Here is a 135,666-nt window from a genome sequence, read left to right on the forward strand (position 1 = left end):
GACCAAAACCTCCCCTGTAGTCTCCAGGATATAGTTCTGAAAACTACTGGTATCTATGTACAACAGGCCACCTGCAAGTAACAAGACAAACCCGGAGAAACCACAGAATGTTCCCTCTCAGCACTGACCTATGAGAATAATTGGTACACAGGTATTTCATGCCAAAATTTGAGAAATTCTCCTAATTGTTCCCAAACGTCAACAAATCAGAAACCAACCTGTACCTCCTGATGTAATCCTGTAACTTTTGTCTTTAAAACCCAGCAGTAGACAGGAAACTTTGCTCCCTCTGGAGGCTGCATCAGCTTGCTAGATAGGGTCTCTGTCATGGTTGGATGAACAATAAAACCTTGCTTTTACAGTTCAATGGGCCTGTCTCCCTGGTGGTCTTTGGGGATCTTCGAGACTCGGGCACAACAGACATATGCACAGGGAGGGGGCCTGGTACATTCAGGGGAACAAGAGTGCCTACATTCAGGGTGGGTCTTCAGTCCTCATTGGAACATCTCCCGCACATGCCAAGAGGCACGTTCCGTAGCTGGTCTACCAAGCTGAAAATGAAGGTTAAACCCCACAAATGGCATAGAGCATTGATGTGTGTGTTTGTGTGGATTTGAAGACTTTTAATTTAGAACGAACGTATGTCTTTGTGTTTATATACCAAGATACTGTGGATTCCATGCTGTTCATAATGTTTTTGGTCCACTCATATGTTCAGTTGGTTTGCTGGTTTGACTTTGATAAGGCATTTGTATCACGAACTCAAGGAAGGGAAAGACGACATGAAAATACAAAATCAGAACCTTTTTTCTTTTTTTGTTTGTTTTTTGTTTTTTGAGACAGGGTTTCCCTGTGTAACAGTTCTGGCTGCCCTGACACTCCCTCTGTAGATCAGGCTAGCCTCGAACTCACAGTGATCGACTGCTTCTGCCTCCTGATTGCTGGGATTAAAGGTGTGCACCACCACTGCCTGGCCAGAACCTTCTCTTAAACACTGTTGTCAGTCCCCTGAAGACTGTTTTATTTTAAGTAGTACAGCCAGTGGCCCAAAGGAGGCCCCGAGGCTAAATCCCAAGCATCAAAACAAACTGCAGGAACTGGAGATTTGAAGGGCAATCCTGGAACGGTGGCCCATCCCATCTAGGGTGGAGTAGGGGAGGATCAGGGGAGGCAGAAAGATTTCACAGTTCAAGGTCAGCCTGGTCTACACATCTGCACAGCAAATTCAGTTAACACCAAGGCTACACAGTGAGACCCTGTCTAAAAATAAAAGAAAGACAAATAAAACTGCAAATAACATATTTTTCCCCACTGAAGACATTACCACCATCAAAAAAAAAAGTTATCTTCATCTGTAAAAAAGTTAAAAGGACTGTGGCGCCGGGCGTTGGTGACCCATGCCTTTAATCCCAGCAATCGGGAGGCAGAGGCAGGCGGATCTCTGTGAGTTGGAGACTAGCCTGGTCTACAGAGCGGGTCCCAGGAAAGTTTCCAAAACGTCACAGAGAAACCCTGTCTCGAAAAACAAACAAAACAAAACAAAACAAAACAAAGGACTGTGGCTTTGGGTCCCCGCTGGAAAACCCATTCTGCAAGCTTGTCCACATCCCTTTCTTTCTTCTTTTTGCATATGGAGAACCAGTACAGAAGCTTAGTGTTCTAATTTTGCACCTCAGGTAAGGGACCACATTCTCACCCCGTCCTCCTAATGCTGGATCTAACAATTCCTCCTTCCCATTTTCATGATCTTGGAGCCTTGAGGGCAGGGCAGTGGGCTTGGATGATTTCAGCAGCCCCGTCCAAGTTGAGAGCCTCTTGCTTGGGAAGTTTGCTGTCACCTGCTGGTGGGAGAAAAGCGGAGGCGCGCTGCACTAGCCAATAGACCACTAGAGGGCAGCATCCAGCCAGGAGCCAGAGCAAATCGTGTGGTTCTGACGGTTCTGTGCAAACTGATGACCCGTCGTTCTAAATTAAGTGGGTAAAACAGTGCTGCTGCTTTTCATAACAGAAGTCAAGAGGAGAACATCCATTTAGGACAGACAGACCAGTGATGTCTGTTGGGCAAAGTAGAAGGAATGGCCAGAGCACAAAGCTTTTTAAGGTCTGGTAGGAAAACGCCCAACAGTGGGATAACTTCAGTAGCTGTCTACCATAACTATTCTAACTCATAGGCAGTCCAAAGGAAAGAATAGACTTGTTAGGGAGCTGGAGAGACGGCTCAGCTGCTAAGAGCACTGGCTCCTCTTCCAGATGACCTGGGTTCTATTCCCACTACTCACGACAGCAACTCACAACTGTCGGTCAGTTCCAGGGTACCTGACGTCTTCACACAGACATACAACACAGGCAAAATACCAACGCACACAAAATAAAAGCATTTTTAAAAAACTCTTATTTAGTAAAAGTAAGTGAAATAATAAAACTAAGAAAGCATTTAAACTGTTTAGTAAAAAGAATGTTAAAATATCTAGAAAGAAGAAATGTGACTTTAATATGTATTTTCAACCTTCATATTATTCTTCGTATTATTTTTACATTATATAGATTCATTCCATCAGATACAGTATGTTCTAGACAATCATGATTCCTAATTAAACAAACAAACAAACAAAAAAACCTGTCTTTATAGAGCTTTTGGTGCTAGCACATGGTCATGTACAGTATCTGAAAATGCAAAAGTTTTTTTTTTTTTTTGGTTTTTCGAGACAGGGTTTCTCTGTGGCTTTGGAGGCTGTCCTGGAACTCACTTGGTAGTCCAGGCTGGTCTCGAACTCACAGAGATCCGCCTGCCTCTGCCTCCCGAGTGCTGGGATTAAAGGCGTGTGCCACCAACGCCTGGCATATGTGTCATGTACCTATGGCATAAACTCCATTGCTCTTAGGGACTTAATAGAACATGGGGTTAGTGTAATTGTGTAATCTGAGAACAAGATAAGCCTGGGATATATGAGGCCATCACATATTGTTTTACAATAAAAATTTAATGTTTGTATATGAAAGTAGAAGCACATGAGCAAAAGCAAGTATAACATAGTACATGACCAGTTAACTTTTTATTGTTATCAAACATCACACAATAATGAATTGTATCTTGATGCAACTCCAGAAGCACAGATTTTTTAGGCCCATATCCCCACACACGAGTTACACAATGCTCTAAGATGTTAGGAAAGCTATGACAGAACTACATCATGGGGACTTTCCAGCTGCATTATAGCCCATTGGACCACTGCTTGTGAGCAAGCTATTGTGGACTAAAATGGCATTATGTGATGGATGAGTATATGCTGCTTGGATGGATGAGAGAGAAAACTGGGACAGAAAAGAAGAAGAATTCTACACACGGGCAGGTGTGGGCATCAATAACCAAATGTCTGATTTGGGTAAAAGGAGTGAATCTGATACAGTCACAGGATGAGGTACCCAGAAGAGCAGCAGGTCCAGACCTCAGCGTCTGAACTGGGTGAGCTTGAAAAAGCTCCCATTTGAAATGGCCCTCAGAGCCTATTTGGCAAAGGCCTGTGGAGCATACTGGTCGGGCAAGCTTTAAGACTTGGGGCCCTGTAGGAGGCTCTTGGCATTTGGGAATGTGCTTTTGAGGGAGATTGTGAGATCTGCCTTTTTTCTCTCCCTGCCCACAGGGAGACCGGTTTTGTTCTGACCTGCTAGGCTGTATTGCTTCATCACACACTACACTCCAAAGCAATGGAGCCCAGCAACCACCCGCTGGCACCTCCAGAGATGTGAGCCAACATATCCCCTTTCACTCAATAAGTAGGTGCTCATTACAACGGAAAGTTGGTGGACACAGGTCTATTTCCTTTTTCAAAAAGCAAGCAGATTGTATTGGTGGGGTAAAGAGAACAAGGAAGGGACAGAGGCTGAGAGTTCTGGGGGGCCCTCTCCATCCCAAAGATATGGCCTTTAATGTCCTGCCTCAGGGAAGCTTGGAATGGCTAAAATGCCTCCAGATCTTCAGAGGGCTTTCATCTGATTTAGCATATGCCTGAGGTAACTGGAGAATCCTTCCCAAGCTAGGTGTGTTTTACCCCTGGCACCACAGTTCACTGCATCAGGAGTTGAGGCAATTCACCTGTGTTCGCTTGCTCCAATGCCCCTTGTATTTAGTTTAGATTCCTCTCCATATAAGACGTTTGAACCTATTCATTTGCATACAGTCATTGACATTCTTCCCAGCTGATTCAAAGACAGTCACAAACCTGCAATACAGCTGCCATAGTAACAGCTGACTTTTTATGATATTGTCTTGCTTCCTGTTGGGTGTGTTTGTTGGTTTGATTTCTTTTCCTAATTCTTTGGCTATTTTACTTTAGCACCTAGCTGTGATAGAATGTCTAACAGAGCATGAGTGCAGAGCTTTGCTGTTCTGAAGCCTCAGGTCTTCCTGTGCAGGCCGGTTCTTCATGAGCGTAGGACTGTGTGCTTTGCTGCTGTTCTCACTGTCCCCGCAGCCTGCTGACGTGCCACAATGCTGCTCCACAGACACTGCACATGTCTCCACCAGAGCGAGCAGTCAGTTGATCACGGGAGACCATGTTTCACAGCATGTGAAGTTCTGTCTTGGGGTTCTTACTTTCCCTCTTGTCTTTTTTTGAGAGCTTACTCTGAAGATTCATGGAGCTCAGTAGTCTTTCTATGGTGTTCATTTAGATCATTGTTTTATACTCTACTGTAAGCAACTTAATCATAAGGAAAGAGAATACTCTTTGATTAAAGTAGAATAGAGGGAGCAGCTGCTGCCCTTATGAAAGAGTCTCTGCTCTCCATGGGGGAGACCCCTGGAGATGGAGATTTGCCCCATTCCCGTTTTCCATGATCAGGTAATATTATTCACTTTCAAATGTCTTTAGGAGTGGTAAGTGGAATAATAGATCTTAGAGTATAGCAAATTCTGTTTTCATGAGTTATCCTCTAGGTGAGTATGTTTTAGGATTAAACACCTTTTACAGATACTGAATGTGCCTCCTTTTGTGGTATAAAAAAAAACAAATTATGGTGCAAAAAGGAATCAATAGATTGAATCACATGAAGGTTTTTTTGCTTTTTGACATAAAAATGTCAAGAGACAGGCCAAAGATTTATACTTTTCACTTATAAAGCACTCCTTTTTTCCTTAAGATTATTTCTGTCGAATCAGATTTAATGAGAGAGTACTATTTTTAAGGAGCTATCTGTTTATGTAGAATGATTTTGTTAAAAAAGAGTAATGTAGACTATGAATGAGGATCAGAGGCCCATGGAGGACTGGGCATTCTGCTGGTGAAAGGAATCAGAGATGACCAGGCTTCTGCAAGCAGACATGACCAGTTTGACCAGATGCATAGGAAAACCATCTCAGACAGTGCTGCCTTGCTCTTTTAAAGACCATTTATGTTTTCGTAAGTGCATTGCATGTTTCCACAAAAGCTGGATTCCCACGAGCTAAGAGTGGTACTTACACAGTTGCTGCAGAAATCCTTCCTCCGTGGACCAACATCGTGGCACATAAGCAAAAGCCAGCATTTGGGGGCTAGCAGCCAGCCTACAGAGACCCTGGGGGTGGTTTTCTGTTTGTTTTCGATTCCCTCCATTTGTTTGAAGTCAGTCAGGAGGGAAGGTGTGAACTACTCCTTCCAGTAATAGCTCTGAAGTGTCTGTCATGTTTAATACCAGTTGTTTAATACATGACTCTAGTTGAGTGTAGAAGAGGGGGAAAAGGGAGTGCTCACATTTTTAATCCAGTCATTTAGAATCTGATGTCTTCTCTAGCAGTTCTGAGGTGTCCATAGCTTTCTTTATTTCTGCCCTTCTGTGACAGCGTTGAAGCAGGGTGAATAACTAGGCTTTTTTTTTTTTTTAAATTAACCTAGCAAGCTGTGTCGAGTTTTCTTTGAAATTTCTGGATAAGTTGGAGGAAACAGTTTCTGCGTGTTGTATCCGGTGTACTTTTTCATCTCATTACAGACAGGTAGACTTCATTGTGTGTCTCTGCCATCCTTAAATACAGAAATGGTTTTCTCTCCTAACTTTGACATTGTCACTATGTAGAATGTTTTCATTTGGGTTTGGCAAATCCTTTGGGTCTAATTCTGTGAGCATACCTTAGCACTGGGTGATGATGTCTGCATCCTTTCTTTAGTTCCTCAGTTACCTTAAAGCTGTTGTAAAGTGTAAACCAGCCCATGACAGTTTTTGTACATGTTAAAGAACTTTATTGTTCAGTTTTCATGATGATTGTGTAAGGAAGACTGATACAGATGTCTGTCTCTCCTGGACCATGTCAATGACACTTACTATGTATTTTGGTTCCACATCATGGTGATTTGTCCCCAATGACCCTTTGACCCTTTCCAGGCACATTTTTTTTATGTGTGTGTTGTTGCAGTTTCCCCTTTGCATTGTATTGCTTTGACAACTGTAATTTGAATCAGATCTGAAAGAGGTCCAGAATAAAGTATATTTTGATATTTAAAAAAAAGACGTTTGAACCATCTGACTTAATTCTGAAAGAAAAACACGCACTGCATATTCAATGACAGAGTTACAAAGTCTCAAAATCACGTGCAGAATATTCCAAGCTCCTGGAGTCTTAGCAGCTGAATAGCAAACCAACTTGGGGGTGGGGGGGGGAGGATGGAGTATTTTTGACTCTCAGAAGTCAAATGAATCATTCTAAAAAGAGTTTAGTAAAAACAAATGTGAACAACACTTTTGGGATGCCTGGTATGACCCAGTCAGTATTCAGGGGCCATAAAACAAACATGAATAAGATCAAACCAAGAATCTAGGAGAGGACTGGAGACACATCTGATTCAAGACATGACACCCAGGAGACAATCAATCACAGAGCTACTCTGACAGCAGTGAAAGATGGTAATTCTGCACCTTCATAACTTGGTCATCTTAGGGCACTATTCACACATTCACATTTAGTTTGAGAACTTTTTTGTTTCTTTGTTTAAATCTGTGTAGTCTTGGCTGTCCTGGAACTTGCTTTGTAGACCAGGCTGCCCTCGAACTCTCTGAGATCTGCTTAACTCTGCTTCACCAGAGCTTGCATGAAAGGCACTCACCACCATTGCCTGGCTTGGTTTTTAAATTTTTTTAAAGGTTTACTTTACTTTTTTATATATTTGTATTTTACCTGCTTGGATGTAGAATGTGCATCCATGCATACCTGGTGCCCACAGAAGTCACATGAGGGCATTGGATTTCCTGGAACTACAGATGGTTATGAGCTGCCATGTGAGGGCTGGGAATTAAACCTAGTCCTCTGCAAGAACAAGCACTCTTTTTTTTTTTTTTTAAAGATTTATTACATATACAGTGTCCTGCCTACATATATGCCTGCAAGCCAGAAGAGGGCACCAGATCTCACTATAGATGGTTTTGAGCCACCATGTGGTTGCTGGGAATTGAACTCAGGATGCTTGGAAGAGCAGAGCAGGCAGTGCTCTTAACCCCTGAGCCATTTCTCCAGCCAGGAACAAGCACTCTTAATTACAGAAGCCAGGGTTCCCCCTCTTAGTCTCCATGGACACCCACAGAGGGGACTTTCATGAATACCAGGCAGCAGCAGGTGCTCTGGGTGCTCAGGTGGTCTGCCCTGAACCCACAGGGAAGATGTTCTCATCCTTGTTGGGTAATGAACGTCCTGACTCTCCACTGGGCTTGTCACTCCTGGAGAGGGGTCTACCCGGATGTTTATGACACCACTCCAGAAGACAGCTGGGAGCTTTGGCCTCATAATAGCCAGAGAAGGTAGAAACTTCGCTTTGTACCAGGCATGGATAGAGCCAAGGCTTTGTTTATTCTATTTTTCTGTGATGCTTGGCCTGAGCAGTACAGTGTTTTTCTAAGTTTCCAATCCTCCTTTCCTGTTCTTTTATTAGTTTTCTTTGCCTTGCTTTTTTTGGCTGTGCCCACTGGCATTTCTGGCTCCGCTGGTTCAAAGGCTGGCTGTGGGAAGCAAACAAACAAGCAGGAAACCTGGTTCCTGGGACTTTTCCCTTTTCTTTTTCTCCCCACCTGCCAGTCTTTCTGTTTGTCTCTTACAAACATTCAGGGTTTTCAGCTGTCCTTCTCACTGTGGCGAACTGTCCATACCTTTCTAGAAGTGAGAGTTTTAGGTTATTTTGCTTTTTAAAAGCAATTCAAGAGGGCTGGAGAGAGGGCTCAGTGGTTAAGAGTGCTCGCTGCTCCTCCAGAGGACTCAATTTCAGGTCCCAGCACCCATGTCAGGTGGTTCATAACTACTTATATATGATTCCTGCTGCCCTCTCTGGCTTTCGTGGGGGCACCCCCCAACACACACACATGACATACACAAACACCACACCACATACATGGCATACATACATCACACACATGACACACACACACCATACATAGATACATATACATAAAAAAAACACAAGTCTTTAAAAAGAAAAGGTATTGCACTAGAATATTTGGTTGTTGTTGTTGGTTTTTTTTTTTTTTTTTTTTTTTTCCGAGACAGGGTTTCTCTGTATTGTTTTAGAGGCTGTCCTGGAACTTGCTCTGTAGTCCAGGCTGGCCTCGAACTCACAGAGATCCGCCTGCCTCTGCCTCCGGAGTGCTGGGATTAAAGGCGTGTGCCACCAACACCGGGCAAAGATTATTTATTTATTTATTTATTTATTTATTTATTTATTTATTTATTTATCATTATTTATGTATGCCTGCAGTCCAGAAGAGGGAACCAGATCTCATTATAGATGATTGTGAGTCACCCTGTGGTTGCTAGGAATTGAACTCAGGATTTCTGGAAGAGCAGCCAGTGTTCTTAACCACTGAGCCATCTATCTCTTCAGCCCCTGTTAATTTTTTTTTTTTAAAGACAATGTATCATTGTGGATCCCTGGTTGGTGTGGAACCCACTATACAGACCAGGGTGGCCTCAAACTCACAGAAATCTGTCTGCCTTTGCCTTTCAAGTGCTGAAATTAAAGATATGTGCCACCATGTCCAGCTATTAACACTGTCTTAAAAGAAGTACTAAGAAGAATTTGGAAATACAAGTAATACAATTTTGAAATAGATTGAGACTGAGTGAAAAGTAACAAAAATGTTAAATCATGAGCAAACTGAATCTGCAGGCACACTACATGAAACCATAAAATAATATTTACAATATTGAGATTCAAAATCAATAGACTTGGAGGAGAGTAAAGGGACTTAGAATGTACCCAGGACTTTCTGTTACAAGGACAGACAGCAAAGTATCAAGTCATTCAGATGTTCTAAATCACAAATGAGAGCATTTGCCTGCCAGGCATGAGGCCAAGTTCAATGGCCAGTGCCTCACAAAACCAGTTACGATAGTGCATGCCTTTCAAAGCCATTTGGAAAGTGGATGCAGGAGGTTAAGAAGTTCAAGGTCACCCTTGGGGCCAAAAGGGAATGAACAAAGGACACAGATCCATACCAAAAAGATGAGGTGAGGTAGGCTGCGCAACTCCGATGGAGAGGCACCAACTACCAAGTGACCCCCTTATTACGTACAACACAAGGGAGACACTAGCCAGCCTTACAGTGGAAGGTTTCCGTAAGCTTGTTTAACAGGGACGCTCCTTGAGCAGGAAGGGAAATAACTGAAGACAGCATCCCTTAAACAGACCAGGTTCGCCAGGCTCCTCCCTACCAGAGAAAAAAGTTGAGACTCTCAGAGGAAACAAGCCAAGCTGCAAAGCTCCTCAGAGCAGCTAGCTGCCTGGAAGAAGCAGAAACCAGCCGAGCAGCTGCCCAGAGGAGATAGGACCTGGAGAAGACACCTATTGGGTTGGTTACAGGCTGTGCTGTGTGCCCCCACTTGCCAGCTTTTGTGAGCTGCCACCCATGCTGGGATGACCCTTGGTGACGCAGCTATCTTTGAGTCATTTCTGGTCCTGTAAGTTACCCCCAGTAAAACTCACTGGGTCACCAAGTTGGACTTTGCTGGTATCTGTACTTTTGGTCTGTCGTGAGATTCCCTATCTGGGGTGAGTAGATGGGCATCTTGTGTCTTCCCCCCAAAAGTTTCATCACACAACAGTAGGCGGCACTCTCAGGCTGTAAACTTCAGGGAGGAGGAACGCTGCGTTTGTTCACACTGCTCAATCATTCAGAAACATACTTGCACATACTCTCAACACTCACACTTGGACCAGAGGAAGGCATTGCCAGTTCTAACCGTGATCCATGCGGCAAAGGCTTTGTCAATTTCTCATGAGCCTGAAGCCCTGGTCCTGGACAGGCCAGCTCATGTCTAACTGCGTACATTCACTCGGGTCTTCAGTCACTCCCTACGGCTCCTGTCCTGTTGCCTTCCATAGCTTTCAAGGAATTATCACACACCCCACTACCCTTCAACTTTCCGTTGTTAAAGACCACCACCCATGCGGTGCAATATTTACTTCAGGACTGAAAGCAGCTGGGCTAACCATGAATGGAGGTCTCCACAGCTGTGAGTTAGCATAATCCTTTTTTTTTTTTTTTTAAAGACAGGGTTTCTCTGCATAGCCCTAGCTGTGCTGGGATTAAAGGTGAGCACCACCACCACCCAGCAAGCCTTTCCTCTTAAGTCCTTTATCTTAGGCATTTTTCTTTTTTCTTTTTTGGTTTTTCGAGACAGGGTTTCTCTGTGTTGTTTTGGAGGCTGTCCTGGAACTAGCTCTGTAGACCAGGCTGGCCTCGAACTCAGAGATCCACCTGCCTCTGCCTCCCGAGTGCTGGGATTAAAGGAGTGCACCACCAACGCCCGGTCTCTTTTTCTTTTTTTAAAATTTTATTTCATGTGAATTGGTATTTTGTTTGCATGTTATGTCTGTAACATGGAGTTACAATGTGGGTGTTGGGAACTGAACTCAGGTCTTCTGGAAGAGCAGTCAGTGCTCTTAACCGCTGAGCCATTTCTCCAGCCACATGCAATTATTTTTTTTTTGTTGTTTTTCAAGACAGGGTTTCTCTGTGGCTTTGGAGGCTGTCCTGGAACTAGCTCTTGTAGACCAGGCTGGTCTTGAACTCAGAGAGATCCGCCTGTCTCTACCTCCGGAGTGCTGGGACTAAAGGTGTGCGCCACCACTGCCTGGCAACCCACAGGCATTTTTTTTTTTTTTACCAGACAGCTCACTAAAATAGCTTTTAAGAAAAGATTTTGGCCGGGCGGTGGTGGTGGTGGCGCACGCCTTTAATCCCAGCACTTGGGAGGCAGAGGCAGGCTGCCTCTGGACCAACAGCCTCCAAAACAACACAGAGAAACCCTGTCTCATAAAAACAACAACAACAAAAAGATTTTGACAAGTCGTGTTCTTCCGTGTCTTTCCACTTTTCTCTGTTGGGATCTAGCCATCCTGTCCTGTAAGAGCCTGAGACGGAGGGAAGCCTTGAAAGAACCGGGTTCTTGGTCTGAGTATAGGGGAAGTGAATTCTGTAAGGAATCTCTTGTATGACCTTCAACCTGTCCCAGTTGAGCCTTGAGATGACGGTATGGTTTAGCTGTCAACAGCCTTCCAAGGGGGGTGTTTGAACGCTTGGTCCTTGGGAGGTGGTACCGTCAGGGGAAACGGGAAACTCGGATTATAGGAGGGCTACCACATCCACTAGGTGTTTCTGGGATTGAGTCATCTGCAGCAGCACAGCCCTATAGAAACATTCTCTCAAGGCAATACTATCTGGCCTTCCACCTCTCTCCAGCTGCACTTCCGTCCTTTCTGGATTTTCCTGTACTCAAGTGTCTGAGCAGATACTTCTGCAGGGGTTAGCACTGTTGCTTCCTTCCACTTGCATGCTTTGAGCCCAGGACTTCAGACTTTAGACTGGGCAAGTATCCAAAAATGCATGCTATGGCCAGACACGATGGTGCATGCCTCTCATTCCAGCACTAGGGAGGCAGAGGTAAAAATATGTTCGAGTTTGAGGCCATCGTGGTCTACATACCGAATTCCACGCCAGGCAGGGCCTCATAGTGAGGCCCTTTCTCAAAAACAAAACAAACAAAAGAAAACAACAAAAGTGGAGTCTGAGGTATTGGGAAGTCTTGTGTTGAACTGGAGAGCTCAAACCCTAAAAATAACCAGGTGTTTTCCACTAAACCAACTCAAACACACAGGGAAGCAGACCTATACACTGGGGTTTCCCCAAAGCCTATTTTTATATGTAATTTCTTGTTCTAAGAACAGTGTGAACGGCGGCTACGAGCACTTGTTGCTCTTCCATTTCCGTTCCTAGCACTCACGTGGTAGTTTGCAACCATCAGTAACTCCGATCGCATGCCTCCTTCTGACCTCCAGGCAAGAGGCGCCCACGTGTGCACTTATGTACCACCTGAAGGCAAAACAATGACACACAAATCTAAAAAAATTAGAGTGAGAATAACTGCCCTAGCATTAAAAGCACAACAATGGACCAGTTCAATCTATAAGACGCTAGTCTGTCACTCTTGCTGACTTCTTCATACATTAGTCCATTCTCTTCCATCTATAATATGCATCATGTGCTGACAGTTTCTGAAATCTCTAAGGCTAGATTTTTTTTCCTCCCAAAGGGGCTCATACAGCAAAAATCTTTGATATCATCGCTTAGTTGTTCCTTCTCATCTCCTTTCTCGATTCCTGCTGCACTTTCAAGGATTCCTCTCCTAAAGCGGTAAAAAACTCTGACATCTTGAATGCTGAAAAAGGAACACTCCGACTTCCAAGTCTGCATGTGCTGTGTACGCCTAGCTAAAAAGCACACACCTTTTTGTTAGCTTTCCTGGACTCTCCAGACTACCTCGTGGGTAACACTGAGCGATCAGTCCGCTGCAGTTGAGTTAGGAAGCACGTGCGCCTCGTCCACCCCAGCGTTTCTCAGTGGTCTTAAACAGTAACGACCACGGCATTGCCTCAAGACAGCAGCCGAAGTGACTACATCCACGCTCGCACACGGCTGTTTGGCTTCCCACTAATCCTTATTCTCCAACTCTTTGGGAGATTAACGGTCACTGCACCTCACCTATCACAGCAGCACCCTCAGCCAGTTTTTTTTGATGAATGAATGAACGGGTGAGCCTGCCACGTGCAGGTGACTGGCGGTCCCCAGCCACTTTAGGGTCGGGGAGGCGGGTGCGGAGAGCTGTGATAAAGGAATCACCACGGGACCTCTAGGAGCTGACCCGGCCAGAGTCTGAAGACGCGTGCTGCCGCCTCCGCAGGGTGGACCTCGGGGAGAGGGATCCCGGGCGTCCGAGCGTGCTCGCGCCCGCCGAGCCCAGGGCGCGAGTGCGTCGGCGGGACCCCTGCGGAACGAGCGCCCGAGCTGCGCAGGTGAAAATGGAGGGCGAGGGACGGCCCGGGCACCGGACCAGCCGCGCCACGGGAGGAGAGCGCGTGGAAAGACAGGCACGCGGACGCGGCGCCAGCTAGGTAAGGGTAGGGGCCCACCTCGGCTCCGGAAAGGGGGCGGGCCGGGGCGGGGCGGGGCCGCGGAACTGTAGCGTCCCGGGCCACTGAGCGGATTTTCTCCGGAGTTCGCGGTCGGAAGTGCAGCGTCTGAGCCCGGTGGGGGCGGACGGGCTGCGGGAGCGCGGCGCTCGAGGGCCCGGCTCTCCCGGGAGAAGCCGCCGCCGCCGCAGCAGCAGTCCCCGGAGCTTCAGCACGCGGCTAGGGCCGCGCCCGCCGCAGCACCGAATCTTCCCGGGGCCTCCCGCCCCTCCCCACAGGGCGACAGGGGCGTGGCTAAGCGTTGCAGGGATTGGCGCTCCCGGTACGTCCGCGTCCGGCGCGGTGACGCAGCACGTCGACGTAAGTGACGCGCAGGCCCGGGCCGCTCCTCCTTCCCTGAGTGAGTGCCGGCCGGGTCGGGGCGGGGGGGGCGAGGGGGGAGGGCGCCGGAGGGAGAGGCGACCCGGGAGTCGTTGTGGGCCGCGGGCCGGACCGGGCTGGGGCTGCGGGAGCCCGGGCCGGGCGGAAGTCTTGGCGGGCCGTTGGGAGGTCGCCCAGGCTGTTCGGTGTCCTCCCTGGCCGGACTTGCGCTCCTGGGCGTCCGGAGCCTCCGGCGCCGTGCCCACCCCGCTCCAGCTCGCGTCTCCAGACTCCAATTAGGTCAGGCTCGGAGTCCCGCGGCCGCGGCTCCGGCCCGCGACGCGCGGCGGCCGCTCGGCTCGCCTTTCTTCTTGCCCAGCCTTGCTCTCGGCCTCCCCCCTCCCCCTTCCCCCGTTCCTGGGTTTTGTTTTGTTTTCTGCTGTAGGGGTTTTTGTGTCAGCCCGAGCTCATGGGTGTACATTATCATGCTCCTCTTTTGTAGAGCACCCCGACGGCCATGGAGGCTGAGGAAACGATGGAATGCCTTCAGGAGTTTCCTGAACATCATAAAATGATCTTGGACCGATTGAATGAACAACGGGAGCAGGACCGGTTTACAGACATCACCCTGATTGTCGACGGTGGGTAGGGTAGTGGGCAGAGGAGAAAATTGGAGCTTTAGTTAACTCTCACTGCCCGCCTTTTTTAACCCACCCTCTCCGGGCTCTCTTCCAAAGTCTGGAGGGTTTGCATCGGAACCGGGAGGGCGCTTGTCAGTGTTGCTCACGTAGACCATGCTGCAGAAAGCTGGTTGGCTAGTCTTAATTTTAATCTAGTCTGATGTGCATCACATTTTAACTTCTCGCAACCTGTTCCAAGTGTTCTCTTTGCACATGTGTAAAGACATGGGCCTCTAGGAATGAGAAAATGTCTCAATGTTTGGTAAGAAGACAGGGAGGCTCTCAACGTTTTGTTAATAAGCTTCCTCTTAGCAGGCCGCTTTGAGAAGTGCTGCACAGGACTCATTTGGGAAATCTTCATTCCGGTTTTCCAAAATGGTGTGGGAAGGAGAACGGAAGAGAGACTTTGGCTACTGGTACCCACCCACCCCACCCCCTTAGGGTGGCAACTCCAAAATAAATTGGGGTCTTTACCAATCTTCCTTGTAGAGGCACACCCAGGTTGGGATTCTTTTCTATTTAGTGAAAATGGACTTTCAAGAGGACAATCTGTTCCTTATTATTGGGGTTTGTAGGTGTGCTATGCCTACAGATACGTCAGGCATATTGAAACATACCAGACATATCTAGCTTTGTACTTTTTTTTCTCCAGACAGGGTTTCTCTGTGTAACAGTCCTGGATGTCCTAGAACGTGCTCTATAGACTAGGCTGGGCTCGAGTTCACAAGAGATTCTCCTGCCTCCAGAGTGCTGGAATTAATGACATGGGCCACTACCACTGAGCCTGTACCCTGTTTTGTTTTGTTTTTAAAATCACTTTCTCAATGATACATGAATTGTTGGATTGTCATCATATTTCTTTCTTTTATGTGAGTGACTGCCCTGGCTACACACACACACACACACACACACACACACACGCACGCACGCACGCACGCACATGCACACACGCACACGCACACGTGCGAGCACCATGTGCTTGACTGATGTTCAAGGAGGTTCCTTGGAACTGGAATTGCAAACAGTTGCGAGCTTCGGTGTGGGTGCAGGGAATTGAACCTGGGTCCTCTGAAAGAGCAGCTGGTGCTCTTAACCACCAAGCCATTTCTCTAGCCCATATTTAACAGTTTCAGCAGGGTTAAATATACCTTATTACTTATTGAGTGGACCAAAGTGCTCAAAGACATTCATAAACTGGGTTTTACAAAAACAGACTTAAGTCTTTGAAGGTAAAAATTTAGGTTCCTGTCTAATTAAAATCAAGAATTCCCAGGTGGCAAAAAAAAATCAAGAATTCCCAAGATGATTGATAGTAGTAGTCTGGATTTTTTCTAATAATATGTTACATTATGAAGAAGGTCTCCTTTATACATTTTGTAGTTTAACTTTGATTTTTGTCGATAGTGTATGATTTCTTTCTCTCCCTTACTCCAACCTCTCTTACTTAGGACACCATTTTAAGGCGCACAAGGCTGTTTTGGCTGCCTGCAGTAAGTTCTTCTACAAATTCTTTCAGGAGTTTACTCAAGAGCCTTTGGTTGAAATAGAAGGTAAGTGGCATTTCCCACACAGTACTTAGCAAAAATAATTGGTTTATGTAGCAAGATACCCTGGGAAATAAATACGGATATTTTCTGGTAGAAAACTAGGTGCATTCTTTTTTTATTACCTGAGAATTCTTTCAGTAAAGCATTTGAAATAAGTGGTAGGCACTGGTTTCAAATGACTCTGGCCCTTGCTGAAACCAGGGCTCACTGTTATCTTCAAAGTGTGCATAAATGGAAATTACCCTTTGTTCTAGTGACTTACCTTTACGGATAATAGATTATGGTAGAGATATTTTAAGTTATCAGGAAAGACCTCTGCACTAGAAGAAATAGCAATGTGCTTACTGGCAGGTACAAATGAATGGGCTGCGAAGTTGTGGAGAAGACTAGGAAAGATGAATGAACTGTGGCTGAAATTTGGACATTTATTATTTAGGAGAGAAGGGATTATCAGATAGGTATTACTTTGAAACAAAATGATTGCCATTTTGCTCCATATTTTAGCAGGCCAAATGCCAAGCACTGCACTGTGGAATTTTGTGTATTATATAAATTTTTTGTGTGTGTGGTGGGGGGAGTTTCAAGACAGGGTTTCTCATTGGTTTTGGAGGCTGTCCTGGAACTAGCTCTCTATAGACCAGGGTGGTCTGGAACTCACAGAGATCCGCCTGCCTCTGCCTCCGAGTGCTGGGATATTTTGTATAACCTTTTGAAAGGTAAGCAGTAGGATTTCCATTTTGCTTATGGGAACCAGGCTCCAAAGTTCACTCATCCAGGGTTGCATAGTTAGCAAGAGATTTAGTTTGTACTGTTTGAATTTTCATGCTTTTATCTTTTGCTGCTACAGTGCTCACCCCATGTCCCACCAAACTCTAAAGCAATAGGAAATAAGTACATATGCTGATGAAAATATGGAATCTTAACTTTTTCAGAGTTTCTAGGATTTGGTTTTGTGTCTTTTTTTATTTTGTATATATTCTTTATTATGAGTGGGCTGCTTAGGAATTACTCTTGGAGTCAGGCGTTGGTGGCACATGCCTTTAATCCCAGCACTCAGGAAGCAGAGGCAGGTGGATCTCTGTGAGTTCCAGACCAGCTTGGTTTACCAAGCAAGTTCCAGGACAGCCTTCAAAACAATTCAGAGGCCGGGTGTTGGTGGCGCACGCCTTTAATCCCAGCACTCGGGAGGCAGAGGCAGGCGGATCTCTCTAAGTTTGAGCGAGACCAGCCTAGACTACCAAGGGAGTTCCAGGACAGCTTCCAAAGCCACAGAGAAACCCTGTCCCAAAAAAACCAAAAAAAAAAAAAAATTTTCAAATTTCTCTTGGGAAGAAATTGATACCTAGGGGAGTAAAGGAAAGAGTTTCAACTATTCTTTAGTTTAGTATATTTCAGTTAATATATCAGCAGGTAAATTTTATTAGGCCTGCAGTGGTGGCTCTCACCTCTAATCCCAGCTACATAAAAGGCAGAGGCAGATAAATGGATCTCTGCAAGTTCAAGGCCAGTCTGGTCTATAGGATGCATTCCAGGACAGGGTTCAAAGCTATACAGAAAAGCCCTGTCTCCAAAAAACAACAAAAAAAATTCTCTGTTTTGTATGACAGACCAAGGATGGGTGTGCTGGACATATATAGGGATTGCTAGTGAGAATCTAGCTGCCTTGATAGCACTGTTTTTACTACAAAGCCATGTCCATCAGCTTGAGGCTGGTTAAGTAGCTAACAAGTTCCTTCATCTCAGAGGTGTACCTGTCTCATCTGAAAAGCAGGCTAATATAATAGGCTTGTAGTAATTAGTTGAAATAATCATGAAGAAAACCCATATTTGGTGTAAAGTTTAATAGGTGGAGCTGTTCATATTGATTACCTGTTGTATTATGCAGTGTGTTAGACCCAAGAATTTATGAATACAGCATTTCTTTTTCTTCTTTTTTTTTTTTTTTTTTTTTTTTTTTGGTTTCTCATTGGTTTTGGAGGCTGTCCTGGAACTCCCTTGGTAGTCCAGGCTGGTCTCGAACTCTCAGAGATCCGCCTGCCTCTGCCTCCCAAGTGCTGGGATTAAAGGCGTGTACCACCACCGCCCTGTCCAACTTGACTTTAATGTCAAAATCTTCATAGTTGTAATCCCATCCCTAGGGAGACATGCAAGAAGATTGGGAATTTGAGGCTGACATGGGCTCTAGCAAGATCTCAAACACATGAACATCTTTGTACTGTCAGAGTGCCTGACTTAGAATTATAGCTTATTTTGCATGTTGCTGAGAGGAGGAACAACAAAACTAAGTGTCTCCACCACATACCACCTCTTTATCACCTTGCTTGGGTTCTAGAAATTTCACTGGGAGCTTTTGTGGAAAGATGGGTGCGCTTGTGTTCTCTGTTCAGCTGGAACTAGAATCCCCATCTGTAAAATGTGAACAGTGACTTGGATTCTGTTTTGGTGTGGTTTTTTCCCCCTCAATACAGGGTTTCTCTGTAGCATTGGATCCTGTCCTTGAACTCACAGAGATTCGCCTGCCTCTGCTTCCTGAGTGCTGGGATTAAAGGCATGTGCCACCAATGCCCAGCTTTGCTTTTAAAGACAGGATTTCTAATATAGCTCCTACTGTCCTGAGCTCATTATATAGCCCAGGCTTACCTTCTGATTGATAGGATTAAAGGCGTGTGTCACAACACCCAGCCAAAAGTTGTTCTGAGTATGAATCTTTTGGTTTTCAAGGCAGGATTTATTTGATTTTTTTTTTAATCCAGACTAGAAAAATCTCAGAATATTGCCCCCATGAGAAGACTACTTTTAAAGTGTTCTTTAACATTTTCCTTAGATAACATTCTTTTAGAAAAAATAATTTTCTGAATATTTCCACTATGAGATGAGTAAGGGATTGGTAAGAAATGTTTTAACCCAAAAATACCAGATTGGCTTGGTTTGCTCCTAGAGTCCTGGGCTGGTTACATCAAACACTCTGAAGTGCTCATATTAAGACATACAAGTAAATAAATAAATTGCATTCCTAGGTCTGAGTATAAAGATCAGAGATCCATACTTGAAGCCCTTAAGACTGGTGATTCTGATTAATCCAGATTAGAAATAGGACTGGAGAAAGGACACAGCAAGAGTAATAAAAATACAAACAAAGGGCGGGGCGTTGGTGGCCCACGCCTTTAATCCCAGCACTCGGGAGGCAGAGGCAGGCGGATCTCTGTGAGTTCGAGGCTAGCCTGGTCTACAGAGCGAGTTCCAGGACAGCCTCCAAAACAATACAGAGAAACCCTGTCTCAAAAAATCAAAAAAAAAAATACAAACAAAGCTCTATAAACAGTAAACATTTGAGTTCCTCTTTTAAGTTTCCCTCTAACAGTTTTTCCTAACTTTGATCAAACTTTTTTTTCTGAATGTTTATTGTATTGGTTGTTATGTGAGAAAAATGTCTGTAGGCCAGTTTTCCAAGAGGACAGTGTTCCAAGTTTCAAGTTATGTTGTGGCTTTTGACAGATGGGGCTCCTCTGTGTGACAGTTCTGGAACTCCCTTTGTAGACCAAGCTGTCTTTGAACTCACACAGAACCGCTTACCTCTGCTTCCCAAGTACTGGGATTAAAGGGGTTTGCCCACTGCTGCCCAGCTTAATAGCTTCTTTTTCTTTTTCTTTTTTTAGTTTTATAAGACAGGGTTTCTCTGTATAGATTTGGAGGCTGTCGGTCCAGCCCGGTCTCGAACTCACAGAGATCCACCTGCCTCTGCCACCACTGCCCAGCTTCTTTTTCTAAAAGGATTTATTTTATTTTATGTGTAGGAGTATTTTGCTAAGTGTATGTTAGCTATACGTGTGCAGTGCCCACAGAATCCAGAAGAGGATGTTAGATCCCCTGAAACTAAAATTATAGACAGCTGTGAGCTGCCACAGGGAGCTAGTAATTGAGTTAGTGCTCTGGAAGAGCAGGTGGTGCTCCAACAACTGAGTCATCCCTCCAGCCATCTTGATAGCTTTAAACAGAATATACCATGTGGAGTTTTCTACAAACAGATGGCCAGGCCCTTCCAGTCCTGTTCAGTAAAGCAGAATAACTTAGTGATCATAATATATTTGGTGCATTTTCTCTCTCACTCTCTTTCTCTCTTACTTTCTTTCATGAAGTTTTACTAGGTTGGCCTAACACCTGAATGCTAGGATTTCATGTGTTCACCTCCTGGCCCAGTTTAGCAAATACCTAATATGTGAGTACCAACAAGAGTTCAGTGAAACTTCTCTGATAAAAGTCATTAATGAGCCGGGCGTTGGTGGCGCACGCCTTTAATCCCAGCACTTGGGAGGCAGAGGCAGGGGGATCTCTGTGAGTTCGAGGCCAGCCTGGTCTACAAGAGCTAGTTCCAGGACAACCTCTAAAGCCACAGAGAAACCCTGTCTCGGAAAAACCAAAAAAAAAAAAAAAAAAGCCATTAATGAAAGTCAAGTTGTAAAACTGAGACTATCACAGTGGTTAGTTAGCACACTTTCCTACCATGTCCATACAAGACATACATCATCTTCTACCCCCAAATCTGTGGCAGGAAAAAAAAAAAATCAAGGTATTTAAGTTGGGAAAATCAGTGAGTCACTTAATCCTACTTTTGAAAGTAACGTGAAGGATGTTGATTTAACAATTGTATACAGTTTATAATTTTAGTCTTGGGCATTTATTGGTCTGGAAATCTGTTAAAAGTTTTTCTTTGCTCCTTTAAATAGCCTCTTCACTCAAGTGTTTTGTTTTCTGAGGCCAGGTTTCTCTGTATTTTTTTATTTATTTGTTTGTTTGTTTTTTTGAGACAGAGTTTCTCTGTGGCTTTGGAGGCTGTCCTGGAACTAGCTCTTGTAGACCAGGCTGGTCTCGAACTCACAAAGATCCGCCTGCCTCTGCCTCCTGAGTGCTGGGATTAAAGGCGTGCACCATCCCAACCGCCACACCACCACCACCAGGTTTCTCTGTATAACAGCCCTAGTTGTAGTTGTCCTAGAACTTACACTCTGTAGACCAGGCTGGCCTCCAGATCTGTCTCTGCCTCCTGAGTGCTGGGTTTAAAGGTTGTGAGCCACCATGCCTAGCTTAAGTTGTCTTCTTAAATTGTTTCTTACTTTAGCTAGACTGAAACAATAATACCTAGCAGTAAGGGCATACAGAAATAGTATCATGTTATTAGATTTAAGCACAAAAATTGAAAAGAAAAATAGGATTTGTAGAAACAGGGTTTTTGTTTTGTTTTGAGACTGGGTCTCATGTCACTGTGTAGTCCTTTCTGGCCTGGAGCTCACTCTGTTAGACTAGGTTGGCCTCTAACTTCCCAAGAGAGATCCTCCTGCCTCCTGGGTGCTGGAATCAAAGGTCTGTGTCAGCACACTTGAACTGGACACTTAGTTTCAAAAATATTTTTATCATGTATTTTTGTTGTATATGCCTGTGTTTTGAAAAAATGTTAGATGCTCTGAGGTGAATGCACAGATCAAATGTTATTTCTCCCTAGTAGGTTACAATGAAGAGAGTTCTATAAACTATAAATTTCCAGAACAGTTGCAGAATTGAGCCTGTGTAAAATACTGAAGGTTTTGTTACTAAATCATGAAGAAACAGTACAAAGGACCTGCTATGGAGATTGAATTAGTTATCAAAATACCTCTGAACAAAGAGAAGTCTAGGACCAAATGGCTTTGCTAGTGAACTCAGTCAAGCATTTCAAGAATTCATGCCATCTTTAGATTCAAAAAACTAAGGGGCTGGTGAGAGTTCACCGACGAGCACATAAATGCTTTTTCAGAGAATCTAATGAGTTTGATACTCAGCACCAATGTCAGATGGCTTATAATTGTCAGTGCCTCCAGTTCCAGGGAGATCTGATACCCACCTTAGGCCTCTGCAGACAGCTATTTGTGTATAACAATATAGACACACATTAATAAAATAAATGTCTAAAAACAAGTGAAAACTTCCAGGTTTGGTTTTGTTTTTGGTTTTTGAGACATGGTTTCTTTGTATAGACTAGGCTGGGCTCGAACCTGCTTCTGCTTCCTGAGTGCAGCAAACACTTCCAGATTTACTTGAGACTAGTATGACTCTGATGTAGCAAGATAAAAAAGAAAACTGTAGGCCAATATCTATATAGGTGTAAAAATTGTCAGTAAAATATTAGGAAACTAGCCAAGCATTGTGGCTGGCACCTGTCAGTCCTGTTACTTGGAGGTTGAAGCAGAAGGGTTGTCACAGTTTCAAGACTTGCTATAGAGTGGAACCCTGTTAGAGGGATAGTGAAAGGGCTTGTAAGGAAAACCTGAAGATCTGAATTTTATCCTGGAACCCACCAGATGGCAGTAGTAAACATTTGTGACCTCAGCACTCCAGTGGGTGATGGAACAGAGAATGACCCAGCTAGCCTGGGGTTTCCAGCACAGCAGCAGAAAGGGGACAACTCAAAATTTAAATTTAAAACTACTTAAAAATAGAGTAAGAGCTAATAGTGTTGGCACACACCTTTAATTCCAGTATTCAGGAGGCAGAAGCAGGCAGATCTCTGTGAGTTCAAGGCCAGCTTGATCTTCTAAGCAAGTGACAGGACAGGCTCCAAAGCTACATAGAGAAATGCTGTCTTGAAAAACCAAAGATAAATAATAAATAGCCATAGAGTGAGAATTTAAGTAGGAATTTCTCTAAGAAAGAACAAACAAATGTCCTTTAAGGATCACTGCACATTTGTGAAGAGGGTATCAAGAAAGTGGAAGGCAGGGAGGTGAGAGGTGTTGGAAATTAGTGTGACTAGTGTGGGAATCAAGAAGCATGCCAAAAGTTTAAAGTAGAAACCCCGTATGTATTGAACAGCTTTCCAAGGGAGGAGGAGAGTTGCTTTGGCTCAGCGTTCCAGAGGTTCTTCAGAGGTTGTGGTAAGGTGCAGCACCTGGACATAGCAGGCGATGAAGCAGAAGCCTGCAGGGAGAGGCTGTTTGTTCTCTTCATGGACGTTTGTAAGCAAGACAGACATTCCTCTAACCAGCCTCCATGAAAGCAATTCATGGCACATTATTGAGCCCTTACTATGGAATATAGCTAAAACTTTGTTGATGTATAAATGCTCCTGCCCATGAATGAGTTAAATATTTTCATAGAAGCCAACACAGAACAGCGTACAATGGAGAACAGTCGAGTATGCGGACCGTTGAAGCTGCACAAAGTCTGCAGGGCAGAGTAGCCGAGGCCCTGTCTCTAGTAGTCCATTCAGCTTTGAGCAAGCATTCTCAGTCTGTCACATGCCACCACCAGCTGGGGCCAAGTTGCTAACACCTAAAATCCAGTAAATCCACATCTGAGCATCCATGCAAAAGAATCTTCAGGAAGTTGTGCTCCTTGAGCAGCAAGATAGTGTGCAAGTTGACAACCTGAGTTCGATTCTTAGACCCTACCTTTGACTTCCACAGGGACACTGTGGCACACATGTCCATGTAGCATGCCCATACAACAATAATAAATTTAAATTTTTCTTTAATTTTATGTCTCCATTCCTTTTAGTGTACCATTCACAGTACCCAATATGTGGAGATATGTAAATGTTCTTCAGAACACTGAATGAATAAAGGAAATGTATACGTACACAAAATAGAATGCTGGTCTGCCTTCAAAAATTCTGCCATATGCAATATGTGTAAACCTTGGAAACATGTTAAATTAAGCCAATTAAAGATAAATGATAAAATATTTACATATGTAACTAACCAAAATTGTCAAATTCATAGCTAAGGGGTGGGGATTGCAGAGGTGGCTCAGCAGTTAACAGTGTGCTGCTTTTCTAGAGGACCCAAGTTCAATTCCCAGCTCCTACATCATGTGGCTCACAACCACTTGTTACTCTAGCTCCAGGAGATCCATTGTTTCTGGCTTCCCCAGACATTCACACAGAGCATAATTTAAAGTAAAACTTAAAAGGTGCGGGGGGTCAGGGCTGGAATGGGGAACATGAGATCTTACCTTGGTGAATAGTACCAGAATGTGACTAGGATATTGTGATGATGATGATTGTGGAAAATTTCAAAAATGACTAGTAGTCAAATCCCTGTACTGTCTTATCTACTGTGCATTATGTGGTTTGAACTAATGGTAATGTGCATCTTTTTTACAGGTGTTAGTAAAATGGCTTTTCGTCACTTAATTGAGTTCACATACACAGCAAAACTAATGATACAAGGAGAAGAAGAAGCCAATGATGTGTGGAAAGCAGCAGAGTTTCTACAGATGCTGGAAGCTATTAAAGCCCTTGAAGTCCGGTAATTGTTATTTCTTCAGGAATGTTAAATGAGTCTATCAGTCTAGACTACAGTATGTGTCATATCAAGTACATTCTGAAACTAGGAAAGTTGTGTGTCTGTGTACCATGTACTTGAGGTGCTTACAGAGGCTGGAAGAGGACTGGAATTATAAATGGTTGGGAGTTACCATGAGGGTGCTGGGAATCCAACTGTTGCTCTTAACTTCTGAGCCATCTTTCCAGACCCCAATAGCATTTCTTTTAGTTAATTTGATGGTTCAGAATCAAACTTTTCTGGAAAGAGCTTGGTGCATATCCATTTGACACCTAACACCTGGCACACAACATGTAGGTGTTTGGTGGATGCCTATCCAAACCAGTGTTGTTCTCTGGCAGATAGATACCTGAAATTGATTAACAAAATAAAGGTGTGTGCTGAGGTACAATTTCAGACTTGTGTTTAATGTTTTGAAAAACTTCTGAAAGAAGTGTCGTGTGGGGGCTTTTTGCTGTTGGAAGTCATGAGTAGCATCTGGATACCAGGCTACAACAGAGTGGACCACAGGTCTGTGAGTGCATGTGCTTGTCTCATGGTGCAGGTGTGGAGGTCAGCACAGGTCTCCAGTTGCTTCTCACTTTCTCCACGTTGTGGCAGGGCCTCTTTGTAAACTTTTACTTAAATTTTTAAAAGAAAAATCACTTAGTTCTACTTAACTGACAGGACAAAATCAATAGCGAGTGAAAGAAGCTACTCAAACACTTGCCCATTTCCAGACATCTCTTGTTTTCTCTGTTTGCTGTTTGTATTTGAGCCCACCTGGCTTGTTAAGTGCATAGGGTTCCTGTTTCTGTCTCCTCTAGTAGGGGTGCTGGTATTAAAGAGGCTCAGCATACATGTGACTCTGGGTTCTAGGACTGAGTGGTTGCATGGTAGTACTCTGTGTGTTACTCATTTCTGTTTGGATCTGGGATCTGGGTTAGATGAGCACTAGATGAGCATTAGAAGGCTGATTAAGAGTAATTTACAATTTACCTCAAATACTTGCACTTGAAAAGAGCATAATTAAGCAACAGTACTTATTTTCTTCCTTTCTAGTAAAGGAATACACTCTTTACAACGAATGGCTAGACAGTATAATAACTTAGTGTAAGTAAATTTGATACCAGACAACTTTAGTTTGTTACTTAAAATATCTGAAATGATTACAATGAGTTGATATTAAATAAATCATTGTTATACAATTAAAGCCTTTTGAAGTGGTCTGTTAAAATTGTGTTAAAGGTGCTGGGCAGTGGTGGCATACACCTTAAATCTCAGCACTCTGGAGGCAGAGATCTCTGAGTTGAAGACCAGCCTGGTCTACAAAGAGAGTTCCAGGATAGCCAAGGCTACACAGAAACCCTGTCTCGAAAAAAAAAAAAAATAGAACAAGTGTCACCTGGAGGAGTATAAACTATTAACTTAAATACATACTTTATGGGTGATAGATTTGGCAGGCAAGTTCCCAGTGCTGTAAAAATAGAACATTAGATATGTAAGTTTAATGGGCTAGACAATTTAAGAATCAAAGTTTAGTTTTGGTTAAATTTACCTGTTAAAGGAACAGTTGATAAGTATTATAATTATTTTGCAGTCAAAGTATAAACAGTGATCTTTTTATCTTTTACAGGAAAGGAATTAGTTTTTTGAATATAGTGTCAACTAGACACTAAGGCTTTATTTTACACTGTTGGACTATCATGGTTGCTTATTTAAAACTGAGTAGGGAAATGCATTTGCCATATGGAGTTTTTCACTCTTTTTTTCTTTTTTATTTAAATTAGAAACAATCTTATTTTATATATCAATCCCAGCTCCCTCTCCCTCCCATCCTCCCACTGACCTCCATCCCATCCTTTTGCTCCTTAGAAAAGGTGAGGCCTTCCATGAGGGATCATCAAAGTCTGTCACATCATTTGGGGCAGGGCCGCGGGGTGGGCGGCGTGTCTAGGCTGAGAGTATCCCTCTATGTGGAATAGGCTCCCCACGTCCATTCGTACACTAGGGATAAATATTGATCCACTACCAGAGGCCCTATAGATTGCCCAGGTCTCCTAACACACATTCAGGGGGCCTGGTTCTGTACCGCTGGTTTCCGAACTGTCAGTTTGGGGTCCACCACTCTTCTCTCTTGATGTGTAATTTCATTATAGTAGCCATTTGCCCATCTTGATCACAGAGTTGGGTTTGTTGTTCCTTTGGTGTGTGTGTGTGTGTGTGTGTGTGTGTGTGTGTGTGTGTGTGTGTGTGTGTGTGTGTGTGTGAGACAGGGTCTTTCTTTGTGGCTTTGGCTGTCCTGGAGTTCACTCTGTAGACCAGGCTGGCCTCAGATCTGCTTGCCTCTGCCTCCTAAATGCTGGGATTAAAGATTTGTACCCCCTACACCTGGTCAGAGTTTGGATTTTAGCAATTCTGCATGGTGGTGTAGCCATTGTCACAGTCAAGATCATGAAACATCTCTGATCTCAAGAGGCTCAATGACTGTAGTTGATCTCGATTCTTACCCTCAGGCAGCCACTGATCTGTTAGTCATTGCTTGAGTTTTTACTTTATTAATGCCATATGATGGGTTTCTGCAGCCATTAGTCTTTGCTTGCTATTTTTTACTTAATATTGAAATTCAGAGGTTTGACTTCGTTGTGATATTTTTGCCTAGTAGTTCATAGAGTAAATGATAGCATGACATTTGGATTATTTTCCAGTGTTTTACTGTTAGAGCAATGCTGCTGGGCCTGAGAAAGTTTCTCAGTAAACATTTTATGTTTGTGTGTTTGTTGAGACAGCATTTTCTTTGTGTAGCCTTGGCTGTCTAAGAATTAGGTGAGTAGTCCAGGCTGGCCTCTACCACCTAAGTGCTGGGATTAAAGGTGTTCACACCACAGCCCATCGCTTCAGTACACATTTAAAGCTAGTGCTTGTGCTTTTAAGGACTCTGCTGGTACACCAGGGGTGGCAGTTTTGTTGCATCCTCACAGTACACTGAGTATTGTTAAGGATTTATTTTGAAAACCTTTATGAATATTTAAGAATATTTATTATTATTATTATTATTATTAGGGGTCGTACTTGCCCACTTGCCACCACGTGGGTTCCCAGATCAAATGTGAGTCATGTACTTTGTTAGCTTGTACCTTTACCCACTGATCCATCTCTCTGGCCCCTATATTTGGGTGTATATGGTAGGATGCATATGTTTGTGAGTCAGAGGGTAGCTTGCAGGTGTCTGTTCTCTCTCAGGATCAAGCTCAGGTGATCAGGGTTGATGGCAAGTTCTCTTGACCCTCCAAGCCACTGACAGCTCAGAAGACAACTTTGTGGAGCTGATTCTCTCCCTTCACCTTTACATATGGGGGTTCTGGGGATCAAAAAGGTCCTCATGCTTGCCCAGCAAGTGCCTTTATCCGTCGGGTCCTCTGCCAGCTCAGCAAACATTTTTAAGAAGAAATAGTTACTTAACATCTGCTTCACATAAAAAGAGAAATAGTTAATCTTTTACTGGTGCTATGCATACAATATGGCTGTTTGAATAAAGCTTTGAAGTTGCACGTTGGTTACAGTTCACTAACTTCTAATGAGGTTGTTATTCTGATAAGAGTATGAATGTGTGTGTCTTCTGGTTTGAATGTTTGTAAAACTTTCTAATTACCTCATTTATTTATTGTGTGTGTTTATATGTGGGTTTGTATATGCCACAGCACAAATGTCAGGTCAGAGGATAAATTGGAATAGTCGGTTATTTCTTTGTATTGTGTGTCCTGGGGATGGAACTCAGGTCATCAGGCTTGGCAGCAAGCACCTTAACCAGTAGAACCCTCTCATCAGCCCTGTTTTTGGAGTTTTAATAAACATATGCTAGTTTTGTAAGTATTAAACCTTATTTAAAGTATGTAGGTTGAGTGGGCTGGAGAGGGTCAAGCTCACTGCGTGTTTTTCTAGAGGACCCAGGTGTGATTCCTAGGGACTTAATCACCAAGTAGGGACTGACTTAATCCATTCAATTTCTCTCATTAGGCTTAAGACTACTCGTAACAGAATTTGAGTAAACATCATCTGCCTACCTTGTACCTCAGATTTAAGGCCTACTTTACTATTTACTAGGGATATTGCCATTGCCTGTTAGTTCATAGAGAATGCTTGAATCTAGTTGTAGTCTGTGGAGGGCTGTCTGAAAGGCAGTCAGTCAATTCAGTCTTTCTGTATCACAGGCACCTGAATAGCAGCCAGGTGGCTCTGAAAGATTTAATGTTTCTCCCTCCCACAAACACCCTGAAATGTAAAATGCTGTCTCTCCAGGTCCTGGGATTGATGTTTTCCCTCCGCCCCACCCCACCCCAAATTAATGTCCTAGTGTAGCAACTGTAACTTACTCTTTTCTGATCATTAGTCATTCACTCCTACCTAGAACTTGCATAGGACGTGTTTCAAGAGTCTGTTTTTACAAAATTTAGAGATCCATTGTTTCCCGCCTGGCCTCATATGTCTCATTATAAATGAGCTGCTTGGTCAGTGGTTTTTACTCTTATTTGGTGGTGTTCTAGTAAGAGAATCCAGATGACTAAACTAGAATTAAGTTTGAATCATTTAAGCCCATATTTGACTATCTTCTGAGAGAGATACCTGCTTTATTGTCACAGAGTTGCTATTGGGGAAAACTAATGTCAAAGAATATTTTTAGGGCAGAGTCCTAAATTTTCTGATTAGGCTTACATAAGCTTCCCATCCTTTTTGTCGTCTTCATTACTCAGGAAGAAACTGAGAAGAGGTGACCCCTTTCTGGGGACAGCTGAACTTGATGACCAACCTGCCTTACTCAGATTTTTGGACAAGCAGGAGGTGAGGGAAGTAGAGTGGGAAATTATTTTGAGTTAATGTTTGAGGTTATTTTAATAGTGTGCATATCAGTATTTGGGCGGTAGGAAGCATCAGAGACCACCACCTTCCTGTTACAGTTATTATAGTGCTTTTGTGATTTTAAAAAAGATGCACCATTTTCATACTGTCACTAGTCCAGGAAACTGTACATGACATGTTGTTCATGGACCACATTCCTGAGCCTTGCTGGTCAAACTGGAGCAGCAAAAGAATGACCTGAAAAGATGATTAGGGTGAAGCTACCACACATGGCTCCTAGATCAGTATCAGGTTGTAAGTAACAACATCCTGTTTGAAGCCATGCCATGTCTTCACAGTAGACAGGCAGTCTCTTAGGAGGTAGCAGAAGTCAGGTGTGAAGTCTGTCAGAGCATCTTTTACTTTAAGACCAGTTTGTGATGATGACTGCATTAACATTCAGAATGTTGGCTATCGGTATAATGATGGCAGCCTGGGCAAAGCAGGCTTGCTTGTTTAATAGGCTGCTTCCAACAACTGATTGCAGTTAGTCTTAATAGAGAACAGCCATTTGTGGTGGGCCTTTAAATGAGTAATTCAGGAAGTTTCCGAAACCACTCTTTCCCCTGTGATTGTGACTTTGGAAGTAGGTGTCTTTGTGCCATGCCTTTCAAGTTAGCTCATCAAATAGTTAAGCCACTGGCCCGTGTGTCAGTAAAAAATATAGCACAATAAATGATGAGGAATGTCGGCCAGAGCTATGAGGACAGCCTACCAAGCATCGCCGCTATGTCTGTTTTGGCTTTCATAGATACCGTTGAGGCTGAGCACCTGCTACAGAAAGCCAACTGCTTTGTCAAATTAAGCATTTCTTCTTGACTGACCAAAGACACTTGTTGGACACTTCTTACCATGTTAGTCACAAAGTCTGGTTGACTCAATTCGAAATGGGACTTTCAGACTGGAAGACTTCAGCTTTCCACAGGTTGGGTACCAATTCCAATATGTGACCAGCCGCATGCTAATTGCTTCTTTTCAGGGGGAATTGTAGCCCAAATCTTTGACAAGAGATCGCCTCCCTACCCTGGTCCTTTCAACATAATTGAATGTTCTTAGCCTCCATGTGTGTTAAAGAGATTCATATTCCACCATGGATTTTGTTTTTCCTGAAAGCAGCTGATAATCTGAGGAGAGAAGTCAGGATAGAGAAGAGAGAAGGTAGAGACAGATGTGGACAGTGACAGACTTCTAGTATGCAAGGCACATTTGCTTTTGGTTTCAAGCACGCTAGAAGCTACACGTTTCTTGCCCAGCCATTGGCGTTTTCAGCCCACCTAACCACGTCAGTCAGCACTGAGGTGATACTCCTGAAAGCATGTTTCAGGTTCTGGGGCTTCTGGTTGAGCTTCCCTCTCCCTATTGTCCTTATAGATGAGAGTAGCAGATACAAGCCTCCTGGCTTGTTTCAGGTTTGATTTGCAGTGATTTCTTTCTAAAGCTCACACCCTGGACATGTGATGCCCTGTTGTCACAATGCTCTTAGGCTTTCGTGTAATTTTAACATGAAGATTGGCAGTGGGGAGGCTTGTGGCTAAGACTTTTCCCCTTGTTTTTTAGAAATGTAATAATTTCAGTTTTCACATCTTAATCTGTGATCCATTTAGAGTTACTGTTTGTAAATGGTATGAGTTTAAAGGTTGAAACTTATTTTCTAATATACATACCAGATATTCCAGCAATACCACTTTTAAAAAAAAGTGTCTTTCTCTATTGAGTTACTCTGAACAATTTCCTTTCTCCAGAAGTTAATTTTATAAACATTGGTTTGTTTTTGGACTTTGTTCTGTTCCACTAACATTTGGGTATCTAGTATTTTGACCAATACCATTGTCTTAATTGTTATAGCTTTTAGGAAATCTTAAAATTGATCATTATGGGCTGCCAGATTTTGTTTTTTGCCTTCCATATAAATTTAATTTCTTTCAAAGAAGTCTTCTATAGTATTTTTTAACCTTTAACTTTATTTATTTCAGGAACAAAGAAAACTCAGCTCCATTAGAGGAAAATACCACAGGAAAAAATGAGGCAAAAAAAAGAAAGATTGCAGAAACTTCCAATGTTATCACTGAATCGTTGCCATCTGCAGAGTCAGAACCTGTGGAAATTGAGGTGGAGATTGCTGAAGGCACAATTGAAGTAGAAGATGAAAGCATGGAGACTTTGGAGGAGGTGGCTTCTGCTAAGCAGTCTATAAAGTACATACAGAGCACAGGTTCCTCAGATGATTCCGCACTAGCACTCTTGGCAGATATTACCAGCAAGTACCGCCAAGGTGAAAGCAAAGAGCAGATTAGTGAAGATGACTGTGCATCTGACCCCATAAACAAACAGGTAGAAGGTATTGAAATTGTGGAACTTCAGCTGTCACATGTGAAGGACTTGTTCCATTGTGAGAAATGTAACCGTTCGTTTAAATTGTTTTACCATTTTAAGGAACACATGAAATCACACTCCACTGAGAGTTTCAAGTGTGAAATATGCAATAAAAGGTATCTTCGAGAGAGTGCATGGAAACAACACCTAAACTGTTACCACCTTGAAGAGGGTGGGGTGAGTAAGAAGCAAAGAACTGGGAAAAAGATTCACATATGCCAGTACTGTGACAAACAGTTTGACCACTTTGGACACTTTAAAGAACACCTTCGAAAACATACAGGTAATTAGCAAATACTTTAAAGTATATTTTTTTCTACATTCACTTGAAGTCTAAATCCTGTTTTTCCCTGTGTTTTCTGATGAGCAGGGTACATACTCATTTCTTGAAATATTTGATGCATACTAGTGTCAACCTTGAAGATGATTGTCACTCTTCTGTGTCTTACCCTTTTTATATACTTCAGAGAAATTTGTAAAAAAGTTTATTTGCTAAGGACCATGAATTATTAATTCCTAATTATAGTGTGACTTTATTTTTGTTTCCCATATTAATATGTTACATAGATAGGTATATTTATAAGCAATCTTAAATTTTATACATTTTCCTTTTTGGGGGCATACATTTAGTCATCTTAAGAGTGTGTGCTGTATTCTGTGGGTGATGAGTGGGCTTACAGGCATGTGTGTAGAAGTCTTTCCTCAGTTCTTCTTTTCAATTTTATGTTTTTGGAAGCAGAGTCTCACTGAACCTGAAGTTAATCAGTTCAGCAAAGTTGACTGGTCAGGAAGCTTCAGGGATTGCCCCACTCCTCACACCTAGCCAAATACCCACACTGCCATTCCTGGCTTTCTACATGACGTCTGGAGGACACTTTGATGTCCTGGTGTCTGTGCAGTGGGCACTTCCAGTAGTATATTTTTGAGCCAGGAAAAGATAGTTCTCTATATCTGTCACCTCCACCTCTCAATGACAAATATGTCAAAACGGGTGGACAGCCAAGGGAGGTGAAGTGTATTCTTGTAAGGGCTATCCCACTCTTGAAGAGGTCCCAGGGAGCCTTTCTTTGGTCACCATTAGTTCTGTCACATCCCCCCCCCACACACACACACACACTGGATTCCTTGTCCTTGCTTTTACTCCCCAAAAGCATTTCCTAAGTCAAGCACAGGACCTACTACCAGTGACTTAAGTTTTTCCTAGGCTCTAATAAGAGTATGGAGAAAGCAGTTACCATGAGCTGCTAATTGTTGGGTTTCTAGAAAGTTGTGCCCAAGTCTTGTTACATGTAGTAAGGCCATTAGGAGTGTTGGTATTGAAATAGAGCATAGATACATATACCATTCAGAATCTTTCTTTGATAACTGGAATTTGGACAGCTATTAGTGTTGATTCTTTCTTCCTCTTCCTCCTTCTCTTCTCCTCTCACTGCTCAAAGTCAGTTGTAGTACATTAATGGGAATTGAGGAAGCAGATTCAGAAAATGTGTTATTCCTCAAGGTCTAGCCCCAATGATGATGACTCTCAGGAAAAATAGTGTGGAAGCAGACTTTCAAGCAAAATAAAAGAAAACACAATCATAGAGGAAAGCTTGAAAGCAAGTTGTGTGCATCCCTAGTAGACAGATGGAGGCTGAAGAGCTGGGTCAAAGTAAAGGAATACCAAGAGATTGCTGGAGCAGGCCAACCTGGGCACCATATTGGGGATCTGCAAGTGGTCGGGCGAAGAAAGTGAGCAGTGAGGGAAGGGACTTCTCCATCCTGTGCTTTTTATTTAACGGAGTGACTGTAGAGCCAAAGGACTTTATGCTGTCTTTGTTTTCCACTCTAAAAAGGGTGTGAGATAGCAAGTCACTTAATTCGCTTTACTAGTTATAAATTGTAGAGCCATATGCTCATCGTAGGGTCCATTTAGCACAGAAGGAAACTGCACTTTGCCTTGTAGGCTTAAATGTGGGAGCAGAAGGGTCAGGTTTCTGTTTAGAGCAGTGACTGGCAAAGTAGATTGATGTGCAATAAAACCTGCTGGCTCTGATGAGGAAGGCTTTAGGAGTAATCTGAAGAATGAGAGGTAGGTAATGGCCGTGGTGGTGAAAAAAGGCAGAGGCTTGGTGATAGTAGGCAGGAGCCACAGGATTTAGTGATCCCTGTGACTTGGAAGTGAAAGATGGTGGTGATCTCTAACTTTCTGTTGGAGTGACTCTATGACTGGCATCAGCCAGCAGGTGATGGAGAATACCAGATCTGTTTGACAGCTATATTTGAAGAAACACCTTGAGGTGGCTTCAACATGTTTTTCAGTAGTTGTCCCCTACTTTTCCAAGGAGAATCAGAGCAGCTCCAGTCCTGACAGCTACCAGATGCTGAACATGGTGACCACTTTATATTGAGGCCCCTGTCTTTGCATTAAGGATACTAGTGCACATCCCACAGCTATGACAAATAGAGAAGGGAGGGAGGACTGTGAAGACCAACAGTCTACATGTCCTAAAAAATGTCAGCCATGCAGTGGTGGCGCCCATCTTTGATCCCTCACTCTGGAGGCAGAGGTAGGCAGATCTGTGTTCAAGTTCAGCCTGATCCGGGTTCCAGGACAGCCAAGGCTACACAGAGGAAACCTTAAAAGTAGCTAGCTACAGGCTCAGGGGGATAACTTAACTGGAGAACAGTGTTTGGCCATACAAAGCACCTAGCACTACCACTGGGACAGGGCAGGGTCAGTAGGTCAGTGTTAGAGAGTGCTCGCCTCTTAAATTTCAGGCATATTCCTTGCATTATCAAGTAGCTGTGAAGCACACACTCTTCCACCATCATTTTAGCCTCCCTCCCTCCCTCCCTCTCTCTCTCTCTCTTTCTTTCTAAGTTCTCATTAAGTAGCTCAGCTGATTCTTTTGCCTCAGCATCCCAAGGGCTGAGATTGCAAATGAAATACTTAGAAGTGTTGATTGTCTTTTACTGTGGCTACGTGTTATTTTAGTGCATGTCTTTGTAACTCTGAGTAAACACAAGGTTTTTGCTAGAGTTTGTTGATGTAAGCATACTGGTACATTTATCTTTATACACGTGCTCATGTATACCTTTACAGGCTTTTTATTGCATGTATTGTACGTGTGCACTTGCCACCACATGAGTGTGGAGATCAAAGAACAACTCAGGAGTTTGTTCTTTATGCTGGGTGAGTTCCAGGGGTGGAACTCAAGTTCATCAGTCTTAACAGCAAGTGCTGAGCCATCTTGCTGTGTGTAATTTAGTTTTTAAGAACAGAAGTACCAGGTTAAAGAAATCTTGGCAAACTCAGAATGCTTTATATTCCTCCCTTCCCTCCCTCCCTACCTCTCTACAAACATACGTGAGCATGTGTGTGTCTGTCTCACATGTATGTATCTGCATGGGTGTATGGATGTGGCACATGTGTATATATGTTTGTGGAAGCTAGAGATCAACTTCAGGTCTCTTTCTCCATTCATTCATTGTTTATTTATTTATTTTGGTTTTATGAAGATAGGGTTTCTCTGTGTAGCTTTGGTGCCCATCCTGAAACTCTGCCTCCCAAGTGCTGGCATTAAAGGCGTGGGCTATCCCCACCCCCACCCCCTTCTCTCCACCTTACTTTTGAGAAGAGTCTCTCACTGATCCTGAAGTTCACCCACTAGCTAGCTGGCTCCAGGGTTATCACCTCCAGGGCTGAAGTTACAGTTGTGCTCTACCACAGCTGGGGTCCTATAGGTAAATGCTGGGTGTCGGAACTCACATCTTCAAGCTCGCACTGCTCACACTTTACTGAACGATCTTCCTGAGCCCCTCACGTTGTCTTTTCAAAAGACTTACAGTTTATGCTTATAGGTTTCATTGGTCGTCCACTAATAAAAAATAATCATTTTGTTGAGCATATTTCTCAATGTTTCTTGAATTAAAGAGTTCCCATATCAACATTAATTAGGTATTACCTAATTTTTTCATCATGTGTAAACTGAATAAAAGTTGTATCTATTTTATTGGGAAAAGAGCTTGTGACTTGGTAACTTATGTCAGTCTACTTGAGTATTTTGGTCGTATCAGAATGTCCTGGGGTAACAAATAGCATACTGTCTTTAAGTCCTCGTACTCTAGACAGTTCTTGTCCCTCTACCTCAGGGCCTTTCATCTCATCCTTTCTGTCAGTTTATTATCATATTTCTGATGGATTTCTGTCTTGACCTGAACCTTGTCATGTCATTTCTTTCATAGAAGGATATAGGCGGAGTTTTCCTGTTGCATAGCTGCTCTCAAATAATCACCCAGAGGCTTAATATTACAAATGCTCAGCCAATAGCTCAGGCTTGTTACTAGCTAACTCTTACATTTAAACTAACCCACCTATGCTTTGCCACATGGCTCGGTACCTTTTCTCAGTGCAGCATGCCCATCTTGCTTCTCCCTTCGTCTCCTGGCGACTCCAGACTCCCCTTCTTCCTCCCAGCCATTCTCCTAGTCTGGCTTTCCTGCCTAACCTTATCCTGTTCAGCTATTGGCCAGTCAGCTTCTTTATTAAACCAATCACAGCCACAAATCTGTACAGTGTACAAAAGGATTATCCCACAGCTGAAGGATCCTACTTGTATTTAGAATCGGCCTCCACATAGTGGACAGTGCTGGAGAAAATGCTGCCTCAATGCCAGTTTGTTGTTTGATATAGCTTTTTCTAATCATTTCTCCAGATTCCTGCTGTGTATTCCCTTCCCTCCACTCTCATTCGCATAGCTCTTTTTACCACATCTCCAACAGCTTGCTTTTTCTTCTTTGAACCATGCCATCTTTATTCCATCCCTTTTTTCTTCTTTCCCTGCAGCCTTCTCCCCCACAGAAGGACAACAGATGGTGATCTCTCTTTGATTAGAGATCTCTTCCAGACCTCTTTTGGGGGCAGGGGGCGGTTCAAGACAGGGTTCCTCTATGTAGCTTTGGAGGCTGTCCTGGAAAGCTCTGTAGACCAGGGTGGCCTTGAACTCAGAGATCTGCCTGCCTCTGCCTCCCCAGTGCTGGGATTAAAGGTGTGTACCACCACTGCCGGACTTCTTTTTCTTCCTTCCTTCCTTTCTTTTTCTTTTTCTTTTTTTCTTTTTTGGTTTTTCGAGACAGGGTTTCTCTGTATTGTCTTGGAGGCTGTCCTGGAACCCACTCTATAGACCAGGCTGGCCTCCAACTCAGAGAACCGCCTGCCTCTGCCTTCCGAGTACTAGGATTGAAGGCGTGCGCCACCAATGCCCGGCCCAACTTCTTTTTCTTTAAGAATGTGTATGTATACATGTGTCTGGAAATCCAACCCAGGGCCTTTGCTTGCTAAACAAACACTCTACCACTGAGCCATATCCTCAACCCTACTTCTAGGCTTTATTAAACGAACTCTGTACTGTTTTACTACTGAGCGTCTCATAACTCCATTCTGGTTAAGCCTGGCCCCTTGGTATCCTTTGGCAGTTCTGTTTCCACTGTTAGCTCATCTACTTGCTGTGCCTTAAAAGACTCTACTCAGGATTTTGTAATCATACAGCATGCTAACAATTTTGATCTGTCTTGGAAGTATTCATTGCCACTGAAAATGACTCCTTTCTATATCAATCCATTCTGTATGTGGAGATTCTCCAGAATTGTCTATACAACTATCCCTTAGGAGTCTCTACTCTGCTTTGACTGCCTTTAAAACAAATTTTAGTGCCCCCCCCCTTTTTTTAAATATGTCTGGGTGCTTGCCTGCATATAAGTCTGCACACAGGCTAGAAGGCATTTCCTAGAACTGGAATTAATATATGGTTGTGAGTTGCATTGTGTGTGCTGGGAATCTCACTTGGGTCCTCTGGAAGAGCAGCTGCTGAGCCATCATTATTTATTTTTTGAGACACAGTTTCATGTAGCCCAGGTGGCCTTGAAGTCAATAAATATATTGTCCAGGATGATCTTGTACTTCAGATATAACTGCTTCCACCTCCCAAGTACTGAGATACAGGTGTGTACCACCACACCCAAATTATATGGTGCTAAGGATTAAAGCCAGGGCTTTGTGCTACTTTGCAAATAAACTAAATTCATGGTCTTTCCCTGCATCCCCACTACAAACTTCATTTGAAGTCCTGCACTCTTGGTTCTTGATATGAGGTGGCATGCTAAGCCAGAGATTTGGTAGTCATAATTAGTCACTCCCTCCTTACTCATCTACTCTACAGTGCTGTACTTCCTGTTCTGACAGAAGTCGGCTTTCCCGCAATCATTCTGTTCCAGGCAGAATTGCCCTGTTAGCTCTCCTTTTCAGTAAGTCTCCAGTGCTTTGGATTTATTTTCATGAAAGTGTTCAAAGCATCAGCTTATTATTTTCTTTGTTTTTAGTTTTGTTAGTCTTGTCTCACTGTGTAGCCCTTATTGGCCTAGAACTTTCCATCTCAGCCTCCCTGGTGCTAGTCATTGTGCTTCAGTGAGTTTTGCTTTTTGAGACAGCATTTTGCTGTGTTGCTCAAATTTGCCTCAGAATCTGTTCTGCCTCGGCCTCTCATATGTACTGAAATTATGGATCTGTGCATCCATGTCTCTATTTTTTTTATTGTCATCACCTAAGTCAGACATGTGGTTCACGCCTGTAGTTGTAGCACTTGGAGGAGTGAGTCAGAAGACTTTAAGTTTAATTCGAACATGAGGAACATGGTGAGACTGTATTTCAAAAAGGGGAAGGAAAGCACTCAGGTGGAGGCACACAATGAAGAATGACCTTAAGAGTTTGAAGTCAGCCTGATAAGCATGGCAAATCCTGCTCCCCCCCCCCCAAACATTTAAATCCCAGCACTTGGGAATTGGAGGCTAGCCTGGTCTGCAGAGCTAGTTCCAGGACAACCAGAGATAACGTAATAAAGAGAAACCCTGTTTCAAAGCAGAAGATGACTTAAAGTTAGCCAAAGGTGTGCCTCAGTGGTAGGTCATTTTCCTAGAATTCATGAATCCTCAGCCCTGCAAAAGAAGAAAAAAAATATAATAAACAAAATGATGAACTCTCATACTTGCCTTCACTGATACTCTCAATTTATCAATGTATATATTTTTTTTCTTACAATAGGTGAAAAACCTTTTGAATGTTCAAATTGTCATGAGCGGTTTGCTAGAAACAGCACTCTTAAATGTCACCTCACTGCATGCCAAACTGGAGTAGGGGCAAAGAAGGGAAGGAAGAAGCTTTACGAATGCCAGGTATGTGTGGGTGTATTTTGTTCTCAAAGAGGAACTTACTTGCAGTCACTGGAAGTGCAGACTAAATAGTCTAGACTCACAGGGTTGACTTAGAATTTTTGACTTGACAGTAGTGCAAAAAGTGTACATGTTCAGTAGAAACCATTCGTGGGATTTTGAAATTTGGTCTTCTCCTGAGTTAGTGATACCCGGTAAGACGTTCTCTGGGCAGCAGCAAGCCTCAGCTCCTAGTGAACTGTGCAGTCACAGTAGTACACAAAACTGTGTGGTCTCAGAACAGCTGTAATCTGGGCAAAGCAAAATTGTAAAATCCTTAAACACTGAGGGGTTCTTAACTTCAGCAGCTCTTGACTATGAACTTTGTAGATGACAATGTCCTGTTGCAGTGTCAAAGGGTTGGACATGCCTGTTTGTGCTACTGTGGTGTCTGGTAGCTTAGGTGCAGGAAGTGCACTTTTGCTACCGCATTGCACAGTGAATAGGCATGCAATCCAAGCAAATAGAGCCTCAGAAAGACTTGGGAATAAAGAAAAGCTTTTTACTTTGTAGGGTTATTAGAATTTTTTCTTTTTCTTGAAACAGGATTTCTCTGTTAACAGCTCTAGCTGTCCTGGAACTCACTCTTTAAATCATGCTGGCCTCAAACTCTCAGAGATCTGCCTGCCTCTGCCTCCTTAGTGCTGGGATTAAAGGTGTGTGCCACCATGATCTGATGGATTATTCAGATATTTTTATTTGTTTTTATTCAGTCCTAGATGGTGGGTGTTAATAGTACAGTAGTGCTCATGGATATGCAGGTTCAAAGACAGTCGCCATAGCCCAGGCTGGCCTCCCTCCCTTTGTAGCTGAGGGTGACGTTGAATTATGATCTTCTCTGTCTGTGTCTTCCAAGTGCTGCGCCACTTGGTTTGGTATTCATATATATTATTGGCAATGGGCACACGTGCCGCAGTGCGCGGAGGTCAGAGGATGATTTGCAGGAGTTTATTTATTCTCTTTTCACTGTATGGTTCCAGGGATTGAACTCAGGTCCCCAGATTTGTTGGCAAATGCCTTTACCATTGAGCTACTTTACCTGCCCACAATTAGTAATTTTAACCATAGGAACTATTATTAGTATCTGGGAGAGCGACAGGAAAATCAGACAAGGTACAACAATGGTTTCTTCCATGATTAGTATTTTTTTGTGTGTCCCAAATAATGTAGTGGGTCTAAATCTTGAAGCTGAAGATTAGACCCAGTACCGTGCCTTGTTTATGTTTGGTAGGTTCTCCGCTTAACTAATCTCAACCCCTTAGTATATTTTATGGAGAACAAAGGTATTCACATTTACTTCAGTTTGATTATAAGTATTATTAACATACTGTATTTCGTGATTTCAGGTCTGTAACAGTGTGTTTAACAGCTGGGACCAGTTCAAAGATCACTTGGTAATACACACTGGAGATAAACCCAACCATTGCACTCTGTGTGACTTGTGGTTTATGCAAGGAAATGAATTAAGGAGGCATCTTAGTGATGCTCACAATATTTCAGAGCGTATAGTAACTGAAGAGGTCCTTTCAGTAGAGACGCGTGTACAGACTGAACCAGTGACGTCAATGACTATCATAGAACAAGTTGGAAAGGTGCACGTGTTACCACTGCTTCAGGTCCAGGTGGATTCAGCGCAAGTCACCGTGGAACAAGTCCATCCAGATCTGCTGCAGGACGGCCAAGTGCATGACGCACACATGAGTGACCTTCCCGAGCAGGTCCAAGTGAGCTATCTGGAAGTGGGTCGTATTCAGACTGAAGAGGGCACTGAAGTGCACGTGGAAGAACTGCACGTTGAACGGGTAAATCAGATGCCAGTTGAAGTTCAGACCGAGCTTCTAGAAGCTGACTTGGATCACATGACCCCTGAAATCATGAGCCAAGAGGAGAGCCAGCCTAGCCATGCAGACACTGCCGAGGCTGCCATGGAAGATCACGAAGATGCTGAGGGGTTAGAGACTAAACCAAGAGAATATTCCCAAGCAGGAAAAGCAGAGAATGACAGAACATCTATGCCGGTTTTAGAATGAAATAACAATTATATTTTTAAATTTACATTTGGGGTAAACTGATGGGCAGTGTGACCTTAAGCTATCAGATAAGTGGACCAAAGTTAAACTATTTCCTGTTGTGCTGAACTGTTTCTATGGAAACAGACTGATGTCCTTCCTTCTACTTTATGCCACAGAGTGGGAATATTTCTCATAATGAGTGAGAGCTTTGAGAAGTATATTTCTGGTAACTTAAATGAATTATATTCTTATTATATAGTTGGGTACGAATGCATCTATTTTCATTGTGGTAAGGGTCTCCGTATTCTCTTCCCCGGGTCATGTCCTTCCTTAAATTCTTTGCATATTATAAAAATCATACATAAAACCATTAGAATACATACGTTTGTATTCTAATGCATGTTAGGAAATTGAGTATGTAGGCTACACAAAGCTGCATGAGGGAAGTGCATTGTTACTGTGCAGTTAATGTGTGGGGTCGGGCTGGCTTTATTTTGAACAACATTCTTGTCTATCCAGTGGTTACTAATGCTGTCTCCAAAATAGAAACAGTGGTGGCAGAATTTCTAGAATGTTAAAGAAAGGGGGAAAAAAAAACACCCTTGTGCCTTTTCAAAGCCAACAAAACTTCAGTAAAACATCTCTGGTTCTTTCAAAGTTTGTGTTTTAAGGAGCAGTGTCAACTGCTCTGGTACTTGGTATTTTTTGCTTATAATGACAACTACCAATTCTTTTTCCTTTAAGTTACATTGAAATGTTTTCATTTAACGGCAGCTGAAGGGCCATTTTCAATTGGAAAAATTCATTTACATCTGTGGTAAACTTTATTTTGATGAGAAGTTGCACTAGTATTTTACCACCAGATGAAAAAAAATTAGATGAGCATCATTTTAAAATTAATGTATTTAAAATAAAGTACAGAGGAAAAGTATGTATATAATATATCAGGCTTTGTTTTGAATGGAATCTTTTCCCCCAATCCTTAATGTAAAGATTTTGTGCTATAACTTTTAAAGCCATACAAATAAGAGTGCTAAACTGTGGACTTAAAAGTAGGTGTGTAAGTATTTTTAATCAGTATTACTTGGAAAATAAAAATATAACAACCACAAAATCAATATGCTATTTTCTTTACCTGTTAAATACTGGGAGATATTTACATTTTAAAGTAAACTTTAAAGTTATGTGTTTGTGACTCTTTTTTCTCTTTTTAATTATTTTATTTTTTATGTGTGGGTGCTTTGTATGTATGTGCACCATGTGCATGCCTGGCACTTCAGAAGCAGACGATTCTTGAACTGGAGTTAAGAGATGGCTGCGAACCGCTACATGGGTGCTGGGAATCAAACCTTGGCCCCTTGGAAGAACAGCCAGCGTACTTAACCACTGAGCTATCTCTCCAACCCTCTTATTTTTTTCATTACCAGTTTGTTTGGAGATATGTGTTTTTGTGACTATAGTAACATGGCTCAGTACAAGGTTGTTAATACATCCTTCTAATCCAAAAATTAGCTAAAAAGACAATGAAACAAGTTTATACTTCTTAGCTGCACAACAAGAAGTGTTTTTGTTTTAGTAGTGCCTATTTTAAACAATTTTCTCTACTTTTTAAAGTGTAAGTTTAAAGGATCAGTTCAAGAATACTTTTGGTAATCCTGGCATTAAGCGTGACAAATCACAAAGTATACTGAAGAAGTGTTTTATGTCACTCAAGTTGGCACATTCATATGGAAATATGAAAGTTGTTTGTTTATATTAGATTCAAAACAGGTTCTAGAGACTTGAGTAAGTTTGCTCTGTTTGGCAGTTGAGTTCCTACTACAAAGCTCATTTATATTTTCTTTGATAGAAAATCTTGAGAGGTTATGACACGTTTCAGAGTGAGCTGTGAGTATATGCTTCAACTCTGGCAGAGCATGACCGCAAATATGTCAGTTACCAACTAGTGCCTAGTGAATTTTGCATGTTGTAAGCAGTAAGCCAAGGTATGAAAGTTTAAACACAGTCCTCTTTTAAGAGCTGTGATCACAAATGGATCAGAGGCAAAGACACTTCAGGGTTGAAATGATCACTTGAGTTTCTATATTTGGCACATTTAGAGGGGCAGCCAGAACTCACATTCCTTTGCCCAAAAGCTAACATGTTCAGGATGCAGCTGGATCTGACTGCCAACGTTGAGGAAAACAGCTCACTAGGGATAAACTGTTGGATGAATGTGCTTTGCAGTTTGCAAAATATTTTGCATATAACAAGCTCTTAAAAACAGATCTATATTTGCTTCAAGTAGTAAATTGGGTGCTTATTCCTAGAGTGTTTTCCACTTATTTCCCACGGGCCTTTAAGCTTAGGTCTGTCTAGAGTGTGGGCAGCTGCTCTGTGGGGTACAGTGTTTGCATGATAGAACTTATGTCTCCCCTACTCACTGAACAGCAATTCTCAGACACCAGCTGGCTGTCCAGCAATTCAGTTCTGATTACCCACGATTAGCGCCGAATCCCCCAAATTAAATGCTTCACAATTAATTTACATCTTCAATTAACAAGAGTTGTATGAAGTGGCAATGATCATTAGTGTTCAACGGAAAATAGTCACATTGCCATCACTTCACACACAGATACAACCAACTGGCTGGAAGCGTTCGTGCTCGGCCACTCGGCCAACTGTGAGTTGGGTAAGTCGTTGAGCCCCACCCCGAAGCTCACTAATGCCCTGAAACACCCAGGAGCCAGGAAAGCACTGTACTTCAAAGAAACACTTGCACTGCTGCGGTAAGGGTGCGGCTCAGAACAGAAGAGATGCCTGCTTCTCCAGGGCGAGGATGTGGAGCTTTGAGCTGTTGCCGCCGCCAGCACACAGATGTCTTCACCAGCCTGTGAGCTCCCTTGTCTGGAGCTTCCAGAACCTGGGCTGATACAGTTGTCCATCTTTGGTCACTGAAGTCAGATCTACCTGTAGCTCCTCTGTTTACTTGGGGCGGGTGTCATCTGAATGAGGCTGATTGTTGTGTTACTATCGACTCCTCTGATGACCAAGGGGTTATTCTAAGTTACAGAAGACATGCTCCATCAGGTTTTAAGGTTTCTGAGGTCTGCTATACTCGGAAGCAGGTCCAGAGTCTTTTTTTTTTAATTTTTTATTTTTTATGTATACAGTGTTCTGCCTCCATGTATGTCTGCAGGCCTTAAGAGGGCGCTAGATCTCATTACAGATGGTTGTGGGCCACCATGTGGTTGCTGGGAATCGAACTCAAGACCTCTGGAAGAACAGCCAGTGCTCTTAACCTCTGAGCCATCTCTCCAGCCCCCAGAGACTGTTTCTATACCACCAGATGTTCAAAGAAAAACTAAATCCTAATGTTAATACATTTAAAAGCCAGACATCTTAGACATATACAAAACCAGAAGGCTTTCATGGCTTAAATAGCTAGCGAAAGTTGCCATTGTCATGAATTCTTAGGAATATTTTCAGGAAGATTTAGCACTTCTGCTCCCATCACTCTCAATTGAGGATTAATGGCTCTCAGGCTTACAAGTGTCCATCACTAGACTGTACATTTTATATGTTGAATAAGCCAACAGCAATTGAGGCCTAATGTAAAATCCTTATAAAGTGGGTTTTAATTTATACCTGCAGTTGAACAGGAGTTGTCTTTAGTGACAATGTGCAGTCCTTAAGGAGTTTACTTGGAAGTAGTCTTAAATTGAGAGGTTAGCCTTTGAAGTGATTAACACTGTGCTAATTACATCTGGAGAAAGACCCAGACAAAATGCATGTCGTGCATGTGTAATGTGCTGAACTGTGCTGTACTCCTGTCATAAAGGACCCAAACCAGAATGGGTGCCACACTAAACCTGCTCACCAGCAAGTAATGAAATCCTTTAGTGGGAGGCCTAGAAGTGTGTTACTCTAAAACTAAGTGAAGAGACTGCTGTCGTTTAGTCAGAACTTAAGGATGTCTTAACCTTCGACTCTACTCTTCACCAGTCCCTCCTTTGTGCTGAGGACATAGGCAACCTCGATGTTCTTGTGATTAGCTGAAATAACCTTTCCTTGGTATTGTAGCCTAGGAGGAAAAGTTTCCCTGTGACAACAGCTGTCAGTCATAAATCACCTATGTGTACATCCATTTATTATTAAATGGGGTGAGAAAATGAATGGGGCTTGTTACACTGTCCAAGTGGTTACCTCAAAGAGAACTTTGGCCTCAGGTTGCACACAGCAGGGGTAAACACTCATTTTCTGGAATCTACACCAGCTTTTGATGGGGCTGGGAACAGAGAAGAAGAGATCAGTGAGGCTGTCAAATGACATGCAGTAAATTGCCTCATTTCCTTGTCCTGAGGCTGTACCATCTGCGTAGGGGTGGCCGTCCCTTTTGTGAATCTCCCTTTTACTGGCATTCGAAATTCTAAGAAAAGTGCAGCCTATTGCATATTGCTCCCACAGATCATCACATCTTTTCTTTAAATTTATGTAACCCAGAATATCTGGTGGTGGTTAGATTATTTCAGATGTGTAAGATAATGCTTAACTTGGAGAAAAGCAATTCATCTGTCTAAAGAATTAGGGGAACTATGCCCGTCGAGGTGGTTTGCTTGTTAACTGACTAGAAAAAGAAACTGCTGTGCATGACATTCAGCATGGAGCCTTCCCTCCCATGGTCCCCCTGCAGTTTCCTCTCGGTATGAGTACCTGAGTTTCTTAAGACGATCTTTCGAGGAGGGGGGAAGAGAACTCCCATCTCAGGGTGACACTCTGGACTAAGCCAAACTTCTTCCTGGTCCGTCTCTGAATGGTGAGCAGACAAGACTTCAGTTCAGGAACACGACAGTGGCTTAGCAGTTACAAGAATCTTGTTAAAACACACCTTGCTTGGCTCTGTATCCAAACTTGAATATTGTGTTGGTCTGGGTTAGCACCTGGGAATTTGCATTACTAAACGAGTTCCCAGATATCACTGGCTGTTGATCTTGGGGTCACTCTGGTGAGCAACTGAAGTAAGTGATGTAGGACACTTCTAGGCAGCAGTTGATTAGCCAGTGGAATGAGTGTGTGTGTGTGTAGGTGGTGTTTTGTTTTTTCAGCACTGAAGATCAAACCCAAAGCCGTGACTATGCTAAAGAAGTGCTATTGGGGGCTGGAGAGATGGCTCAGAGGTTAAGAGCACTGGCTGCTCTTCCAGTTGAATTGCTGAGTTCAATTCTCAGCAACCTCCTGTAATGAAATCTGGTACCCTCTTCTGACGTGCAGGCAGAACACTGGGTACATAATAAATAAATCTGAGAAAAACAAAACAAAATTTATTAGCCCTGGAGTGACTTTGAAAGGCTCTTTTATAGAGCAGCCACATACTAGTATAGAAATAAACCTTGTTGCCTATTGTTTGTGGTAGCTTTTTATTGTAATGACTGGACCGAGACAGTCATGAACTTTTTCATATCAAGCAAGAACATTCTGTGTTATCTTGGCTGTTTTATGTTCTTGAAAGCAAATTTCATAAAGATAGGAAATGTTAGTATCAAAAACTCAAAAAATTATACTAATTGGCCAGGAACACTCCTTTTGCTTCTTGGTAATTCACATTTGGTAGACAAAATGTTAACTCATACCTGTCAAGAACTAAATGTCAGTGTATGAATTTACACTCTGATGTGAGTGCATGGTAGTCTGTCTGTATTAGACAAGTAATATGTGAAGCTATAATTGCCTAAGGAATGCTATGGAGAGAGTAAAGTGAATTCAGAGTCATAGTTCAAACAAAGCAGTGCTTACTAAGACTAAAAATCAACTGGTAGGCCGGGCGTTGGTGGCGCATGCCTTTAATCCCAGCACGAGGGAGGCAGAGGCAGGCGGATCTCTGTGAGTTTGAGGCCAGCCTGGTCTACAAAGTGAGTTCCAGGACAGCCTCCAAAGCTACAGAGAAACCCTGTCTCGAAAAACCAAAAAAAAAAAAAAAAAAAATCAACTGGTACGTCCACTAAGCTTTATTGAATCTAGAGCCTCTTGCTAAATAATATCCAATATCTTTTATAAGAAAGTATCACAAAATGATATGAAATAGGTTGGGCAGGTTTAGGTACAGGGACCCCCCAAAAGCTAATCGTCCTAATTCTTGTTATTGGCCAGAAGCCAGAAATGTTCTTGGTTCTGTCTTGTCTAGCGGTCAGGAATACAGAAAGGAGCTCTGGTTTCTTGTTAACCTTGATTTCTTAAATGAGCTCCTCTACCTGGAAGCCATGCTTGAGTGTGTGACTGAAACCCCAGTCCAGACACTAAACCCTCCTGGTCAACAGCTTTGGAGCTGCATCTCTGAGTTTTCATGGTGGAAATGGAGTACGATATTTCCCAATTTTTGTCTATCCCCTAGAGGATTTTAAGGTCTCAGCTTTTGAGGGAATGTCAGGTAGCTAGATAGGGATTAGTGGCCTTGGAGACCTTGAAGGATGGACCCCTCCCTCACAGTCAGCTTTAGACCCCACTTCCCATTTCCCTGCTAACATTAGGAAGGAAAACATGATCATAAGTCCCTTCTTAGGCTCCTAGAATGTGGAATAGCTCTGGCCCTGCTAGGAAACATGACCCAGTCTGCCTTAGAGGAGAGCATTGCTGTTTCCTCACTCATGTGGGCCTGTCAGTCACTGTCCAGAAATCCACCCCAAGGGAAGCTGATTTACTCAGAATCTCACTAAAGAGATGGGAGGAATAATTAACCCATTTCACCTTAGAGGAATTAGGTGTTTACCCTTCCCAGTAGACCCTCCCTTGGCGCAGCCACTTACACAACCTACCTCTGAGTGTAACTTCTTTTTATCCTTTCCTTTTGGATATTGTCCCAAAGCCTGAGTATGCTCTCCCTGACAGACATTCTGGGCTTTCTCTCTTACTGAAGCCCCCTCTTTACAGTGGAGATGCTGCCAGCTTCCATTGCTGAGCATGCCAGGTTCCACAGACCTAAATTCAGGAGACACGGCTTCTCTCTTTTCCATCTCCCTTCTCCCGGCAGCTGCTGTGAATTACAAACTCTAATAAATCTCTCTCTCTCTCTCTCTCTCTCTCTCTCTCTCTCTCTCTCTCTCTCTCTCTCTCTCTCTCTCTCTCTCTCTCTCTCTCTCTCTCTCTCTCGACAGGTTTCTCTATGTAGCTTTATAGACCAGATTGGCCTTGAACTCATAGAGATCTGCCTGCCTCTGCCTCCCAAGTGCTGGGATTATAGAATTGTCTGTTTTAAAACTATTTAGCAGGACTAAGAACTCAAAGGGGGAGTTTGGTTTGCCTGCAACACTGATTGGTATACTTGGCTTCTTGTTGAAGAAAAATTTGAGAGGTTGAGGATACAGCTCTGTGATAGAGTGCTCACCTGTTATGCTGAAATGTCCTGAGTTCAATCCCCCAGTACAGAAATAAAGAGGAGTCTGAAGTATAGCTACTACAACAGCGAGAATGGAAGGAACTCAAATTTTATAATGGTAATTAGCGTGCCCTTTCTCGGTATCAGGTTTTTCTCTATTTTTCACTTGTATTTGAATTTCAGTAAGAAATTTCAGTGTTAACTATTAAGTAAATTAAAACTAAAAGTCAAGCCAGCTGAGTAACAGGCAGGGTTAGGGAGATCACTCAGCAGGTAAAGCACTCATTGCTCAAAGACCTGGTCTTAGATTCCTACCATCCATGTCAAGAGGCAGGCGGATCTCTGTGAGTTTGAAGCCAGCCTGGTCTACAGAGCGAGTTCCAGAACAGCCTCCAAAACAATACAGAGAAACCCTGTCTCGAAACACCATCCCCAACAAAACAAAACAAAGGTCAGGCATGGCAGCCTGTCCCAGCATCTTAGCTGGGAGACAGAGACAGGAGGATCCCTAGCCAGCCATGCCAGTGGAACCAGAGCTCAGAATAAATGAGAAACTCTGTCTCAGTAAGGTGGAGAGTGATTGAGACAGCTAACATTGATCTCTGGCTGCTTCATTTACACAAAATATTTGTAAATAAAAGAATGCCCAGAATATTGGTAGAATTAAAGCTAACAGAGAGTTAGTGGCCTCTTCGTCACTGACATCCTCCACTCTTTCTGTGGTTGCCATTGAATTACATTTGCTAAAATAAAAATCACGTGGTTAGAATAATGAGGAAAAATTAAAACCAACCCATCAATCAAATAATTTGTTGCCAGGTGTTGCACGCCTTTAATCCCAGCCCATGGGAGTCAGAGGCAGGCAGATTTCTGTGAGTTCAAGGCCAGCCTGGTCTACACAGGGAATTCTAGGACAGCCAGAGCTACATGGAGAGACCTTGTTCTTGGGGGGGGGATGGAAATAATTTGCTATCATTAGATGAAAATTGTTCCAGATACCCTGGGAGAGGGGAGGAGGAAAAGGGGAGAGAACAGGGGAGAACTTTCTAAAAATTGGATCCCTGCAATTGTTTTAATTCTTTCAGTGTAATTTTGTTTGGATTTGACTTTGGCAAAACCGAAATCTGGAGCTGGCAAGACAGCTTAGCCTATTCACCTGAGTTCAGTCCTTAGGAATTCCTAACCTTTGAAGAGAAGTGACTCCTACAAACTGTCCTTTGACCTCCATATGTGCATCATGGCATATATAACCCTGTCCCCCAAGTAAATAAAACAAATGTAATTAATTTTTTAAAGGTACAAAATTATGATAAGGTTCAGATACATGATTCATTACTACAACAATACTAAGATTTTTTTATTGTTTTGTTTTTGAGATAGGGTCTCTCTCTGTATTCTTGGCTGGCTTGGAACTTACTATGTAGACTAGGCTGGTCTTGAATTCACAGAAATCAACCTCCCCCCACCTCTGGAATGCTAGGAGTAAAATCATGCACCATCATGCTCGACCCACTGTTGGTTATTTATTTATTTATTTATTTTGGTTTTTCGAGGCAGGGTTTCTCTGTGTTGTTTTGGAGGCTGTCCTGGAACTCACTCGGTAGAACAGGCTGGCCTTGAACTCACAGAGATCCGCCTGCCTCTGCCTCCCGAGTGCTGGGATTAAAAGGTGTGCACCACCAACATCTGGCTCCATTATTGGTTCTTAAAAGGTCTTATAAAGTTAAAGAACAAACAACATTAACAAATACTAATTGTTATGAAAAAAAGATTCGATGTTATGTCTCAATTGTTTCCCTTCTGAGAAAATACAGAAGTCGGCACTTGAGCACTTCCCTCCCAGGCTTAGCTGTGCTCACATTCTCAGAGTAACAAAGGTGGCCAGCACTGAATGGCTGATTAGCCATGACTCGAGTGATAACTAGACAGAGAGGAGATCCATGTGAAGCAGTCACCTAGAATGTCCCAGAAGGACAAAAATCTACAGAAGACTAGACCGAAGGAGAGCGTCTGATGTCCACCGGGAGATTCTGAGGGGAAAAAAGACTCGGAAGGGATCTGATGGGCTGTGTTCATGTGTCCCCCACCCCCAGTTCATACCCTGGAGTCGAGTTCCTAGCTTGTTGGTATCAGGAGGAAGGCCTTTGGGAGAGGACGAGGTCATTAGAATAGAACTAGCCTCGTGCATGAGGGAAAAGTTGCAAGAGAGACTGAAACTCTCTGGTCGCTCCCCTGAGGAGTCTGCAGCCCATTCAACTGCCATTTCCAGAACTTGACCATTGTGGCACCCTTAGTTCAGACTTCTAAGTGCAGAGCTATTGATAAGATCATGTCTATGGCAATTGATTACACAGGCCAAAGAAAGACGATAGCTTTTCCATTCAGAGATATCGTGGAATTTTGTAAAGACATTCATTCTCAGATTTGGGTTGTACAAGGTTCTGAAACAGAATTTCCTGAGTTAGGAGGCACCGTTTTGAGTTGCAGATTTCTTTATGTAATAATAGGTTTGCGGTCTTAAAGGAAAAGTCTGCATTCTCTTCTAAGATTTGTCAAGTGTCACCAAAGAGGGAAGGAGGAAGGAAAACTAGAGGTGAGAGGGTCCCAAGAATGGCCAGGCTCATATTCAGTGTGGGTGTGGTGTTCTAGGTAACATAACTGGAAGATGAGAGCAGAATGGTCTGATTTGGAAACAGGAGACTCCAGCAAGACCACTCAAATAGAACTGAGACTGCAAGGGCCTAGTGGAGCGGGGTCTGGTGAGCACACTCGAGGAGCAATTTCTGACCGATTCTACACTTGCTCTGTGGCAGCATGGTATGAGGATTTTGCCACTGTGCCTGTATGTCTGGTCTGGGATTTGAGGGTCTAGGTTTCTATACAATTTCCCTATAAAAATGTTAGCCCAGCTGGGCAGTATGGCACATGCCTTTAATCCCAGAATTTGGGAGGCAGAGGCCGGTGAATCTCCATGAGTTCAAGGCCAGCCTGGTATACAGAGTGAGTTTCAGGACAGCCGGGCCTGTTTCACATAAAAACCCTGTCTCAAAAAACAAAAAAGTTATCTCCTGTACTGGCTGGCATGTTTCAAGACTCAAAGGACCCTTCAAATCTTTTTTCTTTTTTAATGTGCTACTTTATCTTTCATTTTATTGTTTTACAAAGAAAGTAGTCTGGTGGTGGCATGCAATACTTTACAATTCCTGTTTTTTAGAGACAGAGAGGGAACCCTTATCCTCCATCAATAGATGAGAAGGCCTAGGAAGCAGTCTTTCCAGGGTCCTGGCTTCCCTACGCGTGGCCAGTGCACGGAGCTGTCCAAGGTTTTTCTGGCTTGGCCATACTGTTTCTGACCTTTTAAAGGAGCACACAGGAAGCGGGCAGAAGGAAAGGCCTTGCCTAAGGACAGAGTCCGGCTGCTTGGCTTCCAACCCCAGGACCAGCATTCTGCAGCTCCGAGACGTCGAGTGAGTCATATGTCTGTCTTTGCTTCAATTTCCTTATCTACTTCAGGTAGTGAGGAATTAGTCTACAAAAAGTATTTAATGCAGTGTCTGGCAAATAGGGGAAAGAATCTTCCGGTCCCTCAACTTCTGCCTCATAAGGATTTTAGATGCAGATTGTTTTGATCCTTGTAATTTTGCCCTGGTGTTCGGGAATACTTGGGGTGGGCAGTAAAAGAACGTGGAAAAATTACTCACAGAACTTTAAGATTCCTGGATCTAGCTCGGCATTAGATCGTGTGTGAGACTCTTGTTAGGGTAACTGAACTCGGTTTCCTCCTCTTGAAATAAAGCACTTTAACTCCGGGAATTATCTTCTATGTTCTGTGGCCTCTGGATCAAATTCCCAGCCCTACGCTCAACCCAGTCACCTGGCATCCTTGTTTATAAACTAGAGAAATAGAATTTTGGCACTTACCCTACCCTCCACCGCTAGCGCGTCGCAGCAGGGAGTATGCAGGCGACTAGGGGCCCGGGAGTAAGCCGCACCATGAGAACTAGGCCTGACGCGTGCCAGGGATCCAGACAGAGGGTGGCAGGAGCACTTCTTTCTGCAGAGCTTAAAGCCCTGCAAGACTCACCCGGAGGAGTTGTCTGTCGCACGGTGCTTCGCAGGAAACCCCTGCTCTGTTGGAAGGATTACGGGCTTGTGTCGCTGTCACTTAGAGGCAAGCAATGGGAAGGCTGGGTCGAGAGCGCACAGGAGCTGTTTTGGCAAGGTGCTCTGTTGTTGACTGGCTTTCTGCTGCGTCTCCGCCTCCAATCCTCGCTCTAGGAGGGATCTACTGTGCAGCAGGCCCAAACCCCCTCCCGGAAAGTCTGCCGTGGGTGCCCCCCCCCCCGCCACACTACCCACTCCCCTCCTCTCCGCTCCTCCTTCCTGGCTGCCATAGAAACCAGCCTGCCAGGTCCAGGCCGGCGCCGCGCCGCGGTGGCCATCCAGTCTCCTTCCCCGGCTCCCCAGAGCCAGCCCCCCGCTCGGGATTGGTCCTGTTCAGGACTCTGAGGGACACTCGGCTCTGGTGGCGGAGCCAGGAGCCGACAGGCAGCGAGCTGGGTTTGCCACGGCCCTGTGGGTCAGATCTGCTGCTCATCGCAGCTCGCAGAGCCTTAGGGGCCAGCCAGACGTCTGCGCCGCGGAACACCCACGAGCCTGCTCCAGTGCCTGCCACTCTGCGCGCGTCGCCTGGCCGCACAGCGAGCAACCCCAGGCGGCCTCCCGACCGAGGTAAGCGGGTGGGGGGCTCGTGGCCAGCGCCCGGGTCGCGCCAGCCTTGCCACCCCCAGGCTATGTGGTTAGAAAGAGGCACTTCTCCACGACAGCAAGTTCTGGTTAGCGGTGGCGGTGAAGTGGGGTTAGGAGAAGATTAAGGGGTCCTGGGGACGTCCACCCGGCCAATCAGCAAGCTGAAGGGGACACTGGCACCAGGGCGCGGACTCTCACCCCTGTGTGCAGGGGCCCTGGTCTGGGCGCTCGTGTGCACGCCTCTGTGTGTACGGTGCGACCACCGGTGTCTGTGTGCGTGCCCGCACGTGAGGCAGAGGGCAGCCGAGCGCCCCCCCCCCCGTGCTCACACCGGTTCCTCGGACCCAGGCGCCAGGCACCGGCCCAAATCTGTAAGTTTGTGACTGGGGCTGAGCATCTGTGTGACCTGGATTAGCAGTGGCAGCAACTTCTCCCAGGTGTGGCCCGGGAGAGGGGGTGGCACGAATCCTCAATGACAGCAGGCACCACAGTCCTGCCTAGAGAAAGGCGCTTCTTTAGGAAGACCCAACAAAGTAAGGAGGAAGTTCGTTGCTCTTGCTCTTCCCGGGTATCTCTCCGGGAGGTAGAGGACTTGGAGGTCCAACCAGGAAGGGACCTCAGCAGAGTCAAAACGCCTTCTGTAAGCAGAACACATTGGTTCCGATGGCAAGAGATGGATTATCCCCTTTCCCTCTCTTCCTCCTCCTCTCTTCCCTCTTCTTCACCCTTAGTCTCTCCCTTTTCCAGTTTCTCCCCCTCCAGAGTGTAGTAGACAAGAGCGCTCTATGTTGAACCCGCCCTCCCCCACCCCATGTCAAAATAAGGGCGAACGAATCACATTCTAAGTGCTCACCGTGTAAGTCAGACAAGTTTGGAAATTAAACAAATCGCGTTTGCACTGTGAGGCCTGGGCATCCAAAGGCAAACAAACAAAACCAGACGAGCAAAACATTCGTTCCGAGTTATGATTTCAAACGGGAATGTAAAGCGGGTGTTTGTTTATTGTAATAGAGATTTAAAAAATGTTTGAAAATCCGTATACACAGTTTGCATCATCAGCATTTAGTGTGATTCACAGAAACACTTGAGGAGATGGTTTCTGTTGGTGTTGCAAAAGCCCTTCTAAATTTTGGTTGCCATGGTAATCAAAGAAGGCGCTCTGCACTTAGGCTGCCTGGCTGGAACCAGGAACTATTCCTGAAGGGAACATGTCCCCTTTCGTCGCCACGGCAATAACCAAATTCATAAAAAGATATGCTTCTTTTCCTTAAAGTAGTTAAACTCTATGTCATGTTTTTGTGTTTTTTTTAAGTACCCCCCCAAATTTGCTGTTTGTACTTCAACCCTTCTCAGACAGATAAGAGTAAGCATTGACCCCAGAAAGTCACATGACCTTCACTCCCGAGGCGGGGGTGGGGGGTGAGGGGGGTGGGGGGCAGCTTTCTTTCCACACCAACAGAGGACAGAAGAGCTGTTTGATGTTCAAGGAATCCTGGCCTGGGACCAGACTGGCCTCTCTATTTAGTAGTTAAATTTGGAATTCTAATTAGCTTTCTAATTAGGAGCTGGATAATGTAGGTGGGGGACCTGGCAGAGGGTACTGGGGAACAAGCTGAGCCCAGCTCTTCACAGATTGGTGTTTGCTGGGCCGCTGAATGTGCTTAGTAAAGCTCTCATGCATTTATTTTTGGACTGACCACTATTAAGTGGTAAGCCTGGAAAAACTTTCAAGAAAGGCCTTTTTCTGTTAGGGAGGAATGCAGCTGGGATTTGGGGCTGAAGTCTGTGATTTTCCTTATTTGAGCTGCATTTAAAATAAACACAGGTTTATATGAATCTAAATGTCCCAGTCATGACTACAAATAGGTTACAGGACCCTCTACGATCTCATTTAGCTTTAGCTAAGCTTTTAGTATAGAAAGCTTAATTTGGGACAAACAGTGGAACCACACTTCAAACACGTTTGTCAGCAAATGTTGATGCCTTTAAAGATACAGTTCTTCAACATTTCTTTGATTTCTAGACATGGATCTCACACATTGGTAGCAAATGGAAAATTTGAAAGTTTCTAGCCTTACAGTGTCAAAAGGGGAAACCCAAAGATTTTTTTCCGAGTATAGTCATGTTGTCAGGCACATACAGAGCTTCATTTGGGGGATCTTACAAATATAGACTTAAATTCACCTTCAACCTGTATTTTTCTAGGACTGAAGAATCTTCATTCACTGTCAGACTTTCTAGAATTTCTAGAATTTTCTAGAATCTCAGAAGAAAATATTCAAGTCGCTTATGAGGTTAGTACTCTACAGCTGGAGTGGAGTCTACTATAGTTCTTAAATTACTTTGAATAGCTTCAAGGTTAGCTCAGCTGCTGCAATATAGAATATTGACCAGTTGTACAAGAGGGTAAGTTGCAGCCAAAAGAAATGATTTCAGTCAGCCACCTGGAGAATTAAAGCAAAAAAATATAAGTCACTTGGCAGGGCTTACAAAAATTGTTATCAGTCAAGAGTTAAAGCAAATTAGGATGAGGAGGAAGACGGAGAGGGGTGGTGGAAAGGTTTAGGACAGGGAAGAGAACAGCTGTCAGGGAAGTCTCAAGTTAGGAGAAAGCAGATCAGGGCAGAGTGAATGGAAGAGAACACTGAGGATAAAGAGGGTTGCACGGAAGGACAGCCAAGTTGCATAACCAGAGTCTAAAAAGAATTCCACTCTTCATTCTCAACTAGAGCACTGACACTTAAAAAAAAAAAAAGACTGATTTTTTTTTTTTTTTTTTTTTTTGGTTTTTACGAGACAGGGTTTCTCTGTATCGTTTTGGAGGCTATCGGTCCAGCCCAGCCTCGAACTCACAGAGATCGCCTGCCTCTGCCTCCCGAGTGCTGGGATTAAAGGCGTGCGCCACCACCGCCCGGCAAAAAAAGACTGATTTTATTCTTAACTAAGTGTTTGCATGCAGCAGGTGTGTGTGCACATGCCAGAAGAAATCAGTTGCCCTGGAGCTATTGTGAGCCGCCTGCCGTGGGTACGAGGAACTAAACTCAGGTCCTCAGGAAGACCAGTCTGTGCTCTTAGTCACTGAGCCATGTCTCCAGCTCCTGCTGCTTAGCAAAAAGATGAATTGTGACTTAGTCAGAGAACCCCTGGGGGGGTCTGGAGTGCCCAGGGAAGGGCCGTGCCGACCTGCTACAGTGGTGTAGGGGCCTGCAACTCTCTTTCTTCTTGGTCTGTCAAGCTAGATGCCTGCTAGACCAAACTTTAGGCCACCAGGAAGCTTCCTACTTATTATTTGTTAGATCATTTTAGACACACTTTCATTATGTGATTGCAGCTATTTTTTTTTGCTTTCAAAATATTGTTTAAATTGTCATCTAAATAATATGTTCATTAAATTTTTATCATTTAGGTCACATTAAAATAAAAGATTGTAATAACACTCAATTGTCAGCTTTTAGCAGTTTGATCACTTACCTTCCTAGATCCAAATTATCCTCTTAGGTTGCTGGATTATTTAGCAGTTTTAGACATAGTCTACTGAGTTACAATTATTATGGGTAAGGATTTAATTCTTTTGCTCCACTCCTTCCAACTCACTTCCTCCTTTTTTAAAAATATATAGTTTGTAGATGAAACTCAACTACATGCTCATCAGTAAAATAAGAGATCCTGCCTCAATCAAGGTTGGCAGGTGAGAACCAGTTCCTTTGGCTGGTCCCTGACCTCTGCACATGCTCTGTGGCATGTATTTTTTCTCTCTCTGTGTGTGTGTGCATGTGTGTGTGTGTGTGTTTCTGTCTCTCCCTCCTTCCCTCCCTTTCTCCCTGTATTTCTGCCCGCCTCCTGCTCCAACTTGCAGATAAGATGTGAGCTCTCAACCACTCAGCTACTGCACCAGCACCATGCCTGCCAGCCTGCCTGCCTACCGCCATGTTCCCTGCCATGATGGTCATGGACTCACCCTCTGAAACTGTAATCAAGGCCCCAAACTAGATGCTTTCTTTTGTAGGTCACCTTGGTCATGGTGTCTCTTCACACAGTAGGAGAGTAACTTAGACATCTCTGTCTTACAGAGTTTGTTACAATGGCTGGATCAATAGTATAAGAATATTCAGCACTACTTTTAATAAAAGTAGACTCTAGTATTCTTTGTGTTGTAATGAATAAAATGCTATCAATATTGACTTAACCCTAGCAAAAAGAATATCTACATTCAAATGTCTGTCCAAAGGTTATAGTGATATATATTCCTTTCTAAAACCTCATATATTATTCTTTAATTCTTTTGTCATTTTTTTTCTCGTATTCACTTGGTACCTACCATGCCCTTGCTTTCATTAAATGCCAGGATGTACTGAAGATATGAAGCAGAAAGCTAGTTTTATACAGTTTGAAGATAGTTTGTATATGAATGTGTTCAATGGGAGTATAGGTAACTTAGCAATTAACATTAAGTAAGTAGAGAGGAGAAAATAACGAGAAAACACTTCTCCTGAGAGTTCTGAATAGGGTTTTTTTTTTTTTTTTTTGGTGCTTTTCGAGACAGGGTTTCTCTGTATTGTTATAGGGGCTGCCCTGGAACTCGCTCTGTAGACCAGGCTGGCCTCGAACTCACAGAGATCCGCCTGCCTCGGCCTCTCCAGTGCTGGGTTTAAAGGTGTGCGCCACCAACGCCCAGCTCTGAATAGTTTTTAATGCATAGAGTCATATCATCTGCATATAAGGATATTTTGACTTCTTTCTTGCTGCTTGTATCCCCTTGATTCCCTTCACCTGCCCTTTTGCTCTAACTAAGACTTCAAGTACTATACTGACCAGATATGGAGAGAGGATTCCTTGTCTTGTTCCTGTTCCTAATTTTAGTGGAAATAGCTTTTGGTTTCTCTACATTTAGCATGATGCAGGTTTCTTGTAAATTGCCTTTATTATACTGAGCTATGTCTACATAGCTCTGGTCTCTACAGGACTTTCATCATGAAGGGATGAATGTTGAATTGTGTCAAGAGAGTTATTTTTCTGCATCTAACAAGAATGGTATGTGGTTTCTGTATGTGTTGGACTATAATTATTAATTGAAATACTTTGAACCATCTCTTCAACACTGAGATGGAACTGATTTGATCATGGTGGATAATCTTTTTGATGTGCTCTTTAATTTGGTTTGCAAGTATTTTATTGAGAATTTTTGGCATATATGTCATTAGAGAGATTGGACTGTACTTTTTTGTTGGAGCTTTGTTTGGTTTTTGTAGCAGGGTAATATTGGCTTCATAAGAATATTATGGAAATGTTCCATCCTTTTCTACTTTAAGATATATTTGAGGAATATCGGTACTAAGCATTTTTTTGAAGGTCTGGTAGAATTCTGTGCTATATTCATCTGGTCCTGAGCTTTTTATAGTTAGGGATTTTAAATTACTGCTTCTATCTCATTAGTATTTCTGAATTTATTTAAATTATTTTCTTCATCTTGATTTAATTTTGGTAGGCCATATATATCTAGAAATTCACCCTTCTCTTTACGTTTCCCAGTTTAGTAAAATATAGGCTTTAAAACTTTTCTGTATTTATTGTTTTATGTGTGTTTGTTTTGCCTGCATGTATGTCAATACACCACATATATGCAGTGGCTAGGGATGTCAAATCCCCAAGACAGTTGTGAGCTGCTGTGTGGATGCTGGGATCTAAACCCAGGTCCCCTGCAAGAGCATCCAGTGCTCTCGGCAGCTCAGCCATTTCTCCAGCTCCTTAATGGAATCTGAGTCTCTGAACTTCCTCAGTGTCTGCTGCAATGTTTCCTTCTTTATTTCTGATTTTATTAATTTGGGTTCTCTCTCTCTCTCTCTCTCTCTCTCTCTCTCTCTCTCTCTCTCTCTCTCTCTCTCGGTTAATACGGCTTAAAATTCATCAGGTTTGTCAATCTTTTCAATGAAACAGCCTATATTAAAAGACCCTAAAGACTGTACTAGAAAAACTCCCACATTTGAGAAACACATTCAACAAATAGCAGAGTGAAAAATTAATACACAAGAACCAGTAGGCTTCCTAATACAGCTGCAAACCCACTGAGAAAGAAATCAGGGAAGCAGTACTGTTCAAAATGGCCTCAGAGTTTTTGGAATAAATCTAGCCAAGGAAGTGAAAGACTTGTGTAATAAAAACTTTTCAGAGATACTGAAGAAAGAAGCAAAAGATGATACCAGGAGATGGAAAGACCTTCCATGTTCATGGATGGCTAGGATTAATATTGTGAAAAATGACCACTCTGCCAAACATTTATAAATTCACTACAATGCACACCAACATTCCAATGCCATTCTTCACAGAATTTGAAACACAGTTTTATAGCTCCTTTGGAAGCACAGAATACTCAGGGCATTCAAACAATTCAGAACAAGAAAAGAACTGTTAGAGGAATCTCTGTTCCTGATTTTAACTTATGCTAAAAAGCTCCAGCAATAAAAACCAGACACATCAATTGATGGAATAGGATTGAACACCTAGATATAAATCTATGAGTCTATTGATACGTGATTTTTGACAGAGATCAAAAATACACGCTGGAGAAAAGACAGTATCTTCAACAAATGATGTCAGTTATGTGTGGAAGATAGAAACTAGATCCTTGTCTCTCACTCTACACAAAACTCAACTACAAAAGGATCAAAAACCTCAACATAAAAGCTGATACCCTGAATCTAACAGAGGAAGAAGTAGGGAATATTCTTGAATTTACATTTTAAGCACAATAGCACAGGCATTAAGACCAACAATTGACAAACAGGACTACATGATACTAAGAAGCTTCTGTATAGCAAAGGATACCTCACTCAAGTGAAGAGGGAGCCTGAAAAATGGGAAAAATTTTTGTTAGCTAAACATCTGACAGAGGGCTAGTATCTAAAATATAAAAGAACTAAAAAAACAAACCTAAACATGAAATAAACTATCCAATTACAAATAAGTCACAAAGCAGAGAGTTCTCAAAAAAATGAATTTAAAAAGGATGAGAACCGTTAAAAAATATTGCTTGTACCCTCAGTCATCAGGGAGATACGATTTAAAATACTGAGATTTCACCTCTCCCCCAATCAAGAGGCTAAGATCAATTAAAAAATGGTAACAAATGCTGGTGTGGTTGTGGGGAAATGGGAATATTTACTCACTGCTGGTGGGAGTACAAACTGGTGCAGCCACTACAGAAATCAGTGCGAAGGTTCCTCAAAGAATTAGAAATAGATATACCACAAGCTTCAAACACATCATTCTTGGACTCTACATCCTACTACAAAGATACATGCTCATCCAGGTTCATTGCTGCTTGATTCACCATAGCCAGGGAATAAAAACTCCTGTGCTAGGAATGAGTTATCTCTTTTTGGGCTGTTATCCAGTGGGATCCCAAGACCCCCCAAACATTACAAGTTATTGTCATTGCTTTTGGTTACTATCCAGAACTTGTAGGTAAGACCCCAAGAATACCATGTACTCTAGTCATAAAGCATGGAGAACCAAGTGGGTATGACTTGGAAGCTTCATCTTTACTGGTGAGCTTTCACAATACTCGAATGTGCTGTGAACACTACCAGAGGAGAGAAATAATCACCAGTCTTACCCAACTGCAAACGCTATGAGCTACAGTAGCAAATGTCCTGGCTAGTTGTGCCCATTGGTGCAATAGTGGTATGAATATTCTGGGAGTAACCGATGACTCTCTGATTGGATTTAGGCACATACCATGAGATGGAAGCCATACCTGGCACTTTATCAGGGCCAGGAATCTATGACTAGATAGCTCATAGGCCCCATGGGATAACCCAAATGCTATTATTATGCTAAATGAACATAGTACTAAACAATTAGCAACAACAATTTATTGCTATACCCATTAATTACTGCACCCCTCAACCTTCATCACAGAAGCTTCTTCTTGCAGTAGATGATCACCTTTGAGCCCTGCAGCTGGGTTACATGCAGAGAACAAGACACTGCAGAACACTCACCTCTAAAAGTGGTGTCTGTATCACATCCCTCCCCGTAAGGTTGAGGGAGTTTCATGGAAGAAGTTGTAAAGGACACAGCAGGGCAGTTGTGGAACTCACAGCGGTAATGACAGCATCCCCAAGACCTGTTCAAGCTCAAGCCAGACAAATTCCCAGCAAAGAAGTGGGGAGGCAGGTACAAAGTCCCACCCTTAGCTGGGGAGCAATTGACATTTGACAGGAAGAGTCAACTAGTGTCCTTTAAGAGTATAACCCCTACTAGGTCAGCAACACTCCAGGCAGACCCCACGCTTAAGAGTAGTAAATACAAATTGAACTCAGTGGGGTTGAGAGAGAGAGAGAGGGAGAGAGAGGAGGGGTTTGGGGGGAGGGAGATGCGGGAGGGGGGTAAGAGAAAGAGGGAGAGGGAGAGGGAGAGACAGAGAGAGAGAGAGAGAGAGAGAGAGAGAGATTCAAAGGCTAAGTAAAAAAGCAAATGTGTACTAGTTAGAGAAATTGGATTTGTAAAGGCAGGAAACCTTTAGGAATAATTTGCATAACTGAAGCAGGTCCTAGACCATTCTTTCAGACTAAGCGTTTAACTGTAAGTCTTCTTCGGTCTTTAATGGAAAGAGACTGGGGATTCCTTGGGATCCTGGACAAATAGAGGTGGGATTTAGCTTACTGCTGCTTTGTGTTGCCTTTGGCTCGGTCGGAGGAAATATGAACTTGGAGAAGCTAAGGAGCAGAAAGACGGGCCAGGCAAGTACATGGGTGTGTATATTTGCAGAGCTGTTTGGAGAATCCGAGACAGTCAGGGAAGGTCTTACAAACAGAGTGGAGATTATTTTTTGTGTTTTAAAAATAAAGTTAAATCTGCGGGAAGAGACTAACATAGCACATCCTAAAAATAAAACCCAGGAAGAATTGAGACTTTTCTACATTTAGTGAGATCCTGTTAGGCCCGGAAGTCTTCCACACTCAAGCTTGTTTTCATTGCTTAGTGGCTGGAACAAATGCTAGTTTGCAAACACTCTGGTGCTCCCAATTCAAATGGCCCCGTATGTCATAGGAGAGCACAGAGACATCTCATCAAACGCACAGTGTTTCAGAAAGTTTCCACCAGACAAGAGCTGTCCAGTGGGCACTTCTAGCAAACCTGCCCTGTTTCAGAGAAAGACATAAAAGCATTAAAAAATATTTGGTTTACCTTTTTATTTTATTTTTGTCATAAAATGGTTGCACATAGTGTTTCATTTTTCAGATAATAAAAATATTCTTATGAGCATGTTTAGACAAATGAAATATCATTTCTGCTCATATCCCCCCATCGTCTGGGTCATTGTAGAAATATGTACAGAAATCACACTACAGATGATTACAAGGAAGAGGCACACCAGTCACTTTGGGAACACTACAGTCTTACAAGAGTCTAAGAAGTGGGGGCAATAATATAAAAATCTGCATTTTGGGGCTGGTCAAGTGGTTCAATGTGTAAGGACACTTGCCACCAAGCCTTAAGACCCCAGTTCAATCCCTGAGACCCACATGTTGTCTTCCGACCTCCACATGCGCACAGTGGACCCCCACCCCACCCCCACACAGGGAATAAATAGATGTAAAAGAGAATTGTTTTTAAACCTGAATTTTAGAATGGTCATATAGGTAATTTTCTGGGGGAATAAAGTTAAACTGAGCAAGATGGGAAGGAAGGAAGCTTGTTAGTAGACTGTTTAAACCAGCCAAGTGCAGGGAAGGTATAAGGCTGACAGGTTTTTGTGTTCCCCTCTGGGAAATAGCTCGGTGGGAGAATATGTGTTTACTGTGAATGAATCTGTGCAACCTCCCAATTCCTGGTACCTCACAAAAAGAAAAAAAAAACACATTAGTGCTTGCCATACCTTACATCAATTAAAAAGTCAAGCACAGCTAAACGTGTTTGCTGCTTTATGTTACCGTAACAAGAGCAAGACGATCAAGCCTCGCGATGGTGGCCGCGGCTCACAGTTGGGGGGACAGTTCTAATGCTCATGATCTATTGGCCCCAGTGACTTTGGGCCTGTGGTGAGAAGACCGTAGTGGAACAGAAGAGGAAGAGAAAAGGGCTAAAGTTTTGCAATCCCCTGTGAAGGCACACCACAAACCATGCTACTAGCCATAAACCACGCCTAGTAAACCCCAGTTACAATATTTCCATTATGATTATGTAGAAGCATTGAAAATATTCATCAAGTGTCAGAATATCGTAAGACGATAGACTTCCAAGGGTCTACGGGTACGTTCATGCGAGTGAGTGTCCACCTGTGTGGAATCCAGCTGCCACGAAGGGCAGCTGGAGGATGGAGCTGTGGCAGGATCAGGGGGCTATGAAGCTTTGGGATCTGCAGGACTGAGTGACGGGAAAAGACAAGGCCAGGGCAGCGTCAGGGTGTGTCTGCTTCTTTCACTCATCATTCCTGACCTGGGGCAGGAACTCCTCCCAGGCAGGCCACCTGCCAACCTCCAACCCCACTGCAGGAACTCCCCATCTTGGTGCTTCAAAATGCCCCTGTGTCAGAGGCCAGGATAAATCCTCCACAGCCTGTAACACCCTCACATTCATCCTGGGATACAACAGCAACACAGTAAGGTCTGCACCACTCTACCCAAAGGTTCAGTCATACTCGATTCAGAACCTTCAGGGTCCCTGTTTATTTCCCCATCTCTTTTCTTCCTCCTCTTAGTGAGTCCCTGCACAAAAGTAGCATGGTCACCTTATCCTGGGATGATGAAGCCAAAAGGAAAGGCTGGACCAAGACGCAGCTTTACCCCACTGATAAATGCGATCGAGCCCTCCTTCCCCTCAGTCTAACGTCTGGGAACGGTCTTCAGGCAGAAAGGCTGAACACAGCCCTGAGCTTGCTCCTGAATAGTCTGGAGCACCAAGAACTTGTGAGAGTGAACAGTTGTGACCGTGGGTCTAGTGTTCATTGTCCTGATGTCAGGCTCTCCATGTCCTAACTTCAACAGAAAATGAATTTAGAAAGCTTACCAGATGTATTCCTAATTCTAGTTTTGACTCTCCTTCCTTGCTCCTGCAGACCCAGTGGAGAGCACAGGAACCCAGAGATGTCATTTGTTTATTTCTTATTTTTATTTATTTACTGCCAGAGTTTGTCTCACTATCTAGCTCTGGCTGTCCTGGAACTCACTCTGTAGACCAGGCTGGCCTCAAAATCAGAAAGATTCACCTTCCTCTGCCTCCTGAGTGCTGGGATCAGAGGTGTGCACCACTCACTATGCCTGGCTTCATTTCTTTCTGTCTTTTATCATCAATATTTGCACATTCAGAATACACACTCTACTTGGAGGGGTGTATTCTACAATCTATTGGTAATTATGCCTTGAGCTACATTGTGATTGTTATACCTTTCTTGGTCATCATTTCTAGATTCAAAATTTCCTTTTTTTGAGTGTTGGATTCCATCATCCCAGGCAGATGGAATGGTTAATCGTATTAGATCTAAGTTACTGTGCATACATGGTCTTCAGAGACAAGAGACATTCTCAGATAGCAATAGAGATAAACATTTATTTTTTTTTAGCTCTCTTAGCTCATCGACTAATTATAATCAAAACAAAAACAATAATAGAAGCCGTCCGCATGGTAAGAAATGTTACGACAGCTGGATCTCACCTTCGCCCTAGTGTCCTTTTCCTCCATTCTGACCACAGTTAAGTACTCACTCGGGCTGGAATTTTCCTGCACACCGTAGGCATGCTGACTTTCCCCGTGTGCGCACAGACTTGCACGCAAATGAGTAACTGCTACTATCATCAAGCTCTTAGGAACCGCCCACTTCACAGACTGCACGGCTTTCACCGCTCCCTCTAAAGAGGCTAAAGCCTCACAACTCTCCATCAGAGAAGTCAAGCTGAAGCAACCTAGCATGCAGATGGGAGGTAGCAAGGCCAGACTCCCGCCAGAAACCCCGCACCTGCTCCTGGGAGTTTGCCAGGATCTTTTGGAAATGTTTTTGCATTTAAATAATGATCACTCTCCAGAGCTCTGCTCCTGCGCTGCCCTGTGAGATGAGAGATCCTCATTATCTACTCTCATTGACCTCCTTGGGGAAATTTTTCCAGTCAGAAATACAGGTCAATTAGCAAGCTCCACGGAACAGTGTGATTCTAAGAACTGGCTGGGAAGTCTGCTGGCTCCCTGGCAGGCTGCTCTTCAGCTGCCTCTCCAGTATCGCGGAATCACTATTTCAATCAGTCCTCTGTCAGGGACCACTCTGGGGAGCGAAGCACCTCTAATTACATTTATCTTTCTCTTACCGTCACCAAGGCCTCTGAGCAGTCGCCTAGGCGCAGCAGTTGGAGAAATAAAGGCATAGCCAGCCAGACCTAGCCTCCCCCCACCCTTTTTTGTTAATTTTGTTTTTGCTTGTTTGTTTGACATGGTTTGGTTTGTGTGTGTGTGTGTGCCTCTGTGTGTGTGTGTGCCCGCGCGTGCCCTAGGAGGCCTAGAAGTGCCCTAGTGTGACCTAGAAGATGGTGGCAGATCCTCTGGAGCTGGAGTTCAAGGCTGCTATGAATCACCTGACCTGGGTCCTAGATCCGAATTCCAGTCCTCTGCAATAGTAGCAAGCACTCTTAAGCAATGAACCATCTCTTCAGCTCCTTCAGAATCCTTTCAAAGTTTATTTCGCTTTTTGCAACTCAGGTATGTCTGGGCTAGGGATGTAGCTTTAGGGAGAGGCCTGCCTAACATGCATGGCACCCAGGGTTCGGTCTCCGGCACTGACCGCATCAGTCAGGCACGGTAGCACAAGGAAGGTGTAGGCGGCGGGATCGCTTACCCTCTTTGACGCCGTGACTCATGTTCTTCAGAGGATTTGTGCCATTTACAGGCTTCTTGAAGTTGTAAGGCCACCTTGGCTTTGACATACTTTCTCTTTGTGTGTGAAGTCCAGCACGATTGCCTATGTCTGTGTGAGTTCCAGGTGTCTTGCATCCGCAGAGGACTTTCTGTTTCCAATGAAAATTGTTAAAAAGCAGCACACACTTTTGATCCCGGTATGCTCATAGGTATAAACCTATGAAGAAATGTGAATATTCTTTTTGATTTTCTTAATTGAACAGTGTTTTAAAAGTATAAAGATTCTTTGATCCCTGTGAATGAAACAGCTTTTTTTCCCCCTGCAGATTCCAGGAATATTTTTTTGTGAGGTGGCTGAGAGAATGTTCTATATGGAAACGGGGGAGAGGGGCTACTCCTATGTTCACTCATGGCTTTTCCTAAGTGGGAATTGAGCTATGCACATCAAGAAGAGGCAGAAGTCACATTTGTGTGGGAAGTACGGGGATTTCTAAGACTGAAAATCACTGGCTTCGTCCTCCCGAATCTGTACCAACCAGAGCATGTAGCATTTATTCACAAACATTTATTGAGCACACAGGATACACAGAGATGAATCCTTTCCCATAGATGCTCTCTACTTGGAATGAATCTCTCCTTACTTCTCCCTCTGAATGTCACCACGCCCCTAAATAACAACTCACTTAATCTTATGCATGTCTGTGTCTGCTTGGGACTTTCTGTTAATGTCTGTATGGAGATCATTACTCATTTACATATTTTGCAACTGAGCAATGATGCTGTGTAAAGAAGAACAAAGCAGAGAACATTTCTTAATGCTCAGGGCTTTTAATAGGACCCAAGTCTATACTTGCTAACTCTTTTCTTTTTTCTTTTCTTTTTTTTCTGAGATGGCTTCAGATGCTGTCCTGGAACTAACTCTTGTAAACCAGGCTGGTCTTGAACTCACAGAGATCCACCTGCCTCTGCCTCCCAAGTGCTGGGATTAAAGGCGTGCGCCACCACCCCATGACTCATCTGTGCTTTCTTTTCTCTTCTTTTCTTTCCTCTTCTCTTCTTCCTTCCCTTTCCCTCTCTCCTCTCCCTTCCTCTCCCCCCTTTTCCTTCACTTCCTCCCTCCCCTCCCCTCCCCCTCCCCCACCTCCTTTCCCTCCCCCCACCTCCCTCCCCTCCCCTCCCCCATCCTTTCTTTTGAGAAGGCCTTACTAAGTTGCTTGGTCTGGCCTTGAACTTGTACTTCTCCTGTGTCAGCCTCTAAGGAGGCACAGTAGAACGGGCTAGAATCAGTCTTAGCCACTGACCGAGTTCCAGGCCAGCATGGATATGTGAGACCCTGTCTAACAACAACAAAATACACAAAATTATAGAAAAAATTATTAAAACAATGATTTGTTATATTTGAACACAGACATGTCACATGTAATAACAGATATGTAGATGGAGAGAATGGAGTTACAAAGGAGGGAAAATTTATAGGTATCACTACAGTTAACAGAAGTTTACAGCTGCTTCTATTAAGTTACAGTGTGTCTTGTGAACACTTAAGCAACACTAAAAACAAGTGAAACCAAAAAACCTAAAGACTTAGTTGAAATATAAAGAGCTAGCCACTATACAAAAGTATGACACTAAACCCTTACCTTACACCATAAACTTAATTCAAGATGTATCAAATATTGGAGTTAAAACTCTAGAGGGAAACAAGTATACGCTTTCCTGACCTTGGTTAGGGATAGTTTCTTAAATATGATACAAAAAGTAAAAGTAATAAAAGATAAAAACATGTCTGGCGTTGGTGGTGCACACATTTAATCCCAGCACTCGGGACACAGAAGCAGGCGGATCTCTGTGAGGTGGAGGCCAGCCTGGTCTACAGAGCGAGTTCCAGGACAGCCTCCAAAACAATACAGAGAAACCCTGTCTTGAAAAACAAAACAAAACAAACAAACAAAAAGATAAAAACAGATAAATGGAGCATCATCAAAATGTATGAATTCTTTTGAAGAAAAAATAAAGAAAATGAACTCACAGGATGGGAAAAATGTCTTATAAGTCATGTGTACAATAAGGAATTTGTGATCTTTCTGCCTCCAGCTCCTTCAGCAAATCCTACTTTTGTATGCTGCTGCGACAGGTTAATAAGGACTTTATACCTAGACTCTGTAAATAACAAGTGTAATAACAAAAAAATGAATGACCTACTTTTAAATTAAAAAATATATTTGTTTTGCTTTTAATTCATGTGTTTGTGCTTGTGTGTGTTTGTGTATGTGTGTGTGTGTGTGTGTGCACCTGTGTGCACATGAGCGAAAGTGCCCTCACAGACCAGAAGAGGGCGCTAGATCTTCTGTAGCTGGAGTTACAGGGGGGTTTTGATTCTACCCTGTTGGCTTGGCACCAGGAGAAGCAAGCCAGGAAGCAGCACTCCCCATGGCCTCTGCTTCAGTTCCTGCCTCCCTCGGTTCCTGCCCTGACTTCTCTGGAGAATGAACTAGAAGCTATAAAATCAAACCAACCCTTTCTTCCACAAGTTGCTGTTGGTTGTGGCATTTCATCACATCAGTAACAGGAACCCAGCTAAGACACCCTGTAGATGATGTCATCTAAATAAGTCACACAGGGTCACTACCCTTCAGAGTGTCTGTCTGATGGGAGAGAGGGCCTGGACGATGAGTAACGACTATAAAGCAGGAAAGGAAACCACAGTGCTTCAGGTGTCGGGAGTACGTGAGGGAGCTCCACTGGGTTTTCAGTGAGTGAAATCAGCCTCACAGTCAGTCAGCCGGTGCTGGCAGAGGCAACAACATGCTTACCTCGTTTAAGCATGAAGAGAGCAGTGCTGGAATGCGGGTGAGTAAAGGGGTTATTGGTGGAGGTGACCTCAGAGAGGAAAGGGACCACTCAGGGAAGAGCCTTGGAGGACATTTTAGGCTTTCACTGTGACTAAAATGGAAAATTACCAAAGAATATTTTTTTTGGATTGTTTTTTCTCAAGACAGGGTATCTCTGTGTAGACCTGTCTGTCCTCAAACTTGTTCTGTAGACCAGGCAAGCCTTGAACTAGAGATCTAGCTATGTCTGCTTCTGGACTACTGGGATACAGGTGTGAGCCACCACCATCCTCCCTCAAAAGGTTTAAGAAATGGCCTGATCTGTTGTCTTCTAAAAGGATCTTTCTGGCCAAGCAGTGGTGGTGCAAACCTTTAATCCCAGCACTCGGGAGGCAGAGACTAGCCTGGTCTATAGAGCTAGTTCCAGGACAGCCAGAGCTGTAACACAGAGAAACTCTGTCTCAAAAAAACAAAACAAAACAAAAAAATCTTTATGGGTGCTTTGTTTGAAACAGGCCCCATTTACCACGGGCATGCAGGGACAAAAGAGCTAGGTTTCCGTAAAATTTTTACATTTAAAATGACGTGTGTGTGTGTGTGTGTGTGTGTGTGTGTGTGTGTGTGTGTGTAAGAGAACTATCAAGTTTGGTGACAAGTGCCTTTAGCGACTGAGCTGTCTCACAACCGCTGGTGGTGGCAAGTGTCTATGCTCAGGGTACTCTCTGGCAGAGGGCTGACAGACTATGAAATGTGAGAGAATAGAGGAGTCCATGCCTGTGACTTCAGTAGAAGGATGTTCTGCCATTTACCCAACAGGGAAAGCCATGACGGGAACAAATCTGGAGGAAAAAAAAAGCCTGAAGTTTTATTCTCCTACTTTAAATATAGATCTTACTCCCTGACGTTCAGACAAGTTCTCCCACAGAAAGACCTAATGTGAGATACGAGTGTAAGCGGAGGCACCGTCTGAGTTGTCAGTGTGGTGTTCTCAAGACGAAGCTGGAAGCGCTGTGGGGATGGACTGTCCCTCAGTGGACGGGTCTGCTCTCAAGGACAACTCCGGAGGGAGCTTGGCCCATTCAGATTATAGGGAGCAATACGCAGGCAAAGACCAGATTCCGGTACACAGATCTCAAGTGATGTCAGCTAGTAGCAGAGGGAAACAAGAGCCCAGGCTGGAGGGGAAGAAATGTTACGGATCGGGGGTGGGGGTGGGGTCGCATCACACAGGATCAGGGCGACTTAGGGAGGCTCACAGTGAGCCACTGAGGACATGGAAAATTCCACATGTGGCTGAGCACTTGTTGAGAAGACTTAAAAAGAAACTGCAAAGGGGTAAATAAGAGAGAGGAGAGACGGTGCCAGGCAGGAGACGGGCGTGGGCGCAGGGGTTTGTGTGTGTGTGTGTGTGTTCCCAGCACATACACCACGTATCTGCTAAAAGCCAGCTGATCATCTTTCTTATTTTGTTAAGTCAGGTGGAGATAAAACCGCAAACTCTCCAGAGTCTAGCCTCACCTTCTATGTTAACACCTGTTCCTTAAAAAAAAATAATGACTTGCTTATTTATTGATTGTGTAATGGAGCAAATACTTGCCCGCCATGGTGCAGGTATGGAGATTAGAGGAGAACTTTTGGAAACTAGTTCTCTCCTACTACCAAACGGGTCTCAGGGATTGAACTCGGGGCTCCAGACTTTGGGGCAAGTGCCTTTACTGATGGAGGCACCTCACCAGTCCAACACTCGCTCCATTTGTAAGAAATAATTTCTAGAGTGAGCTGCCCTTAGAGAGCATTAGACAGTCGAGCAGGAGACCCTGGCCCTCTGCCTTCTCTAGCTAACAGTGCATCTAGGCTCTCTCGGTTCATCCTAGGCTTCAGAAGTTACAGGCAATCGGCTATGGCCCAGAAAAAGAGGGAATCTCGGATCCCAGGATATACATTAGATAAGACTGAATTCTGAGTCAATAGGATGGGGAATTTGGAGAGGGGGCAAGGAAGAAATCGGCCTATGAAGAATTCAGAAGGCAGAAATACAACTAGGAGCATAAAAACTCATGTTCTGTGCCATACAGCATGACAGCTATGTGTGTACACGTGATTTCTCTTTCTCTCTCTCCCTCTCTCTCTCCTCTCTCTCTCTTTCTCACCTTTTCTCTGAGTTGACATTCAACTTTTCCATATTCCGAGTCTTCGGCTCCTGGATGGCCTCTCAACACTCCTATCAGAATGCTTCCAGGCCTCCTTCTGAGCTGTTTGTGGCAGAAAGGAGCTGAGCTATATAGTATTCCAGCATGCGCAGTGTGGTTTCTGAGCTTTCAATCTTTGATCCCTGTGGATACTGCAAAGGTCCAGAAGAGGGCAATGTGACATTAGGACTTCAGGCCTTTTGTGTTTCACTGATGATCTGGATTTTTAGCATTGCTAAATCCAGAATCCCAGAAGGTGTCAAGCAGAGTGAGCCAAAGACAGTCCAGTCTTCTCACTTGCTGGTAAAAACACTGAGAAAGTGTCGTGCCCGGAACACAGACATTCAGTGGGAAGCCAAGACCAGTGGTCACAATCCCCCCTTCGGTGGTTTGATTTAAAAGAAATGCCTTCAAAGTAGAGTTCCTCCTCAGCTCGCATCATCTACTGACAGTGTTTAATGGAAGAACACGCTTGTGGTCTTCTGCTTAATACCCACTGTATTTTATAAGTGAATAGAAACAATTTTGTATTAAAGAAACTGAAAAAATGTGAAAACACAAAAGTTTAAATTCCCCTTTTCCCTAAAGCTTGTACACAACAAAGTAAAACATATTTACTAAGTACAGATAAAATCTCAACACTGACATTTACGTCATTATGTAATTTACAATATTGCTGGAAAGGTAAGGATGGCTAGGGCCAGCAGGATGGCACAGTGGACAGAATTGCTGTGTGATTCTGAGTTCACTTCCCCAAACCCATGTAAGGAAGGAGAGAACTGACTCCACAGAGTTGTTCTCCACACATGCCCACACATACACGTCCTGTGATAAACAAAATTGTAATAATCATATTTAAAAAACAAATTGATGATACTGTTTGTTGAAACTAACTTTTTACTCAGAAGCTATGGCGGCATAATTTTTTGAATCACTGTTCTTTCTTCCAGGTATAATTAAGATTTGTGAATTAGATTACACAAAGGTGTGAATATTTGAAATATTCTACAGTACCAGAAAACTAAAATCTGAAGTTTCTGTAGTTGATTATCTGGCTTCCCTCACTAGCCTTTGTCTATTGTCTATTGTCTGTCTCTCTCCACCCTCTCTCTCTCTCTCTCTCTAAAAGACAGATAACTGCAGACAGATACAAATATTTAATTATAGAGGTTCATTAGTAAAATGTTCAGACAATATGGAATTTTTTTCGTTTTTGGTTTTTGAGACAGGGTTTCTCTGTGGCTTTGGAGGTTGTCCTGGAACTAGCTCTTGTAGACCAAGCCGGTCTCGAACTCACAGAGATCCACCTGCCTCTGCCTCCTGAGTGCTGGGATTAAAGGCATGCGCAACCACTGCCTGGCAACAATATGAAATTTGATGTAAGAAATCAAAGCACTTCCTTGCACAACCATCAGGTTGCTTAAAGAAGACAGAATCTGGGCTAGTCAACGGTCTCCTGTTTTTTTGTTTGTTTGGTTAATTGGTTTTGTTTTTGTTTTTATCAATTTTTTTTTTAGATAGAGGCTTGGTATGTAGGACAGACTTACAACTATCACTCTTACAATGCCCCTGCCTAAGCCTCTAGGGTACTGGAATTGTAGGTATGCACCACCAAGCCCAGCTAGTCTGCTTTCTCTTGCTGTGATAAAGTATTTGAGGTAAACAGAGGCAGTGGTGGTGCCTTTAATCCCAGCACTCTGGTGGAAGAGACAGGTGGATCTCTATGAGTTTGAGGCCAGCCTGGTCTACAGAGTGAGTTCCAGGATAGGCTCCAAAGCTACACAGAGAAACCCTATCTTGAAAAACCAAAACCAGAAATTGTTGTGGTAAAAAACTTAACAGAAGGAAACATCGTTTTGGCTTATGGTTTCAGTTCATGATCTTTTATTTATCCATGTAGCTTTGGGTCTGTGGTACCCACAGTACATTATGATGGCATCCACACTTCTCTCTGTGGCTCTTCCAGTCTCAGTATTTGGCTTCCATCTTGGTCTAAATGGTTATTTCTAGTACACTGTTGTGTCCACATTCCAGCCAGCCAGAAGATGGAAAGAGGCAAGAGGGTCGGGTATGACTGTCTCCTTTTAAGGCAATAACCTAACAACTGTCTTTATTGCTTCTGCTCAGAGTCCATGAATAAAATGCAGACATACAGCCAAACCCAACTACAGCAGAAAAGGGAAAATGCGGTCTTTGCCTGCCTGAAGTTTCTATGCTTTAAAACAGTGGCTTTCAAAAATGGGTGCATGCCGAATCTTAGGAACCCCCAAAACAAACAAAGGCTGGAGGAATAGCTCAGGCAGAGACTTGTCTAGGTTGTGTGAGGCCCTGGGCTTGATCTTTAGCACTGATCTCCAGCATGTTGTCTGTTTTGTGTGCAGGAATCAGTCAGGTAGGGGACACTCAATAAGGGTTTCAAATGCACTTGAACTTTTTAATCGGTCGAAGTGTTTGCTCTGCAGGACTCTCCCCTCCCCGGCAGCAGTAACTGCTTGTGAGCAGTAGACTTTTCTTGGTGTGGCTCAAATAGAAAAAGGTTTTCTTAAATTCCCTGATCCCATCGCTCATGTGCTATTCTTCATGTCTTCCAGAATACATTCCTCTAGAACTAAGTGACACCACCAAACAGTAAAAGAGCAGTTTGGGCTTTGATGTGCAAACATTTTAATTCCCTAAAAATAAACTGAGAATTGCAAATAAGTCTGAGTGTCCCACAGTGCTTCCTAAATTAGCTGTTTCTGGGGGCATGGAGAATGTGTTTGTTTTTCTGCTCAGGGTTACCTGTTTGTGGCTCAGTGCATGACACACTATCTCCATGTCACTCCCTGCTTGTTTGAAGTCCAAGACAGGGTCTCTAAACTAGGAACTCTTGTTTTGTTAGACGGGCTGGCCAGACTAGAGCCCATCTTTTTCTTAGTCCCCAGTGCTGGGAGGGATATCACTAATGCATCCAGCTTTCGCTCAGGGGTCGGTGGTTCAAACTCGTGTCCTCATGCTTGAATAAGAGGCATTTTATGGGCTGGAGAGATGGCTCAGTGGTTGAAAGCAGTGGCTGCTCTTCGGAGGTCCTTAGTTCAATTCCCAGCAACCACATTTTGGCTCACAACCATCTGTAATGAGATCTCCTTTGGATTGCAGACATATATGCAGACAGAACACTGTATGCAAAATAAATACATTTAAAAATACAAAGAAGCATTTTACCCAATGAGTCATCCCCCGTTCCTATACAATATAATTTTTAAATAATTGCTAAGTTTTGTTTCCATCAGAGAATATTTGTGTTTTAAATGCCAGGCATTCTACGACAGACAATGCTCTGTTGAGTAGCCTCCACATGAACACACATGAGTATGTGCATTGGTACAAACACACCATACTGCACAACTGTGGTCCAACTGTTCAGTTTCATTTACTACATTTAAAACTTTTTTTTTTTTTTTTTTTTGGTTTTACGAGACAGGGTTTCTTTGTATTGTTTTGGAGGCTGTCGGTCCAGCCCAGCCTTGAACTCACAAAGATCCACCTGCCTCTGACTCCCGAGTGCTGGGATTAAAGACATGTGCCACCACCGCCTGGCCATGCTTAAAACATTTTTAATCCACCATTTACAGATTCAGAGAGTTTATAAAAAAAAAAGTCTCCATTTCTAGTTTCTTTGGGGGATTACAAGATTTGACCCAGATGGAGCAGAGCACGGGCTGGCTTAGCCTGCTAGGGGCATTGTGAGGGGTCATCTGGATAGCACACTTGCACCACCACCACAGACGTTTCAGCCTGTGGTCTCAATGGTCATGGAACTCTCTAGTGTGGTAGAACTCGGTATAGGAAGAGAGCAGATAGAGGCCCCTTAGGCTGAGAAGACTGGCCATGGACGGTGAGTGTGGGTGGACTTGGGAAGACCTGAGATGAACAGCCGGAGAGCAGCCTGTGATAGCAAATTGGGAAGCAGCTGTGTTACAGAGTTGCAGCACTGCATTTGCGCAGAAGCAGTTCACAATGATTTTGCATTTGCTTCCAAATGTCTTCACTGCTCCGCATGGGGTTCTTGGCCATGGATGCTGAGAAATAAGAGCTAAGGCCAAAAGTAAAGATGGCGCAAATTATTTCTAAATGCTAAAATAAACTTTCAAATGAACTGCTCGGTAACCGATCTCTGTGTGAGGGTGTAGTGCGTCTGAGGAGGATTACAATCACAGCCTTATTAACACCAAGTCTTGTTGCTACATATAGAAAACACCCTAGATTTTCCTCTAAGCGAGCCTGGCCCTGCCAGCTGACAAAGGGATTGTCTGAAAGCCTGGCCCAGAAGGTTTGAAACGGAGACAAAGAGAACAAAGGCAAGATGGCTTCCTTTGATATCATGTTCACAGTGGGTTGCAAGTCACAAAAATAAATTACCAAGTAAGCCTTGTTTTCTTTCATCTTATTTAATGCATTGCTGCGCGACAGCAGTAAGCTAATAATTAAGGACCATTCTGCCTCCTCCAGATACTTTGATCTGTGATGACACGACTCCATATTTTTGTCTGACTAAGTTTCTAAGTTCTTATTAGGGTCCATAAAAAAATGATCACAATCAAAGAGGTAAAAGGCATCTGAAATACAGGAGATTTCATCTGAAATTAGGCATAGTTTAACTTCCATTACTTGTTTAATTTTCAACATGATCTAGCTTGATGTCTAGGGATACTACTAAAAAGGAATCAAGATGTGTGCTGTTGGTAGCAGCCCTTTAAACTCTAAGCAGAGCCCTAATGTAACTCTGGGGGCGGGATAAAATGCAAAATGAACATGCAGTCCTCTCATGGACATATACAAGATACACAGATTTACTGTTCCTGTGTACTCTTTTATTCTGATTTTCATTCTAGTAGAATGTGAGAGTGTGTGGAGTTTCTCCTCATTTATATCTGTTTTAGAAAAGTACACAGTTTATTGGCAATTCTAGTGTGACAGGAATGTATGTTTGTCATTATAATAATAATTATTATTTTCAAGACAGGATTTCTCTGTGTAGACCTGGTTGTTCAGGAACTCTCTGTAACAAGACTAGCTTTGAACTCACCAAGATCTGCTTGCATCTGCCTCCTGGATACTAGGATTAAAACTGTACACCACCATTACCCAGTTTTTTTTAATGTTTGTCATTATTGAGAATATTACAGTGAGAGTGGGAATTCTGATAATCAGATGTTGGGATTTCTGAATTGATTGACCAGATCTTTTTCTTTTATTCTCTACTGTTCATCTCTTCTAGATTAAAAAAAATAATGAGCTCTCTTGTCTGAGTGGTCTTTTAAGTTCTAGTGTTTTGTTTCGATTTTATGGATATTCTCTGCTTACTTCTTGTACTGTTTCTTTTAAGTGCCTTTGGTTGTGGTGGTTTGAGCAGGGATGGGTTCTTTCGTTTTGGAGCCTTCCTTTGCTGCCTCTTGGGTGGCCATTTACTCTACTAGGAAGAAACTGAGACTGGTTAGCAAACTTTCTCTCTTTGTCTCTTCCTGTCTCTTTATTTCTCTGTCCCTGTCTCTGTTTATCTTTGTGTCCCTCTCTGTTTCTCTCTCTGTGTGTGTGTGTGTGTGTGTGTGTCTGTCTGCTGTCTCTCTCTCTTGTGTGTGTGTGTGTGTGTGTGTGTGTGTGTGTGTGTGTGTGTGTGTGTGTGTGTGGAGGGGCACTGGTTCCCAAGAATTGTGCAGTGGTCAGTCAGAGAACTTTTGCATTACACTGTCTCCAAATGTAGGGTTTTTTTGGGGGGGGCTTTCCTCCAGAGCTAGTTCAGTAAAAAAGAAGGCCCTTCCTGGAGGTTTAGATGGTTAGTCACCTCTTTTCCAGAAATTGCAAGTGCAGGAAGATGAAGGCAGGATTTCATAAGCAAGTTTTACCTGATACCTTCCCCTGTGCCCAGGGTCCTTCCTGACTTGGGCAGGGAGGAGCAGGCAGAAAGCATCCCAGATTTCTCTGGAGAAGTACAGGCTTGGAGCTTGCTCTCTTCTACACTCAAATAGTCACCATGACTTTGGCTCTGCGCCCTTCAGCCTTCTAACCAATGAGATAGCCTCCCCACCCCTGGTGTTCTATGCTCTTGTCTATATTTACTTATGTGATTTATTTTGGAGTAGAAATGGGTTTGTTTCCCCTTAATTGGATTATTGGCATTTTCAACATGAGTCAACTCATCTTCAATACAAACCTAATTCTTGTAAATTTGTAGAAGCTTCTTTACCTAATTTAAATAGAAGATTAACTGTTTTCTTGGCCTTTCGGAAAAGAGAATTGGCTTAAGGTCATGTTGCAAGAAATCTAGCTTGAGGGTATACAGCCCATAAACCACTATCCAGCTTGACCACTGTCAGCAATCATATCTGACCTCTCCCCCATGTGGAACAAGAAGGGGGACTTGTTCCTAAGAGGCACCAAAAGCCATTTAGGATAGTGAGGTTAAAACACTGTCATCCCAGGGCCTAGTGGAGTTCAAGATGCAGAACCCACACTGAGAGCATTGGGGACCAGGAAAGTAGAGGACAAGTCCCAGCAGTTGTGTGGGAGCCGAGGAAAGCAGGTGTCTGGAGTCCTGAGGGCTTGGGGAGCAAGGGCAAGGAAGGAGTCCTACGGCACTTCCCAGTCAGATGATGGAACTGCAGCTAAGCTTTTCATCCACATGGGAAGGTGGAGTCGAGAATCCTAACAGCCGGTACAGCGTAGCCCAGGCTTTGAAACGAATGTGCTGCACTAGTGTTCTGAGATAATTAAAAGTAAATGTTGGGCTAGTGGTATTAGTTTATAAATAAAAAGATATTTACGCCTACCAAACCAACGAAAATCTAGCATTGGGTAACCTGGGATTTAGTTCATTTCTTCTTTAAAAAACTTATTGGACGCGTGACAGGCCCTGTGTGGAGCCCTGGGACACCGAAAGAACAAAGCACACCTTCTTTATTCGTTTAGCTGTGGTAAAGTAGACTGTTGACAACCTCAGCCCAGGGCGGAGGCACTCCAAGACCTCCCAGAACCAAGAGCTCTTCCTAGCGCCTGCTGCGTGGTAGGTGACTCACTGCACCCCGCCCCCAGCCCTTCTCTTCTGCATAAGTTAAGCTACAGTTTCTTTCAGAATTACAGTTGGTGCCACTCCTGTCTCTCATGAACTCTGTACTGCAAATCTGACCGTGTCTAGTGTCACTTGACCGTCGCTTAGCCAGACATCCAGAGATAGGTGTCAGAGTGTCTGCGAACTCTAACATAGATGCAAATTGTGTGTGTGGATGTACTTTTTCCTGGTCATGGATTTTGTTAGTGTTTCAAAGGAGGAGTCTGTGAGCCCTGAACAATCACTAATTAGTGTCTTAAATTTCCTTAGCCAGTAAAGGAGCTTTTGCCTTAATGGTTTTGTTTTGTTTTTTTTAACATCTGAATCACTCTACTTTAAAGTTGGGTTAGTTATTGCTCAGAGGTTCCTTATAGCCCTGTAACCTTATTCCCCCTTCATGTCCCCATACCCAGAAATAGGAGGAGTATTGGGCAAGAACCTCCTACCCTTTCTTACAGCAACCCTATACTTAATCCGTAATAACAATACAGGCAGTCCTATACATAACAATAACATAACATCTTCAGGCAGACTAGAAATTGCATTTCCAAGGCAATCTGTTAGGTTGGTTTTTTTTGTTTAATTGTTTGTTTGTTTTGCCCAATTTGTAGTTAAAAATGCTCAAGTAAAAAAAAATCAAGTTCAATGCACATTTAGTGAATACTGTCAGCACACAGATCCCAGCATTCCATGCTGTGGGAGGGGAAGCAGGGGTGGGTGGGCTTTCCACCTTCGCAGAGAAGTGATATTTCAGAAGATATCAAAATGCCAAGGGGACTGATTCAGAGAGAGGATGCTTAGTGCTATTGTGTGAACATCCCAAAGGGCCCTGCGAGCCTAGGACAATTAGCGGAATAGAGCGTGCAGGCACCAGGCAGCATTCACACCCTGGCCACGCTGCCCTCCGACTCTGTCTCTCAAATGAAGGGCTGGGCCTGGAGACTGGCAGCCCATCTGAGACATAAAAGTTGTCTTTGTCGTTGACAAAACAGGAAGAATGAAAGAATCAGTGAAGAAGAACTGGAATATGAAGACATTAAAGGAGATAAAACACATTCATAAAATGTGCCAGACCGAGGCTGGCCAGGAGGGCTCATAAAATGTAAGGCAGTTTGAAAATTGATAAACTCTATTGCTATCTCATGGTTTTTTTTTTAATCTAGTTTTTGCATTGAGCTAATATGACAAATGTATTTTCCTAAACTTCAAGAAATACAATTGCCTTGCTTGAGACTCATGGACTGCAAAGGTCTCTTAAAACGTGCATTGAGAACATGTATATATGTTGACGTTTCTTCCTGTTAGATGGTATGTAATTTAGCATCTACTATTAATATGAGTCATAAGCTCGTAGAGTGCTTTCCGAAAGATGTTCACTAGGCAGTTTCGTGTTTCTCCTGTGCGGTATGTCAGAATGGGCTAATGATTTCACTCTCTCTTCTTAGGATGAGCTGTCACCTGCCAAACCTTCAGGACAGCTCAGGGCTTAGAAGAGGGCTCATCTAAATAAAGGCCTGCTAAAGTGACATTGTGAGGATTTAATCCTCTGGCTGCCTGTGTGACCAAAGGCTGATTTACAAGACTCTTTCTTTCTGGAGTTCAGATTATTAAGTCCCCAGGGTCCTGCGATTTGACAGCAAGATGAAGGTCAGCGACGAGAAGCCACTGCAGGAACTCGGGGGCCTCCAAGGGGCTTCAGCACTCTGGAGTGCAAGACTGCCTGGTTACACCGGGAAATAAATGAAGCGGAGCCTTTGTGCCTGGTCGCAGCCACCTACCACAGAGCGTCAGATTCCACCTCGGGAGGAGTTATGGTAACTGTACAGCGAGCTTGGAAACCCGAGGTGAGGGAAGACGGGAAGGGCCCGGAGTGAGGACCCGCAGGACTGTGCAGGCTCTCTGTGGTCACCGGGTCCCGGCAGGACTTGTCGCTCAGCTCTCAGCGCTCTCGCGGACCAGGAGACCTCAGCTCACGCCTGCCTCCCTTGCGGCCTCTGCCCGGCTGTCCTACAAGCTGCCCTGCCAGGCTCCGGGCTGAGATGGAGACGTGAGCCTGCATGGACGATGACCGCAGTGTTTGTGAATGGAGGCGGCCTGGTGAACACACACTGTGACAGGTGGGACCGGCGGGACAGTGTGGAAAGCAGCTGCCAGACCGAGGCTGGCCAGGAGGGCGAGGAGGACCAGCCGCGCCAACTGACGCCCTTCGAGAAACTGACTCAGGACATGTGCCAAGATGAGAAGGTGGTGAGGGAGATCACGCTGGGGAAGCGCATAGGCTTCTATCGAATTCGAGGCGAGATCGGAAGCGGAAACTTTTCCCAGGTCAAGCTGGGGATTCACTCCCTAACCAAAGGTAGGGTCGGACTTGCCGAGGATCACCTGTGAGGTACGGGGCCCTAACTGGGGGGGCTAGAAGGCTACTCAAATGCATGTTCTTAGCTTCTGTTTGTGTTGATGTGTCACTAACAATGGCCTGGAATGCTGGAGAAGACCTCCAGACCACTAGGGTCTCTGGAGAGTAGGTCCCAGGGTCCCCTCTAACCAGGAGAACTACTCCTGTACTTTTGGTCTCGGGGTCTTTTCTGCCTTAGTCTTAGTTCGTGTTCCCAGTGATACTTGGTTCTTAACTCCACACTTTCCAGTTGCTGGCCACTCTGGGACTCCGGATGAACAACGCTCACGACTTTGGCCTAAGGGAGGACTGTGTGGGGAGCATCCCTTTGCTAGCTTCCCTAATTGGGCCCTTTCCCAGAGTCACCTCAACTTAGCTAAAGCGGGCAATTGGCATAAGGGAGAACTGTGGCGAGTCAGCATGCTGAAGCCCATGGGTTCTGTCCTCTCCCGATGAAATTTAAGAAAAGCGGTGCATGAGAGAAAGATGACACGTGACAGGATTCAAGCCGAGGGATTTTTTATTAGGGAAAGAGACCATAAAAAGGGAGAAGGAGACGGGGGAGACTGGCCTCTGGAGACAGGAGCAGCAGGAGAGAGGAAAGAGGGGGTGAGAGAGGAGGGAGAGGGAGAGAGACAGAGGGAGAGAAAGAGAGAGAGGAGGATGGGAGGTGGGCAGGGCCCTTTTAAGGGGGAACATAGTGAATGTACACAGGTGGTGCTCTTAGTGACTGCAGCTGAGGGGGTATCCTGTCAGAACCCCGAGGACAAACCAGTTCATATGCCTGAATACCAACACCTGAGAAACTCTTCCTGATGTTTCCTCCTTGGCCTACCCTGTCACCATGCCCCAAGCCCCTGCTCTTTCTTCTCTCAGGGATATTTTCTGCTTTCTATTTTCTATTTGATCTAACCCCAATCCCATGCCCCTCTAATCTGTTTCACCTCAGCTCAGCTGAAAAAGCTTCAGAGTTGGGGACATACATCAATGATATGGAACTTGCCAAATATATATGCTAGGTCCTGAGATCAGTCACCAGCGTAGCCAAAAAACAAAGCATCATACATGCGCATGCCCGTGTACACACCCACAACACACACGTACATTGGTACATACACTCAGAAATTACTAAAGCACCAAATATCCTACCCACTCTGAAGCCTCTTCCTCATCTCCGCTACCTTGACTGGTCGTCTCTGCAAATTCAGGTGCTTCTCCCAGGTTCCTAGCCTCCATTTGCAAAATGCATCCAGTAACAGTGCTTACTTCTTTAGGTGTCAAAAGGAATGTGTACGTGATCAATAAATGCTAGTTACTGGGTAATTTTTCAGTTACATGTCTTCCCTTTGTGTGACTAAGATAAGCTGAAATGTATTTGTTTATTCTCTGTATGTGTGTTTCCATGGATGTGTACATATGTGCCCTGGAACTGGAGCTATAGACAGTTGTGAACCACCACATGGATGCTGGGACCCCAACCTGGGTCCTCTAGCAAGAGCAACCAGTGCTCTCAACAGCTGAGCCCCCTCTCCAGCACCGAAGCCTCTTTTTCAATAGAAGTTCATCCCTCATGTAAACATAAACCAAAATCAGTTCGCCGCATTCCCTATGGACTGTGATTGCCAACTCTGACTGCCTATAAGAGTTATTTGGGAAGGTTAAAAACAAGACAGCCTACAATCCACCCCAGAGCTAATTTGATTGTTCAGGAGTGAGGTTTGATTGAGAGTTATTTAAAAACTCTGCAGGTAATAGAAACACTGCCTAAGCACCTTCCATATACTGTAGTTGGCTGCTAAAGGAGTAACTTCTGATTTTTGTCAGAAATAGATCATCTATATATTATGTGTCTTCAAATCCAGTTATGTAGTGTTGTGTCAAGCTTTGATAGTCTTTAAATGTCTTGTTTTGCTTGAGATAATGTTCACCTACTCAACAATAGAGGCACTGCATTAGGCTCTGGGGGATATAAAGAGAGGTAGCAGCCGTTACCCTCAAGCATAAGGGCAGAGAAGACATATGCGAACACAATACAAGCTGGAGAGAGAACCACATGAGCAAAGTTTAAGCCTTCCACATTAAGAATGTTGCACAGGAGGCCAGAGGACAACTGAATGGAGTCAGTTCTCCTCTTGATGAAGAAAGGCATCCGTGGGACTGATACTGGCCGGGCTTCTCCAGAACAGGTTGTACTAAGGGCCTGGGGGTGGGATTTATTATAAGGTTGAGGTCACACGATTGTGAAGACTGAGGAGTTCCAAGATCTGCAGTAGGTGAGCGGGAGCCCCTGCAGAGAGACAGTGGGAAAGCTGGAAGCTCGCAGGCCCATGGGCCAAAAGCCAATGTTTTACTGGTTGAATCTGGAAACTAGAAAAACAAAGCAAAACAAAACCCAACATCCCAGGATTAGATGATTGAACAGAGGACATTTTAAAATTCAGATTGGGCTAAGCCCGCCTACATTTTGGTGGACCGCTTGCTTTATTTGTATAATAATCTTGTCCACTGTTACAGGTGATCGGAATAAATATTTGACGAAGGGCCTGGGCACCCCGTGGCCAGTTAAGCTGACAGAACTGGCTTTCACAGTTGGCAACTTTGTGGATATGGAGGTGTGAATGGAAGACGGCAGAGGGCAGTGAACCTGGCACCAAGAATGGTGCTTTTAGTGTACAGAGGGCAATATTAAAGAATGAGTGCACGTGGGGTGGAAAACAAGCAAAAACGCTGATGTCTGGAAGACACCGTGGGGGGGGGGCGACATAGCATGAGATCAGAGCAGGGTTTGCGTTGCAGTGATGACGGAAGGCAGCGGCAGTCCAAGAGAGGGACAGCTTGGGCATAACATTTTACACACAAAGTGATGGCTGGTTGCGCCCACTTTTTTCTTTTCTTTTTTTGGTGCTGGAGATTGGGCCTGGGCCCTCATCTATGCTAACTGATGCTCTACCCTGAACTATGCTCTATCTCCCTCTGACTTTTATTTTGAGCCAGGGTCTCCTTAAGTTGCCACGGCTAGCACTGAACTCATTCTGTAGCCCAGACAAACCATGAACTCATTATTCTCTTGCCCTAGCCTCGTGAGTAGACGTGATTACAAGCGGGTGCCACCAGGTCCAGCATGGTTAACATTTCATGTCTACATTTCATGTCTACATGAGCACATACAGACAGAGTGGTTTGTATGTGTGTACATGTGGTGTTGAGAATTGAACCCACTGTCTAGTACATTGTAATCCTGTCTAGTACATTGTAATCGAGCACCCTGCCACTGAGCTGCACCTGGAGTGGTTTTGAATATATTCATTCTTTCTTTGTGAACACCGTGACTTTTCTTATTTCAATTTTTTTTAAAGATTTACTTTTAGACAGAAGTGGTGGCATATGCCTTTAGTCCTAGCACCTGAGAGGCAAAGGCAGGACGATCTTTGAATTTGAGCAGCCTGGTTTACAGAGTGAGTTCCAGGACAGCCAGGGCTACACAGAGAAACCCCGTCTTCTGCCCACTCCCAAATTTTATTATTATTGTTGTTGTTGTTGTTGTTGTTATTATTAATGTGTGTCAGTGTTTTGCTTGCATGTATGTCTGTGAGCTATGATGGCTACTTTAGAACAAAGGCCATTGCAGTCTGTAGAGTAACGTGCCTGCTACTCTTTCAGCAGAGCGCAAGGTCTCAAGTATGTCTAAGGTAAATAAAGAAGGCAGCATGCTGGTAAGTGTAAGTGTATCCACCAGGGACAGAATAGCCAGCTAAGCAAGAAACGCCCATTTTGTAGACAGGCTGTTAGGTGACAAGAAAACTGATGATTGGTGTCTATACTAATTGCATGGCTTTCTGTCTGGTATATTATAAAGTTACCGTCATACCCAGCTGCCAGGGTTTCAGACAATTCCCTGCTGCGTGGCTGGTGCTTCATGAGGCTTGCATGCTCTTCTTGTGTTTAGCCACCAGAGCTAACCCTGTCCAGTGTCACCTCTGCTAATGGGATGGGATGTGAAAAAGAGGGCAGGGAAATGGATAGCAGTTTGTGCAAATGTGGCCCCCGGACAAAGTCAGCTTGACCAGAATTGTCATGATGGTTTCTAGGAATCACAAACAGCCTGCGTATCAGAAAACAGAGCATTTCAACGCCCGTGAAGTTCCCAGGACAGTAGCTAAGTAAAGTAATAATAATAATAATAAAGATACCAGCTGCTCTGGATCTCCAGGAATAAGATGTTGATACAGGTTCTCTTTGGGCAGGACTTTTATTTTGGTTTTTCAAGACAGGGAGGACTTTATTTTCACAACTGACAGTCTAGATTCTCTTGGGATCTGCAGGGAGATGGGGCAGGCTGAGAGCCATCATGAATACCTTTTCAGGCTAATTAGAAATTTCTCAAAAGCAATGATGCACTGAGCTTCTGAATGTTTTATGTCCCAGCTGTTGTCACCAACAAACATAAAAGAAACCATGGGTACCAGAGCTTTTCTTGGTTGCTGCCCTTTTGACCTCCGCCATTGGCTTAAGTTTCAAGAACCTTTGCTTCTTCCCTTTCAGTTTGTTTGCTCATTGGTCTACTCATTTATGTTCCTTTATTTAGTCATTTGTGTCGTGTGTGTGTGTGTGTGTGTGTGTACGTGTGTGTGTATATGTGTGTGTGTACATGTGTGTATATGTGTGTGTGTACGTGTGTGTGTATATGTGTGTGTGTACGTGTGTGTACATGTGTGTGTGTGTGTGTGTGTGTGTACGTGTGTGTGTGTGTGTGTGTGTACATGTGTGTGGGTGGGTAGCCTCACCCCTACAGTCATGTGTGTCAGCTAGAGGTTGACACTGGAATCTCTTCCTTTATCTCTATCTCACCTTTAAAAAAATTAAAAATTCATTCTTTGGCAATTTCATCCACGAATGCAATGTATCTATCTCTTTTTACCTTTAAAAGTTTTTAAAATTTAGCCGGGTGGTGATGGTGCACACCTTTGATCCCAGCACTTGGAAGGTAGAGGCAGAGGCAGGTGAATCTCTGTGTGTTCGAGGCCAACCTGATCTACAGAGTAAGTTCCAGGACAGGTTCCAAAGCTACAGAGAAACCCTGTCTCTAAAAACAGAAAAAGAAAAAAAATGTAAAATGTCATATATGAACACAGTGTATTTAGATGATACCACCCACACTGATTTCTCCTCCAGTTCTTCCTAGACTGGACCCCCAACCCTTTCCTAACTCCATGTCCTCCTCTTTTATAAGTCACCGAGCCCAATTATTGCTGATCATATGTGTCCACCATTTTTTATATTACTAATTTGTCAATAGACTTGGAGCTCGCTGTTTTTGCTAGGTTTGCTATCCAGAGATGCCAGGGACACCCATCTCTCTCTGCTCCCTATAGCACTAGAGCTCTAGCTTTTACAGTTTGTGCTGGGGATGCAAACTCGGGTCCTCATGCTTGCATAGCCAGTGCTTTGCCCACTGACTTCTCCCCAGTTACCATCAAACGAGCAACCCATACTAAACGCCTCCTGCCTGCCTGCTTTAGTTCAGCCTTTACAGAGACGACTAAAACACGCCTCTTGTCTTGTAGGTACTTAGAGCTGTTTAGAGGAGACTGACTGAAAACAGCTAACACGTGTTGTCACAGAGTAAGGAAGGCTATGAGTGTGTGTGCTCACTGGGCGCCAGCAGAATCCAGAAAGGGTGTATTGACTAGAAAGATTTGCAGGGGGTCCTGAGATTTACCTCACAGGGCACAGCAGGGAAAGCTCCAGGAAGAGAGAGAGCATGTAAAATATCCGGTGAGGGGACACTTGGAAATTTGAAAGCAGTCAACAGAGCTGGAGCAGACGGCACCTGCTGAGTGGCAGGAGTGAACACGGGTGACATTGAGGTAGTCATTGACTTGCCCACAAAGATGCTTCTTGCTTGGTTCAATGCTGTCATTTAGGTATCAGAAAGCCACTGAAGACTGTAGACAAGCAACTAATGTGATCTGACTTCAGTGAGCAAGGAGAGCTGAAGGCAGGGAGTCGTGAGAGTAAACGGAGGCAGCCTAATGGCCTAGATGAATGAATGATGACGTCTGCATAACCAAGGGAGTGGCGAAGAGGATGGAGAGAAGGGGTGCCGTTGAAAATGGTTTAGAATGCTGAAGACTGGGCTGTGTGATGGCTCAGTGGAGAATGTGCCCGCACCGCAAGAGTGAGGACCAAGTCGGGTGATGGCGGTGCATGCTTTTAATCCCAGCATTTGGGAGACAGAGACAGGCAGAACTCAGTGAGTCAAGAGGCCAGCCTGGTCTACAGAGTTAGTTCTAGGACATCCAGGGCTGTTACACAAGGAAACCCTGTCTCAAATAAAATAGAACAAACAAACAAATAAACAAATCGAACAAACAAGCAAGTGCGAGAACCAGAGTTCAGATATTCAGGACTCACATAAAAATTAGGTCGGCCAGTCTGTAACCCCAGTGCCCAAGAGGCAAAGACAGGGATCCGTAGTGCAAGGTGGCTAGTTAGACTAGCTGAACTTGTGAGCTCTGGGTTTAGCAAGAGACCCTGCCTCTACAAAGTAGAGATAGATTGAGGAAGACACTTGGCGTCAGATACTGCATCAAGTTATAACTTGGAGTTCCCCATATTTATTATAAATATTAAACATTTGACAAATATTTGGTGAATTGCGTCAGTATACTAACTTCTCATGGAAGCGTAGCAATGGTGAAGAGTTACCCGAGGAAGGAGAATGGGGCTAGAAGCTTACTCACGGCAAACCTGTGTAAATAAAGCCCATTGGAGCTAGGTGATGGCGGTGCATACCTTTACTCCCAGCTCCTGGAAGGTACAGGTAGACAGATCTCTATGAGTTCGAGGCCAGCCTGTTGTGTATTGTTTTTGCTCTTTTAGCATTTTGAGAGGCCCACCACCAAGCTCCCAAATAAATCACACATGGAGGCTTATTCTTAGTTATGAATGTCTGGCCTTAGCTTGACTTGTCTATATTTTGTCTCTGGGCTTTTCCTGCTCTCTTCTGTAAATCTTACTCTTACTCTGTGGATTGCTGTATAGCTGGGTGGCTGAACCCTGACATCCCCCTCTCCTTGTTCTCTTGCTGTCCTCTTCCTTGTTTCTCCTATTTATCCTCTCTGCCCACCAGCCTTGCCTACCCTTGCTCCTGCCTCTCTATTGACCGTTCAGCTCTTTATTAGGACCATCAGCCCCACTGACCTCCTCCCTTGTCACCGCCATCTGTCCTTCCCACGCTTCAGCTACACACCTGCACTTCCCATGCTGCAGTCAGACCACTGTTTCCACAGCTAGAGTCAAGATTATGACAGGCTCCATAAAGCCCTGGGTTTCCTAACGCTACCTTCCCTAAAAACGCTCCAAGACTGGGCGTTACCTCACCCTGAGAGCATTCCTGGCTAATCTGGGGATCACTATCCATCAGTCTACATCTCCATCATAGAAGGATCCCCTCAGCCTCTCTAGCACAAATGTTACATCTCACATAAGCTAACACATGCCTCATCTCTGGGGTTTCTCCCTCACCCTCAGTCATAATTTAGTGTTCTTATTCACAGGGGCCATACCATTTTAAAAAATGGATTCCTTCCTAATATTAACCATATATATGTAATAAGGGCTATTTTCCAATTCATTCTCTCACTGGATCATAACAACGCTTGGCTGGGCAGTGGTGATGCACTCCTTTAATCCCAGCACTTGGGAGGCAGAAGCAGGTGGATTTCTGTGAGTTCGAGGCCAGCCTGGTCTACAGATGGAGTTTCAGAACAGGCTCCAAAGCTACAGAGAAAGCCTGTCTCGAAAAACCAAACCAAACCAAACAAACAAACAAGCAAAGAGGCACTCACTCCAACAGCTCTTGTCCCACCCTACTCTAGTCCTGGATGGGAAGGGAAGCCTTTGTTAAAGCCATGAAGTTAACAGGAGGGTTCTAGTAAAGGGAGATTGAGATCCCCACTGCCGCCCACTGTTGAACACTCACAGTGCATGAGATCAGTACTGTTCTGTGAACCTGAGCAAAGGAGAGGGCAGAAAGCAGGGGAAACCCCTTCTGCAGAGACTGCAAGTCTGGGAGGTGGAATTTTAGCTCTTGCAATAACAACTCACCCAACAGACCGCACAAAACGTTGGCTTAGGGTGACAGCGAGAGGCAATCAGCGCTGACCACTGAAAGGCGGAAAAGAGGCGACCAAGGAGGAAGAATGCCCAGTGGATGGAGGAGGAAGCCCATTAGCTGGCCTGACAGCCTGTGGAAACAGCCAGACTGGGCCTTAATTATTCATGGTTTGCCTCCTCACCGCTCAGTATTGCTTCCAACAGAAGCACTCCGCACATGAGACACCATTACTACTTCTGTCCATTTCAGAAGTTGAATTGACCTTTGACATGCTAATGACAATGCCTGCTGAGCCAGCTGCATCTACTTTCATGCCAAACACACTGTACCAAAGTTCTTCGAAGCAGGTGTGTTGCAAGCAGGTCAGAGACCCAGTATGCCGTCGTCTTGGCTTGTCTGCTAGCGTCTTCTGGCCAAATTTGAACAATGAAATGATGTTGTGCTATGAACTCAAGATTCATTTACTTTCGATGGTAGACATGTTTGTCATGTGCTCTATATTTATTGTAGAAAAATCACAAGTATTAATCATTTCAAAATTTATAGAAAAACTATCTGTGATTCTCTAATTAGGAGATAAGTCTTCTAGGGTTGGGGTATAGTTCAGTTGGCACAGGGCTCACACAGTATGCACAATGCATCCTAGCTTAAGTCCCTAGCCCTGCAAAAAAAGTAGATGTTAGTACCACATGCCTGTAATGTTAGCACTGGAGAGATGGAGGCAAGAGGTAAGAGCTGCAAGGTTATCTTTAATCATATAGTGAATTCAAGGCCATTTTAGTATTAAAAAAAGTAGAGAGCTCTTCTAAACCTTTTTTTGTTTGTTTTTTCGAGACAGGGTTTCTCTGTATTGTTTTGGAGGCTGTCCTGGAACTCACTCTGTAGACCAGACTGGCCTCGAACTCACAGAGATCTGCCTGCCTCTGCCTCCCGAGTGCTTAGATTAAAGGTGTGTGCCACCAATGCCCAGCTAAACATTTTAATAAAATGTCTCACCATATTTTTCTATGCTGGAAAGATTTGTATTTCCCTTACGTTTCTTCCATATTTAACATCTTTTCACAGCAATAAGTACAGATGACTAGCATCTGGGGACACACTGTTATGAGCAAAGATGAACCGTCTCTTGCTGGCTGTTCACACACGCACCCTTGTACACATATCAGGTTATTTCTTTAAGATTAATTGCTAAAAGTGAAATGGCTGGATTAAAGTATGTATCATCTTTGAGATTTCAACACATTGTACTAAACTGCTGTTCAGACCTGTTGCACCAAGTAATCCTCCCTCCAACCGTACAGGGATGGGCCAATTTCTTCATGCACAGAGTATGTCTGTGTGTCTTGGACTTTATATGTCAGGCACAGATAAAAGCAAAATAAAACATAGTTCTTGCATGGAGAGTGAAGATAATAGGGAAGACAGTATGTATAGGCTGCTCTTAACACCCAGAGCCTGGGTGTCACGGTCATATTAAGTAGGTGCCATGGGAGACTAGCTTTGCAGTCACCAGGGATGAACCGAGTCAAGAGCAGGAACAGACTGATAGAATGATCTGGATAAAGAAATGGTCCTGCACATGAATGTTGGCTGTTTCAAGACCACCAGGTTGAAGGGGGTTAGTTGGAGGAGAAGCTGGGCAGGAGCCACAGGCTAACACTGAAGACAGAAGCCCCTTCTAATCAAGACATGCTCTCTGTGCTAAGTCTAGGAGTTTTAACTTTACTTGGAAAACCAGGTGAAGATGACAAGTTAGAACTCCTTTGGGAGGCCGGAGTTGGCATCCAAACCTGTGTGTGGATATTGATAATGAATTTGAGAATTATTTTTTCATTTCTGTTGATTTGGGAACCAAGAAACCTTCATGTCTGACAGGATAAAGGAGACCATCCAGAACCCAGTCAGCTTTAAATACACATTTTTCATTAAAAAATAAAACAACAACAACAAAATCTTTGACCTTTTTTCTTTCCAGAAAAGGTGGCCATTAAGATTCTGGACAAGACCAAGTTAGACCAGAAAACCCAAAGGCTGCTATCCAGAGAGATTTCCAGCATGGAAAAGCTACACCATCCCAACATCATCCGCCTTTATGAAGTCGTGGAGACCCTGTCCAAGCTCCACCTGGTGATGGAGTATGCAGGAGGTGGGGAGCTCTTCGGGAAAATCAGCACTGAGGGGAAGCTCTCTGAACCAGAAAGCAAGCTCATCTTCTCCCAGATCGTGTCCGCGGTGAAGCACATGGTAAGCTGGGGCTCCCGCTGCTCCACCTGCTGTGGGATCATGGGGCTTTGGTTTGTTATCAGGTAAACATCTCGGAGAAGGTGGGTTCTGCAATTGCAGACAGTTGGACCTTCTGTAAGAGTCAGAAGTTTAACCCGGCGGTGGTGGCACATGCCTTTAATCCCAGGCTTGGGAGGCAGAGGCAGGCAGATCTCAGTGAGTTTGAGGCCAGCCTGGTCTACAAAGTGAGTTCTGGGACAGCCAGGACTGTTACACCGAGGAAAGGAAAAAAAAGTTTGGCTGTGACCAGGGTCCTTGCCTCCCAAGCAACGTTCAAGATCTTGGTACACAGCAGGTGCGTGACTTCTCCAGAAGTTATAGGAGCCACTCAGAGAAGCCAGATGAGCATCCTTCATTTATTGCCCACTCTTTTCTCTAAACCCATGTTCTACCTCCCAGATAGCTTGTCATCTCTCCTCAGCCCTCCTTTCTTATACGGGATGCCTTTATACCTCATCTCATGTCTCACATTTTAGTCCTATCCACACTTCATGACCAACCAGTTCCCCTCTCCCTTTCTTAAATTTGTTTCCGTCTCAGGCCAGCTAACACCAAACTTTCTCATCTTCAGTGACTGACATCCTACTCTCTCCCCTGCCCAGTTCTTACTGCCTCTGTGCCCCACATATTAATGCTGTTAGGTCATCCTTTAGTTATGGAGTTCTTTCTTTACAAAGCTGGATTTTGTGACACACACCGCCTAACTCCTCCAAGACTGTTTTTTTCTATATGCTCCCTAGAGCCAGCCATTCTGATGGGCACACAGAGGGAACTTGACTTGTCCACTTAACTACCAGATACCAAGTAGGAGAGCAGCAGGGACCCCAGCAGATAGTACAGATAGGGGTCCACAGATGCCCTGTGTCCTGACATATCTCCCTGCAGTCCAGCCTCTGAAAAGAGAAAGGCTGAACTGCAGTCATAGATGTCACTGAATTTATGTGCAAGGACCACGCTAAGCACTGCCCACACAGTATCGTTTATAGTTCTCATAGCAGCCTCACGAGGTAGGTGTCAGCGTCTCATTTTATGAAGTGATGTTCATATTACATGCTGAAGGAACTGAATGTAAACTGGACCAGTTCCAGCTTACAAAGCCTGCGTTGTTACCCCAAGGGCTCACTGAGACAAATAGCAATAAACCTTTACCCAAGCCTTTAAAGCTAAATAGGTCAAAGTTCACAAGAGGATTGCCTGAGTTTAGAGTATAAGGGCAGGAAAAGACACATACTCACAACACATAGCAAGAAACCTGTTGCAAGAAAGCCACCAAGTTCAACCTTCTCCTTTTTGTTGTTATATAAGGAGGTTGGAGCAGGCCCCAAGACTTTCTGCTCATGGTTTTGTTTTGTTTTTTTGGGGGGGGGTTACGAGACAGGGTTTCTCTGTATTGATTTGGAGGCTGCCGGTCCAGCCTGGCCTCGAACTCACAGAGATCTGCCTGCCTCTGCCTCCCGAGTGCTGGGATTAAAGGCATGCGCCACCAACGCCCGGCTTCTGCTCATGGTTTTAGTCAAGGGAAAAAAGAAAAAATCAGGCAAGATCTCAAAAAGGAAGGCTTGTTATTTGATTGTTTCAGAATTGTGCTGTTGCATAAGATATGGGTCCTTTTTTCTGGCATGAATTCCAGAGTCTGTGTGGCAAAATTCCAATCCTCACCCCGCAAAAGATTCATCAAACCTTTGCTCTACTTGTGGGGGTGAAGGCATTATACTGGGTTAAAGGTTGTGATAGAGTTTGCTAATATTGAACTTCTGTGGTTATGCCGCAGAGAAACCGGATACATTGTCTAGTTGTCCTTTAGCTTAAAATTGACACAGGTTCCCCCATGTTTTCTTCACAGCATGAAAACCAAATTATTCACAGAGATCTGAAAGCAGAAAACGTATTCTACACCAGTAGCACATGTGTGAAGGTGGGAGATTTTGGATTCAGCACCGTAAGTAAGAAAGGTGAAATGCTGAACACCTTCTGTGGGTCTCCTCCCTATGCCGCGCCCGAACTTTTCCGGGATGAGCACTATGTTGGCGTCTATGTGGATATCTGGGCACTAGGGGTCCTTTTATACTTCATGGTGACGGGTACAATGCCATTTCGAGCAGAGACAGTGGCCAAACTAAAGAAGAGCATCCTTGAGGGGACCTACAGCATACCCCAGCATGTGTCAGAGCCCTGCCACAGGCTCATCCGAGGAGTCCTTCAGCCCGTCCCCACAGAGAGGTATGGCATCAGCTACATCATGAACAATGGGTGGATGCGAGGGGTACCATGCCCCGCCCCTTTGCAACCTTTCCAACTGGATCCTAAACATTTGTCAGAAGCCAGCAGCCTCGAAGAGGAGGAGAGCGAGGTGAAAAGCACGTTAGAACACTTGGGGATTACAGATGAGCACATCCGCAATAACCCGGGGAGAGATGCTCGCAGCTCCATCACGGGGGTCTACAGAATCATTTTACATCGAGTGCAAAGAAAAAAGGCTCTGGAAAGTGTGCCAGTGATGATACTCCCAGAACCCAAAGAAAAGGACCTAAAGAAAGGATCCCGCATCTACAGAGGCATAAGACACACATCTAAATTCTGTTCCATTTTATAAGTCATATCAGGCAGCTGGGAACTAACCAGGGACAAAGGTTCTGCTTTTAACTTTTCTCATAGACAACCTGGATGAAAACATTTTTGTAATTTTTGAATAAAATTTAAATTTGACATATGTATATCACCCCATCCCAACCAAAGACTCTTAGCCTCGATTTGGGCTTGACTTGGGATTTTTGTCTTCTTGTCATACTTCACCATTCATTTACTTGAAGGAGAAATGTATGTATTTACTGCTGTGTTCTAGGCACTGCTTAAGGTTCTGAGGAAACAGCAAAGCCAGCCCCTTCTCCTGCGAGTAGGAAATTCTTAGTACACAACACAGACACCTGCTAGCAACTATTTTTATGTTTGTTTTTTTATTTTGTTTTGTTTTGTTTTTTTGAGACAGGGTTTCTCTGTATTGTCTTGGAGGCTGTCCTGGAACTAGCTCTGTAGACCAGGCTGGTCTCGGACTCACAGAGATCCGCCTGCCTCTGCCTCCTGAGTGCTGGGATTAAAGGTGTGTGCCACCAAGGCCCGGCTATGCTTTTTTCATTTTTAAATTCATTTTAGAAGCACTCTTATTTACATATTCATCCCCCCATTCCCTTGCCCTTCCATCCTCCCTTGCTTCCCATGGACCCCCCAACCCACCCCCTAGGCACTCCCCAGGGATAGTGAGACCCTCCACAGGAGATCATCAAAGTCTGTCACATCATTTGGGGTAGGGCCCAGGCCCTCCTTCTCGTATCTGGGCTGCAATAGTATCCCTCTATAGGGAATGGGCTCCCAAGTCCATTTGTGATCTAGGGATAAACACTGGCTTCACTGTTACGTTATTTTTACGTTTTTAAAAGAAAAAAAAAGACAAGTAGTGGGAGATGCCATGCAGGCTTCCCACAGGACTACCTAATTTTATAAGCATGCTACTTTGGATTAGACCTTTAAGGAGGGCCACTTGGAGTGGACAACAGTGGGGGAGCAGGAGAACAGAAGGAGTAGCCACAGTGATGAGATTCCTCTAAACAGAGCCAATGACAAAGGCTCTAATGTAGTTTATTGGGGAAGTGATCCCACAGCATAATAGTGAGGCCAGAAGAGCAGGAAGAGCCAACACAAAGATGTTACCAGAGTTGACCAGTGGCACAGGTGACTGCCATTCAGTCCCACGGATCTCGGGAAGCACTGTGTACACCGCATCTCAAGGGTCTGCCCACAGAATGAAAGGGGAAAGGTTTATTAGGCCCCATTCACCTTTGGGTAGTCAGCGGTGTCCTCCAAATTTCCAGATAATGCTGTGTGAATACCAAGTGGTTTTTTTTTCTTGAGATTTATTTATTTATTATGCATACAGTGTCCTGTCTGCATGTATTCCTGCATGCCAGAAGAGGGCACCAGATCTCATTACAGATGACCGTGAGCCATCATGTGGTTGCTGGCAATTGAACTCAGGACCTTTGGAAGACCAGCTAGTATTCTTAACCACTGAGCCATCTCTCCAGCCCTCCAAGTGGTTTCTTTGTACTTGTTGGACCTTTGCATTAGAGAAGCCTTAGACAGGAAGGAAAAGGTCAGAGTATGGGTTTGAGGCAGCATACTGCCAAACAGGACCTGTACGAGCCTTCCAAACTTGCCTGGAAATGGTTACTGCATTGGTGGCTGGAGGAAGCAGTATGGCAGGGAGGACCTGAAGTTGTGCATGGAGACTAACCCAACCTGTCTGGATGCCCTGCTCCATGTAAAATCCCTGTTCCTTGCAGGTGGTGGTACCTGGAAAGACTCGGCAGGTTATCAGAGCTGTAACGACGGCTCTCAGACTCTACCCATCAGAACTACTTATTTAGTCTTACCAGAACAGCAGGCCCCAACTCCAGGCCTTTAGATTCAGTGAATCCTTGGGGGGCAGAGCCTTAACAATCAGTGATTTGAGGGTTTTGTATTCCTTCCAAAAACCTTGACTCAAGTAGATGAGCCTTTTGGGTTCTCAAGGGACAAGGAGGATGTTTTCACTACAACTCCAGTAAGGGTACTTGTGAATTGGAATCTATGACTAACGTGGTCTGTAGTTAGGTTTTGTTTTGTTTTGTTTTTTTGAGACAGGATTTCTCTGTGTAGCTTTGTAGACCTGGCTGGCCTCAAACTCACAGAGATCCACCTGCATCTGCCTCCCAAGTGCTGGGATTAAAGGCATGCACCGTCACTGTCCGGCCTGTAGTTAGTTCTAGCACAACTTCCCAGGTGATGCTGATGCTGCCAGTTAGGGGCTGAGGCTCTAACTTGACTCTCAACTGTTTCTTCCACCAGCTACCCTGACTTTTCCTCACCCTTGACCATCATTTCCACTGGTTTACGCTGAGTAGCATGACCCAAACTGTCATCAGGAAAGGAGTCGAGTCCTCGCTTGCTTTTCCCTTGGTAGATCACAATTGCTGTCACTGCCTGCTCTGTCATCATCGGCATCTCTCGGGTTCCTGACCCTTCTGTACTCCTTATTACACTTAGAGTCAACCACATTCATCAGCGTAGCTCTTCCAGTCTTACCCTGCTTGCCCACTGGCAGGGGCAGCCTCAACAACCGTGTTACTCAGAGATTCCACTCACAAGAGCCTTTATTGGGGTTCCCAGTGAAAATGTCCTCCTTGCTCCCTGGGAACTCAAACTGCTTATCTACTTCAGCCAAGGCTATTAGAAGGAATACAAAAACCTTCAAGTCACTAATGAAATAAGTCTGTCTTACATCCAGCCTTGGGTTCCCACACCTGTGAATTTAAACAGCCAGGGAAATGGAAGCCACTGTTAAGACATGCACATTGATTGCCAGAGAACAGCACACCAGCCCTGAGGTTACTAGTACATCTGGGCCTTAGGCCACTCGTGTTCTGTTTGTACTAGTTTTTTAAGCAGCTCTGGGGGGTATGGTGATGCAAGGGGACTCTGTAGTCCTTGGCAGTGTTATCAGATATGACAATGAATCAAGTTTGCTCTAGGACAGTGGTTCTCAACCTGTGAATCGTGACTCCTCGGAGGGTGCCATCCGATGATCCTTTCACAAGGCCTAACACCATTGGAAAACATACATTTATGATTCACAACAGTAGCCAAATTACAGTTACGAAACAGCAGCGAAAATAATTTTATGGCTGGGGGGTCACCACAGGATGAGGAACTATATTAAAGGGACCAGCATTAGGAAGGTTGAGAACCACTGCTCTAGGATCTGGCATGATTATTTGGATGACACGCTGCAGGCAGGAAATGCATACCCATAGGTGGAGTAGGTATCAATTCCAATGAGGGTGGATTGCTGCTATGCTCATGTGATTTGATGACTCTACTGATCTGGTAATGCCCAGATCACAAGTTGGAGGCTCTGCTTGCTTGACACGCAGTGCACTTTGGATAGCCTTAATGAAGGCACCATCCTTGGGATGTTGGGTGGGTTTGTTCAGTCTTGCATAACGAATCAAACATTTATTTATCTCTCCTGGAGTTCCTCAGCATTTCAATACTGTGCTAGGGTGCTTCCACCATGGCCACCTCATAGCCATATTGTAGAATGCTAAGACCGGCTTAGATGCCCCTCCCAAAGTCCTAGGTAAGTGTTTTCATGATAAACTCTCCATAGCCCATCTTCTAGTGCCCCCTCCACCTTTTCTGGCACACTTAAGATCCACTTGCTTATTTGCCCAAATTGACAGTATTAGCCAGCTTCTGCAATGTGTCAGCTTCTGCAATGTATTAGCTTCTGTGATTCTAACAGTGCCTACCATTTCCACACAGACAAAGCAGTTGTATTTTTCACTTTGGCTGTGTTGAGACTTCACTTTGGTTCTTGGTTTGGCAAACAATGGAAACATCAGGACAGGATCTGGAGGCCAAATGTCATTACACAGATAACTGTCCTAGCAGTGACTCTGGACAAGAAGCTGTCTTTGTCCTCCACAGGAAACCTGTTTTGCAACCTTTCCACCCTTACCCAATGTGCTAACTTTACTTGAAGGCCTCTTTGTCTTCCTATCAAACCCTAACTTTCCTAAAGGAGAACAGTGACTACTCAGGATTCTCCAATCACAGATGCTGTAGTTTCCTTCTGTAGCAAGAGATGAGGTTGCCCTTATACCTTCTTTTAAAGACTTTTAGTATGTCTTTAATGGCTGGTTGACTGACTTGGGACTATCGTTTTGTTGTTTCCCAGGCTTCCTAAGTAGATAGTTAAAAGCCGGCCAAACTCAGTCTTTATCTTGGGTCCCCATCTTGTTCAGGTAACCACAGGATCCAATGCTTTGTCTTCCTCCTACACCTCCAGATGACAAGTCTTAGCAGTGACGGCTGATCCTACATGTCACATGTTTCCATAACCCTGCTTGCCAACACTACATTCATGTTGTCAGTGTTGCAACAATCCCTTTGCCTGGGAGATTCTAGCCAGCCTCTTATTTCTCATGGAAAGGTATGTGGGGACAAGATGCTACAGGAATCTATAAGCCTCAATGCTGGTGAAGAGTGCTTGTTCCTGATCAATGAATTTGCATCCTACTTTAGGAATAAAACTCGGATTGTAATCCTCTACATCAAATTATTGCCTTAAAAGAAATCATTTTGCACAATGAATCTCAGGTCAGCTACCTCTTCCTGCAACCAATTAAAGACAAAACAAAACAAAAAACAAAGAGGACCCTTTAACTTACAGCAGCTCTTCAAAAGTCTGAAGAAAATTCACTCTGACATTAAGATCAACTGGTTTCTGCTGGGCATGGTAGCACATGCCTGTAATCCCAGCACTTAGGAGGTGGGGGCAGGGGAATCAGGAGTTCAAATCTAGCTTACATGAGACACTGTCTCACAGAAAACCAAAATAATGTAATTTAAAATGAAAGATCCTCCTATAACCTTTGCTATATCAACTTCTGTCTCTGTTCTCAGAAGACTAAGTGGCAATCAAAAGATGAGACTTTCAATCAGGTCACAGGAAGGATCACAAGTAACTGTTTTCACATCTAGTGTGAAGGCCAAACTCGAATGTTTATAAAATTAAAAATCCAGGAAAAACAAAAAACAACCCCTCCCCTAAAAAACAAGCAGATTCCCCATAGGACACAGGAAAGGTATATTTCTTAGAATCCTAGAATATGTAAGAAAAGTAATCCAAAAGAACACTGGTCTCTAAACAGAGTGCTGAAACCTGCCCAGAAAATAAAGCAATTTTGTTGTTGTTGTTGTTGTTTTTTTTTGTTTTTGTTTTTGGAGGGTTTTTGGAGACAGGGTTTCTCTGTATTGTTTTGGAGACTGACCTGGAACTCGCTCTGTAGATCCACCTGCCTCTGCCTCCCAAGTGCTGGGATTAAAGGCATGTGCTACCGATGCCCAGCTAAAACACATTATTAATATGTACTGAATCTAGATCCAAAATCATGAGCTATTCCAAACTAGAAAGTAATCTCCCATGTATCCAATTGTGTAGACTCCTAAAAGGGGCGACAGGACCACAAATGGGCTACATCTTATTTCTGGCATAAGCAGAGTGTGTTTATGTTTAGAAATGTCTGAAGACTGAGTGACGAACTGAAGGCTCATATTTAAAATTATCTATTTGCTGACTCTATGCCCAAATTGCTGGCTCAGAAAAGAACACTCACATATCTGAAATATTTGTCTAAAACTTTATTTCAAAGTTATTCACCTTGCTATTAGTAAGGTATATGGTTAACGCCCCGTGCCAGGATTGCCAGGCTTGCCCACTGCTGGCAATGGACTCTGATAAGATCCACTTCTTGGCACCAGAACATTAAATTACTCATTTCAAAACATACAGAACTCTCAATACTTGCAAAAGAATTACATGCACCATTTCCCCACCATTCTTTAAATCTGAACTTACATTATTCTTCTATAGCAGTGGATGTTAAAATGAAACCATTTTAACCAATTAAAACTGTACAAATCAAAATCCTATTGGTTAATATTGACAAGAATATCTTACAAATGCTACATTACATATTACCTTGCAATCTGAAACTTTTACACATTTATATGTTTAGTTTAGATAACTGAAACTTCACAGAATGGAACAGCAAATAAAGTTAAAAAATTTTAGTTCTGTACATTAGTTCCAACTATCTCTATTTTACAGTCTGTGAGGGTCATGTCATTGTTCAGCACCAAAACCACCTTGAGAACTCCTAATGAATTTTCTTACTCATCTCATGTGGTAGTTCTTGTTTTAAAAGTGAAAATCAAGGGGAAAAATGTTATGAATTCTACTTCTAGATCTTGAAATGAATATTCCTTTTGGCTTGGCATACTATGAAATTTTCACTATGTGAAAATGTGGGCATTATATTTCTTTTTTATTTTTACTGAACAGATACAAAAACAAAACACAAAAATACACAAACCACAAAGAAAAAAAGTGTCTGGTGGATTTAAGCTGTGAACTAGATTTGTAACACTGTAACCTAATAATGCCCTGCCCCATCCTTCCAACATGACATTTTAGCCTTGCAAGGAGGGTGCCAGGGATGGCAGCAAGCTTCCTCACACCAGCGTCTGAGTGTTGCAGAGCTAGTCACCGTGAACCGGCTGGAACCAGTTCCCCAACGGCGTCCACAGCGCCCAGGTGAACCATCTTTCTGCTCACATGATCACGGCTAACCTTTCTCACCGACAGTTCCTCCAGATCCTAGAACCGTACCCTCGTCTCTCTTCAGGATTTACAAATCTTCAAAAAAGACAGTATTTGCATTGCCATTTTCAAGCAGAGTTTGTGCGTGACATTTAAATTCCACAATCCCCAACCTAGAAGTTTTTCAAAAGCTACAGGTACTCTTTTATTTGTTAAAGTACAAAATTCTTACACATAAAAAAAGAAACAAACCAATTTTTAAAATTGGATTCTAGTACCTCCGCTCGTTGTCGACAGAAGCACTCAGTTCATGCCATGTTTGAAAACTAAACCGCATGCATACAGGCGCCCAGAGAGGTATAAAGTTTCCAGAGCCCTTTAACATCATTGCAGCACATTCACCATTGGTCAGACCACAACAGGAAGCGTGTTAGCAAGTTCAGCAAAGACTTTTCCAAGAACACAATAGTTTTCTAGGCTCTGTGTCAGTTACATTCAGTTACATTACATTTTAAGCAACATGTAATCTTTAAAAATTGTCCCCAGACAATCCTCTAACTGTTTCCACACCCCACCCCAGCCCCAGGCTACTGTGAAGCCTTACACCCCACAAAGCTCTTAGTGTTCCCCGTTACTAATGACTGCTGATTCCGATTCTGCTGCGGTGGCAGGGAGTCTTGGCACTTTCTTAGCAGGACTTGGAATATGCTAAAACAAAAAGAGAACACTTGTTGGCTTTTACAATTTTCTTCAGTAAGAAATACAGAGCTAATTAAAGTACCTACAGAGAATCTAATAAAGGGCAAATTCAGAGAGGCTGATGCTGACACAGATTCTACAAATCTTCCCAAGAAGAATGCTAAGTACCCAATCTAGACGTTACAATGAGAAGACTGCAATTATTGACATGGAGAGAGGAGGACCTCCCAAGACTTCGCTTGTTATAACATCTTACTCACAACTTAGCTACTATCTCCGTGTGCCACCTACTTGGCTTTACAGCAAGATTATACATTCACCAGAAGAAAATTAGTAATTCCAAAGTCTAAGTTCTTGGTTCGAACCTGGCTTTGCCACTTATGTCTATGATCCTGAGTGTTTAGACATTTTGGGGCCTCACTTTGGAGTTAGTACCATTTGTAACCCTCAGAGAGGCTAGTATACGATTTGTGAGGATTATAAATGGAAATGTAAGCAAAGTGCCTTACACATAACAGAAAATTCAAATCACAGCTATCACTTCTGAAAAGCTATCAGGGAAATATGAGGGCCCAGCATCCTCATCCTCCTCCATATTGCTCACCAGCCCATAAAGACACAAATGAGCTTCTCTCTAAACCACACTTCCTATCAGTCCTAGGATTTAGTAAAGCTGGTATTTACCACGTGCCTTCACAGCTGGAAATGGTACAGTTGGCCTGGGCCTGGAGCCCTTGCTCTGAATCACTCTACTGACATTTCTCTGATTTGCTATATCTGTTATGGTCCCAAAACCCAGACATGTGGTAGTGAAAACATCCCATATCCCACCATAGAAGAGGACCAACACAATGAGAGTTACTGACCTCTGTTGCTGTGTTTGAATGCACAAGTCCCACTCCGTCACCCAAATTGTGGTCATTAGTGGAGGGGCGCCGAGCGTAAGTTCTTCTGTGCTTTTCATCCACTCTAACTAGGTACCACGTGCCTTCAAAGAGTGAATCTATTGAACACTGGGGAATGTAGTTGGCTGTAGGGAAAGCAGGATACAAAAATTACTAATGATATGACCCATCTGGCAACAACTAAACAGAGAATTTTCCTATTTCTCTCTGGTTTTTACTGACATCACATTAGTACTACACACAGCCTTATGTACTATGTTTCACATGACAGGTCTCTAACACAGTAGTTTACCTAAGTGATGTGTGTCCTCCCTGAGCTTCATGTTTTCAGCAAAGACATCTGGCGCCACACATGTTCTTGAGTCAAGCCTTGATTTAAGATCACATAAACTTGCTGTCACTTTGTCAAGAGCAGATCCTAAAAGAGAAATTTAACATTAGAAGATAGAGAATAGCATGACTCAATAAAATGTTGTCAAATGCAAATAACTTCTTGTCTCCTAAAAACTACTGGCTATTGTTTAGCTAAAATATAGATGGTATCTTCTTGACACAACTTCCTGCCACCTCCAACTAGACTTACTTAGTATTAGCCAGCCCACAAGTTAAAGAACACGTGGGATTTGGAACTATAACTTCTTAATAACCAATCCTCAGAATAATGATGCCAAGTTTTCCTAAGTTTTTCTTCAATATTTTTGTTTCTTCTTTCTCAAGGAAAGCACAAATGTTTGTTTCAATACAGTCAAAACCACAGGGAAAAATGTCTTGTATTAGCTATTTAGGCGGATTTGCAGGGTAGTGCATCAATCTGTGTAGAAGGAAGGTATGGAACTGAGAACAGAACCACCAACCAGGGACTAACGTGCTCATCTGAGAAGGCTGCAGAAGCCACCTCACTCACCACAGCGGGTTGGCAATGTGCTCTGGTCGCAGGACCCAGCACTTACCTGGTGTGGCATCTTGTGTGACTTTAAGGGAATACAGAGTGGCAGCCAAGCCAGACCCATAAGAGAATACTCCGATCCTCTTCCCTGCCAACTGTTGAGGTGAGTACCTGTGTAAGGGAAAAAGGGCAAACTTAACAGATACAAACTTCATCTTATCAGGGGTCACAGAAGCAGTCCAGAGCTGAACGAAAGGTCTAACTTGAAGCTTTGTTTGTTTTCTTTTGACACATGGCCCATCTACACATGCTGGACTTGAGCTATCTTCCTGCCTCAGTCTCCTTTGTGTTGGAATTACAGGTGTATGCCACCATTCCCTGCTTAATTGAACGTTCCTGAAGATCTAGTAGTTTGAATACTGCACTAAGGAATCTGATTTGAGGTTTTAGTATCATAGTGCATACTCAGAACAAAGCCTTATCTTTCAGGAAATGATAGGGCTTAGTAAAATCATTGAGCCACACATAGATTCTTGTCATTAAGGACTTGTGGTTCAACTGTAGGTAAAGAATAATAAAACTATGGCAACAAAGCCAGGAAAATCCACAATTAACAAATACTCAGGGAAGAACTGCAGCCTTAACCTGTATGTTCCTCAAATCAGTAGAGAGCAGCCTACCAGACCTGAAGATTAGATGTCATTTAGAAAAGGGGAACCAGGGAGCCGCAATTTAAACTTACTGTGCCAGAACAGAAGCAAGGGAACCGTATACAGAAGACGTGTACATATTTCCATTCTGATTTGATACGAGCAAAGATGCCTTTGTTTTCTGGTTAAAGAGCTCAGAACTAGCCTTCATAAACGCCTTTTCCACATCTCTGTCAAAGTAAGTATCTTCTAATTTAACATCCCTGAAAAAGTATATTAAAAGAAAGATCAATACTGGCAGACATCAGGATGCCCCAGGGCATGGGGACTAGAGGAAGGAAAATTAGTGTAGCTGTAGTAAGCACTAGGGTATCTGTGAGCCTGGTCCTGTGCTAAAATGGGACTAAAGCTAAAAACAAAGTCAGAAACGCTTAAGAGGCAACAACTGTATCTGTATACCTAAGCCAGCTACCACTTCTATAGAGCTGTTGTTTCATTGATAACATATTACATAATCTCATTTTGTTTTTGTTTCTCTATGTAACCTAGCATTAATGGCATGCTGCCACCACTGCCCAGTTAGAGTAGAATACTTCTAACATCTTTTTGACTCTATTTTTCAGGTCTAAACAAATAAACACTAAAAAAAAAAGCACATGGCCGCTTTCTTACCCAAAGGCCTCCAGGCCACTGTAGATGCTGTTTTTATCTCTGTTCTGATCATTTAGAAAGTCATTCAGGAACATCCGAGCTAGAGATTTCTGCACCAGTTTACAATATGGTGAGTGGAAGATCATGAAGCCAAAATCATTCAGAGTAAAATCTTTATCATTTCCCTCTGTAACAGAAGATAAAGGAAATGATGAACTCGACCGAAGCCAGCTTGCCTTCAGAAGAGGCTGGGATGCTTCTGTCATCATTTTCTTACTAACTGTAAGAACTGAGGCAAGTTTATGTACTACACAGAAAGAGCAGAGGGATGGTAACAGAAGAGCAACTTGCCCCATAAACACCAAACCCTGTCTTATGAAATCTCAATAGTTTAGAATGTGTATTTAAGCCAGGGGTTGGTGGCGCATGCCTTTAATCCCAGCACTGGGGGGGGAGGGGGGGGGAGGGGAGCAGCAGAGGCAGGTGGATCTCTGTGAGTTCAAGACCAGCCTGGTCTACAAGAGTAGTTCCAGGACAGCTTCCAAAGCCACAGAGAAATCCTGTCTCAAAAAACAAAACAAAACAAAATAAAACCAACAATAAACCCCCCCAAAATAAGAAAAAGAATGTGTATTTAGACAATACACTCAGCTATGCGTGACTAAATATAACAGTCATAACCTATTAGCAGATCAGTTATATCAGCTTTTCATTTTTCTTTCTTTCTTTTTTTAAAGAAAAAATGGCAAATTTCATTCATTTGCAGCATAGGTAATTTCACAGCACTTCTGCTTCTGTCCAGAATATATACATATACTGTGGAATTCTGATCAATAGGTTAAATTATCACTTTTAAAAACACACTGCTAAGCCTGATGTAGGAGGATCCTGAGGCTAAGCCCAGTTTAAAACCAGAGTGTCTCAAGAAACACTAGTTACACAATGATATTTAAAATACACTGTCAAGTATAGTACACATAGCGTGTACTGTTACATATTTAACTATAAAACATACTGCTTTATGTACTACAATGCTTCTTGTTTGTGGCTACTATATTTCTTAATAGTTGTCTTGAATATTATTTTTAACCATCTCCTTCATCTCTAAAAAGACAAACTGTAATAAGAAAAAAGTAACTTTTTAAATAGTTGCCTTTGAAAAATAGCTGAAAACTAAAACTTATTTAAATACTTTTTCAACAAATTAACAAAGTTCAAATTACTTTTGTAATATAATTGATAAATCAACTTAAATTTTAGGAATAGCTCGGCAGAAATACTCATGGCTTTATATAAACTACACATTCCCAGAGACTGTGGGAAAGCGACTTTTAGTACATAAAGAAGCAGTAAAAGGTATCAATGAAGGTTGTTCACAAAGGAGTTTCTCATTGCAGCCACCCAGCTCACTACTACACTGCCCTGTGGATACCAGAATCTAGTACAAGAAAGTGGGTTGGAGGAAAGTCCACCTTTCTGCCACTGGGCACGGATCTTCTTGCGGTAGACAGAATAGCAGCGGTCCAATGCACTGAGGTAGCACTGTATGGAGAGTTTCCCATCTACTATAGGGTATTCAGAGAGCATGTCAGGCTTGTAAAAGTCATAGGCATGTTGCATGTGTGTCCCACGAAGCCCTGTTACAACCAAAACAGAAGATGTTGATACATTCCTGCTTCACCCGACTGTTTGCATTTTAGTAACACACGGCCTTATATAACGGCTCTCCTCCACCAAGCAACCCATAGATTTCAATATATGAAGTGCAAGGTGAAACCAATAATTACATAAAACCTAGAATACCACAGGCAGTCCCAAGATTCCTGCAAGTTTCCCAAGTGAATCTAACTAGGAAATGCTGCTGCTGTCCTGAGATTAAACGAACTTATCAATGACTGTGGGCATGTTACTACTCTAGTTCTTCAACTCTACCTGAGCCCATTTCATTTCTTTGTAAAAGGAGGACAACTCCACCTTTTGGACAAAACTTACAAAGATAGAGCGATTCACACAAGGCACCTGGCAGCCAGTAAACATTCCGTAAGTGGTAGCTTCTACTACTATCTTCAAATTTCTCAGAACACTGTGTTACTAAAATAAGTAAACATAAATAAATGAGGTAGATCTGCTAGCATAGACCTGTGTGCGTAGGTCTATATACCTGTGTAATCCCCAGGTTTTTAGAAGCAAGAATGAGAGGGATCAAAGTTGCAGGTCTACCTGGGCTGCAGGAAGAGCTCCAGACCAGCCTGAAGAGCATGGCAACAACTAGTGACTCAGATTTAAAAACAAATGCTTGGAATAAAGTCAGATGGAGAATTCTTGCCTACCACACACAAGGCCCAAGGTTCAAGTGCAGCACCACAAATAACAAATGTCTTCTCAAATACTCACCTCGGTCAAAAATTAAAGGTGCATTTGGCCCAATTAGCAGAGCCACAGCTCCAACTCCACCTGTAGGTCTAGCATTTCCTGTGGCATAGATAGCAATATCTCCTGCAACCACCAGAGCATACCGTCCTGAAAAATGCAATGCAAAGTGATCAAAACTACAAAATCAGGCATGAGAACTCAAAACTTCTATTTTCCCCAGAATATGCTTTCCACATATTAGTAAAAGAAAAAAAATGCAGTCTGTCTACATTTTTACCAGGTCATTTTTCCTATTATTGTTTCTAAATAAACAATTCACATAAACTGAAAGTCAGTCATCTTTCTGAATTATGTGAACTATTACAGGTGTGCCAGCTAACACACAGCATTGACTAAACAGTCACTGGAGGAGTGGGGATACTACTCATTGTTAGAGGCCCTGGGTTCCATCCCTGGTACCAAGCAGAAGAGGCATCAGATCTATATATCCTCGAGAAGGGCTATTTGCGAGTGTGCATGCACGCATGCTCGCAAGCATGTTTGCTGTTTGTCTGTTTGCTTTGGTTTCTGTTTCAGAATGCAGGCATGGAACATACCATCCCAAGAGCTGGATTCAATCCAGTTCACAGCATTGAAGACTGCAGCTGTGCCTCCATAGCATGCATTAGTTGTATCTATTCCTTCTATATCTGTATTCCCAGACTCCTCAAACAGCTGCATCAAATTAGACTTCACTGATTTTGATTTGTCGATGATTGTCTCTGTTCCGACTTCTAGCCGCCCAATGCAGTCATAGGACAGGCTATTTCTCTCCATCAGATTCTGAACCACAGTCAGGCAAAGAGAGTTGATATCTTCTCGATCTGTGCAGAAGCCCATCCTAGCCTGGCCCAGGCCAATGGTATACTTTCCAGCATCTACACCATCATATTTTTCCAACTCAGCTTGGTCAACATATTGAGAAGGAAAGTATATCTCAAGGGCAACGATTCCCACATCTTTTGGCCAGCAAGCTTCTGTATTCAAGGGAAGTGACCCGGGCATGGTGAAAGAGCTGTACAATGAAAAAACAGAAACCTGGTTTTAGATTTAAGTTGCTGACTTTTCATGTTCAAGGCTGCAAAGCAGATGGTGAGAACTCAAAAGTCACCTGGATTACTGCAGTTTCTCTAATTTTAGTACATTGCATTGGGGGCAGTCAGTGATAACTATGTAAAGCAGCGACTTCATGAAAGGAATACTATTTGTTAGTTTGAATTATAACCTTTTTAGAAATACTTCCACTTTACTCAAAACTGGGTACCTTAAGATTTAAAACATGGTTTAAAGTCTGGGATATAGCTTGGTGGCAGAGCACTTGCCTAACTAACATGTACAAGAGTCTTGGTTCAATCCCTAGAACCATAGACACACACACACACACACACACACACACACACACACACACACACACGCACTTACTTACAGGTGAGCAACCTTCCACAAGTCTTTTTCTGTTATAATAAATAACTATGAAATAAAATAATGATTTAGACGTATGACTGACAGGGGCTGGAGAGACGGCTTAGCTGCTAAGAGCATTCACTGCTCTTCCAGAGGACCTGGGTTTCATGCTAGCACCCATGGCAGGTGGCTCACAACCTCCAGCAGTCCCAGTTCCAGCGGATCTCTGCCCTCCGGCCTTCACGGGGTCCTACACTCCCGTGCTGCACATAAACCCAAACAGACACACAACAACAACAACAACAAACAAAATCTTTTTGAAAGTATATAAATGACAGTCAAAGAGAATATTTATTCCTGACCACTCTCAAGTATAAACAAATCAGTCATTGTCTAGATTTTACTTGCCAAAACAACAGATTACTGTTGTCTGCCCTGGGACTAGTCATCAATGTCTTTAAAAGGTTTATTCAGCAGCAAATGAAAAATTAATCTGGATGTTTCCAACTGATGTGGGGGGGGCCTTGTTGATACAGGATGTGGTTAAAAATCTACTGGCTGGGCTGAGGGGACAAAGGGCAAAAGTCATTCTTCAAACCCCATGAGACCACACTCCTACAAGCAGTTCCCATGTTAGGTATGTAATAACCTAGCAACACTGCTCAAGAGATGGAACTTTAGTTCCCCATCTGTCTAAACATGTAGTTCGCTAGTTACCTGGTCAAACCAATTTGCTATCTTCTACAGAATTTGACAACCTTAATGCTAATCTGACACTAAAAATGAAAAGTCAAATCCACACCACTTGTCCTCTGCCACTCTGAAAACTGTTCTAATATTAACATAGAGTAAGATTATAACATTGACATTATAGATTAACATAAGATTATAGGTCATTGCCACAGTGAGTTAATTACTGAAATCTTGTAGGGATATCAAAAGCAGAAAAGTTTGGTCCTTAGAATATGAAACATCTGCCGGGCGGTGGTGGGGCACGCCTTTAATCCCAGCACTCGGGAGGCAGAGGCAGGCGGATCTCTGTGAGTTCGAGGCCGGGCTGCCGGGCTGGACCAATAGCCTCCGAAACAATACAGAGAAACCCTGTCTCGTAAAAACCAAAAAGAATATGAAACATCTTTTTTTTCCAATATAAGTTTCATTTTATTTTGAGATGGAAACAGTGGAATGAAATTGCTTTGTGGCTGAAACATTCACTGGGAAGGACCCCGGGTGCTCATCCATTGAAAGAACAAACGTACCAAGTCCAGCCAGGTGCCCACCTCCCCCAGCTTCAAGAACAGATAAGGGTGGGAGAGGGAACAATCAGATTCAGGGTTGTGACAACTACAGTTTCAAAGTTGTCTTGATTACAGAGCAGAGCAGTATGCAACATCTTTATAGCATAAAAGTCATAAAGTCATGGATATATTAGAATAGCTGGACATGGTGGCACATACCTTTAATCCCAGCATTCGGGAGGCAGAGGCAGAGGCAGGCAGATCTTTGTGAGTTCAAGGCCAGCCTGGTCTACATATTGAGTTCCAGGACGCCAGAGCTATTACACAGAGAAACCCTGTCTCTACAAACCAAACCAAACAACCTAATAAATAAGCATGTGCCATCTAAGTTAAAGGTTTTCATTTTATTTTGATAGGATCTTACTTTTTAACCTAAACTGATTGGAAATTCAAGGTGATCCTTCTGTTTCAGTCTCTCAAGTGCTGGGATTATAGGCAAGCATAGCCACCATCCCAGGTTAAAGATTACTCATTCTCTCTCTCTCTCTCTCTCTCTCTCTCTCTCTCTCCTCCCTCCCCCACTTTTCTTGTAAAACAACAGCTCACTAAATGTAGCCTTAGCTGGCCTGGAACTGACCATATAGACCAGGCTGGCTTCAACTCATAAAGAACCATTTGTATCTGCCCAGCATTTGTTTGTTTATTTATTTATAACTCCCCAAAACAATTTTCTGGAACATACTCTTTACCCCTGGCATGTAGGCTGGGGGAAATGAATTTCTAAATTATGATATGATACTATCAGAGGTTCCAATGGAAACCAAAAGGACAGCACCATTGCAATTCTTCAAAGGATGCTGTATCATAAATATTCTTTGTGGCACAGAGGGGATTCCACAGGAAATTACAACTCTTGATATTAAAAAAAATTCAGAAATTGCAGATCTTGCAATGGCAACATGAACCTAGCACCTAGACTGCTAACATAGAAGGATCACTTGAGCCCAGGAGTTCAAGAACAGCTTGGGCAACAGAGTGAGATCCTATTTCCAAATAAATAAAATGTCAAGCTTTAATTATGGAAACACTGGCAATCAATTTGTTTTTTAACTTGTAGGACATTTAGAGAGATGATCCTTGGGAGGTACAGTCATGAGGACAGGGACCTCATGATAGAATTGTGCCCCATTATTTCTGATTGTAAGCCTAGCCTTTACTGCCTGAACCATCTCTCTAGTTGAGATTAGCACCCTTACAGGAAGACACCAGAGAAGTGGCTCAAGTCTACATGCACACATTCTGTCTCTGCCAGGAAGGGCTAGGACAAGAAGGTAGCCATATCCAATCCACAGAAGAGCCTTAAAGAAGTGACCATGTACCTAGAGCTGTACTTGAAAATATTGAAAACAAAAATTCTGTTCTTGAATCCCTCCAGATTATGGCACTAATTTGTGATGGTATCCAGGCAGATTAATAGACCCAATGACCTCAACTAAGTCCAAATGCCTTTCAATCTCTTCATGTCTTAGACTTATACATTTCATTTTTCCAAGCAAAGTGTATGTACTCCTCAATGGGAAAACAACAATTAAATACAACAATTTGCCAATTATATCCTTTAAGCCTAAATTACTGATGCTGGCTCAGTGCTCATTACATAAAAAACAGTGCCAGCAGCAGTTAGATACAGCAGCATATATTACATTACATTACAAGGGGTTCATTCTAGTGATAGCTCAGTAAGAAAGGGTAAAGAAGAAAGAAATCCTTTTTAAAGAAGTTTTCGAGACAAGGTTTCTCTGTGTAGCCCTGGCTGTCCTGGAACTCGCTCTGTAGACCAAGCTGGCCTCAAATTTAACAGTGATTTGCCTGCCTCTGCCCCCTAAGTGCTAGGTTTAAAGGTATGGACCACCACTGTCCAGCAAGATGAACAAGTCCCCTACTTCCTACTTCCTAAATCTTCAGCTCCTTTTCTATCTCAAATCAAAAGGAACGAGATAAGGGGCACTTGTATGCCTATGGTCTTCACTTGGCACTACTACAAAAGACATAAAAGAATTGTCCTTTACTAGGCACAGATTCTAAATTAAGCCCATAACCCGCAGCTAAAAGTACAACAATTAGCATTAAGACAAAAAGACCAAAATACAGGAGCCCTGAATTCAACCTCCAGAACCTCAAAGAAAACAGAGAAGGAAACCAAACCAGTTCATACATTATGACAGTATGTAAGTGCCCAGTCTACAGACTCCCTTCTGAGTGACCCCCTCACCAGCCTTCTTTCCCTCAGGTTCTTTTCAGCTCTTCAAACTGCTTGCAACATGATGAAAACAGCGAGACTTTCCCCCTGCCTTTGCCCACTGGCTCAAATGCATTTGGAAATAAAATGAACAAATACTTAATCTCCAAATGTTGTAATGTACTTTCCCACTAGTACATTTAGTGCAGATTTGAGAATATATTGCTGATAAATACCAAATCACCCTTCACAAAAGTGTAGGTTAGCCCACAGGGCATCAAATTAACAACTTTGATTTATACATATATGTACACACACACACACACACACACACACACACTGTCTAACTTGGTCAATAGTATTCATTCTTGGAGACTAGTAGTTGAGATGTTTTCAGTTGTTCTCGGTAAACAGATATCCAATTTGAATTACAACAGCTCTAAAAGGCAGGTCGGGGGATACCAACCAAGCAACACCCAGCTAAAGAATATGATGAGTACGACACAGCAAAGAAAATGAGGCCATCACTTGGTGACATTTACAAGAACAGAAAATTGATACTACTTCCAGTCTAAATGCTACTATTGGGTTTCCTCTAAAATGTTGCAATAGACCAGATATAAACTGATGGTGGGAAAGGATAATCAAATAACCAAAACTTAGCTAAAGGTCAGAAACATTTGAATTATAGTATTTTAGCTCCTTATCCTGTGAGAATGAGTTACTTTGGTTAATTCACTATTTATAAAACATTTTTCTAAATAGGATTTTGAAAATCTAACAGTTAAAAACATTCTCTCATATAGCTTAAATTTTTGGTAATAAGGTAGATTATCTTTCACAGTATTCAACTTGCAATAAAAAACTGAATAGCACAATGAAGATTCTATATTTATAAAATACAAAGATTTTTTCCTTGCAATCTCAACTTTATTTAAAAAGGAGGCAAAAGGTACATGCCTACCACAAAACTCTAGTAAACTGAGAGTCTTCTGACAGCCAGCACCTTCAGGAAAAAGGTCCTCCGCTCTCTAGAGACCACACCCCTTGAGGACAAAAGAAGTACATGTCTTTACAAAGGCAGCAAGAAATCTTGTTACTACTTGCTAGACCTTTTGCTAGGGTGTAAGAAGCCCACTCCTCCTACCCTTTACTGTGGACAGTAAAGGAGAGAAAGTAAGAAGAAGACGGAAGCAGAGGATGCTAGTACTGACTAGGCAGTCCTGACCCAATCTCCCATGGCTCAGGGACAGGCTTTGGTACCTTGGGCTATTATGAGTCTCCTAGCTGAGCTTTCCAGTGCCACACCCTGCTCTGTCCTACACCAAATGTGCCTGACAGTTTTTGGCTACTGCAAATTCTCAAGCCTTCCCTTTATTGTTTATGGTCAGCATCTTCTCACGAGAATGTGTGGCACTACAATAGCTGCTCTAAACACTGCAACTGCTGTCTAGTCTTAAATAACCTTAAGGACTCTCCCAGATCCCCAAGATGTCCCTTTTCCAACTATAATTTAAAAAGCACTGTCGGTGCAGAGTGTGCTGTCAAACTACTGAAACCTCAGCATCTGGAAGGCTGAGGCAGGAAAACTGAGGCAGAGTTACCAAATAAGATCCTGCTTCAAACTAACAAATGGAAAATAAGTGAATAAAAGCACTGTTGGCAGCCATGCCTATCTGTGGTTATTTCAGATTAAGTAATATGGCTATATTTTATTCCTATATTTTTCATGTGACAAGTAGACACTAACGTTTAAATACAAAATTAGAAAGTCTCCAGAAGAATTTGTAGCATTTATGTAACATGATAAATAAAAGACCCTGAGACCAATATTGGGGTTCAAGCTTTAAGCTGAAGATCAGAAAAGCAAAGCAGCCAGCCATTAACTGTAACCTCTACCTCAGTTAAGACCAAAGGGGCGATCCTCAAACTGCTCCCAACTTCACTGCTCCTCAGGTTCACTCAGACTGCTATGCTCTCCTCAACGTGGCTAGGGACTAACTCTGACTGAATGCCTCTACCTTTTATACCCCTCAAATCCTGGGATTAAAGGCCTGAGCTCTGATTTACTTTCCAGTAGCCCAAGGTGGTCTTGGACTCCAAGATCCATCTGCCTTTTTCCTAAGTCCTGGGTTAAAGGTGTGTACCACCACAGCCTGATCTCTATAGTTTGAGGCTGGCTTTGCTTTCTGAATCCTCAGACAAGCTTTAATAAATCATATATGATATATTACCACAAATTTACTAATTTTTTTTTTTTTGGTTTTTACGAGACAGGGTTTCTCTGTATTGTTTTGGAGGCTATCGGTCCAGCCCGGCCTCGAACTCACAGAGATACGCGAGTGCTGGGATTAAAGGCATGTGCCACCACTGCCCGGCTCACATTTACTAAATTTTAAAGGTAACATATACTCCTAAAAATATTTTTAGGAATACATGGCTTAAGGAATGGTGGTACATGCCTTAAATCCTAGCACTTGGGAGGGGGAAACAAACACATCTTCAAGTTTTCAGCCTGGTCTTAACATGGCAAGTTCCAGCCAGGTGACATAGTAGAAGAAAGGAGTTGGGAAGGAAAAGAAAAGATTATGTGGCACATGCAAACTGTCATTAGCTCTAGGTCAGAAATTACACCCCTCCCATCAGAGAAAACACCTTCCTTAAGACATGACTGGCGCCATCGCCATCCGTACCTGTGTGAAGGACACAGAACTGCAGTCTCCAGCTCGGTCACTGTCTCCACCTTCAGGCACTAGGAGTTTCAAATGAGAGCTTCTTTTAAAGTCAAAGCACCACACAAAACAAAGACTTCAATTCAAAGAGTTAAAACAAGGCTTTCCTTATCTAATTACACTATACAAAGATCAATTCAACCATGCTTAGGGTACTTCCGAGTTTATGGAACACTTGCCCTTGATTAGTCCTTAAGGCAGCAGGTTCTGCTCTGCTGAGAAACCAACACCACACCACCAGACTACCAACTATGATGCTGGGAGAGACACGGTCTACTTTGCACTAAGGAGTTTTAGCAATAGTTTGTGCCTCCTTGAATCTCAATTTCCTCATCTGTAAAATAAAGCCCCTCCCCACTTTCCCAGCTCACTCTGAGAAAAGGAAGCGTGGGAAGGTCAGGCACCAATACTCCCTCACCAGAGAAATGCTCTAAAACAGTGAACTGTTACATCTGTAGCCCCAGAATAAGTAAACCTTGAATTTGTAAGAAAAGAGATTACTACACTCCTGGGGGAAGGGGGGCTTTGACTGCAGGATTATACATACACTTTCAGAAAATAGCTTATCTTTTATTCTTTATTGTCTCAAATAATGCAGTGTTCTCTGTAAATTAAGACCATTTCTCAGTAGGGCAGAAAATCCCTCTCCTTCCCCATGTTGAGGCACAGTAACTTATTAACTTCTTGACTGTATTATTAGCTATGACTGTAATCTGTATCAAAGGCAATTCCCCTGAAATGTTACTATACACCTTTTCTACATGTTGATTTTTGCAGTGCCAGGATCAAGCTAGGGCCTCCCTTATGCTAGTCAAACACTGACCCCACCCTCAGTCCTCTTTCTATTCTGATTAAACTGGGGAGGAAGAGTGGGTGAAGGGCGGAGAAAGACACGAAAGGGGAACCTGAGCACATTAATGCCAAGAAGAAACAGTCAGAGAGGGCTGCGGTGCTAATTACGGACGACAGTCCAGATGATCCCTTAAAGAGAGAAAGGGGCAAAGTGGCGTCTGGGAAAAGAACCTATCAGAGAAGCTTAAGCTTTCCCTTCTATTCTACAATTGCTGGGAGGGTGTGGCTCTGTGTCTTTAATCAGGAAAACTTGAAACCCCAGTGCACCAAAGTCTACAATTTTTTAATGCTGACATGATGCTGTGTATAGAAAAGTCACCTGAACTCATATGACAGGTCAGTCAGTCAAAACATATGCAACACTACAAATACTGTATTCTTCAGATTTTACATGTAAAGTGTATGTGAAACATAGTATCTACAAAAATCAGTCTCCTCCCTTCCTTCCTTCCACACACGCATACACACTCGTGCATAAACACACATAAGTATGGCAATGTTTCAAAACATGCAGCACTTACTTCCAAGCCCCAAGTATCTCTGATAAAGGATTCACAGTGCCAAAGTCTAAAGGAGGTCAGACTAAAAACACCTCTGCAGAGCAAACAGTAAGAGGAATCAACAGGGATGAGAAGCACTTAAAGAACCGCAAGCAGCCACACTCACAACAACAAAGGCTAGGAGACTCACAATCACAATACGTGCATTCTGAATTTGGCCAAGACTAATTGCATTTACTAACTGGCCAAGACTTGCTCCATTTACTCAACAGGATTTCTCCTTTTAGCTCACTCCCCATCCCCAGCCTTGATTCAAACAAGTACTCGGACAGAGAACACACTGGTACCTGACTAACTGTAAGCAGCTATTTGCTGTCCTCTTACATTGTTACTGGACAGAAAAGCAGGCTATTCAGAACATTCATCTTTCTTTAGGAGCATCTAAGCAAAAAATGTTCAAGTCTTTACCCTCTCCTATACATTTGCATATAGATCTCCAAACAAACCACACACACACACACACACACACACACACACACACACACACACAGTCCCATCTCTTCCAGACTCCTCGTCCACCAGTCAGAGATTTTACTCATATTTACTTTGTGTGTGTGTTTTGGGGGGACAATCTGCCATGATGGCTTCTTTCCTTCTACCTCCATGTCCTGGGGACTGAACTCAGGCCATTAGCACTTGGAGGCAAGTGCTCCACTTGCTGAAACATCACATGGGGTGGGGGATGGGTGCCTCTATTCTAAGTCTCTCTTCTAAGTTATCTTTTCTAGAAAACTTTCCTAGATAAAGTACAGAATTCTAATCAAGGATCTGTATTCCTATACAGATGCAGCATTCACACTCAAGTCTGCATAATCTGAAATAAGAGTTGTGAGGAGTCTTTGTTTCTTGAGATAGGGTCTCTCTATGTAGCCTAGCTGTCCTGTAATTCAGTATGTGGATTAGGCTGGCCTTGAACTTACAGAGACATAAGTTATCTTGGATCTGTCTCACCAAGTACTAAATTTAAAGGTATGTACCATGCCAAGTTTATTTGATTCTTTTGACCACTGGTAGAGAAAAGGGCCCTTAAAGATTGGCTGAATTTGAAGTTATAACAATTCTAGGACTTTTACTTTTATTTTTTTAGATTCAACTACCTGAATACCTACCACCAGTAAGCTTTTGCTATCACTTCTGAGATAAGCAAAGCCATACAGTGTCTAGGAGTTTAAAGAAGTTGGCTCTCTACCGCTACTGCAAAGGGTGGGTTTTGAACCATTCCCAGATCTGAACAAAGTAAGGAACCAAACAGAACCAGAAAAGGACATTTGCCTACTTCCACTCATTACCACACGAACCAGCACATGCCCACAACACTTACAGAGTGAGCTTCAGGAGCCCACTTTCTTTTTTTCGAGACAGGGTTTCTCTGCATTGCTTTGGAGCCTGTCCTGGAACTCACTCTGTAGATCAGGCTGGCTTAGAACTCACAGATATCTGCCTGTCTCTGCCTACTGAGTGTTGGGATTAAAGGCGTGCCCCACCGCCAGGCTCCCACTTTCTCTTTACTACTCAGTTAACAGACATTAAAAGAACATCAACAAGTGCCAAGCTTTAGGCTGAGCAGATTAAGACTAGTAGCATGAAGCCATTAATTAGGTAACATGTTTCTACTTTTTTTTTGGTGGGAGTGTTGAGACAGGGTTTCTCTGTGTAGTTTTGGAGGCTGTCCTGGAACTCGCTCTGGTCAGGCTGGGCTCGAACTCACAGACAGCCTGCCTCTGTCTCTCGAGAGCTGGATTTAAAAGTGTGCCATCACTGCCTGGCATTTCTCAACCTTTGTAATCCAAAAGGGACACAGCTGTCTAATACAAGGCTTTCTAAGGCCCAAATCGAGTGGTGAGGTTATATTCCCTTTCTAAATGAAACTATCACGTTTAACCTGTCTATCTTATATAAATGTAAAACTGTAGATTCTGATACAGGGTTCATCACCTCCTTCAAGCACACCTCCAGTTCTAGTGGATAATGAAAGGTCCAGCCAGGCATTAAATCATTCTAGAAGACCCAGAAAACCTATATTCCATCATTGTCTTGGATTTTTGCATTTCTCCTGAAAACAATGTATCTAAAATCTCAGATTTAAAAAAATCCTCAAAAATAAGTCCATCAGTTTATATGTATGAGCAATCAGGAGGGATATTTGTGAAAAACAAAAATTAAAAGCAAGGCTCAGACTTCAATGACTTCTAACATAAATCTTTCTCCTCCCTCTTCCCCAGTGTCAGTCAAGCCTTCTGAGAACTGGAATAGCTGAAGATACTAGCATTGAACCAAAGGGAAAATTTGCTAATTTAGGAGAGAAATACCCTCAAGGTTAGACACAAAGAAAACGTAGTCTCTCCTTTTCAGGAGACAGGCTATCTATCTTTGCTCTCCATCTCCAAGCCTAATCGAAGACCATAAACTATTTAGAAGTCTCAGGAGACAAAGAACCACTTTCATTCAGGCTTTCTCCAACCTAATGGAATCCGTACAGTAAACATTTAAAACACAGCTTGGAGGGGAAAAAAATCTCTAACTGGTGTGTTGGTTAGCATGCCAATGCTCCTCATGATTCATCCCTAAATTACAGCAAATGTTAGCAGCCATCAGAACCAGGGAGCCATCTCACTCTCAGCAGGAGGGAGGGGTTGCAGCTTAGGTGGGTGGTTGAAGGCAGCCAGAGATGGCCCGAGGCCAAGGCCACAGGGGCAAGCTTGGCAAGAAGGACAACCTCCTGCCACCTACTCCCCGGTTCCCTCCTCCAGAATGTTGCAAAGCAATTCTTTCTCTACCAGTGATCAAAGACGGTCACGTTTTCAAGATTCCCTTACACTTGGCTTTGAAATTTCCTTGACTTAACCCAAAGTCTATCTGTCTGATAGGTTCTGTGGGCGTTGGGCCATGGCATCTTATAACACTTAAGGCTGTGGTTACTATTAAGAGGAGGTCGTTTGGATATATTAACAGGAGGTGGGGGAGGAGAAAGAAAGGTGGGAGGGAAGAGGGGACTCGAGCTCACTAATGATTTTAAGCAAGCTACATACCAAAGGTGTCCAGAGCATCAGTCCTTGGCTAGGTCTAAATCACAGTTGTGATTTCTTGCACCTGAACTGGGGAAAAGTAACACTCCCCACTTCCTCTCATCAACGCCGTCTGTGGAGGCGGGACACACCCCCTGCCAACCTACTAGCCTCCATCTGAGCCTGAGCTTCCCCATCCCTCTGGGGTCCACCAATAACCGGAGCAACTCTGACAGCCCAGCTCCCTTCTCATCCCCTGGTGACGCCCCCACTTCGGTGGTCACAGCTACCTCAGAGGCGACTCCGACTTCTGACTATGTCATCAGCAGAACACCGAGCCCCCCAACGCCCTTTGCCTTCTCTCGGCGCCCCGCCTGCCCATAGCAGCGGAGCCCGGGTCCCTTTCTCGGCCCCGCAGCGGGACCGGCTCCCCGGCCCGCGAGCGCCCGCACAAGCCCACTCCCGGCGCCCGGTCCTCCGGGACCGGGTCCACGCTTTCACCCTGACCGGAGCGCCGTGCCTTCCGGCCTAGTCAAGGACACCGCCTCCTCCCCGCGTACGCCGCCCGCGGTGCCTCGGCAGGCGGCTGTCCCGCCCCGCGCGGGACACTCACCCAAGCGCGACCGGACCCCGGGCGTAGAAAGGAGCAATCCACGGAGGACAGTGCACTGTGCCTCCCGCCCTCAGCAGCTTTATAGCCGCCGACCCACCCGACTCCGGCACCGCCGGGAGGCGGCAGGGGGCGGGACAGCGGCTCCCGCAGCCAATCGTAGCGCTCAGACTCGCTCGGCGGCTCCCGCCCCTCAATCCGCTTTCTGCCAATGGGAAGGAAAGGAGAGGCGGTGACTCGCTAGGGCTTTCCCTCGCGGCTGGAAGGGCGGGGGAAGGGGCGGGGACAAAGTCGGAGGACCGGGGAAGTGGGGTGAGACGGTGACGTAGGGTGGCCCGAGAACATCCCCGCCAATGGCGGGACGGCGAGAGACGGCGAGAGCCAACGGGAGCGGAGTGAGAGGTTCTCTGGCCAATTGAAGGTCAGTGAAAGGAGCTAGGGACCAATGGCGACTCCGCGTCCCACTGCTGGGGAGAGGTGGTCAAAGTGTGGGAGGCGAATTGGTCCCTGCTTGGGAGGCTACCAGGTTGCCTAGCAACCACAGCTAAGCTTCTCATGTAAAATATTTGAAATACTTTATTTGAATTCAATCTTGACGTTTTTCTGTTTTCCAGAGTTGCAAGGTGCGGGCATCACGAGTTAAAGCACACTGCTTCACCCAGAATTTCTAAATTTGAAAGTGTTCTAAATACCTAATTTAGAACTACATTGGCTCTGAAAGAAATTGCTATTGATACAGTTGTAACTGAATAAACCTAAAATGTGATATTTTAGGGATTAGGCGTCAGTGAGGATAATGTAGGTCTTTCCAAGAAGGGCAGTTGATCCAGTTCACTGACTCCTTTGGGGCGGGGGTGTGGGGCGGGGGGGGCGGCAGACATCTGGTCCACTGCGCACGGTATCTTCTGAACTAACTGTGGTAGCTACCAAATAAAACATATTTTCAATGGGGAAAATGGTACCATAATTCTCAGCATAGTGAATCGCAGGGTAGGGACCCTCTCACTCTCCCAGAAAACAGAAGTTCAAACACTTAGAATGCTCTTTGAGAGAATGTGAGGGATGACAATTACTGCCTTCGAATAGGCATGACACACTTGAAATAACTTGTTGACATGAAATCCAATACTGTGTACAATGAATACACACCATAAACTATTTTAAAAAACAAAACAAAATTAGGTTCTATTCCTATCAAATAGAGAAACGGTACTACTTAGCTTTGGTGAGAGTAAATAAAGAAGCATTAGAATTATATTAGTAATCCTTCCTATTTCGGTTCCATTACTCACTCAAGAACTATTGATAAGGGCCTTTGACAATTCTGTGTTTCACACTACTACTGCTATGTGAAGTTTATTGTACACTACAGATGCTGACTCTCTAAGCAAAAGCACTCTTGCTCCAAAGGGGATAAGAGGTGGATTGTCTGTTGGTTCTTTTGTTTTGTTTTGTTTCTGAGCTAAATATGAGTAACCATGGCTGGGAGTATGGGTTTGTGTTTTCTCGAATGACATGTTCCATCGCAGAAGAAGCCACATGAACTGTTACAGCCTTAGAGCAAAAACAGTGAATGCATTTACCAAACACATGGTGGGAATGGTAGGTAGGTAGGTTACAGGAAAGCAGGAAAGTCTGCTATAGGCTTCTGTGCTATATGATGACATTCTTCATTTGGGTTGGTGGAAAATAATTACCTTCTTGTGAATGCTGAAGTTGTTTTGTTTTGTTTTTCTCTAGAGACGGGGTCTCTCTATGTAACCCTGGCTGTCCTGAAACTCGATTTGTAGACTAGGTTGGCCTTGAACTCATAGAGATCCACCTGTCTCTGCCTTCCAAATGCTGGGATTAAAGGCGTCTGCCACCACTGCTCTGCCTCCAGTGGGAGGTTTTTACCTGATAATCATCAGGTCAGAGATACAGAGGTGGGTGATGAGTGGATATAAAGGTAGCTAAAGTTAGCTTAAGATCATTTTGGCCCTGAATCTTCAACATTCTAAGTCCCTCATAAAGTTCTAATCAGCCAGTCTACAAGACCTTCAACTGTAGTCCTTTCAAGAAACTCCAGTTCACATGACCTGGTTACATATTCTCATCAATGAACTGTCAAAATAAGTTGGATATGGAACCACTGCAGAGCAGCGGCATAAGTTACTGGGAGAGCAAGAGCCAAAATTCCTACCAGGCACACATTTGCCTTTTTTATCTAATTTTCAATTTAACAAAGTGATCAGCCCAGCAGTGATGATGCATGCCTTTAATCCCAGCACTCAGGAGGCAGAGGCAGGCAGCAGGTGTCTTTGGGTTCCAGTCTGGCCTGTTCTATAAAGCGAGTTCCAGGAGAGCCAGTACTGTTAGGCAGAGAAACCCTGTCCCGAAAAAACTGAAACCAAACCAACCAGCCAACGAAACAAAGTGGTTGTAGTGATCATTACAAAGTTGAGCAATGGACAACAAAATAGGTTAGTGATTAGGTAGGTAGCATCTTAATTGAATTAAAAAAGACTAAAATTTATTAAATATTATAATATAAACACTAGACTAAAGATATCAACTTATCTACAAGTGATAGCAAGGTATACAAACATATGTAGTTAAGTAAAAGATTTCAAGTTTTCTGAGCCACAATTTTTGACAAAGCACAGTCAGGTCAATAACCTGGGTAAGACTTATCAAAATACATGTTCTAGTAAAGTGTTTTAAAACTCAGTGGTAAACATTGTTTTGTTGGTTTTTGTTTTTGTTTTTTGTCTTGCTTTTAATTTTTATGTTTTTTTTTAATTTTTATTTTTAAAATTAAATTTAAATTAGAAACGAGGTTGCTTCACATGTCAATCCCAGGTCCCTCTCCCTTTCCCTCCCCTCCTCCCATGCCCTCCCACCAACCCCCCAGTACCCCCTCATTTCCCCAGGGAGGGTGAGGCCCTCCATGGGGGTGTCCATAGTCTGTCATTTCATCCAGGGCAGGGCCTAGACCCTCCCCCCCAAGAGTCCAGGGTAAGAGTGGATCTCTCATTGTTGGATGGGCACCCAACAATGCCAGGGATAAATACTGATCCCATAGATTGCTTAGGCCTCCTCACTGACACCCACATTCAGGGGGGTCTTGATCAGTCCCATGCTGGATTCCCAGCCATCAGTCTGGGATTCAAGAGCTAACCCTTGTCAGGTCAGCTGTTTCTGGGGGTTAAACCAGCCCAATCTTAACCCCTTTGCTCATCTGTCTTCCCTCTCTGTCACAGGGAGGACTGAGACAGGGTTTCTCTATTGTTTTGGAAGCTGTCCTGGAACTCGCTCTGTAGATCATGCTGGCCTCAAACTCACAGAGGTTTATCTGCCTGCCTCTGCCTCCTGAGTGCTGGGATGAAAGGCATGTGCCACCAACGCTTAGTGGTAAACATTATTGGTAAAGCCCTTTAAATGCCATTCATCAAAAGAAGTACAATCTGTTGTAATGCCCTACTTTGGAAGGAGAACAAAGCTTGCTAAGGAGCCGGAAGATATAATGGATAGCATTCAGTATTATAAATTCACCCATTGAGCAAACATTTACTCTCTACTTGCTCTGTGGCAGGAACTGATGAGACTTATGTTGTTAATAAGGCAAGTTAATAAGTCATTACAGATGCTAGCTAGATCTTGAAAACCTGGTATACTTGGTATACACACACACACACAGGAGAGGGGGTGATAGTTAAATATCTCAATCATTTAAAATAAATTGGTTATATATTTATAATGATAATATTTTGGTCACCTTGGGTTAAATATATATATATATTTGATTAATTTTGTTTCTTTTTAGTTTTTAACATGACTACCAGAAACTGTAAAATTACAACTGCAGCTTCTGTCTGTGGTTCCCACGTGTTATAAACAATGGGGGGAAAATTTGGAAAACATAGACTCTGTCCCCAAACAGTAGGCAGTCTAGGTTAGAAGTTAGAGAAAGAGAGCAAGGGGCTGGATTTCATTCTACAGCACAAAGGCAACAGGTAAACTTTTCTGTCAGAAGTCTGAGTTTTATAGTTTCTACCTCAGATAACATGTAGGAAAGAGTAGAGTGGGAAGAAACTTCAGGTTCACCAATTGTTTCTGTCCCCTCTGGTTTGCACAGCTTTGCTTAAGAATGTAGTCAGTTAAATGTTTAACTCCACATTAGGATTTTTTCTCCTGGAGCCCTCCTCTCGGTAAAATGGCTCCTAGGTTTTCTGGCACTTTCTAGTTGATGTTGCATCAGCAGAGGGACTCAATCTCACTTGTGCATTTGTGCATTGACTCTTTGTCAAGTGTATGGAAAGCTAAGACTCGCCACATCTGTCATTTGCTGCCCTCCCAGGAATCTTCCTCAGCAGCCCCAAGGCAGCACTCAGCCTCAGTCTCTCCTCAGCCTCACATTCTCTCAGTCTCCTTTGTATCACAAACCCCTCAATTTCAGCAAGTAGAATTTTGGCTCAGAGTTTCCTAAAGAGCTTCTGAAGCTGTCATCCTTTTTAGTGGCCTGTTGCTAAGCTCCAAAGTAGGCTTGGGGTTCCTGAGGAGATAATCTCTCTTCCCCAGGCCCTTGGAGAATTCTTAATGGGAAGTGAGCTGAAGACTCTATGGCCTGAGCATGCCACCAACAACTCAGCTTTGTTTCTACACTACCTCTCTCTGGGGCGTCCTTCCTTCTTCTTTATTTTGCCCTTGAAAGCCTTGCTCCCACGGGAACGTGTGTGAAAGATATTTTTAAAATAGTGCAATTATCAGCCAGGCATAGGTGGCGCACGCCTTTAATCCCAGCACTTGGGAGGCAGAGGCAGGCGGATCTCTGTGAGTTCGAGGCCAGCCTGGTCTACAAGAGCTAGTTCCAGGACAGCCTCCAAAGCCATAGAGAAACCCTGTCTTGAAAAACCAAAAAAAAAAAAAAAATAGTGCAATTATCAATGACTGTATAGCTCACATACTGCACAAAGAATCGTGCCTAGAGTATGGGAGAAGGAAGAGTTTTTAATCCAGCTGGGTAGTTAAGACTTTACGGAACAGGTGGCACTCATTATTTATCCCATTCATAAATCTTTACTGAGGACGATAGTGTGCCAAGTTCGGGAGTTTCGTGGAAAACAAGAAAGATGGGGTTTCTGACTTTACCCGCATTAGTGGATGAAGACAGAACACTATGTAGGAAACAGGAAATGAGCCAAGTTGGCTTCCAGTGATACTATGAAGAAGATAATAATGCAGCAATAAAACGAAAGATGACTGTGAAGTGAGGACATGGAGGAGGTGGTTAGGAAAGATCTCCCAGAAGCTGTGACGCTTAAACTGAATCTGGAAGGATGAGAAATTGCCAGGCTCTATCTATAAAGCACTAGGGACAGAGTAATGGTAGGATAGGGCTCAGCATAGATAGACTGAGGTCCCGAGAAAGGCCTGGTGTGTGTGGAGGACAGCAAACCAAGGCCCATGTGGAAACTGCATTTTGGCAAACACACATTTTGCTCACAGTTGACAGGGTAGAGGACAGGACAAAGAGGAGGAGAGGGCAACCCGTAAGCTGCACAGTGTGGGAACTGAAATTTAGAGCAAGGCAGTGAAGTGGATCACACTGAATGCTTTGTTGTGGGCTTATTGCGCAAAAGCAGTGTCGATAGGACAGGATGCCTTTTCCCCTGTATCCTTGAGAAGAAGAGTGAGCTCAGTATTGTGTCCTCCCCCCACTGCCGTCCTGAGGTGATCTACTTTGTCAGCATTGATAAGTGTTTGCTGCGTGCCTACTATTCCCCAGAGAGTATAACAAGTGCCTTACATACATCGGTTCTCCCATTAACCCCAATGATACAAAAGCCCATATCCCTTCCAGTTTTTAAAAACAAAAATCACAATTGTGCGCAAAGACAAGGGAGTCTAGGTAGGAATTGTAGCTGCAAAGCAAGGGAGAGTGTGTAATTTCTAGTGAGAGGCCTCAGGGGACAGCATTTCTTATCCTGGTGAATCTTATCACGTAGAATGATAGATTGGACTTGGAAGACTTTACTTCCCACCATTCACAAACATGTCCATCTTTGAGAGACATACTGTATTAACCAAGATAATGATTTATGAAATCAGAATGCCAGTGCACTGTCTAGAGTACAAAAAGAGACAGCCAGCAAAATCCACATGACTCTGTTTCTAGGTTCACCTACGAAGCCAAGTAATTATCAAAATAATGATTGGACATCAGATTGAAAAGGGCGTTAGAGCTCATTCAGGCTGCTGGATTGAGATAACAAAAATGCATTAATTTCAGTACAGTCATCTTCCCAATGGAGCAGAACTATCAGGGCCATAAAGCTACCAACTTAACCAATGCCACCTGAAGGCTAGCTTTACAATGAATTCAGAACACTTGAAGTTCTCTGCCAATTTTCTTCTGTGGACCATATTTAACTCACCATTTATAGCTATGACTTCCTTGAAAAAAATCAGTTCATGCATGACCAGCCATCTGTGTATCTAACCTAATTCTCTGGATCTTTTATCACCACCAGTCATGCTAAAGCCTATTTGTAATGCCTGGGTTACTTCAGCTTCTTCAAAGGGGTGACTCTTGGTCTTGCTCTACTATGTGTCAACTTAGTCTTTACTATGACCAAGTTTCTAAGGCATCTCACTGCAGATTTTATGTTCAAAACTCATTCACTACTCTCACTTCCTTCAACAGTTACTTTTTTCTCATTGCTGTGGCAAGAATACCCGGCAAAGCAACTTAAAGAAGGAAGGGTTTGCTTTTGGTGACATCTAAATAAGTGGCAAGTCCACGATGGTGGGAAAGGTGAGGTGGCTTTGTCACACTGTTGTCTGCGGTCAGGAAGCAGAGAATAGACAGACCTGGGGCCAGCCTATAAACTCTCAAAGCCCATCTGCAGTGACCCATTTCCTCTAGTGAAGCTCTGCCTACCAAAGTCATCACGCCATCTAAGACAGCACTCGGCTTGGGACCAAGTAAGTGTTCAAACCACAATGCTATCCCTCACTTGTGATCTCTGGAAGGAACCTAGTAGGACATTAGCCAGCATCAAGTAGCTTTAATCATGCAGTGTGGTTTCAAATGAGTTCATCCTACATTAGTCACAGAACACAAGCATGAGTGTTGAGACTAAAAGGCTGAGAAAACATTAAATACCTTAAAAGAACAAATGTGGAGCAAGACATTTTCTGTAGAGATCCAGATGTCATTACTGTAGCCACCTTGTTCATAAACGTCAGGAGGTGGCCTTTGACACTCATTCCAAATCCTATAGGATAAACAAAGCCATTCATTTACTCAAGCAGCTTTATTCTGACCGGCCACTACTTCCTAGGCTATTTCTTAATTGAGGTTTGATGTTTGAATTGCTTTTGAGAAATCCCAAGGTACATTAGAGGTAGCTATGACCCACCTGGGTCTGTCTTAGCATACAAACTACTTTGAATGAGAATAGCTCCTATAAGCTCATGTTTAATGCTTGGTTCCCAGTTGGTAGACTGTTTAGCAAGGATTAGGAGCGTGGCCTTGTAGGAGATTTACAAATGGGAGTTGGCTTTGATGTTTCAAAAGGTCATCGCAGGCCAAATTCTCTCTCTCTCTCCCTGTCCTCTCCAGTCTCTCCCTGTATCTCTCCCTCCCTCCCTCCCCTCTCTCTACCTGTGGACTAGATATAAGCTCTCAGCTATTGCTCCTGTACCACGCCTAGCTGCCTGCTTCCTTGCTCCTGGCCACGGTGGGTATGAACTCACCCTCTGAAACTGTAAACAAGCTTCCAATTAAATGCTTTTTAAAGTAAGTTGCCTATATGATTATGCTGTCTCTTTCCAGAAATCTGAACGTAACTAAGATAAAAACCTTCCTTCTGCCTGGGAATGGCAGTGTCATCCTGCTATACTCCTGTCCTCAGAACACAAATGGTTGGCCTTGTCTGCCTCTTCTTACAGTCTCTCTACACCTTCCCCTTTTGGCAGCCAGTTCTGGTACACCATGTTCTCCCAAAACACCTTCGGAATACTTTTGAACTAGTAAAGGGATCCATTTTATAATCAATCATTTACCTAACTACACAAGAAGGAATGGAGGGCAAGCGTCACTAGCCCTGGAGGAATGCTGTTTGCCCTGCTATATAAAAGGAGGTAGTGATGTTCACCAGGTCAAATCAAAGACTGGGGTGTTACAATAAGGGGAAGTTGACATTTTTCTTCCCCACTGACTGACTGCTGAGCTGCAGGGTCTATAGGACAGCCCCACTGTTGCCTCTTGAGTAACATGGCATTGAAAGCCATATATCTGCACGTATGAATTCATATATCTATGACAGCATGTGAACAAGATCTATGCAAGCCGGGCACACGATCTCACCCCTAGCTGAGGAGCTATTGGCAATTGTTAGCTGCTGAGGAGGAAGGGTTTTCTCTAAGAGTGTAGCCCCTGATAAATGAACCACAATCCAGTGGAAGGCTATACATCCAAGAATATTTATACAACACAAATTGGCCTATATGGGGGGAGGGCATAAAGATGGGTGAGGAAGGAAGTGGGGAGATCTGGGAAGAGTTAGGGAACAGAAGGCAAATATGATTAAAACAACATAAATTCTAAAAGAACTAATAAAAATAAGTGTTTTTAAAGTCAGTTTTAGGAAGGTATTGTTGGCATATACCCATTAAGGCAGCAGAAAAGCACAGTTAAACAAACTTGTTCCTACTGCGGGTCTACAGTTTTAGGGAGAAAAACTTGTTGGAATAGAATGAATCCTCTAATACATTCTTTTAATGCCTGGGAAGAAGACGCGCTCTCTCTCTAGGAGAGCGCTGCAACGTTCTCTGTGAATGAGAGCTGCAACGTTCTCTGTGAATGAGAGCCGAGTGGTTCTCACAGTCTCCGTCTGGAGGAGGAGTGGTTCTCACAGGCTCCATCTGGAGGAGGAGTGGTTCTCACAGGCTCCGTCTGGAGGAGGAGTGGTTCTCACAGGCTCCGTCTGGAGGAGGAGTGGTTCTCACAGGCTCCGTCTGGAGGAGGAGTGGTTCTCACAGGCTCCGTGTGGAGGAGGAGGAAGGAGCAGGTGCCGTGGTGGTTCGGCTTCACCACCCTGTGGCATTCGTGGTTGTGTTTCCCATCACTCCTGGTTGCGACACAGCTAAGAGCTGTTCCCTCAACAGTCATATCCAAAGGCTAGCGGAAGGCTCGCATATCCTTTCCTGGGTCTCTTTGGAAGAACAAAGGAACTCCTCACTGACTTTTGCAGACGTCACACTGAGCAAGAGTGCATCATGTGCCCTTTCCGAAACATACCACAAGGGTCGTGATTAGCTTCAGCTTTTCTTAAAAAACACTCATGATTTTGTCACAAAGAAGAGGGTATAAATGGCTGAGGGGTGACAAATGTGGAGGATTCCCCAGTAATGTAACTCCTCTTACTGGTTTTCTCTAGTAGCCTGCTTCCTGTGTGTGTGTGGAAGTCTATGCCTAGAAACTCCATGAAGGTTGAAAGGAGTCTCTGCTAGGAATGGGGTTTCATTTTGTCCCCCCTGGAAGCCCAAGTGGCTGCTGTTTGATTTGATTTGGCGAGTCTATTTTGGGGCATATTGGTCAGTACTCTTTCGGCTGGAGACTAGTTTAATTTTTTAGCATACGTTTATGTGTGTGTGGCTGCACGTGCTAGGACATGCATGTGGAAGTGGGAAGACGGCCTCCGGGAGTCAGCTCCCACATTGCACCACGTGTGTTCCAGGGAATGAGCTTGGCTTGCCAGGCTTGGCCACAGTGGTGAGACTCCCATATGTGACAGGTAGGGCCTGGCGGTTTTTTAGGCCTGCAGCACATCATGGCAGGAGAGTGTGCTGGAGCAAAACTATCTCTTGTCTAGGAAAGGAAGGAGAGAAAGGAGAGGGGCCTTGGGTGCCACTACATCCTTCAGGCACATTTCCCTATTGACCTGAATGCCTCGCCCTGGCCCTCCCCTCCTGCAAGTTACACCACCTCGCTGGGAGCCAAACCTTTAACACAAGGTCCTTGGGGAACATTTAAGACGTAGCCACACAAGTATGCTGGCTCCCATTTCCAGAATGTGTCCCTCAGTGGTGACACTTTTTTTTTCTTAAGGAAAGTCCACCCTTACTCAAAACCCTCATCCATATACATCCAGCACTTAAAAATAAGACAAGATCCCTGTTACCACAGGAGTTAGTTTCCAGTGGGGTGGGAAGGAATTCAGAAAAGGAGCTGTAACAAAACAGGAATAATCTCATCCACAATTTGTGAGGTTTCCAGGTGACAGCAGTACTATCAAGAGAATATTAGGGGTGTGGATCTGTTGCATTGTGACTCCAGATTTACTCTGTGACATTGCTAGCTCTAAGAAAAGAGTTCTGGAACCTTAAAAGGCATTTTCTTTCAAAGGCATCACAGTTTAAATTTTAGGTTAGTAGTGACAAGTTAGAAAGGCCTTGCAAGAGAAAAAGGCTTCCTCAAGGGCTTGGTGCTTGAGGGGACAGCAGGCAGGCAGACGGTGGCACCTGAGGCCAGTAGCTGACCCTGGTGTTTCCAGAAAACTCCAGAGAGAGAGAACAGGGTACCGCAGTGACTGCTGCGTCTTTCCGTGAGTCCCAGCTGAGTGTTCACGTGCAGCCTGAGCCTGGCTTAGGCCGTGTGGAGGACTTTTCTTCTGTTGCCCGCCTCGCTCGCTCGCTCGGGAATAGCAGCTGCTCCATGTACCACATCCCTTGAAGTTCTCTTGACTTCTTAGCTAATCCTCTTGTTTAGTTCATTCTTTAAACGGAACTTTTCTTTTTACATTACTATGGATTTTTCTGTTTTGATTGGATCTAGTCAGAGAGAGACCATACTGCTAAATAAACAAAATATTACAACTGGTAGAATATTTCTCTGAAAATATACATGGAACAATTTTCGTGAATCTATTAGAGTCTAAGCCTTAAAAGGACCATCCTGTCGAGTTCTGAAACAACTTTGTAATGGGGCTGAATTATTGCCTTTGTTGCTGGTAAGAGTCGAGATAGAAACCACAGTCCAAGGGGACAGTAACAGTGCCCTTCCTGATGCCAAGCATCAGAATGACAGACTCACCCCTCAGATGCAGGTAGACCAGGTCAGGGCTCTTTCAGAAGGGGGATGGGGCTGATGCAGGCAGCTTGCTAAGTGGCAGGGAGCTTGCAGGAAGGAGGATGGGCTGGGTCACACCCACCCACCTGAGTTCTTCTTCCATCCCTTGAATTGGATGAGTCAGTCCTCCTTTAAAGGAAGAAAGCATCTCCGTATTTAACAGGGATGGGGCGGGATGGCCAGGTATCACTCAACAATGCCTTCTATAAATGGCTCCACTTCGACACAGTCCACGTCGTTTTCATGTTATCTCTGTGGATTTCACAAGAACCAAATAAAGCAAAACATAGGCATAACCATTTTGGTTTTCGTATTTAAGATTGCATTCATTCATTCATTCAGTTAGTGTGGGCACAAGACTCTGTGTGTGAATGTGTATGTGTGTGTGGGTCAGAAGACAGCAGCTGCTACCCACCATGTGGAACCTGGGGACCGAGCTTAGACTGTCAGTCTTGTTGGCAAATACCGTTACCCTCTGAGCCTATTTTTTGTTTTAAAGATAGACTATCCTTTTAAAGTTTGCGTTTTATTATTTTATTTATGTGTACGTGTGTGGTATATGAGCAGATGAACATGCTATTACCCTCTACCTTATTCTCTTGAGACAGTGCTGCAAACTCCAGTGACCCTCCTGTCTCCCCTGCCACTCCCTCAGTGCTGGGATGCAGGAGGACGTGGTCATGATGCCTGGCTCTTTACACAGGCGATGGAGTGCTGGGATGCAGGAGGACGTGGTCATGATGCCTGGCTCTTTACACAGGCGATGGAGTGCTGGGATGCAGGAGGACGTGGTCATGATGCCTGGCTCTTTACACAGGCGATGGGAATGTGAAGTCAGGGCATCATGCTTGTGTAGCAAGCATTCTTACCAACTGAGTCATCTCCCTGTCCCTAAGACAGGGCTTTACGTATTCTCTGTACATGCATGCATGTGCACATAGGATCCTATGTATCCTATGTATAATCAATCTCATATGTATCCTATGTAAATCAATCTCAAACCCACAGTTCTCATGCCATGGCCTCCCAAGTGCTGAGATCACACTGTGTCACCACACATGGCTCACAGTAGGATTATAACACATGTCATTTAAAATCCCATGTCCGTAACCTGCCAGTATCCATGACTGATGAAATAATGTCAGAGCTTGTTTTTGTTTTAAAGTACAGAAACCATACTGAATGTAACCATAGGGAGGGGTCACTGTAGCCGACCCTAACTCTGGCTGTTTTCAACAGAAAGGGAATTTATTGAAATAATGCTGAGTATCTCAATTTGGAAAAGGCTGGAAAGAACAGGAGAGTGGTAGAAAGGAAGAGTGTCTGTAAACCTAACCTCAGCCAGCAGAGGGACCCGAGGGCATCCAGGAGCCTGGCTGTGTGGTTTGCATCACCAGTTCTGAATACAATCTAGGCCTTTCAGCCTCCAGAGAAGATGTTCCCAGCCTGCCTTGCTCATTGCAGCAGAAGCTCTGACCCACTGAAGTCACATCACATGTAACATACTGTTGCTCAGCCTATGGAGTGATCTGAGAGAGAGGCTAACTGCTGTTTTGATCTGCTTGTGGGAAGAGGACATCAAAAGCCATCCTGGACTGGGGAGAAGGCTCAGGAGATAAAGTGAGTGTGAAGACCTGAGCTCAGATCCTGGGAATCCACATGAGCAGGAAGCAGTAGCTGGTGCTGTAATCTCAGCACTCTCTAGGTTGGGGTGGGAGGCGAAAGCAGGAGGAGCCCCGAAGCTGCAGGGCTGACAGCCCAGCATATGCAGTGGTGAGTAACAGAGTGCCTGCCTGCCTCCAACAAGGTGGAGGCAAGGGATGAGACTGTCCTGTGACTGCACATGCGTGCCGTGTGCCTGGATTCTCACTCACAAGCGGGCACAGACACACAGACACACAGACACACACAGACACACAGACACAGACACACACACAGACACACACACAGACACACAGACACAGACACACACACACACAGACACACACACAGACACACAGACACACACACACAGACACACACACAGACACACACACAGACACACACACAGACACACACACAGACACACACACAGACACACAGACACACACACACACAGACACACACACACAGACACACAGACACACACACACAGACACACACACACACAGACACACAGACACACACACAGACACACACACACAGACACACACACACAGACACACACACAGACACATACACACACAGACACACACACACGCAGACACACACACAGAGAAGGAGAGAGAGACAGAGAGAGAGAGAGAGAGAGAGAGAGAGAGAGAGAGAGAGAGAGAGAGAGAGAATTAGAGAATTAGAGAATTTCTGGCTTCCCTGCAAATAACCCAGTATTTCATGAATCAGGTAAGTCATGCCTAAGCCCACAAAACTTTACTCAGTGGGACCTTTGTGATCACCAGGGAGATATTGCGAAGTTCTGTATTGAAATAATTATCAAGAAGTTAATAAAGCAAGTTTTTGTTTCATTCCAACTTCATGAATCAAGTAAAAAATAAGTTAAACAAAAAAAATTAATGTCCTCACACTTACTATACCATTCATCTCCCTAATTTTTAAAGCTAGACTGCTTAGTATATAGAGGCAGTGGTTTGTAACATTTTTTCAGCTCAGGTGCTCTGCCTCAGGCCAGTGTTGAAAAATGGCCTGGCTGGGCAAGTGGTGGCGCACTCCTTTAGTCCTAGCATTCAGGAGGCTCAGCAGGAGGATCTCTGTAAGTTCAAGACCAGCCTGGTCTATAGAGAGAGTTCCAGGGCATATTCCAAAGCTACAGAGAAACCCTGTCTCGGGGAAGGGAAAAAAAAAAAAGCAGAGCAGGTTGGTGGTGGCGCACACCTTTAATCCCAGCACTTGGGAGCCAGAAGCAAGCGAATCTCTGTGAGCTGAAGGCCAGCCTCATCTACAAAGCAAGTTCCAGGATAGCCAGGACTGTTAACAGAGAAATCCTGTCTCAAAAAAAGTAGCAATGAAACTTTCATTTTTTTCTTTCCTTTTTTGTTGTCAACTTTATTAACTATATATTGGTAACTAGTTGAACATATTAACCCATAACTATTATTTGTGTTGACATTTGCTGTTATTCGATGCTGTTGTTTTGAGATTGGGCTTCTGCTGGGATATAAAAAGAGTTGCTATTTTCAAGTGGCATTTGGGTTGTCAGATTGGAGCCGTGGAAGCATGCTATCCACCCTTTCTTCCCCCAAAGGGGTGGCAGAATCTAAATCCTGACAAAACATGCTTGCTTGTATCAAAGATACCTTCAATAAGTACTTGCTGGTGTTTCTTTTGTCCATTAACATTCTGTGTGACAACCACCATTTCATCTTCCTGTATAAAATAAAATTGCAGAAATTATTAAGAAGGGAAATTTGAAAGATTTTGTGACAGTCCATTTTCATAGCTCTGTATGCTGTTAGCCCATACTTTCCTAGGCAAGCATTTTTAAAACCAACATTCTGATTGCATCATAATGAGGATCCTAAACTTGACTGATGAGCATTTACTTCTGAGCCTAAATGCTGGCTGCTAAGCCCGCAGGCAGAGTACCAAACCTCGCCCAGATCACTTTCTCAGAAAAATGATTCAGTAAGGCTTCACAAAGCCAGGTACGCACACATCTCTACCACATCTACAACCACACCCCTTCCCCAAACCCAACTTTGTTCTTTATGGGGTGTAACAGAATAGTGGAAAAAGCACAGAAGAGCTGTGATTAAATCTCGGCCTTGTCACTCATGTGGGCAAATGACTTGAATTTTTTGGGCTCCACCTCTTCAGTGGTAAACCGAGAATCATATCTATTTGGAGGTTAGTGAGTATCGCAGTGGACCTAAGACACCTGTTACAATGCCTAGAAAGTAGTGAGTGTCCAATAGATGAGAGCTGTTATTGAAATGATGACAAGTGATCAGCTGAGTCAGAGTCCTGGAGAAGGACAGGCATCCCACTGGACTCTCTTTGATCGCCATGGCCAATTTTCATATATCAGCTTTCCGTTTACCCAGTCTCATGATTGACTACCGGCTTCTGGTACTGCAGGTTGAATGTGTAGCCTGCTATTTTTAAGTTTATCTCAGTCTTCTTGAATCTGGTTGACTCCAGAGTTTAACTAAACCCAGCCGCCTGCCTAGCTCTAGTTCTCTGGGCTGTCACTTGCCCTCCTGTTTGTTCTGGTTTCCATCTGTCTCGAGGTTTTGCACTTGCTGTTCGTCTACAACTCCCAGGGCTTCAGATGAGTGATGCGTTCAGAACTCAGCTCAATCGACACAAGAGACAGATGCTTTCTTTACTATTGTCTCACTTTCCTTGAACCCATGATTGAAATCCCTAACAAGAATCAGCTTTGGACGGGAAGACATTTTCCCTCTTCGGTTCAAGAGGTTGCATGCCATCATGACAGGGAAGGCGTGACAGCAGGCACATGAGGTCTCTTGTCACACTGTACCTGCAGTCAGGAAGCAGAGAGCAGACAGGAAGTGAGTTCAAGCTATGAAATCTCAAACCCCTCTGCCACCCACTTCTTCCTACAGGCTCCATGTCCTAAAGGTTCCGAAGTCTTCTAAAACAGCACCCTCAGTTAGGGACCGCTTGTTCAAACACACGAGCCTATGGGGGACATAACGCATTCAAGCCACACAATCATCTTTATGTAACATTATCCTCTTTCTTAGCTGAACTACCTTATTCTGAGTCTTGAGTATATTTTTCAAGGATAGCTCACAAAGGGCGGGGAGGGGGACAGGGGCTTTAAAAGGTTCCCAAACTGTAGGCAACAGATCCATAAGCAACATATCTAGCTATTTCTTTGAATGTATTAGATGATGATATCAACTTAAGGTATTTTCTAGTTCTGCCAGCTGCTTTTGAGCATTCTAAATCTGATAGTAGTGGGTGTCTGTTTTTACCCAAAGTTTCCTAAAAATCTGGAGGTAAATTTTTATATTTTCTGATATTCCCCATAGGAACACTGAGACTTTTCAGATAGTTTATCATGTGCCAAGTGATGCTGGTATGATCTGCTAGGTTTTTACCACTATAAAAATTTCCATTCCTATCTTACTGTTTGAGTCTCTATATCCTTACAGACTTGTTCATTTTTAGAAAATACATATAGTTGGTTTTCCCTGGAGAACAGATGTCATTATGATTGTGGGACCAGGTCCCCAGGTCCAAAGATGGCAGAAACGAGATTGGTCAGGCAAAACTTTTTTACTGGGACTCAATCCAGATGGGAGACACAAGAAGATAGCTATAAGGGCAGCTTCCCAAAGTTCCCATCTGGGTTTATTGAATGAAGGTTTCAGACAGAAAGAGGGTCCTGTCCAGGTTGGTCGGCATCTACACCCAGGTGTAGGTGGTTCACTAGACAGCTTTGACTTCAGAACTCTGTCTTCATGGAATGCATGCCAACCTTCATAGGGTCTACTGAAGCCTTGCCTTGTCTGAGGGGAGGAAATCAGCATGCCTCTTGCTAAAGAAATCCCCCTCACCCAGTTATCTCTGGAACACTCCTCTCTCAAGTAGTTCAGGGTTCAGTCAGAAAAACAGAACCAACAAGAGGTGTATATTAAGAGATTTACTTCAAGGAGTTAGGTTATGTGGTATTCAATCTTATAATCCTCTTTAATGTTACCCAACTATACTCCTTAGTTATTTCTAAAAAAGAAAAAAATCTTTAGCAACAACTACATTAGTATTTGAATAACCACGAGCTGTAATGTAGTCTAGGTGACACATAAAACTGACCATTACACCCTTTGTAGAGTGTGGGTGTTGCTGGAATTGCTGAAGCCAGTCTTAC

General features: G+C 43.7%; 3 protein-coding genes and 1 long non-coding RNA gene across 13 annotated transcripts; 2 read left to right on the forward strand and 2 right to left on the reverse strand.

Moving 5' to 3' along the window:
- The first annotated feature begins 13,278 nt into the window (after positions 1-13,278).
- On the forward strand, positions 13,279-42,012 carry Znf131 (zinc finger protein 131). 7 transcript variants are annotated; one of them, XM_013122583.3, is made up of 7 exons: positions 13,279-13,403; positions 14,284-14,422; positions 15,910-16,011; positions 24,143-24,287; positions 31,172-31,854; positions 38,650-38,780; positions 40,163-42,012. In XM_013122583.3, exons 2-7 carry the CDS (start codon positions 14,299-14,301, stop codon positions 40,844-40,846), a joined length of 1,869 nt encoding a protein of 622 aa, XP_012978037.1. In that variant the 5' UTR covers positions 13,279-13,403; positions 14,284-14,298; the 3' UTR covers positions 40,847-42,012. The 7 variants fall into 7 exon arrangements, with proteins under 7 accessions (XP_012978037.1, XP_005082846.1, XP_005082845.1 ...); XM_005082789.4 differs by lacking the exon at positions 13,279-13,403 and adding an exon at positions 13,621-13,821; XM_005082788.4 differs by lacking the exon at positions 13,279-13,403 and adding an exon at positions 13,621-13,781.
- LOC106022212 lies at positions 38,205-52,501 on the reverse strand. 2 transcript variants are annotated; one of them, XR_001197241.3, is made up of 4 exons: positions 52,261-52,501; positions 45,521-45,616; positions 45,014-45,095; positions 38,205-38,543 (listed from the first exon to the last, which is right to left on the reverse strand). It is a non-coding gene; the product is annotated as an uncharacterized LOC106022212 (long non-coding RNA). The 2 variants fall into 2 exon arrangements; XR_001197240.3 differs by having other exon boundaries at positions 52,098-52,501.
- On the forward strand, positions 51,625-93,402 carry Nim1k (NIM1 serine/threonine protein kinase). 2 transcript variants are annotated; one of them, XM_040728870.1, is made up of 4 exons: positions 51,625-51,643; positions 79,321-80,231; positions 90,365-90,633; positions 92,516-93,402. In XM_040728870.1, exons 2-4 carry the CDS (start codon positions 79,940-79,942, stop codon positions 93,263-93,265), a joined length of 1,311 nt encoding a protein of 436 aa, XP_040584804.1. In that variant the 5' UTR covers positions 51,625-51,643; positions 79,321-79,939; the 3' UTR covers positions 93,266-93,402. The 2 variants fall into 2 exon arrangements, with proteins under 2 accessions (XP_040584804.1, XP_005082844.1); XM_005082787.4 differs by lacking the exon at positions 51,625-51,643 and adding an exon at positions 52,584-52,907.
- Positions 93,403-98,895: 5,493 nt separating this feature from the next.
- On the reverse strand, positions 98,896-118,846 carry Hmgcs1 (3-hydroxy-3-methylglutaryl-CoA synthase 1). 2 transcript variants are annotated; one of them, XM_005082786.4, is made up of 11 exons: positions 118,718-118,846; positions 113,649-113,707; positions 106,632-107,089; positions 106,057-106,182; positions 105,135-105,299; positions 103,684-103,849; positions 103,104-103,274; positions 102,426-102,532; positions 101,768-101,893; positions 101,437-101,600; positions 98,896-100,579 (listed from the first exon to the last, which is right to left on the reverse strand). In XM_005082786.4, the coding sequence occupies exons 3-11, from the start codon at positions 107,077-107,079 to the stop codon at positions 100,490-100,492; spliced, it is 1,563 nt and encodes a 520-aa protein (XP_005082843.1). In that variant the 5' UTR covers positions 107,080-107,089; positions 113,649-113,707; positions 118,718-118,846; the 3' UTR covers positions 98,896-100,489. The 2 variants fall into 2 exon arrangements, with proteins under 2 accessions (XP_005082843.1, XP_012978033.1); XM_013122579.3 differs by lacking the exon at positions 113,649-113,707 and having other exon boundaries at positions 118,718-118,844.
- Between the last annotated feature and the right edge of the window lie 16,820 nt (positions 118,847-135,666).

Source organism: Mesocricetus auratus, unplaced genomic scaffold, assembly GCF_017639785.1.
Source record: "Mesocricetus auratus isolate SY011 unplaced genomic scaffold, BCM_Maur_2.0 Super-Scaffold_100020, whole genome shotgun sequence".
Classification (NCBI taxonomy): domain Eukaryota; kingdom Metazoa; phylum Chordata; class Mammalia; order Rodentia; family Cricetidae; genus Mesocricetus; species Mesocricetus auratus.

What these genes read in the sequence shown, in the direction of transcription:
- Znf131 (XM_013122583.3), top strand. Translation starts at nt 14,299, where the DNA reads ATGGAGGCTGAGGAAACGATGGAATGCCTTCAGGAGTTTCCTGAACAT. An exon ending in GCCTTTGGTTGAAATAGAAG is followed by an intron (nt 16,012 to 24,142) that starts GTAAGTGGCATT and finishes TCTTTTTTACAG; the next exon opens with GTGTTAGTAAAATGGCTTTT. An exon ending in ATTAAAGCCCTTGAAGTCCG is followed by an intron (nt 24,288 to 31,171) that starts GTAATTGTTATT and finishes TATTTATTTCAG; the next exon opens with GAACAAAGAAAACTCAGCTC.
- Nim1k (XM_040728870.1), top strand. Translation starts at nt 79,940, where the DNA reads ATGACCGCAGTGTTTGTGAATGGAGGCGGCCTGGTGAACACACACTGT. An exon ending in GATTCACTCCCTAACCAAAG is followed by an intron (nt 80,232 to 90,364) that starts GTAGGGTCGGAC and finishes TTTTCTTTCCAG; the next exon opens with AAAAGGTGGCCATTAAGATT. An exon ending in TGTCCGCGGTGAAGCACATG is followed by an intron (nt 90,634 to 92,515) that starts GTAAGCTGGGGC and finishes TTTTCTTCACAG; the next exon opens with CATGAAAACCAAATTATTCA.
- Hmgcs1 (XM_005082786.4), bottom strand. Translation starts at nt 107,079, where the DNA reads ATGCCCGGGTCACTTCCCTTGAATACAGAAGCTTGCTGGCCAAAAGAT. An exon ending in TGAATCCAGCTCTTGGGATG is followed by an intron (nt 106,183 to 106,631) that starts GTATGTTCCATG and finishes TGCATTTTTCAG; the next exon opens with GACGGTATGCTCTGGTGGTT. An exon ending in CTTGCTTCTGTTCTGGCACA is followed by an intron (nt 102,533 to 103,103) that starts GTAAGTTTAAAT and finishes TCCCTTACACAG; the next exon opens with GTACTCACCTCAACAGTTGG.